Here is a 144,179-nt window from a genome sequence, read left to right as displayed (position 1 = left end):
TGTGGACATTTTTCTGCTCTTATTCCTGACACAGGTTCAAAGTGATTATTTCTTAAAAGTAGGAAAAACGTAACAGTGCTTTCAACTCCAGGGTTTTTGAAAACATACCATATCGTGGTTGACTCAACGAAAAGACATATTTGCACTTTGAAAAATAAACGAAAGACACAATTCTATGTCTCCGCCCCAAATTCCTTCCTCTGTCATTTTAGTCGAAATTAAGTATTCATTGGAATTGTTTGGGGGATTGCTGGACTCACTATACGACCAAAAATGAACCGTATTTAAAAGAGCTTCATGTAATTGTTCGCAAATGAGCAGGCGCATAAAATACGAATAGTCAGTTGTTCCTGTTAAGAAAAAACACTGAGTGAGCCGAATAAACAATTTCCGTCTTTCCTTGTAGGAACACTTTGGTTTGGCTTAACAAACGTAAGATTCTCAATAGGAAAGTATTGAAGATTGATGTTTGCCGAAAAAATCACATTTAAAACGAGCAACAATAAACCAGGAAGGCAGTTGTTGGAAACGCGATTGAATGATGTGTGGAAAGTTCTTCTTTCAAATCCCACATCTGGTCCACCTAAAGACAAACTTATTATGAGTGTCGAAAAAGTTACAAGTTTTCAGTTGGATTTTTCTAACTGACTAGTTTGAGAGAGTTATTAATTCTAAGACTGCGTGATAAAGTGATTTAATTGTCTCAAAAGCTTATTGAGTGCTGTTGTAGTACAATTACTTTTCTTGCCGTTAAAAAGGAAATAAACCAATTAACAGAAACTTTTTAGAAAAACTTGCACTAACACTATTAATTGCTGGTTGAGACGTTTCAGCAACAATTTCTCGAACAGTAGAAACATCATCTTTTCCTTGAGCCATTAGGATGTCTGTTGCCTTAAAATAAAGTTTATTAGAATTTTTAACTTTCATTTAAAATTTGATAAACAAGCTTTTCCATGTTCTTCTTTCCAATAAAAACCTTGAGCTATTAAGAATCATTGGCAGCAAACAACAAACAGTTCAAATTTTCAAGATTTCAAAATCAATTTAAAAAATTGTTTTATTTCATCGTGTGAGCACAATTTAAGATTTTGGTACCAACAGTAATATCAGCTCATTGAGACCTTTTAAAAAGAACTTCATAAATCATGGAATCATCATCTTTTGGACCGAATGTAATATTTGCAACCTTAAGTTTACGGAATTATCTCTTCAACTGTTTGGAAGCATTAAATTATTTTTTTGTTTTCAATTTTTAAAAATGTTAAATAAAGACATTGTATCAGTCTCAGTTGGAAAGCTCTGAATAGAAACAATTTCAAAAATTGAACAGATTTTTCACCACATTATTGCAAAGCAAATGCCTATTATGCATTGATATGTCAATATATAGTAAAACACAAAACTGCTATAATTGTTTTTGCAACTTGAAAATAAATACTACTCAGCATTTGTTGTTCATTTTCAGATTTTATTGAAAATTTTACCAGTTTTGGGGTTTAATGACTCCGGCACAGCTCATCATCGGAGGTGACAAACTGACCGCATTGAGAACAATTCCTCGGCTTTTTTTTGCCATCTTATAAAGTTTGCATGTTTTCTGAAATATTCATGCCTGTATGTTTAGTTTCGTATAACATATTGAATACTCAAATTTCAGGAAAAACTCACATGTAAGAGACAATTTACTTTTATTAAACAACAAATAATGACATTGAAAATGTAATTTCTGAAAACAAAGTTGACAAATTCATATTTTTAACATCGGTAAGGCCACTTTGCAATTATTTTAATTTTGCCTATTTTTTCGTGTGTGCGTTGATATATTTCTCCCAGAAGCCGACCCAATCGTTTCCGCAGTGTAGGACAACATCTAGGCATATGTGTTAAATGTAATTTGATTGTAATTTAACAATTTTTTGCTATTGACAATGATTAAAAACCGCAGTTTGTCAAAAAAAATTCACAGGTCTCAAATACATGGTTTGATTCTGAACACTTGCTTCTTTAAATCATAATTAAAAACATTGATCTTGATCTGTTTTATTGTTTTTGAATAACTTATTTAGTTGAAATTAACTATCTTTTGTTTTTAATTTAAAAAAACTATCTGTTTGTAGATATGGCAATACGTTACGCTTTCCAGATGAGTTTGGTCGTCAAAACCTTTTAGTAGACAAACATTAGCGCCCAACCTAATGTACTTTTTCTGAAGACACTTTCTTAACTCAGAATTCAGTTTCTCAATTCGCTCATTTGTTGTTTTGTTTGATCTCTTGACTACACCTACTACCATCGTTGGTATATTTCGTAGCAGAAGTTTTTTCCGCATGATCATGATGTTGTTAAATGGATATGCTGGGGCTTTTTGTATCATCCAATTTTTTCTTGGATGATTGGAAACGTCATTCTCGCCCATGGTTATAATTACCAACGACAGATTCACAGACATAATTTACTCGAAATTTATTACCACATCAGAACATAAGCCTGGTTTTCCAATAAAGTGAACATTCTCTGGTGACTTAAACGAGATATTAACTTGAGCTTCGCGGGACCTTCTCATATGGTTCACATGGCTGTCGCCAAAAATTACTATCCTTGAAAACTGATATAAATTAAAATATATATATTTTTACTAATTTATTTTATCAAACATATTACTCACTTTCTAAGATGCTCCACGACGTTATGATTTCAACAAGCTGAAATAAATTACATTTTGTCTATTTATATGCCTTTGTTTTGAAGTATTGTTTTAGTATCTTAACATCAACGAACTGATTAACAGAATTTTTTGTACATCACCTTGAGAGTTTATGCAGCTTTAAACACTGAATCTATAAAAAACTACAAACACTTTTTCAGTAGAATACGAATATTTGTTTTTAATAGAAAAAATAAAAAATACCTTTTTAATTTTAGCCGATGAAAATGATGAAATTCTTTTTTAAAAGAACTACGATGTAATTTTTTTTCGGAGAACAGAGTAATTTAACAACACAGTATATGGGCAATGATGTAACTAAAAGAATAGGAAAAAAACTGAAAAGAATCAACTAAGAAAAATAAGTAAATTCGATACATCTCATATATTTCACATATGATAAGTCACATATTTTTTCATATTCCATAACAATTTGGAATAATAGTAAAATGAAAAATTGACATAAAAACTTTTAAAAGTTAAATTGTTAGAAATTTAATTTTTTTTCCTAGAGAATTTTATGAGAAATTACAATGACATAATGTAAAATACTATCAAAACTCTAATTTGAAAGTCTTATTTATAGGGTTTTGATAGTACTTTACATTATGTCATTGTATTTTCTCAAAAATTTTCTAGGAATAAAAATAAAATGTCTACCATTTTAACTTTTAAAAGTTTTAATTTCGATGTTTCATTTTACATTTATTCCGATTTGTTATAGTATATTAAAAATTATGTGACTTATCTTGTAAGATATATTTTATTTACTCATTTTTCTGGATTGATACTTTTCATATTTTTCCTATTCTTTTGATTACATCATTGTTTATACACTTTTTAAGCTGCTCAGTTTTCCACAAGTAATTTACATCGTAGTTCAATGTAATTTTTCTTAAAAACTTTTTAGCTTTTTGAGAAATGAGAATAACATATTTAAGAAAACATAGTATTAGTAGTCTTTCACAAAGTAAAGTAATTGAATACAAATAAAAACTGATGATGAAAAAATTTGTAAACACACAACACAACGTATTACTTTGGACGTCATGTTATTATAAAAATACAGAAAGAAAATTCGAAAGCATAGAACAAAAAGTAACACAACAATTTTTAATGTTATCAAGTAATTAGTTTTCCACATTATTCAAATTACAATCTCTCATAAAGTCTTTCCATCAATCGTACGGCCATTTTTTTTATTCATTCAAGCAAACAATCAATCATTCTTACCTATAGTCACTCAGTCTTTTATACAATCATTCATTCATTTTTGAAGTCATTCATTCATCCGTACATCCAATCAATCATTCAAACAGTTATTCATACAGACCTACAGACATATATGCATACAAGCATACATACTAATAAACACACATACCGACACACAAACAAACTAACTTACATACAAACATACATACATACATGAGTGAAAAAAAACTTACTTAACTTTATACAAACATATATACAAAAAAGTTATGATATATTTTAAAAATCATAAAAACATACAAACAGTTTTACATAAGTGTGTTCATACAATTATATAAACATATATACATACAATTACATGTACATACCTATAATTATATTTAGATACAAATAATTATACATGCATACAAACAATTATATATGTAAATATACATTTATACATACATATTTATACTGGCATCTACACAACTATACTTTTATACATACAATTATACTTGCTTACATACCATTTTACATACATACAATTATACTTGCTTACATACCTTTTTACATACATACATAGATACATACATACATACATACAAACATACATACATACGTACATAGATACATACATACATAGATATATACATACATACACACATAGATACATGCATACATAGATACATACATACATAGATACATACATACATAGATACATACTTACATAGATACATACATACATAGATACATACATACATAGATACATACATACATACATACATACATACATACATACATACATACATAGATCAAATCATCTTAATCACGCAAGTCAAGAAAATCGCGTGTTTTAGAGTCTACCTGAAGTACCGGAACATGAAATTCCTATTTTATTCGCGGTCATATCAGCGGAAGGAACAGTTTTAATGTATACACATATCCGATTCTCACGAAGCCTTCAGCGAAGCGCACTTAATGATGCAGAAGACTATTTTCAAAGAACTCAAGAACGCACGCGCTGTTTCGCCTATTGCAAGTATCGAAATCGAATTCAAAAGAAGTACAAATGGCAGGTGGACAAATCCTCTCCATCGAAATCAAAATTCCCGATGCATTTAGGATGGCCCAAAAAATTTACAAGAAAAAGTTCCTATTGCTTACGCAGCGAACTCAATCATCCTTGGGTACCCTTTTTTCACGGAGCATGATACCCAAATTTGTCCAAAATATAGTCTTCTCAATTTCCCGCACCTGACTCTTCAGATCAATGAAATGAAGACTTCTAACGAGCCAAGACAAGTACTCGGACCTCTAAAATTTTTTAATAATCGACTGTCAATGAAATAATCAATTTGCCAATGAACATGGAAAAACAAAATTCTTCTTCCACCGAAGGTGAGGAACACTTATGATTTGCTCCGCATGGAGTCGAGCCTCGGCTGGTGAACAGACGATGATGATGGGAATAGTACGCATGAGAAACAGACATCAATGCTTGTTCGAATCGACCTCGTTCGACCGATAGTCAAAGAAAGCTATGATGTCCAGCTCAATGATTTGCGCCAGACCTAGTATCTACAAAACAGCGGCTTCGTGCTAAAAGAGACTGTTTGCTGTCCTATTTCTTAAAAAAATTGTTTTATTTCATCGTGTGAGCACAATTTAAGATTTTGGTACCAACAGTAATATCAGCTCATTGAGACCTTTTAAAAAGAACTTCATAAATCATGGAATCATCATTTTTTGGACCGAATGTAATATTTGCAACCTTAAGTTTACGGAATTATCTCTTCAACCGTTTGGAAGCATTAAATTATTTTTTTGTTTTCATTTTTTAAAAATGTTAAATAAAGACAGTGTATCAGTCTCAGTTGGAAAGCTCTGAGTAGAAACAATTTCAAAAATTGAACAGATTTTTCACCACATTATCGCAAACCAAATGCCTATTATGCATTGATATGTCAATATATAGTAAAACACAAAATTGCTATAATTGTTTTCGCAACTTGAGAATAAATACTACTCAGCATGTTGTTCATTTTCAGATTTTATTGAAAATTTTACCAGTTTTGGGGTTTTATGACTCCGGCACAGCTCATCATCGGAGGTGACAAACTGACCGCATTGAGAACAATTCCTCGGCTTTTTTTTGCCTTCTTAAAAAGTTTGCATGTTTTCTGAAGTAAATTATTCATGCCTGTATGTTTAGTTTCGTATAACATATTGAATACTCAAATTTCAGGAAAAACTCACATGTAAGAGACAATTTACTTTTATTAAACAACAAATAATGACATTGAAAATATAATTTCTGAAAACAAAGTTGACAAATTCATATTTTTAACAACGGTAAGGCCACTTTGCAATTATTTTAATTTTGCCCATTTTTTCGTGTGTGCGTTGATATATTTCTCCCAGAAGCCGACCCAATCGTTTCCGCAGTGTAGGACAACATCTAGGCATATGTGTTAAATGTAATTTGATTGTAATTTAACAATTTTTTGCTATTGACAATGATTAAAAACCGCAGTTTGTCAAAAAAAATCACAGGTCTCTAGTAAATGGTTTGATTCTAAACACTTGCTTCTTTAAATGATAATTAAAAACATTGATCTTGATCTGTTTTTTTTTGTTTTTGAATAACTTATTTAGTTGAAAATAAATATCTTTTGTTTTTAATTAAACAAAACTATCTGTTTGTAGATATGGCAATACGTTACGCTTTCCAGATGAGTTTGGTCGTCAAAACCTTTTAGTAGACAAACATTAGCGACCAACCTAATGTACTTTTTCTGAAGACACTTTCTTAACTCAGAATTCAGTTTCTCAATTCGCTCATTTGTTGTTTTGTTTGATCTCTTGACTACACCTACTACCAACGTTGGTATATTTCGTAGCAGAAGTTTTTTCCGCATGATCATGATGTTGTTAAATCGATATGCTGGGACTTTTTGTATCATCCAATTTTTTCTTGGTTGATTGGAAACGTCATTCTCGCCCATGGTTATAATTACCAACGACAGATTCACAGACAGAATTTCCTCGAAATTTATTACCACATATCAGAACATAAGCCTGGTTTTCCAATAAAGTGAACATTCTCTGGTGACTTAAACGAGATATTAACTTGAGCTTCGCGGGACCTTCTCATATGGTTCACATGGCTGTCGCCAAAAATTACTATCCTTGAAAACTGATATAAATTAATATATATATATATATATTTACTAATTTATTTTATCAAACATATTACTCACTTTCTAAGATGCTCCATGACGTTATGATTTTAACAAGCTGAAATAAATTACACTTTGTCTATTTATATGCCTTTGTTTTGAAGTATTGTTTTAGTATCTTAACATCAACGAACTGATTAACAGAATTTTTTGTACATCACCTTGAGAGTTTATGCAGCTTTAAACACTGAATCAATAAAAAACTACAAACATTTTTTATACGAATACGAATATTTGTTTTTAATAGAAAAAATAAAAAATACCTTTTTAATTTTAGCCGATGAAAATGATGAACTTCTTTTTAAAAAGAACTACGATGTAAATTTTTTTCGGAGAACAGAGTAATTTAACAACACAGTATATGGGCAATGATGTAACAAAGAATAGGAAAAAAACTGAAAAGAATCAACTAAGAAAAATAAGTAAATTAGATACATCTTACAAGATAAGTCACATAATTTTTCATATTCCATAACAAATTGGAATAATAGTAAAATGAAAAATTGACATAAAAATTTTTAAAAAATAAATTGTTAGAATTTTTTTTTCCTAGAGATTTTTATGAGAAATTACAATGACATAATGTAAAATACTATCAAAACTCTAATTTGAAAGTCTTATTTATAGGGTTTTGATAGTACTTTACATTATGTCATTGTACTTTCTCATAAATTTTCTAGGAATAAAAATAAAATGTCTACCACTTTAACTTTTAAAAGTTAAAATGACCTACAGACATATATGCATACAAGCATACATACTAACAAACACACATACCGACACACAAACAAACTAACTTACATACAAACATACATACATACATGAGTGAAAAAAAACTTACTGAAACTTTTTATATATAATTTAAAAATCATAAAAACATACAAACAGTTTTACATAGGTGTGTACCTACAATTATATAAACATATATACATACAATTACATGTACATACCTATAATTATTTTTACATACAAATAATTATACATGCATACAAACAATTATACATGTAAATATACAATTATACATACATATTTATACTGGCATACACACAACTATACTTTTATACATACAATTATACTTGCTTACATACCATTTTACATACATACAATTATACTTGCTTACATACCTTTTTACATACATACATAGATACATACATACATACAAACATACATACATACATAGATACATACATACATAGATACATACATACATAGATACATACATACATAGATACATACATACATAGATACATACATACATAGATACATACATACATAGATACATACATACATAGATACATACATACATAGATACATACATACATAGATACATACATACATAGATACATACATACATAGATACATACATACATAGATACATACATACATAGATACATACATACATACATACATACATACATACATACATACATACATACATACTTACATACATACATACATAGATACATACATAGATACATACATACATAGATACATACATACATACATACATACATACAGATACATACATACATAGATACATAGATACATACATCATCATAGATCAAATCATCTTAATCACGCAAGTCAAGAAAATCGCGTGTTTTAGAGTCTACCTGAAGTACCGGAACATGAAATTCCTATTTTATTTGCGGTGATATCAGCGGAAGGAACAGTTTTAATGTATACACATATTCGATTCTCACGAAGCCTTCAGCGAAGCGCACTTAATGATGCAGAAGACTATTTTCAAAGAACTCAAGAACGCACGCGCTCTTTCGCCTATTGCAAGTATCGAAATCGAATTCAAAAGAAGTACAAATGGCAGGTGGACAAATCCTCTCCATCGAAATCAAAATTCCCGATGCATTTAGGATGGCCCAAAAAATTTACAAGAAAAAGTTCCTATTGCTTACGCAGCGAACTCAATCATCCTTGGGTACCCTTTTTTCACGGAGCATGATACCCAAATTTGTCCAAAATATAGTCTTCTCAATTTCCCGCACCTGACTCTTCAGATCAATGAAATGAAGACTTCTAACGAGCCAAGACAAGTACTCGGACCTCTAAAATTTTTAATAATCGACTGTCAATGAAATAATCGATATGCCAATGAACATGGAAAAACAAAATTCTTCTTCCACCGAAGGTGAGGAACACTTATGATTTGCTCCGCATGGAGTCGAGCCTCGGCTGGTGAACAGACGATGATGATGGGAATAGTACACATGAGAAACAGACATCACTGCTTGTTCGAATCGACCTTGTTCGACCGATAGTCAAAGAAAGCTATGATGTCCAGCTCAATGATTTCCGCCAGACCTAGTATCTACAAAACAGCGACTTTGTCAGTATATACAATAAACTACATTAACTCATTGTATATCAAACATATAAATAACGATTGGTCGGCAATATGACAAAGTATCACTTAATATGACAAACTATCACTTAGCATCAGTTCACTGCATGCACGACGAAACATCTGACAACTAACGTTGCCTTGTTCATATTCTAAATATGCAATCGAAGCGTGGAAAAAGCCACATTTGATTAAAACCTCGGGTTCGTGCAGTTAAAGTACCTGATAAATCTCAGAAAACCTGTGAGATGCATTTTTTGGTTGGTCAATTTTGAAGGAACACTGAGGTCAAACGTCCCCAAAGGCTCGTTTACTCGCTTGACCAGCGCCTTCTCGCCCCTGCTTTTTCCCTTTCCTACGGTAAATTGGCAGCCAAGACGTGCTAAAAGAGCCTGTTTGCTGTCCTATTTCGCAGTTTAACATCTCTGTACTACCTTTTAGGTAATATCAATAAAACAGATTGGACAAGATGCTATAAACCTCGAAAGAATCATAGTCTGAGCGCAACGTGATTTGTTTTAGACTGCTACATTCCAATTAGATTATGTAACGAGACCAAGTTCAATTATGTGATGCTGCCGCTGATGTGAGAGATTATGGTCTCTTATCGAACCCCCTGGCCAACAATGCAACCGGGGCACCAAAAGTCTATTTTGGTGAAACAGAAGATACTAGCCCGAAAAGCGTTACTTGTTAGCCGCACACTCGAGACCACCTAAGTGCTTAAACTCTGCCTAACCCGCATCTGCGAGCTATCCGACAAGAGCTTTTGGACAGCTGATGTGTTGACCAGTAGCGTCATTATGATGCCGTCCTAACTCATCACGTATCTCATCCGCAGTGGCAAGACGAAGTTGTTCCTTCTGTGTGACAAGTCGACCAGTTTTTCCAACATATCGTAGCGACACCAGTTGGTGACCCTTTTAACAAAAGCGGCTCGGTTTTGGCCGAAGGTCTTGTCAAACTCCGATGTTACTTTACCATGTGTTAGAAATTGCACCAAATTTTCCTGGATGGGCGTCCTACTCTTTAGCCTAATCTGAAGTCCGCTCATAAATTAATTCAGCGCCGCTGAAAACACGAAAGGGGGTTGGAAAAATCACTTTTCTCTAAAAGACTGCAACTACAGTAAAGTAGTCCGTCGTGAACTCAAACGCTTAGAGGATGAGGAAAGAAGAGCAGAAGAGAGTTCTCCCTCACCAAGATTGTATTCTTTTTGCGGAATTTGATGGTTGATGTTAATATTTGTAAATCTGAATTTGCCTGAGTCGCAGACATAAGTTTCGAGTCGATAAAGTGTTGAAATGCTAAAGTGCTTCAACCATGATATGGCTTAAACTCTAAAGGCAATCCGTTAATTTCTTCGATTTAAAATGTTTTTGAAGTTTAATGATTATATGAAACTTATTCTTACCGTAAAATTAGTCGCCTGGGAAGAGTCAACAAGTGGGATTATGTAACGTAGTGCCACACGCCTACGATAGGTATTCCCCATTATTCACCTTAATGGGGTTATTTAAATATTAGTCAGATAAAATGTATCAATGTCCAAGTGTATAATGCCAATGTACTAAAAAATTTTGCTAAATTGAAACAATAGCTAGCTCGTTGTGAGAGCAGTTAGAAATTTAGTGAGCCAAAAACAAGCAGCTCTGATTAACTGATTAATACTCTCATTTTTTGAAGCTTAATTCTGACTATCGAGAAAGAGTAGACGCCACAAAGCGCATCCCTGAGTTAAAAGTACTGTGACAGGCAATCCAAGACATCCGTCCAATCGATCACAATACGTCTGGAATACATATTTACACATAAACGACAATAGCCGGCAATGGTTTATTATAGAGTCAATTATGGACCGATGTGAAATTGCTATGAGATCCGACTATTTGAGCATGGTGGGATCGTATAGTAGATATCTGTTACAAGGAGACATTTTAGAACCAAATCTTGGAGTTTTTGTTTTTTGAAGGAATGGTAACTCAATTCTTTGATGCACGTTTTTTAGTTTACGCTTCTGCAAAAAGTGCATTTTGAGTTTTCACAGCTCAGCAAAATTTGGTAAATTTTTCTATGGGCGGGATAATTTGCATGAACGGCAGTGGAATAAATTCGCAAAACTTTGCTTAATTCAATTGTGGACTATCCGAAAAACTTACGCAAATTTGTTGATTTCAGTAATTCTTGAAATTAAAAATCACTGACTGTATTTTAACTGTAACGGAATACTATCTGTGAATCTGCCTCATTCTAAAAACTATCCTCTTAGTAACATGCTTAACTATTCATGAGAAACAAAAGAGTTATTATCAAACTGTGATATCTTTGTATTATATCTTAGTTTAATTTTCGTGTAAATACATAATAATTGTCTGTTGTAATAATTGTTCGATAATTTTTAGATATAATATTCATGTAGTTTTGTCAATTTCTTGGTAAAAAAGGGTTGTTGTATGTGATTGTACTGAATTTGATATTTGATTTCGACGTTTTCGAAGCAGTGGGAATTAAAATTGTGGTCTATATCATTGATTATGTATATGTATATGATTTTATCAAGGTTCAACGAAGAACATCTTGATGTGTTTTTTGGCTACGTTGCAGTATTTAGACAACAGCGTGTGCATACTCGTCATTAAGCAGACAAATACGAACCAATCAGAATCGAGATGGGGTTTTGTCTAAATACAGACCGCACTCCGTTATTTTCATAACCGTCAGATACCTAAATCAGGTAATCAGATTCTACAAAGAGTATAAAATTTTATCGATTTTTTGTTGACAATTGGATTCATTACAAAAGTTCAGTGCTGCACTGAAAGCCATGAAGTTGCACGGAGAATTGGCGGAGTAGATTAAGCTTAATTTGGAATTTTTGCTCTCTCCTACTGAACCTTATCATTTTTTACCTATATATCATTCTGATCGTCTGTCATGAGTAAGATAATTATCTAAATGCATTTGCATATCGAACATGACGTTTTGAAGAAAAATCAAAACAAATTGTGATCTCATGTTGTTTTCACGAAGCCCCTTGTTAGCGGTCATAGCTGACCGTTGTTTCCCTTTAAAGCTCAATTTTGTTCACCATATTGTCAATTTTTTCGGTCCTTTTTGTCACCAAGCATCGCTCAGAGGCAAATACTACAAGTGTTTGTGAGTGAATTGCGGTTTTAAAGTGAAACTAGACTGAAGAAAAACAAATTCGCTAGCGCCTTGCTGGCTGATTTCCGGGTGATTCTTCGGCTGAAATTGGAAACCGGAGGTGTCTTTAGCCCAGAGTGTGTTTGGAACAAGTAAACAGTTTACCCTTGGCCTGTGAAATGTACTTGAGAAAGACAGAGGTCGGGCGATCAAGACGTAAACGGTCTTCATTGGCTTCTTCAGTTGAAATGCCACTCAATCTGATTGGAAAAATCTTCTGTTCTTCTGATGTTACATACCATTCAGCCGATTGTTTGTTTGACCTAAACTGGTCTGAGCAAATATGGACCCTAAGGAAAGAATATTGAAATTGAGTTTGACTTGATGATAATTTCAAAATGAAGATAATTGTTTACTGTTATCAAAGGAAAGCTTCATTTTTGTACATTCGCATCATGCCTTGTCTCAAATGTTCTATTATTTATTTACTGGTAAAAGCGTTAAAGCTTTCATCTCATATGTTGAAAAAGACAAACAAAATAGTGAGGTTTAAAAAAAAATGAAAAGAAAATTAGCCTAGAAAACAATTAGATGGACGAAAGGTCAAATTTTTCTACTGATACTTCGGTTCTAGGGAACGTTGTAATCCGATCTAGTATATTGCCTTTTAATCTACAAACATAGAAGACTGCTAGATCCGGTAGATCCTTGTCTTATCCGGTTTTTGTCTAATTAGTGTCTAAGTATGTTTCTGATTTAAAGCTCAGCATTTTTTTGATGTTGAAGATTGAAAAAACAACATCTAACTACACAGTTCGCCTCTGCTTAATTTTATACATCAGCTATACCCTATACCCTCTGGTTAATGTCCGTTATGTCTCGTCCTGTCTTGTCAGTTTGGATCTTTTTAAATCCTTTTAGTTACTTAATATCTTCTCGTTCTTATATTTATTTCCACTCTGTTTTCTGTACTTCTCTTTCTAACATACCAACAGTCGCTTACCATGCCTCCGCTTGCTAAAAATACTATTATTGCGTGAACTTGTATATTTATCGAGTGAGTTTAATTCGCTAAGTTGGTATTCTTATCTCAGTGCCATGTTGTTTGTTGGTTTACTCTCCCACCAGCCAGTGTGAATTGCGAACTTTGTTTTTCTCTTTTCTATCACAACCAGAATAATAGACTTTGCAATCAGTGTAACTTTGATCTGATTTGTTGAGTTCAAATAAAAGGAATTTGAAAAGAGGACAAAAATTATAGTATAGGTTAAGACAAATACCCTTGTCCAAACAATCGAATTTGCTTCAAATCGATATTACGGCTTACTGGATTGAGATTTTAAAATGAGGCTTTGAAAAGTATATACCTCCAATTTTTTCAGCTCCGGCTTTAAGTTTTGTAAAACATTGAAATCAACTTGTAAATTTTCGATGAATGTCTTAAAATCTATTTTCCTCTGCGTTTTCCGGTTTGTAGTATTTTTCCGGTTGTAACCGGAACTGAATTAGCGAAACCGATGATCGAATACGCCGCTTTTCTTCCTCCGTGTAATGTGAGGCTAGTATTTTTGAAGATGTGTCACTATGTTGTAGCACGGTGCAGAAGCCTTTTCTTCCCAAATTCAATAAATCTCTTTGAAATTGCTACTGGCTTTGAAATAATCTTCATTTGATCAGTAAAATACGCTTCAGTTGAATCATTTGATAATGATGATTACGATGATGATGATGATGATGATGATGATGATGATGAACTTTAAAGCATCAAAGTGGCTTTGACATTGCAACTGGAGCAATAGTTGATTTGTGTCCAAATCTGTGAAAGGGGGCATTGGGTTGCTTGCGCTTGTACTACTTATGCAATTCATCGAGCGTGATTTTTTGGAGGGGGTATTAAAATATGTAAGATGAGCTGGTTGGAAAGATAATTTCTTCACCGAACTTTTCTCCCTGCTTTCATTTTATCTTTGTGTTATCCTTCTGCACGTACTACCAACTACCACTGCCTCTGCGTAGCAAATTAGAATTTGGGCTTAGCTGGGCTGGTAATTGGTGATCAAACCAAGGAAAGGGTCTTAAATTAGATGATTATATCTTTTCTCAAGTCCGATTACTTTAAAAATGAACGCTCGACTTTTTATGAAAGTTTTTCAATGGAAATCAACAGGTTTGTTCGGCTCAGATTTCTAAAAAGTACGAGCAATTTAGTACTCTTCGCAAAATGATTTGATTTTGTACTTTTGTTTATTTTAACTTGCATAGGGCTATGATAGCTTGTTTCATAATTGGTAGGGCTGGCTTTTTTGATCTAAACCATACGACCGAAAATGTACTAACCAGTAATTTAGCCTGTTATCTCTAGAAGCAACGCAATGGGAGTTCTATATCTTACTTATTACCATTTCTTTCCATTTGCAATTCCGGACTGAAGATTAGATGCCAACGGAGTCGCTCGCTTGATTGGTCAGTCGTTAGTTTGTTCGCGGCTCATTTCCCAGCAGCTCTTGGCACCGAATAGTAAACAACCAAGTAAACAATCCGAAAGTACTGTTTATCGCCATACTTGTGACCGAATTTCAAAATTTACGGCACTTATTGGTTTTTCTTTACCACTGATTTATGAATATCTAACTCGTAATTTGATAACTTTTCAACAGCTTTGTTTTTATTGTTGTTGTTGTTGTTGTTGTAGGATACTTACTATTGACCTTTCTATCAAGCTTTCAGGAGACATATGATTAAGTTAGTTTAAGAAAACAGTCATTATCGGACAAGATTAATTCAAAATTTAGAAGTCTTTCTCAAATTGCAGCTTCTTGCAGTTTTCTTTTAATCAAGTTTAACAGTCTTTTTTGGAATTGGAGTGTTCCTGTTTAACGAGTTACTATACGTCACCAAAGCGTTGTCAATTGGGCGTGAACACTTTTTATACCCCGAATTGGCTGTTTTTATTTCACATTGATGACTCTTAGCTTGAGATTCAGGAAGGAGGCTTTTCGCATCATGACCCTTAGACCCCTCAAATACTCAGAGCTGAACAGTCACAACAGACCTCGTCTAAACCTGCATCACAGAAACATAAATTCGCCAGACCGCATCTGATTGTGATAGCTGAAAAAGAAGATATAAAGAAAGTTGGCGATTTCCTTTGAAAACTGAATTTCTGTCAACGATTAAAGTGTTATAAACTTCCGTCTCAGAAAAGTAAGTCAATTTAATCTGTTTCATTAATAATTTACTCCACATTCTTTGTGCTCCGAAAAACAATTTTGACGTTCCCATTTCCACTTTTAAACTTGGTTGTGTTTTTATCATTCGATATGTTCATTTTTATTTTCTGCTTTATAGGTTTCGGCTTGTCTTATATCGGCTTAGAAGCTTCTTTTTTAAAAAAATCAATCAATCATCTTGCGTAGAGGTAACACGCCTGCATGAGGCGGCACAGGCTTCTGGCTGGAATCCGGCCAAGACCTGTTTTTTGCAAAATAAGTTTTTTGTTTTTTCGGACTCGTTCGTTTGTTTAGTTTTGTCTGCTAGTTCTCGTAGCCCCTGTTTTTGAATTCCAAATTTCTTCTAGTTTTGCTGTATTGTCCATGCTTGAGACACCAAAACCGGGAGTGTGATTCCAGTGGGGATCTGTTTTTTGATTTTGAAAAATGACTTTTCGGTTTTTTTAGATTATTTGAGAATATCTGCTGTTTTTTGTCAACTTAGTTCTCACAGAAAGAACTCGTTTGATAGTTCGGCTCTTGGCTAGCATTCCGAAAGCTCCTTGTGATGTTTTTGATGGTGCAAGTAGTTTTTCTTAGATTTGTTGGGCTTTTTTGCAATTTTTAAAAACTTGTATGACAAACGTTTTTTTTTTGAATTTTGGTGTTTCTTTTTTATCATTATTATCATAGTCATTCATTTTTATTTCCATATAGTGAGAGACTCAGCTGCGCCTCTGTGTGGAGTTTTTGGGCCAACAGATATTTTTTGAGCATGTCTGCATACTAAATCACCTTTTTGTTCGTTTTTTTTTTTTGCTAGCTGTACACCAACTCTTATTTTTTTTATTATGACCTTTCGTTTTTTTGGATGAATGAAATTGGGGACCACCTCCTTGTCTCTACTTTAGTCAACTAGCATACATATTTTGAATATATCTTATTTTTAAAGGCCCGTTCTGTACGGAATTTTTTTTTTTTGCACTTGAAAATGTACGTCCTTCGTTTTCAGTGTATCTTTTGATGCTTCATTTTAATTTTCTCTTCTTAAAAGTTTCGGCTCATAAAATATCGGCTTAGCGACCTCCTTGTAAAGCTTTTGTTGAGCTAAGAAAAAGTTTTTACGCAAATGTTTTGAGAGAATTTTTGGAAGATTTTTTTTTTCGATTCAGGTGCCTGCTAAAAAGTTTTTGGCTTTCTTGTTACCGCCTTGTAAGTTTCTATGCTATTTTGAACATTGATTTTTCGTGATTGATAATTTTTTTATAAGATATTTACTTGAGACAAAACCAAGACAAAGATTCAAAAATGTGGCTATACAAGTGTTTTTTGGCATTTTTTTGCGGCCTTCGTCTCTTTTTCTGTCGGTTAAATTGCCATGCTATATGTTTGTTGCAGATGGGGTTCAGAGTCATATACTATTTTCAAGTCCTTTTAATTGTGATTTGATCAATATATATATATTAATTTTTTTAAACATTTTTTCTCAAGAAAAATGGTTTGAAAGTTTTGATCTCAAGTCTAATTAGAGTGAGTAAAGCCAGCGAGTAGCACAAAAATCTGTTGATTGGGCTGTGGATAACTAGTTTGTGAAGTTTTTTGCAGCGCTTCCTCGGGTAAAAAAATTCTAGCACATCGAAAGTTCTATAAAATCCATCTGAAATTTCGTTTATTTTTTGTTTTTCATTTTATAACGAAAGGTGTAATTAACTGGAGCCAGTACTAATGCTCTTGGAAAAATAGTCCCAGAATATTTTTTTTCCAAAAATCAACCGTGAAAGGAATGTTCTGTGTATTTTGCACAGCAACCATCTTTTCTTGTCTTTTAAAGAATCGTTATCTTGCTTGTCCAGCTTCGCGTTCGTGCTTTTCGTCTAATTTAAGACTTTCAGTATTTATACTCTAAGTTGATCATTTAATTTAAGCCTTTGTTGTTTTTGCTGAGATTCATTCCTTCAGTGTCATCTTTGTTTCTACGCCTATCGAAAAAGACAAGTTTCGGCTGAATGAAATTGAGGCATTTTATCCTGAGGTATTTTGTATCGTTTCTTTTCAACTGATAAATTTTTTTCAATCATCCCTTTTTCTGTCTGGTTTTGTGAAGTGTAAGATCGCCTCGGGGGCAAAACGTGAGCTTTCTTTTGAAAAATTGAGCCTTTGTTTCTGCCACAGTTATTTAGCCTGTCTTAGTTGTTTGTGCAATTGAGTTTATTGATCAACCAAAGCTGACAAAAAAGTTCTGAAAAAGGTTTGAGATCAACGTTTTCTGCTATATATACCGAACAGTTCTGATTTCAAAAGATTCTTTCTTTTCTAACAATTCTCTGACCCGTTTCGGGCACCATCATGTTTCCACCCGGGTTTTGTTACTTATCGTTCCAAATAACCAAATTCGTTTTTTAACTGAGGTAAAACGAAAGCCATAACTGTGTTTGTTAACCCGCGCCGTCTCAAATGAACCCAAATTTCCGGAATGGGGATGACCTAATATTCTAGCGGCAGCTCAACACCGTCATCTGTCTACAGAACTCAAATCTGTCGGCAGAAGTAATTAACTACATGCTAGCCGGGCTTCCCAAAAGACAATTCATTTTCCGCCGCCCAGGAAGCCAAATCCGTACAGGAATAAAAGGATCGGACATCGTCCCATTTCAGCAAAAAAGGAGAATTTTAAAAATGAACTCAACTTCACTTAAGTCCTTTTGACCACCTTTTGTATGCTTTCTATTTCATTTGAGATGCTCGCTTGGAGCTATTTTTCTCTTAATCATTTCACTGATTAGTACTGAGTTACTTTGTCTTTTATCGACTTAATGAGGCCTTGGGCTTTGATTGACTCCCTTCCTTGTCTATTACGACCCGCTTTCTTTCATCTGGCGCCAAAATCACTTCTTTCATTTTATCTTCTTACCTGGCGAAAAAGTATAATCAGTGACAAATCAAATGTCAAAGAAAACTGACCGTCGTCTTTTTTATCTCATTTTAGGGTCATTTTCACCTCTGTTTTTTGTACTTTTACCGCTTAGTGTCTCTGGAATGAAATGATTGAGATTAACTACAAAATAATAGCTCTTCTCCGAGTCATTAGTCACCCTTTACTTTTTTGATAACTCTCATTCACAAAATTAATTACGAGCCATTGATCATTTCAGATTAGTATTCAGATACTTTCTTTCATCAAAAATTTCTTTTTTACTCGCTTTTGCCAAGTAATTTTCATCTTTCATATGTTTTGGCAGCTATCGCGTACTTTTTACCCAATTGTTTTTCTTATCAAAGAACGGAAAGCTAAAGGTAATTATGATTAATCCAGTTAAGGTGTTTATGATTAATCCAGTTAAGGTTGATTCATTCATTGGGTTCATTTTAAATAATCATTTGAAGGATCCTTTTAAAGTTTTTTTGTCGACTATTCTTTGAGAGAAAATCATTTAAAGGATTCTTTTTTCCTTGGAAAATTTAAATATTTTGGGTCTTTAAAACAATTTAATCAGTTAAATGCCAAAATGAAAGAAACTAATCGGCTAACATACCTTGCAATGACTAAGTATTATTATATTGAATCATTTTTAATATATATTTTATTTTTTTATATCGTAAAAATTCAGGTTTTCGCAAAGTTCGGTGATACTTGTCAGGCAACCGACTATCTTTGTTTATTATTGATGTCAAAGATAGTACCAATTTTTGATTTCGTAGCGTTCGAATTTTTCCCATTTCCTAATTTAAAAATTTTTATATACTGTTTAAGAGCTCATCATTGTTCTTAAGTAAATCATTTTTAAGTGTTAAAGATTAAAGTATATTTCACTAAAATAGGTCCTGATGATTTTAATTTTGTTCAAGATTTTAATTTTGTTTTTTGTCTTAAAATTTGCTCACGCTCAAACTTGATTTTTTTAAGGGTTGACTTTTGATTCAATTTGAATTTCACGTGATTTCCTTGTTAAATGAAGGAAAACTCCACTATCGAACAGCAAAAGTGAAAAGGTCCCGGAAAACGTGAATTAATGTTTCACAAATGGACTTTAATTTTCCGATTTCCCGGCTGAATAAAAATTAACTTTTTGCTCGAGTTTTCTCCTAATGAGATAATTTTTAATCTTAAATAATTCTTGCAATTCGAAGAGCTCTATTTTGATTTTTTTTCAAAAGCAATTCGAAGAGATGTTTTGTTTTTTTTCTGCAAAAAATTTTTCTTCAAGTTTTTCAGACTTTTTGAGCTATCTATCGGCTTTGTTTGTTTAATTGATATTAAATATTTCTTTTGACCATTGAAATTGGGGAGGAAATTTGTAGTCGGATGTGTTTTAGTTTTTTTTTTTGGTTTTCGTCACAAAATCAGGTACCAAAAATAATTTTTGGACTGGGTTGAAGGTTGTATCATATTAAAGCCCTTTAGTTGTGATTCGAACCACTTTTTAAAAATTCTGTAACATTTTTCCAGTGTCAAGAAAAACCTGTTTAAAATGTTATTTTTTTGGTCTTTTTTTCGGGCTTATAAAGTGAGCGATCAGAATTTTACTTTGACTGTCGAACTTACCTAAGATCTAGTATTTTTGTTCTGATCCTTTTATTGCACTACCCAGAAATAACATCTCTAATTGAAAAAAATAAGATTTCTTTTTGTGTATTTTTTAAAGGCTATGGTAGGAACATTCTGTGCTACTTGCACAGTAACCAGCTATCTTTGTTTTATAATACAGATAGTTTCTCCAAATTTGGTCCAGATTTTAAGGTAAGTTTTCAGATTTTAACGTAAGTTACCGTTTTTCTGTATTTTGTTTTTCATAAACTTAGGAAGATTGTTTTTAATTGTTTTTTTGACGTCCGGTGTTCATTTTTCGGTATCGAAACCGTTGTGAAGCTCCTTTTTTGCAAGCGAGTTAATCACAATACTACTTTCTGTTTTTTGCCTCTTGTTGAAAGATTTTGACTGCCCCAGACTCGCGTGTGGGGGATAACGGAATCAAACATTTCCGTGCCGTATTCATGAACAACTGCCCGTCCGATTTTGATATTGGATAATTACATACGTTTAAGATGGGTCCTGCTCGCATCTGGGGTTAACTGTATAAATCGATAATTACACTTTTGATCTGAAAAAAAAAGCGTTTTAGATGATTCCGAAAAAAATATATATTTAATATTTTTATATCAGTTTTGCATGATAATTTGTGCACAATATTCCGATCTATTCTATATGTGAACACGTTAATTCGAACGCCTTTGAATAAAGTGTATCTTCACCTTCTCCACGTAGATAACCAGGTCTGACCTATTTTTGCCCCCGGGCAAACCAACACTTGATTACTCCTCTTGTTACCCCTACCTGCCCACATTCCAGACAACCCCTCCCCTCGCCCGTATTTTCGACAACCTACCTGCAACTAACAAGCACCTTAGCCAGTAGATAGTAAGAGTTATGGTGTGATAATTGTTCTGTCCTTGTATTCTCAAGGGAATTCGATTATTGTGGTTAAAGCGGAGATAGTTCACCTTTTAGTCGAACCCAGTTTCGCCGACATCAGCCTCAGAACATCAAGAGTGAGCGCTAGGATTTCTAATTAGAGGTAATAGGTTAATGGGTTAGTTCTGTTGAAAGAGGATGAATAATACTGACAAGTGAGTGTATTTTTTAAATCAATTATTTGATGTAAAGGTGAAATTGAAAATGGTCAGTGACTCAATATTGATTATTTGCCTGCGATGCCTTTCGGCTAATGACTACTTCGATCAAGTGCTCTGGAATAAGCGATGGGCGATAATTGTACATAAGCTGAGTGCGCCTTGTGCTCTTCTGTTCTTCTGTTGTCCAAAATAAAATTGTCTAATTACTCCGCCCCCTGAAGTGTGGCACCTCGAATCAATCCCAAGGGGTTATTGACACAACCCCTCCCCTCCCCTCTCAAATCATTTGTATATTTCATAGCATGTGTTTTCTCGAACACTTCTTGTAACCATATTTTAAATTCCCTTTTGTACCGGATGAAATAAAAAGTTCTCCCATACTTTATCTATTTTCTATTCTTGCAGTTGAGAAGTAAATTTTTCCGCCGAGATCTTCAAGAGGTAAGTTAAAATTGGTTGTTGGTGCACACATTTTTTTTTCACTTCTGATAGTATCTCTATTTAAGATGCTTTTTAGGCGCTCCATGATTAAAAGTGAAGAATCAATTGCAAATTTGGCAATTAAATTGGCAATTAAAATTTTCGTTTTATAGCTCTGCGACGTCTCTTGCTGTCCTAGATTAAAAACGGCTGTTTCTCCTTTCCAAATCCAATCCCGATTGCACCCAACTTTACGTGGCCCAGGACTGTTCTGTTACGTGAACTCCAATTGCCTGAAAATACCATCTAACTGCTTAAATGCTCTTTCGTCCGTACTTGAATATTACAACCCTAATATTTCCGGGAGACCGCATAGTAATAGTATACAGTTATCATCGGCCTTCAAATTGCCTTTAAATCTACTACCCGCCCCTGCAAGTATTGTGATTATTGCCGTGTGCTAGTCCTGGTTCGCGCCCTCAAAACTGGTTCTTTTTTTATCATCCTTCCCTCCTCCCCTCTCCTCTCACCTTAAATCAGTCCACAAGCCGTACCGATCCATCTTTTTTCTATCCATCCGACCGCTCTCCCCTCTCTGTCCTATCCCCTGTCCCTTCCAATTTGGCTCACACACCCACTCAACTGAATCATTTCAACATCTGTCATCTGAGCATGCACTTTATTCTCACTACATAATCATCTTCCAGCTGATCTTTTTTGTAACCTTTGTCCCTAATTTGCTTGTTAATGAGGCAACTTCACTTCATTACTATGATGTTTGTTATAAGTATTATTATTATAAGGACTAGCATTTTGAAACGAATGGTGACACAAAAGCAGATAAGATAGAAAGCCGATGGTTCAACAAAACTATATTTTTTGCTTTTTTGTTACTTGTTTTGTTCTAAAGTTATAATTTAAACAAACATTTTCCGTTAAACGCAATCTCACTTACCAATTAAAATTTAAAACTAATCAAATATTAAAATACTGGTGATTTTTTGAGTAATTGAGTATTCATTGCGTTCAATTGCGTATTCAAGAGTACGCAAAATGAAAGGGAAAATTGTAGACTAGTTTCTTAAGCGGGAACACTTGTCTGATTAATGCCAGCTTCAACTTCAACTACCGACTTAACGGATGCTCAGAAAGACATCTGATAGACCCTGGAGGGAAGTTGTTAAATTCATCTGGCGCTGTTTTTAAAGTTGTGTATAGTACTGTTTCCTGAACTTAGGTTTTCTTGTTTATTGTTTATTTAATACCTCGCAAAAGTTACCTTTGAATCGCAAGGGTGAACTACAGAGACTTCAACTTGTGGCAAGGTAGGTCGCCCGAGCTCAAGTTTTGAAATCATTAACAAAATGCTTTTTCTATCGGTAAAGTATTCAAAAATGTCGTAAAAAATGGTGTAAATATTTTGTTCTTAATATATTAAGCTGTTTTTAATTGATGTGTTATTTAATACAAGTCGAAAATAATTCAATATGTGAATTTTTTTTGTTAATTAAGCTGTTATGAATAAATTTGAAGCTGATTTTTAGCCACTACACATCTCCTACTCCCTCACAAATGGTTTCTCGTTTGTTTTTAAGAGTCGATGAACGCAGTTCGGACTCTTATATAGGTCGCGATGTTGTTTTTTTTTTGTTTTTTTTTCAGGGAAAGTTTTAAAATTTACTTAGGCTCATTTTTTTCCATGTTTGACTTTTGATTATTTTTTAAGTTCAGTTCATTTCCTTTGTTAAAGGGAAAGCAAACTCCGCTATCGAACAGCGAAAGTGGTCAACTTCGAGTTTGAAAAGTGGAATTTAGTTATCGAATTTCGCAGCGATATAAAAGCTTTGCCTATTGATCCATTTTTTCTCAAAATGGGCAAATTGGGTTAATTTATCAAAAAGTGTCAATCATAAATTGTTCCAGAAAATCAAAGAGTTTAAAGACCATCTTATTTTCTTGAAATTCGAAAGTGTTCAATAAATAAATCCGCGTTTTTCTGTTTACTTGCGTTCATTGACTCTTTTCCAACTGACTGGCGGCTATGTTTACGTTTAAACTCTGTTTACCCTTGCGATAAGCAAGGGTATTGCGACCGGGTATTAGACTTTTTTCCTTAGATATCTTTGTTCACAGAATGGCACATTTTTAAATGGTAAATTTGATATGATGAAATTACAAATATACAGCTGAAAAATGCAGCGTACTTGTTTTGCCTGTATAACGTTTGCATTGTAGCCGGTATGAAAGCACTTTAGTATGATTATTTTAAAATGGTTTGGCTATTTTTCAGCTTATTAAGTGTCGGCTGTACTTCTGTCGTCGGCATATTTACCGAATGTGTTTGTTCTACATTTGCATTCGTTTTTTTATTGATTCAACTTTGATGATGTTTTTTTTTTGAAAATTTCAAATCACTTCTCCGATCTTCTTCGAAAAAATCTTTTCGATTTTTTTTTCAATTTTTTTCGTTTTCTTTCTTGTTTCAAAAAAGCGTTCTTGTGATGTGTTTCTGGATTTTTCTTCAGTGGTCTTTTGTTCGAAATTGAAGTCATGAGATAATAAGCAATTTTTTTGATACGTTTTCAATCAGTTTTTTGACAATTGATTTTCAATATTGGTTGAAAAGCTTTCTAGCCTATAGATTTTGTAAATTGATGGTTGTTTTGATTAATAGACATGGCTATAGTAGGAGGTTTTAAGTGGTATCTGACAAAATATCTTGAAAAAAACTAAATGTTGCTCGTTTTTTGCAGAGTTTTTTTCTTTTAAAATGTCAAATTTAGGTCATTTCGTTCTGCATAGTGTTTTGTTAAGGTTGCATTGCACGTTCCAGTTGAATAATGTAAATTACGATTTTCGTTTCTATGCACTGCCAAATTTTTTGCTAGTGAAGACAATTGAAATAGACGACATTTTTTCCAGCAGTATTGTCCTTGGAAACCTTTTTTTTGTCTTTTTGTTTGGTTTTAGTTTTTAGCAACTTTTCATCCTAATCCTCATGATATCTGAGAACTTTCATTTGCAAATCGATTCAAGTTATGGCCTGTCGAATTTTTGAGCAATTTTTTTTATAAGTTTCTCTACGTTCTCTGCTTTTTTTAAAATCCCACGTTTTGATTTTTTATGAACATTTTTCCCGGATCAACGGGAGTTTACCCAAAACTTGTCTGCATAGTTACGACTCAGTAATTTTTAACGCTAATTTAACGCTGTTCGTTATGTTTCGCCACAGGTTTTCATCAAAATAAGTTTCCAATGGGAAAAACATCACAAAAATTTCAGGTGTTGTCTTTTTGTGTATTTTTCAGTTTTCACTATTCGGTACTGCGAGACTCAGTTTTCGCGTCCGTGTACAAATATTCTGTGCTGCTACTTTCACAGCGGCAGATTGTTCTTGTTTCACCCTTTTTTGTATTCAAAATTGTCGTTTTTCGTCGATTAGTCTTGATGGCCCAAAAATTATAAGTTTCCCATTTCTTACAATGATAGGTTGATTGAACTGAGGAAAACTGAACGAAAAAATATGTTCTCTAATTGACAAAAATCAAAATAGGCTCCGAGAGGACGGGAGTTGATATCAATTATCAACAAACATCTCCAGTTCTAAATCAAAATGAGCAAAAACCAAGTTCAACTGAAACAATGGTATCCGAATGCTGTGTAAGTAGCACAGAATGTTCTAAACGCGTCCATAAAAAAAACTTTTCTGATTGAATTTCTGCCTAATTGATAGCTTAGGTTTAAGAATATATTGGCTCGAATAATTATAAGTTATGAACAAAGTCAGATATTCTTACTATGGTTCAAACTTTTCTCATCTATTTCCCGTTAAAATTAATCCAAAAAATAGAAAAATTCAGAACAATTTTTCTGAAAATTGAAATATTTGAATCAGAGTCATGACTGAACGGGTTTTCATATGGGAGAACTCTAGACCGTTTTGGAAGCTGACATGTGGTAAATTGAGTGGTCGAAACACAAAGTGAACCTAGTTACATGTTTTATAGTTTGTTCCCATTTATTTTGTCTGGCGATATTTTTGTTTGGAATAAAGTGACTTCTCCATCACTTTTTGTTTAATCTAGCCTTCAAAAACTTTTAATGCATGCTTTCTCAGCTTGTTCTTAGAATAACCAGTATGTTGGAATTTCGTAGTTAATACGTAAGCTTGTTTTCTAAAAAAAAACAAGAAGAGGAAAGAAATGAAAACAAGGGTAGCTAGTTGAATAGTTAGTAATATGGCAGCAACTAGTATGAATCTAAAAAATAATATCGCTTAAACCACTTATACAAATTGTTTCATTGAGTACCAGGGGTGGATCTAAGATTTTCTCGAGGAGGGGTTTGAGTTCACAATATAACAAAATATTCAACTACGATCCTTACATGCTCGTTATACGTTTTCTATTAATGCGTAGCCGGCAAGAAAACCCTGCTCATAAATATTTTTCCGTAGATTTGGCGCCAGATAATTGTTTCGAATATTGCAATGCTGGATATAAACTTTTCCTTTGAGATATTTCGTTTTTTTTGGTACGTACATATAATCCGATCAAGAGTTTGATCCATCTAAAAATGAAACAACGAGTTTTATATCAAAAAATTGCTCAGAAAAGTTTCAATACGAGTGCATTGTTGATTCAGCTTTTTTTTGGCTCAATAGGCATTTTTTCTGGTATTCAAATCAAGTAATCAATTTCAACTAGTTGGTTGTTTTTTTTCTGGCTTTCCGATGCTGATACAAATTATTCAGACAAAACGAATAAAACTTGAAGTTCGTTTTTCTCATTTTTAAACGGATATATTTTAAAACTAAAAAAGATCAAAACAAAATTTGCCGAGAATTTCAACAGAACAGATATTTTGCACTTAAGTTTGCAAACTTTGGGTCCAACATTTACACTAAAATGGTTTTTTTGGCTTTATTACCGCTTGGTAAATATAAATTCAAATCCAATCAAACATCCGAGCATATGGAGTAAAAGTAAAACAACTGCCTGAGACGGCCAAGATCTGCGGTTGGAGTCGGGCTCTTTTTTTGCAAACCAGATTTTTTGTGCTTTTTCGGACTATTGTCCGACCGTTTATGCTTGTCGGCTTAGCTCACGTAGCTCAATAATTTAGCTTTTTTCCAAGTTGCTCTAATCCACATGCCTGAGACGACAAAGCCAGGATGTTCAATTTTAGTTGAGACCTGTTTTCCTTGCAAATAGAGAAGTTTGGCTGATTCAGATTATTGTCTATCTGCTTATTTTTGTCGGTTAATTTCCGATTCGCGCAGAATTTTTTTTTGAGGTAGAGCTTTTTCTCTAATGTTTTAATTGCTTCATGTAAAGCTTCTTATGGTTATGATGGTTTACTTGTTTCATTACATATTTTTAGCTTTCTTTGCAATTTAAAAAAAAATGTCTGTTAGAAGTTTTTTTTTCAATTTCATTAGTCTTTTTAAGAGTAATGAGCGTAGAAAGGACTTTTTTTGAAAACTTGCGTTCTTTATAGAATTCCCAAAGCTCCTCCTACAGTTCTTGCTAGTGCAGGCATTTTTATCCCGGATAATTTGGATTTTTGTTGCAATTTTTTTTGACAAAAACGATTTTCTGTTTTTTTTTTCGTTTGTTTTCTTAGTCATTCCTATTTGTATCGCTAGTAGTGGGAAGTTCAGCTTCGCCTCGGTATTGATTTTCGTTTCTTTTAGGCTCAACGGACGTCTACCTAGGTATTATCTGCTTACTTGCCGCTTAGAAATTTTTTCCTGAATGCTTGCTTAACACTGGCGATTTTGTTTCTCGACATGTGTTCCTTAACTTGAAATTATTTCGATACAAAGATTAGCATTTTCAAAGCAGTTTTTGTCAGTTAGATTGCAAATTTTTAATTGAGCTCTGTCTTAAGTGGTGCGAAGCGTTAAAAATCATTTTTGCCACCATCTGCAAAGAATCAAGGTTAGAGACAAAGTTAAAGCATTGAACTATTTAATTATTGACTCGCGTTCTTTTGTTGCGTTGCCTTATTCAGAAAACGAATTATCGCAGTCGAACCACAATGCGCAAATACAATTGAAAACAAAAAGAAACAGAATCGCTTGTGAGAACAAAGATCTGGATGTCTTGATCGCCTTTTAACGTATCTGATATTTTTTTTTGGTTAAGAGAAATTGATACAGCCCTCAAAAGTGAAAAAATTATTATTGTTCGAAACTGTTGCCATTAACTTTGCCGATTAATTTGGCCGAATTTTGCCGATTAATTTTGCCTAAATGGCTTTTTTCAAACCTTAATTCACAAAATAATTGGCTGCAGATGAAATGATGTTTTGATTTTGACCTCTGGTCATTGTTCCGACCCTTAAAAATGGGGAGGAACTTTGTACTCGAATGTGTTTTAGTTTTTCGTTTTCCACACAAATTCAGTTACCACAAATATGTATCGGATAGAGATGAGTGTTATATCTTATTAAAGCCTTTTCAGTCGAGATTCGACCGACTTTGAATTTTTTTTAAAATTCTCCCAGTGATCGAGTAACGTTCATTTTATGGAAATTAACTATTTTTTAAAATAATATCAAAAAACTTGATATTACTATCAAGGGAACTAGTTGTGGATGTTTTTTTCGTCGCGTATTTAACATTAAAGATTTTTTCTGGAAAAATTCAAAATTATTGTACAAAAAAGAGGAACAATTTGGAAAAATATATATAGTTTTTTCTTCATTTTTTTTTGTTTCAACGTCATTTTTTTATTAAAAACTAAATAAACTGAATTCCAGCAAAATCATCAACCGCATACTAATTTTGGCATCACATTATTTACAAACAAAAAAGTTCAACTGAAGCTAGCAACTCTGCCTAGGATCAGCCACAGGTATTCGCCCTACCACGCTGACCCTAATGTCTGAGTTCTACAAACAAATTCTTTTTCTCTTCGAAGAAAAACAAAAGCAGATGGCTAATGAAAAGCTAAAATGATTTGATTTTTAAACGTTAAACTCATTTTTTTTTGTACTGTTTCAAAGCGAAGTCCTTAGTACCATCACTGGTAGCAGAAGTAGATTTTTTGCTATGACATTGATGGTATAAATTGGCAAAACAAACGCGAGATCTTAATTTTTCCAGAAATGCTATAGCGAAATTGTTTTGGTTTTTGAAACTCGCTAGTCGTAGGCCCCTGTAACCGGTTTATTCAAATTTCTTTAACTTGTTCACCTTATGATTACTGCTTGTACTAACTGCGACATGGGCCTAGAGTCTCCATAACTCCTGTTGAACAGGATGGAAAGGATACATTTGGACAGAGGATACCCAGCTGAGCACACGCGGCAGTAACTAGTGAACAAGTTCACGAGGGCCTTCTGTTTACTAAACGCAAACTAAAACCCATAGTCAAGAATTTTTTAATGGATGTAAAGCAAGGTCCAAAATAATGCTTGGTTGATGAGTATCGAAGCTTTTATTGAACTGTTCTCCAAATAGTTGGTCTAAATAGTTCCTGTAAATTGCTTGGTTCCTAGTTTTTAAACACACTGTCCTTCTCGTTTCTGTTATCAATAATATAGCAGTCTAAAATCTGGTGAGCATAGCAATTGAACCGATATCGACTATCAATATGAGGTATTTTTTTTTCAAATTCATTCAAAGCATATTATTGAAAACAAATTTTGTCGATCATGACTAATTCTCTTATGCTATACGCGATCGTATAGTTCTCGAGTCATACCATTCACTAAAAACGACACTAATTTGACGAAAATAAAAAAGAGTTTTTTTTTCTTTGAAAATGGTCAGAACATTCTGTGCCACTTGCACAGCAACTGGCTATCCTTGTTAATGTTTTTCGATGGTATAAACATATTTCGTCAAAAGTTTTCATTATAAATGACTCAATATGCCTGGAGAAGAAAAGACTGCGTGCACAAATAATAATTCACAAATGCTCTGAAACTCAGATCAATAAATGAAAATTAAGATATTCGGTAAAAAGGAAAATTGAACAGTTTCTTTAGAAATAAATGTGAATCTAATAGTTAGACCGTGCGAGAAAACAGGTGATTGAAAAATGGGGAAAAGGAACTCACAATCACAAAAATAGAGGTTAAGTTGTTAGTTGGGTGAAGTCGTTCAGCTAGAAATTTAAAAGAGGCTGCATTTGTGAAATCATCATATGTTTCGGTTTCGGTTAATCAGAGAGCCTTATGTTTGATTGATCCAAAAATTGAATGCTTCTCTTTTTTCCCAGAGAACTTATTTCCCTCTGCGCTTTGGCTGCTTTTTATGTTCAGGGGAGGGTTAATTCAAAGGTTCAAATGCAGCTGCGATAATGGGGCCAGTATGCATAGATTAACTGTACCTCAGCCAAGTTTATCAAGTTATAACCAAGTTAATTACACAAGACTGTCTGACTAGATTAGCCCAAAGCCTACCATTTGTGTCCAAATTTTCTAATCCCCACAAAATAGAGCCAAACTTTCACTTTCTTTTCTTCTTCGTGACTTTAAAATTGGGCCACGTTGGTTGAATTGCGTCAAAACTAGTTGCAGGTTTAAAATGTAACCTATTTAATTGCCCTTCCGACCTTAAATTATTGTGTTTTCTTCGCGACTGCTGAATTAAACTTCGCTTTTGTTTCGTTTGATTGTGTTGTACTTTCAATAATAGAATTAACTTTCTGTTTTTTCATATCACAGAAGTGACTTTTTATTGAGTCAGCGATTCGGTGATCATAATCAGATTTTCAGGGAAGTTTAAGGGAACGTTGGTCGGAGCCTTGAATAAATTACCTCCAGTTTTAAAATTCAACACATCGAAAAATTCAAAACCCACTCGGAACCTTGAATCTTATTTTTGCATTAGTTATTAATGAGTAAAAATCTATCCTTAAGGGATAACGATTAGCGAAAATTTTTTAAAAAATGACGCAGACCTTCAATAGTTGTGTATCGGTCTTATTGATACCGATAATGGCTTTCCCGGTTGATTGTGATCCAAATAACTTGTTATTCTGATTTAACTTATCATTAGCTAATGTGTTTGACTACTTTTAATCAGCAAATTTACTCGCTCAAATATTTGTCAGTAGTCTGACTACTGTAAACATCCTAATAATCAGACCTCTTTAAAGTCCGAACTCAAGCAAACTTCGCTTATCGACACAACGCCACCTCCAATCGGGTCGATCTCTAACAAAACCCCCTCCCCATTTACAAGTACCCGTGCAATACTATATTAATCTTATGGGGCATATGAATGAATTTTATCAGAGTTTCATTTTTCTGTATTTAATACAAAACCTCACATGTCTTACCCAGCCTATCTTTACTAAATTAGCCCACAATTCTTAAACTATAAACCCATAAATAGTATAAATCGCTATCCTTTCTTCATGATTATGTCTTTGGTTTCTTATATCTCGAAGTTTTGCGCCTATGAAGTGACATGTTGAATCCAATATGAAGAGGCTTAGCATAGTTCTTTTTGTTTGTCGATTTTATCGATTTTGTTTTGGGCCAAATTCTCTCCAATTTCTTTTTCTCTTTAATCTCTACCTTGATCGCTAATTAATCACACATATTTCTTGTTTAATTTTGCCTGTTTGTGTATTTGGCCATACTGTTAAACGTGTCACGACTATTCAAAAACTTAAAGAAATGAAAATTGTATGGCTGTTTGGATGGCAATCACTTAAAGCATAAAACGAGATTTTATAGAATTTAAAAGTGTCAATTTTTATTTTTTGGGCCAAATTTATAGCCTCAAACCATGCCGACATCTGGTGGACAAAAGTTGATGCTCAGAACATTTTTCCATTCACTTAAAAAATTACTTTGAGAACTTATTTTACTTTTTCTCTTTGAGAACTTATTTCATTTTTTCTCTTTGAGAACTTATTTTACTTTTTCCCTGTTATGTTATGTGACTATTTTACTTTTTGTATATTTTATCGTCTCTCTAAAAGATATATCCAATTTACAGGACTTACATTTTATGTTAAATTAAATTTGTCAATATCGAAAAGAGGTTTTTTATTTATGATCTTAATTGAATTGACCCCTTTTGGAAAGGAAATTTTATTCACCAGTGAGAAGTCAATTTTACGATTGACCTTTTAAATCGTCTGTTGTAATCGTACGGACCATCCCTAAACCTAAATATCACACTACTGCTCGGTTTCAAACACTGCAAAGTCTAGTTTATTGCATAATTTTGATCTTATTTTGTTCAAATATCAATTGTCGGATGTCTGCTTTATGGTTCTGGATCTTTCCTGTACTCTCTTTAGTGCGACATTATTTTTATTAGCAGAAATTTTATTTACCATAAAGTCAAATATTTCAAAAACTGAAATGAGCCTATTTCACATTGAAACATCATTTGTTATTGAAGTTTCTTTCTTAAATTCTTTTCTGATTTGAATAGTAGTTTTGAGTCTATTGTTGGGATAACTTTCTGTTAAAAATGTCCAAGAAATCTCAAAATAAGAAATTTTTCTATTGTCTTCAGAGTTTCCTCGTTCAAGAGGATTCTTCAGAAGCACACCCGAATTCTCTCGCGGAACACCACGAGAACGTCCGACAACTGCAAATCAGAGCGAGACACAGCGTTGCTCGTAGCTACTCTGACCCTTTTACGACTTTCTGCGAGTCGGGTCAGGATATTCCGAATCATCACGACTTCGAGAGAAATTTACGAGAGTATCCGAGCAACGATACACTTGCAACCCAGCAGAATACTTACTACAATTACCTTCAAAGTTACAGAGCGAATTTTTCTTCGAGATTGCGCACTTTTGAAGAAGAGTGTACCTATAGTGACGAATCGCTCGATTCTTATGACGAATTCTTAAACTCGGGTTTCAATTCTTACGTGTGCAACTATCTCAGTTTGAAAAGACAAAAACAGTTGGCTTTGATGGACCCCAGACAGTTCACGCTTCCGCTGGAAAAGGAAAAACCCTCCGGAGGATCAGGACGGGGAGGGGGAGGGGGAGGGGGAGGAGTTTGTCCTGGCAACCAGGTCGAGGCCGGCTTCGTTTGCTCAGGGGAGGGGTGCACCGAACACGGTGACGAACCTGAGGTCAGTTGAATTTTAAAACCAACTATTTGCTGTTTCTGTATGACAACATTTGAAAAAAAAACGCATTTTATATGACGACAAAAGTTAGTTACATATTTGTTCGTGAGTTCAGACAAGTGGATTCCACTTACAAACTTTTATATGTTGAAAGAGTGTCTCCAGATTCTACAAACATACACACTCAAACCTGTGCGCATTATAAATACACAGTTTGGTATCGTAATGGAAATTCTTTTCTAATTTTTTGGGTGCGGATTTTCAAAAGTTTTCCATAATTTTGCAGACACTTTTCAGTCAAGCGCGCGTTGCCAACAATTTTTAAAAACCTTGGGAACGTTTTGGTAGGTTTTTGAAGTTTTTGCTCAAAATCGGATGTTCTTAAACAGTATACAAGGGTAGCCTGTTGCGCAAGTAGCACAATTACCGAAACAATAATTGGAAAAAAAAGCAAGAGAAAAGAGTTTCTTTGTTTTCCAAATTGTGTCGTTTTTTATTCGTGATGTGATGAGAGGATCTCGACTAATTATGGGCATCGCAAATAAGGCCAAAAATTTTTCTAGTTGCGATCGCCCGAGACTGAATCACCTGTGCACTTAAGTGCGTCAACATTCGCAATGTGTTCCTTTATTCAATTTTGTTTATTAGATGACAAGGAACAAACGGTTGGCTTAACTGATTAAAGGCCCCCTCAGAAAACGTCTGAGAGCACTTATACTCAATAAACATCGGATATTTAAGCAAATTATACTCTAGTTTGCTTTGTTTTCCGACAGAGATGAAAAAACGCTCTTGGTTCGGAAGCTTAAATACTATTTTAGGTTTTGTTTTTATTTCGACGAGCCGAATTTGCAAACGGCAGACAAGTTTCAGTAGCCGCAAAATGATGAAATTCTTAAACTTTTTTTCCATTCACTGATAAAAAAAGTGTAATAAAAGGCCAAATGAACAATAGGGAGGAGATAGCTCAGTTGATTAAAAGTTATATTTTTCAGCCAATCAGATTTGAGCATGGAGCATGCAGGCCTTACTGATTGAACTTTCATTTTAATTTTAGGGAAGAGATTGTTCACATGGCGGTAATGAATATTTTGTGTTGGAACAAAACAAATTTTTTGCAACGTTTTTTCGGAACAAAACAATTTTTTTTGCAACGTTTTTTCGGAACAAAACAATTTTTTTTGCAACGTTTTTCGGAACAAAACAATTTTTTTTGCAACTTTTCCAACACAAGATCTTTCAAGTTATTGACTTATCAAATTTGTCTTTAAAAACAATAAACTGAAAACAATCAAACGAAAATATATCAGAAAACAAAGGAATAGAATGCAAAGAAAAACTTACTGAAAAAAAGGAATAAAAAGTTATTACAAAAATTAATTCTGGGTGTATGGGTTCTTTTTGTTCATCTTAATTTACGTCATTTTAGCCGATTAGCGTGGCTATAAATAAGAAAAGAAGTAAATTAAAGAAGCAATTCACGGGAGATTAACTGGCACCTTTTTGTTGTGCTTATCATTAATCTCCACGTGCCATTAAAAAGCACTTTGGCGTAAATTTCATTACTCATTTCTTTATTTTTTTTCCCATTTTGTCTCTTGTTTTTCCCAATGGCGCTTTATACCCATGCATGGCTGTCGTTCACGAAATCGACAGTGTGATAACTCGAATTTTTCGTAACGGTCGCGTCGCATCTTGATTTAATGAAAATTTTTAAAATCGTCTAGGAAGTTACTGGTTTTTGGATAAAAATCCATTGCATAGAAAGAAGCAAGTAGAGGTTATGCCCCATTTATGGTATTAAAGTCAAAATTCGAATTTGGTCTAACATAATTAAATTACACAATCAAAACTAAGGACTTTGCATCTTTAGTTTTTCAACAAGTCGAATTATGTTGCAACCGCACAATTTGCTCACTTATGTATATTTAAGCAGGGGTGGACCTAGGATTTTATCAAGGGAGGGGAGCGGATGTTCTTTTTGAAATTTTTTTCAACCCTTTTCTAGGATGACCTAATTGTTTTTCGAGCTCTGTCAAATGAAGATAAAGAAGACCCCTTCTCGCATTTTACCAAATTTAAAGCCCCCTAAATTCGCTTCCGTATTTAAGTATTTGGCTTAAAATTAAATATTGAATTATTTATTTCCCAAGATAATGGTAGCGATGGCGTCATGGTGATGGTGTCTGGTCATTTTTGAGAGCCTTTTGTTGATAAGCCCTTCTTATTTATTATAACTTTTATACTATAACGGGAATTTCGTCTGAAAAAGGCTAACTACCAAAATGAAAAGCGCAACTTTGAGTCACGGTTTTTGTAACTTGCAAATCACTTTTCGGTCCACTGACTCGTCTGTTAATTGCAAGTGGACTAAACTCATTATCATCAAGCTAAATAACACCACAAAAAAGCACTTCTCTTTTTTCGGCAGGTAGAGGATTAAAAGAGCTTTTAATTGCTTATTTCTGTCTTTCCCGTACAACAAGTTCGTCTTATCAATTTAGCATAAGATGTAGCCTCAATAACTGAAAACTACCATATTTTATTTGCCCTTTCGGTGTTTTTTACTATCAGTTTCTTCTTCGCGCATTAAAACTGCGGGTCTTTGTTTTTATACGGGCCCGATATAAGTGAAATTTTACCCATTTTCCAGTGGGCTAATCTTAATTGCACCCTCTCGAATCCGGGCTAAAATGTCTCCCAGGGACCCAATATGAAGGGAAGATAAGAGCCAAAGCGCCATCACAGAAGCCTATCAAGTTTAATCCAACTTCACCTACAGCACCATTTTGAAAAATTATTACCTTTTTATTACACAACACTCCTGTCATAGATCTCAATTGTTTTTACTCAAATCGTTTTCTTTCGATTTCTTTTCTCTTTAGAAGTCAGATGTTAAGACATCTGTGCCCTTTATAAACCGGAAGGGTGGGATTTTAATTAAAAGCTGATTGAAAAAACAGCCCACACGATTGTAATTTTTCATTATTGTATCTATTTTTGTTAGCACGCGAGTTGGAGTTGTACCCTTGAGTGCTCGGTAAGCAAGCAGTTTTAAGTTCTCCTATATCTTTTTGTGAACTAAAGTAGCCAGAACTCTTTTATGATTTTCTTATTGGTTTCACAAGAAAACGAGGATCCAGTCGCACAGTTTGTTTCAAAATTTGCATAGATTGTTTCGACTGTTTGTTCTTTTGTTCACTAATCAAATTTATGTTTGCTGAATTTTTGATTTCAAATTGACAGTATTGATGCTTTAATTTAAAAAAAAAACGTTTTTTTTTAATACCATAAATCCTTTTCAGTCCAATTTTGATACAGGCTGTACGCTACGTTTTTACTAGCTATGTTGGTTCAGTAGCGGATTAGGTGAGGGGATTTAACCTCTTGATCACCCAAAGCCTCCCTTTGGTCCTATGTTACGACATCCATTTTTTGCTGACCGAGCCTTAATTTTTTTTGCTGATCGAGTCTCTGGATCCATTATATACTAACTTTGAGGAGGGGTGGGGTTCAGGGAGAGGACAGAAAATCAATTTGGTCCCTCTAACAAAAGTGGAAAAATTTTTCAAAACATCTAAAACCTAAAATTTATACCACCCGAGTAAATCCTGGATACCTCCATGTGTGGATTGCTAGCTAAAAAATTCTTGCCAGATTTCGAGCCAGGTATGCCAGGAGACGAGCGCGTGATTGTGGGCTACGCGATTGTTTTGAAAGAATTAATGCAAACGGGCTGAGAAATATGCGTGCCCGCCAGTCAGTCCAGAGATACGTTTTGATGATGAGAACATCCGGTCTTTGTGCTTTTTTTTACAATAGGGCGAATTCTGCCAGTTTCAATTTTAATACAAATTTTGCTGAAGTTGGTCTATAACTCTCAGGTCTGAGCTGTTGGCATGACTGCTCAGTCTAGCACTTAAGCTATGCGATTGTTGAGGGTCGGTTCAAGTTCGGCTAGGATTTTTAAATTTTCAAGGCCATACTCAAATGAACTACTTATGCTAGAAAAATGCAAACTCTTGTTCCTCCTTTTGAAGCAATTGATCAAATGTTTATGATCTGGGTGATTATTCAGGCTAATTTTGGTGATAAAAATCATATTTTCTAACTTCTATACACCGCATTGAAGTTATCAGTGTCCTGATTTCTTGATCTAAAACTTATTTCACCTGGAATCATGTTTTTAATAATTTCTACTATCTGAAATTAGTTAGTTTGCTGGAGCAGTTTTGGCCCATTTTTAACCTTCTTTTTTTATTATGCTCAGACGTTAGCGTCAAATCATATGAGCGCAATGGATTTTTCCGCGCTCAAATAGTCAATATAATTCGAAATGAGGTAATCTTTGGAGTTATTTTTTTTGCATATGGAAATTATAGCTTGATATTCTGATATTGCTTGTGGTAGAAACTTTTGTTCCAATCATTGAAACTGGGGAGGAACTTGGTATTCGGGTGTTTTTTTTTGTTTTTTTTACATTTAATCTTCCACGCAAAATCAGATACCACAAAAAATCATCGGTGTGGACCGTTTGATACATCATATTCAACCTCTTATAGTCCCGATTCGAAGTCGGTAAAACATTAGCAAAAAAATTTCCATTGAGAAGAACCGTTTTGAAATTTTTGTTTTTTCGTCCAATTTCGAGCGAGTAACGCGATCGAGTAACGTCCACTTTAGGGTAATTTATTTTTCGGTTTATTTTTTTACGCTCACAAAACTTGTTTTTACTTTGATGAAAACTAATTGTGGATGTTTCTTTCAGCGCTTATTTGACAATAAACGTCCAAAAAAAAATATTTAGTATAATTATTTTTTTTTGTATGGTATTCATTTTTTTTAGAAATAAATATGGCAATCTTGCCTAATTCACTAATTTTCTCTGATTTTGTACAATTCTCGAATCACACTACGCATTCAAAATGACACTAATTTGAAGAAAACAAAGACAAGAAGCCTTTATAATTTTTTTGTGAATATGTTTATTATAATTGCTTTTCTGCAATTTGAGGGTCAGAGGAGTTTTCGCCACTTCTGGTTTTCACTCGCATGAAGCTTCAATGATAAAATAAAATCTTTCTTATGTCATGAAGTTTTTCAAAGAGCTGATTCTCCAAGACTTTTTTCCAAAACATGGGCATTCGAAACCTCCTGCTGAATTGCTGATGTGGACCACCAAATGATCGGTTGGTTAATTCCGTACTGCCATGCAAAAGTCTTTAAAACAAATTAACCTTTCTGAAAGCTTAAAAATTATTTCAAAAGCTCATAATATAAACTAGCGTTTAACGCACCTCCGGTGCGTAGAATTTTTAACAACTTAAAAAACTTTTCAAATATTTTTTATTCAAATTTTGATAAATCATAAAATTTTGTGAAATTTTATTTATATTCGTTATTTGAAAAAACCAGAAATGAACTAAAAATGTCACACTTTGAATACTTTGATAGCCCCTATTACAGAGCTGGGAACTCCAAATATTAAAAAAATTTAAGTTTTCTGAAAACTTTTTGAAAAAATCCCAAAAAACGTCATGTCTCAAAAACTTTTAAAAAATTGAGCAACCTTATTTAAAGGAAAAATTCGGAACCCATGAGAGTACTCTGACAGCCCATAACTACAGGGTTAGAAATTTCAAATTTTGATGGAAATGTTGAAATTAAGTTTTCTGAGAATTTTTTTGAAAAAAAAAAAAAAAAAAAACGTCATATCTCAAAAACTACAAAGAGTTGAGCAGTTTTTTTTAGAAGCAAGCTTCTCAACCCCTGAGAGTACTCTGACAGCCACCAAATACATGGTTAGGAATTTCAAATTAAAAAAAAATTGTTTAAATTTTCCGAAAGTTTTTTGAAAAAATCACAAAAAAATGTCATAACTGGAAAACTAACAAGATTTGAGCAATCTTTTTTGAGGCCCGATTCGCAAACCCTGAGAACCTTCGCATACTTTGATAGCCTCTACTACAGACCTGGGAACTCCAAATATTGAAGAAAAAAACTAAATTTAAGTTTTCTGAAAACTTTTTGAAAAAATTCCAAGAAGCGTCATCTCTCAAAAACTACAAAAATTTGAGCAGCGTTTTTTGGAGGGAAAATTTGCAACCCAAGAGACTACTCTGACAGCCACACAACAACAGGGTTAGGAATTTCAAATTTTGATGGAAAAATTGAAATTAAGTTTTCTGAGAATTTTTTTGAAAAAAAAAAACAAAAAACTTCATATCTCAAAAACTACAAAGAGTTGAGCAGTTTTTAAGAGGCAAGCTTCTCAACCCCTAAGAGTACACTAACAGCCGCCAACTACATGGCTAGGAATTTCAAATTTAAAAAAATTGTTGAAATTTTCCGAAAATTTTTTGAAAAAATCAAAAAAAAAACGTCATAACTGGAAAACTAACAAGTTTTGAGCAATCATTTTGGAGGCACGATTCGCAACCCTTGAGAACCTTTGCATACTTTGATACCCCCTAATACAGACCTGGGAACTCCAAATATTGAAGAAAAAAACTAAATTTGAGTTTTCTGAAAACTTTTTGAAAAAATCGTCATATCTCAAAAACTACAAAATTTTGAGCAGCCGTTTTTGGAGGAAAAATTCGAACCCATGAAAGTAGAGAGTACTTTGACAGCCTACAACTACAATGTTAAGAATTTCAAGTTTTGAAAAAAGTTATTTTAAGTTTTCCGAAAAATTTTTGAAAAAAATATAAAAAATCTCATATCTGGAAAATTAACAAGATATGAGTAGTCTTTTTGGAGGCACGATTCGCAACCCCTGAGAACCTGATAGTACTTTGATAGCCCCCACTACAGAGTTGGGAACTCCAGATTTTTAACTCCAAAAATCGGAACTCCAAAAAATTAAATTTAAGTTTTCTGAAAACTTTTCGAAAAAAATCATAAAAAACTACAAGGATTTGAGAAGTGAGATTTGAGCCAAGATTCACAACCCCTGAGAAAATCCTGACAGCCCGAACTACAGGGTTGATAATTTCAAACTTTTTAAAGTTTTAAAACAAATTATGTTTTTTAGAAATTTTTGAAATGTCTAGAAAATTGCCGTATCTCGTAACCTAAAAGGATTTGCTTATTCATATATGGAGGCCAAAATCGCATTACCTGGGGAAACCCTGACAGCATCCCGATATTTGGTTGCTTATTTCAAATTTGGTGAAAAAAAACATTGATTTCAAACAGGAAAATCGAAAAAAAATCTTATTGCAAAATACGATGTAGCTAAAACGTGAAAAATTCTTTTGTTAAACTGAAAAAGCTTAAACATGGCTAGATAGTGAAGCCCGCATTTAACTATATCATAGATTATATCGTTAATTGCTTAGCGTTTTTAAGGGATATATTTATTGTATTACTTTTTACTTACTTACAAACACGAGCTTGCAAGCAATTTGTTATATTACGAAGTTCTTTTTTCTCAACATAACTTACTGATTTTGCTGGAAACTTTGCTGCATAAATTTGACAACTTAATAGCATGTGTTCTACGGTTTATGAGTGGTTATTATTTTTCTATACCATTAGACAGTTCAATTTTTTCCTGCGCAAGGGCTCATTTCAATTCAAAGAATTGTGCAAACGTTATGCGTTACTTAAAAACCGTGCTCTGGCCAAGAAGCGATGGTTTTTTTCTGGTTAAGTCCTGTGACTTTTAATCCAGAGATCCGCATTTGTGTAGCTTCCGAGATTTTCTTGTAGCTTCCCAGATTTTCATTGGTTCCAGGTTGTTTTTTTTTCTTCTGTTTTTTCTTTCGTTGTTTTGCCAAATTTTTCTCTTTTTTTTTCATGTTTTTGAACCGTTTTGTATTTTTTCGTTTTTCGCTTCTGGTTGCGAAGTGCAGCTTTGCTTCTGTGTTACCAGTGTTGTTCAACTTCTCATTAACTGAATATGACCGAGGTTGTCACCCGATTTCAGATACCTCAAAGATGGTTGAGTGACCCATCCATTGAAGCATAGCTCACTCGCGACTTAGATTTCGAAATATGATCTAAGAATTGTCTCGAGAGCGAAACGGGTCGTGCTTTACCAATGAGAGGTCCTGTTTTACTAATTAACGAAAAGCGAATGAAATTGGCTGTTCATTTGAAGAAAAACTCTTTATTTTTTTTAATAAAGGCCAATTTCCTTTAGAAGGTTCAAAACCGTTTTATATTTTTTGCATAATTTTACTTTGAAAAACTGACGCCGAAAAAGCTCGTAAGAATACTTTTTTTGCAATAATTAATGTAGTTGGAGCAGCGAGAGCCTACTCGTATATTTTATTAGTTTTTGACAAACAAAATAACAATTATTTGACAGTAGTTGTGCGATTTGATACAACTTTAAAGTGTTCGATTTATAAATCAGGCCGCATCATTTTGACCCAAGCCCTGGGGAAAATGTATTTCAAATTGCTATCAATGTTATTAAAACTACATATGGCCAAATAATTAGAGCTCTAAATCTTATTTTTGTTGAAAAAAGTTTTAAAAATAGTTAGGTGGTCTATGTTCCAATTAATGACTCCAATCATTTTTGAAAATTACCTGACATTCCCCCATCCTTATGCTTCATTTTAGTCAGAGATTGAAAGAACACATTTTTCAGGCAATATCTTATCTACTGTTTTATTTCAAAGTTATTGATGCACCGCTGGTTGGAAAACATGGCAAGTTCATTATAAGTATTTTTCTTGAATGGTGGTCTTAAATAAAACCAACCGCCCTGCTCCTTTCTAAGTTAAGGATTGCCCGTTAAAAACCACAAAATTGATTCAAAGTCCAAAAAAATTTCTGCCTTTCTGTCGAATTTACTTATATGCTAGACTTTGGATCAGGTCCGCTCATAGCCGAAGGAACAAACAACATCACAATGCGCAGAAAATATGTTTTTTTTTGTAGTCGGAACTTTTTGTGCTACTTGCACAGCAACCGGCTATCCTTGTTTTCTTATTTTTTTTGTTTCGTTTTTAAATCTTTAAAAGTTTAAAAATCTTGCAATGCTCGTATTTTTATCAATTGTCTGCATCGTTACTGCTTGATCGTTTTTGTTTGTATGTCGTGTATGTTTCCCTCAAACTGAAAATCACAAGAGTATACAAAAATTGGTTGATGTTGTTTTTTTACATCTTTCGCCTCTGTGTTATTACTTCAAAAAATTGATTTTAGTAATTTAAACTTACTGGCCAGAATAAAAGCAGTACATGAATGTCATTAGCGTATTTAATGTTCGGGCCGAAAAAAATCGGCCAGAACTTTTTTGCAATAAAATTTGCTGACATCTGAAAGAATGTTTCAGCTTATTTGATAGTAACTCTAAGCAAAAAAGCCGAATGCAGAGAATTATCTATTTATTCATGCGTGAAAAATTTGTAATTTTCATCTTTAATTATTCCCGTGATCTGATAAGTAAAGGCTTGATTTTAAAGCTTCAAAGCATAAAGACATTCAAACGTTTGCCACTAATGACCCCATCTGACGTTTTATTGTGGTACCTGTTTCTGACTTGGCTAAATAATCCGGATACCAGGTCTTGATGGTCGGTCAAGGACCTGAGCGTTTGCGTTGGCGGGATTTTGGAACGGCCGCTCTTTACTTTGTCTAGTTTTTTTTATTGGTTCGGCTCTAACACATGAAATATGATTTGAATTATCTTCTTCATAGTTTTCTCAAAGATAAACCTTTAATCTTCCGAAGACTAAATTATCTTTCAACTTTGCATAGCGTCCATTAATTGCGCTAATTGCTCACAGATTCAAAATATGCTCTGTAAAGTTCTGAATAGAACATTTTTTAAGCACTTGAAGTTCACCAAAGCATCAGTACGGAAGAAGCCAAGAAATTACATTATTCTTGCAATGATTGAAATAGAAAAACGACTTCTCTCGCATACCATAGTGAATCCCTGAATGTTCGGACTGAACTTTTTTTTACAATAAAAAATGTTTGGTTGGAAAATTGATAAAATAATCGATTTTTTTTTCCATTTTTAAATTTATTTTATCCCCCCTACCTGCTAACAATAACTACAAAAAGTTGTTTTTATCATCTCATATCCTAATAATAAGACCAAGTGACTTGCCTCATTGTTCCGACTTTCGATACGAAAGTAACGGAATATTTGTGCTCGAAGTGGGTTTTTTTCTTCAGACAAATTTTGACTTTTTAACTAGCCATTTTTGACGGATTTTTTTTTACATCATTCGAAAGGTATTGTTGTCCTGAGCTCAAATTTGAAAAAATATTTGACCTGCAATCGATTTTCGTAAAGTTACGGGGGTTTAAATATTGCCATTTTGGCCAATTTGGTACAATTAACGCGCGATATATTTCGCCTATTAACGCGTAAGCGGAGAGTTAATCTGTCTTAGAAATCGTTCCAAATTGGTTAAAGAAGCTTATTTGCCATAATTGGTTTGTTACAAGGAGCGTAATATATCCTTTTGTACTTTATTTGGCGTGTGGGGGATGATTTTCATAAAAAAATTTCAAATTTCAGAATTTTTTAAAAAAACTTTTATTTCATTGAATTTTTTAATGTTGTTACTGCTTCATAAACCTTAAAAGGCAGTCGGAACATTCAGGGCTTTGCCCTGATACGAGCAGTCCTGTTTCAATTTGGATAGCATTAATCCGACGCTTTTGCGTGTTATAAGAACGCATTATATTGCGTGTTATTTATTACAAACAAGACTGCTCGTATCAGGGCGACGCCTTGAATGTTCTGACTGCCCTTTAACGTCAACGAGAAAAAGTTTTTCTTTCAAATGATAACGCCAATTATAGTATAAACTGATACAATTAGCATCTAGAAATGTATTAATTAGAACAACTAGCATGCCTCAAATTTTGAAACGATTTTTAAGCCGGGTTAAATTGCCGCATACGCTTTAAAAGCACAAATTATATCGAGGGTTTTTATCCAAATTGGCCATTCTGGCAATTTTCAAACCGTGACAATTTTCAAAAAGGGACCACACGTTAAATAACCTTTTATTTTTGAAGTTCCAAAAAATCGCGTCAAACCAAACGTTAGCAAAAATCCCCTCAAAAACGAATAGTTAAAAAGTCGAATATTGTCTGGAGAAAAAATACCCCGAGCACAAATGTTACGTTATTTTTTGCGAGAACAGTCGGAACAATTAGCAATTTTCACGTCCCTATAACCTTATGAAAAACAATCACAGATGAATGTTATGTACATACGAAATCCGGACAACGGTATCTTGCAGATAATGTAAAATGCTCTTCAAAAACACTGGGTTGAAAAGATCAAATTTGACTAATAAATTAAGACTGGTCGTAGTTCAGGGCAAAGCCCTGATGTTACGACTGCCCTTTAACTGGTATCGAAATAGTTTCTGCTAAAGAAAGTGTTGAAAACTCATTGATTTTCGACAAAATCAAACATCAAATGTGAAAATATGAATTGTGCTCCCAATTAACGTGTCTCAACCCGATTAGGAACAATTTTGTAGTGCGGATATAATTCGAAAAGCATAAACACTTCGCGTTAACTTTTCAGCATCACAAATAAAACCTTCAAAGCGCGCATAAATTAGTTCAAAAAATGGCCATGCCAAAATGCCAAAAAATGGCAATTTTGAAACCCCATGACTATAAAAAAAGTAAAACATCTTTTCAAATTTGAATTCTGGTAGTCGATATCTTCAATTGAGTCTAATTTTTTTCGTTAAAAAATTTTTTTTTCACGTGGAAGTTCGACTGAAAAATAAAACACCCGAAACATAAATATTCCGTACTTTCTCCAAAAACAGGAGCAAAAAGACTGCTTTTATCAGGGGAAAGCCCAGAATATCTGACTGCCTATGGAGGTCTCTAAGGAATAAGTCATATTTTTAGGAAACTTAAAGCTTAAAAAACTTCAAAAAAAAACAGGAAAAAGTTTTTGAACATTGGCCCACCGCAAGTTTTTTTTAAAAAACAAAGCGATGTAATTAGCTTCTAGCAAGGTATTAATTTTTCCAAATCGCCGCTCATGCTGAAATAGAGCAAAATATCTTGCGCATTAATTGTCCCAAATTAGTTAGTGTTAATTTGTCAGTGTTAATTTTTCATGTTTTTGCTGATTATTCTACCTCTCCCGTGTAATGCACTAGCCGTGAAAGTTGATTAGACCATATCGACCTCTTTATTTTTTAAAAAGTATTTCCGGTCATTCCCATCCCACTTTCGAGTTCAATTTCAAGACCCTTCTGGCATCCCGTCATTGAAACCCGCTTCATTAATTATTTCATTGCTGCTTCCCTTTTTTCGCTTCTTGATCAGCGCGAAAGGTTACGTCAATAATTAATAAACCCATCCCACGCTAGTTTTAGACGTCAATTCTAGACGTCAATTCTTTTTGGTTGTTCACAAGTTAACAGGCCTAATATTAATACGGGTGAATTTAGAGGAGCCGGCCTCCTTCCCTCCCTCGTGGCAATGAGAGGACCCAATCATTACCCCAATAGTTTTTTTCAGTTACTTATGCTTATTACTAAAATTAGACTCATACATGTTTTTTTTGGAAAAGTAGGTAATCTTGGTTTCCAATGAAGGCTCGGAAAATCAAACTGGTCGACCTAAAAAAGTTTCAAACCATCCCATCCCCTTTTCCCGCGAAAATGATAGATACAACAAGTTCCGAGTTTTTGAGTTGCAAGTTTTTGTCGACTTTTGTTTTTGCATGGTTTGCTCACTGCTTTTTTGCATGGTTAATGTAATAGTTTTTCTGCCACTACCTAAATTCGGCTTCTTTGAGCGTGATTCTAATTGAACTGTACGTGTTTAATTTTTTAAAATATATTACGAGCATGGTGTCAGTGTTCATAAAAAGCAAAATTTAATACCCTCTTAAATGAATGTTTGTCAATAGTTTTTCCCGCCTTAATTGTATTGAAGTGTTAGTATAGTTGATTTATGCTGCTCATATAGCTGCCATCCAGCTCAATCAAAAAATATATGACGCCATCAAAAAACCCTTTTCAGCATCTCACCATAAATGCTCTAGATTTTTATTTAGTTTTTTGTTCCGGTTAAAATAATTTGCATATGAAAGCGAGATTAAGGTGAGTTTCAGTTTTTATTTTCAACATTGTTATTTGAAAATTTGTTCCACTTCAATACAATTTAAATCAAGGACAACCGGTTGCCATGCAAATCGCACAAAAGTTATTGAAAATCGAAAAAAAAAGAATTTGCTATTTTTTTCTCATTTTTTTCCCTTTTTTTTCAGGCGAAGGCGACCGAATTAAATGAGTGAGTAAATTTAATAGCTAAAACTACGTAAAATTGAAAAAAAAAATTGGAGGTAAACATCTGATCAGGCTGGTCAATTGAGTCTGAAAACCCAAAAACGATCAGACGAGTTTTTCTCGACGCGGACCATATTTTTTTTTTTTTCGAATGAGAATTGCCGTTGAAATGGCAATTACTATGGTACCAAACTTGACTCTCTGCTAGCTTCTTTGAGGTAGTCAAGATTGGCCGGAAAAAACCCTACGCCACAATTCTTTCCCTAGAAGTGGTCGTAATCACATTTTTTCCGTCTATTTTTCCAATAATTAAAAAACCTTACGTAAATGAAAAGCAATAACAAGCTCTGAACTAATTTCACTTTATCTTTCATATAGTCTAAAAAAATTCCTTGAAAAATTAATTTTCAAGTTGATACCAATTTCGATGTGAAAAAAACGCCATTGGCTCACCTTTCTCCTAAAAATGGAATCATCGTCATCGGAAGTTTGAAATCATGGAGTATTCGACGATTTAAATTCCTCCGACCATCGCTTTTCAATCAATTTTGTAAAGATCTCGTTGTTCTGAGGATTCCATTAAAATCAATAAAAATATTGTTTTTGTTATTCTCGGTTCTTATTTTAGTTTAGAAGCCTCAGTGAGAGGATACTTGTGGGCGACTATATCAAGTTTTTCCCAATTTGTGTCTGTGTTCAAAGCCGAAATTTCTTTGAAAACCAAAAAAAATGTGTAATTTCTGCGACATGATATTCATTTCGTGAACCTCAAAAATTCGTTGGCTGACTTTTTGTTACAATTTAGAATCCAGCTTATGACTTTACGTGAAACTGATCTAATAAATAAAAGCTCACTTCTGCTGTTTTCTATTGACTTGACCCGTAGGTCAATAGAAGTGTTTTTCTGAACATTGAAGTTTCTGTTAATGGATAAGAAATACTTGACAATTTTTGTGGAGGTCTGATTTCCTTAAACCGTCGGTTTTATTGTTTAGATTGAATTTCAGTTCATTCAATTGGTCGGATTAGGATTTTTCTCTTCATACTGATTTTTATGCCTTTTGATTTGAATTTTTTTCCGAGAAATGTTTGTTGTAGCTTTCCAGTAGTTTTTTGCATTTTTATGCCAGTGTATCCAGGTACTAATTTTCTAATTTGAATTTTAAAAGTCTGTTTACGAGTCGAGGAACGTAGTTCAGACTCTTATAAAGGTCGCGATGATTTTTAAAGTTTTTTTCAGGAAAAGTCTTGAAGTGATCAAATAACATCTGGAGTACATTCATTCAAACATTTGAATGCATTCACGAATGCACTAAAATATAAATGCACTTTTTGAGTTTGAAATTAATCTGCTTAAAGGCAGCCAAGTTGCGCTGTCCTAATACGAACGTGGAAATGGCGCGAAAAAACATGATCGCTTCCTAATTTCGAAGTGGAATTTGTTTTTTAGTTTTCACAGCGGAATAAGATTTTTTTCTGACACTCCAGTTTTTTCAAATTGAGTCAATTTTATCCAAAACAATACCAATCATAATTTTTTTGTAATGAAAAGAGCCTCTAGGCCATATTTTTTTCTTTCTTTTAAGTTCGAAATTTGAAGTTTTCTAAAAAAAAAAGTCAGTTTTTTTTCTATTTCTTCGCGTTCATTGACACTTTTCCAACTGTTTGTTAGCCAGGTTTTTTTATGGAGCAACTTCGGTAGACCCTCAGGTGTCTATTGGAATCTCTAAGGAATTAAAATAGACCCTATGAGCAGGATGCAGTCCGTCGTTCGATATTGCTACCTGAAGAAAACTTTCTGGGCCTATGAAAATAAAGGCTACAGCATCTGACTAATTTGCGGAACGCCATGTTAAGGTGACGTATCTCAACCTACTTTTTTCATGGCTAATACGGCCTATTATTGTGACCTTGGCTGTTCTTAAACTTCATCTTTTCGATGATTTCTGGCAAAGACATGGGGGGACGCTGCTATTTGTCATACAAATCAATTGAACCAGCCTTTTGATTAGGCGTTGCACATTATTATCTAAAGCAGTTTTAACCATCTGGTTGAAAGATTTGGACAAGAGATTATCAACATATCCTTCAGAAAACATCAAAAGCTAACGATGAACCCAGTATTTCTCCGCTAATTTTTTGCTTTGTTGTTCTTATCAAAATCTAGTAAATGGTAATACATTGTTTTAACTAACTGCTTAAGTTACAAATCGGAAAACTCCCTCAGATAAAATTAGATCGAGGATTGTTTGACAAATTGTGCAAAAAATTGAATAAGCAGCAACTTGCAAAAATCTCCGTTCTTTTTCTGATGCGTTTTTGTTTTTACTTTTTTGGGATCTTGTTAAGTATTCCCCCCTCCCCCTATGGTACCGTGTAACGAATCTCCCCGCCCCCTGCCCTATAAAGAAAGAATCGAACAGTTAAGCGTATACGAGTTTTGTACCTTGTTAACTATTTTCCCCCTATTGCAATAGGGGGGGGGGGGGGGGGGGATAGTTAACAAGATCCGTTTTTGTTTGCATTTTTTTAAGGAAAGCGTATTGACCCTCAGAGAATAATTTCAATTAAGCATTAAACTATGTAATTCCACTTAGGCTCAGTGTGAAACCTAGCAGCTAATCATCTATTTTTCTATTTTGCAAAATTAATGAGCTAATACACAATTTATCTTTGCTGGCACTTTTCGAAGATTTTTAACGGTAGCCTGATTGGCCCCCACAAACAAATTTTATTATAAAGATGCTCATTTCTTTCATTTTATCGGCTGCATTGAATAGTTAAATTTTATCTAATTTTATTGATTCTGTTCAGTTTTGTCGTTTGTGGTTCCTGGCTATCGGCTATTTGAAAAAAGAAGGCATTTTAAAACAAGGGTATTGGTTTTTACACAATCGGTTATTTAAATTGCCCTTGCCATTTGTTCGTGGGTTTTGTAGTTTGCTAAGCAGCAATGGTAAAATGTTCTTTTATTATCGTTGTTCGCCTAGCAGGAAGAGGATTGAAAAGCTTTTGAATTGCATTTCCTGGCTCAAATTAACAAAAAAAATAAAAAAAAGGAAAAAAGAAAATTGTCAATTTTCCCTTTATTGGAGTTAAACACGCAAAAACTCGTAGGCGTTGGTTGTTTATGGTCGCGTTTTAATTGTCTTTTTCAATGTTTCCTTATTTTGTTGGCATTCAGTCTTGAAAAGAAATAAAATACGTGGGATTCAGTGTTTGTGCCGCTAGAATTCCAATTGTGTTTTGTTTCGCGTATGCCGACATCAGGTGTTTGAAAACTCGTTTTCATCAAATCGCTCGCGAGCTAACAGAATTTGGTACTCCTCGAAGCAGTTCAATTTACTTTAAACTAAAGGCGACCTCCTACGATCTTTTTTAGATTCAAAGAAACATCAAACATCGACGACCGGAAAAAAAACTACTAGTTGGTCCGCTGTTACTTATTATACAGCGTGCCTCGGTTTGACTTATTCATCATTTCTTAACAGTATGATCCTGAAATTATACCAGCAAGGTAAGACTTTTTTCAAAATATATCTTGTAATAGGTGGAAAAAAGCTTCAACATGTTGGCTGGGTTATTTAGATTGAGTTTTTTATTTGTCCAAGAGTCTGTCCGGCGCACAGACAATTCGGCCAAAGACAATTCAGCCAATTTGAAATTCAGACAATTCAGCCAGAAATAAAAAGACAATTCAGCCGGAGACAATTCAGCGAATTTTACAAAACGCTAGATCTGACAGAAAAAAAATCGGAATTGGAGTTATTTCTCGGTTTAAGGTCGCCGGTGGGAGCGCTACGCGATAACCGGCTCTAAATTTTGTATAGAACCCTACCCTCTGTTGGCAAGCTCGCAACACGTTGGCGCGACTGCGGCGGTCACTATTATTGGCTGAATTGTCTTTGGCTGAATTGTCTGCATACTTTTGGCTGAATTGTCTGAATTTCAAATCGGCTGAATTGTCTTTGGCCGAATTGTCTGGACGCGGTCTGTCCTAATCAGTTTACGCGGCTCAAAATAAGTATTTTTTTTATTTTTAAATTTTTCAGTGTAAAAGTTATTTTTTACTAATTAAGCAACAGTAGAAAACAAAATGAATTGGCAGCAAATTCGAGAACCATACTGTTTCTTGTCAAAAAATTTATTGTATATAATGAGCACGGATTGTATTTAGCACACGAGCTTCTTTTCAATGCAGTTTTTTACTACGTTTTATTAATGCAACTCTAAGTTTTATCAGGATTTTTCTTGAATTGAACTAAAAAATCAATTTTTAGTAAAGTATCTGATAGAAATTTTTGATGTTTTGTCTCCAAGTCACTCATTAAAATTCCGCTTCGAGTTTGTCATTGAAGTACCCAAAAAATATTGAACAAGTTTGCACTTGTCTTTTTTAATATCAAATTAACATGGAGATTGAACGCAATTTTACATAATCTGCCATACACAAACTGATCAAACAAATAGAAAAAAAACTGAAATGAAAAATCCGAAAACGGCTTTGACTCCACTGTCGAAAAACAGAAATCTGTATACTTGGTTGGAATTACAAAATGCCTTTCAATTATTGGGCCAGATTCTGTTTCTGGCAGTCAAGAGTTCTGCTTACTGCTGCTCGACTGGGCCAGGATAACTCAAATATTTTTTCGTCTGATGCTTCCTGGAGACAAGTGGCAATTTTATTGCTATAACAGGTACCATTTGCTGCTTAGCCTCTTGTTTTATTTGATGCATGATCTGGTTCGCTTCAGTTTTTCCCGGTCCAACATCGTTTTTGGTAGATACCAGTTCATCTCTAGCTGTTACAGCGAGCATTCAGCACTGGTGGGAACTGTATCTCGCGCATCTCCAGTGTTCAGTTGTTTTGTTGTTTGCTTTTTCATGAAATCGTGTCCGTCAATAATCATCGTTCGTTTGTTTCTTTTAGATATTCCCCACGTAATTTGACTCATAATACTTAAGTTGTATGCTTGCTCAAAAAGATTTGAACAATGACGCAAATAAAAATTTTAGTGCTTTGTTCTGTTTCAGTAGCATTAATTGCGAATTATTGTCAAAATTTTGATTTGTTTGACAAATATTATGGCGGGGAATATATTTGAGGATCAATTTAAACAATTTTGAGTCATTTTCCCTTCTTATCTCAAAACGAGTTCAGTTTACCATTAGCACTTGCTCGTCCTAAACATAGCTCGATTTGAATATCAAATAATTAACTAGGAGGGTTAATCGTGGGACGAAACGTCATAGGAAAAGTTGTCATATGGGGCAAGTTAGTAAAGGGAAAGTTGGCAGGCATAGGGTCCTGGAGCAAATAGTCCTGACACCGACTCTCCAATCTATACGATTGATATAGGCTATGAACAGCAATAGGCTAGGAGATACTAGAATCGAGCAAGAGCACATGTGGTGACTAATAAGACTAAGTAATCGTCAATTACTATTTAACTTCTAAGCATGGGCAACGTTAGAAAAAGTCATCACAGGCAGTTTTTCAGCTCATTTTTATTTAAATAAAATTTTCGTTTTTTCCTACTCATTTTTTCTAGTAATTACCCTAATACCATTTATTCCGCTAATAACACTACTACTATCTCTTTATGTTTACCCCTCCCCAGAGAGCTTACTTTTATCTTTTCCGTTCTTAAGACTCTCTAGATAAGTGGAATTCATCCCGTCATCTTGCGTTTGTTTCCTCGAACAGCTTAAACTAGATAATTTAGGTTTTTTGTTCCTACATTTTACCGGTGACAGTTTCTATGGAAGATGAAAGGTTGGTATATTTAAACCGCACTTTTGTGTTTACATAGTGTTTTTTTTTAAACAGCTGCATTTGCGTTTTGCATTCGCATTTTTTAAAAGTTGGAATGAATTTGCGGTTATTTTCTCCACTATTGCGAATTATCGGTTTTCCATGTAATTTGCATGCCATTATGACTAAACACTTGATTTTCTTGAAATAAGGAATGCTATAATTTGTGTTAAATTAGGTTCATTTATTGTCTATGCGATATTTCTTTATAGTATGACAGAGTTAATTTATTCAAACTAAAAAAACCAGCGGAGGGGAAGATCCAATTTTAGTCTTTTTTTTGTTCAATAAAAAAAACTAATTTATATGCGACAAGTTTCATTTACACATAAGCTTGCCAATCTAGTGTTGTACGGGCAGTCCAGTCTTTTTCAATGTTTACATTTCTAAGCTTATAGAGAAAAGTTTTTTAGGGTTATTTCTTATAAATGTTCGAACACATTCACACGTTGGTCTTGCGTGAAAATATATTTAACCAGCTCTCACTTTTTGAAAGGTTTTGGAAAGTTGACCATTGTCAAATGGATCAACGAAATTTGGCGCAGTTTTTTTGCACTTTTCTGTGCGCAAACGGTAATCGTAATTAATTTAGGCCCATGGAGCTAGTCCATATTTTGAAGCGCCAAGTGAAAACTTCAAACTGAAAAAAAATATGTTAATACAATTTTTTTACACAAAGATGAGGCTGCACTTTGCAAGCGCAAGGAAAAATTGGTAAAACTACTAAAAATCAAAAAAACGCAAAAAATGTTGAAAGAAAATCATTTTCACGAAATAACGAGAATGTTTGTATTAGGGCGAAACTCTGAATGATGAAAAATCCGTTTAAGGTATCTGGAGTAGCTTTTGGCAAAAAGTTTTTTTTTCCAAGTCTTCCGAGCATGCAACACGCAGGGTAAAGAGCAGAGTAATAAATTTTGTGTCTATCAAAGCATATTTTGGTAAGTGATTTCGCTGCACATCATTTTGGATAAAAATCTGGGACGGAACACTTAAGAAAATTGAATTTTTGAGTGATACGACCAAATTCGCGATTTTGAAAAAATGTTTACTCGCAATTGTCGCAGTTTAACTTGAAGCACAGGGCATGAACATCTTTTAGATTGTGCAAAAATTTTGGTCAAAATGAATATCGACCGGAGTAAAAAAACCCGAGCACATTATTGTGGAAAAAATAAGACTGCTCGTATATCAGGGTGAGGCCCTGAGTGTTTAACTGCATTTTAGGGTTAATTTACCGTTTTTATTCGAAAGAAAAATAAAGATTCTTATCTCATTTTTTTCACTTCAATATGAAATGATTTTTTTCCGCCGCTTACGCTAGTTATAAGAACGCATTATATCTCAAAGTGGAAAAATTAGCAGCTTTCAAAACCCCAAAGTTTTGTAAAAAAAAAATGGTTACAGGTGGATTTCTTCTTAGATCTGAGTTTCAGAAAACAATATTTTTCCAATTCAATTAACAATTTTTTTTCCAATTAACTTAACAATTTTTCTTCAAAAACTTTTAAAAATTCGAAAACTGACTGAATTACAAAACCACCCAAACATAGATACTTCGAATGCCGGAACAACAAATACTGAAATCTATAATTTGGTTCCAGTAGATAATTATTTAAGACCATTTTTTGTGAAGTGCGAATTATTTATGCTTTGGTGGTTTTGTATTCGGTCAATTTTTGCATTTTAACAAAGATTTTTGACAGCAATTGTTTACTTCATTGGAAAGATATTGTTTCCTGAAGCTAAGGTGCAAGAAAAAATCCACTTGCAACTATTTTTTGCAAAGATATGGGGGTTTGAAAGTTGCTAATTTGGCCACTTTGAGATAATTAACGCGTGATATATTACGTTCTTATAATAAGCGTAAGCGGCGGAAAAAAATCATTACAAATTGAAGTGATTAATGAAATAAAAACTTTCTTCTTTCTTTCAAAACAAAACTGTAAATTGTCCCTAAAAATCATTTGAAACATTCAGGGCCTCGCCCTGATATAAAAGCAGTCTGGTTTTTTCCAATTTAAAAGAAAAAGAAGGATTAATTGTGTCCGGGTTGTTATTGCTCTAGTCGATATGTTTTTTGACTATCAGTTTTTTGCACAGTCTAAAAGATGTTCATGCCCTGTGCTGGAATTTAAACCTGCGACGATTGCTAGAAAAGTGTTTTTTGAAATAGCTAATTTGGCTAATTCAGTATTTTTAAATCGCGCAAACCTTCAATGTTGTTAAGGGTTTTTAACAGATATTTAACCAAACTGAACTGAGACGAAATCTGTTCTCGGATTATATTTTTATAGACTCAAGTTTATCACTCTGTTCTTTAGCTTGCGTGTTGCCTGCTCGCAAGGTTTCAGAAAAAAAAAGTTTTTTTTTGCCAAAAACTACTCCAGATATGTTCAACGGCTTTTCCATCAGTCAGAGTTTCACTCCAATACAAACAATTTTGTTTGTTTTATGAAAATGATTTCCTTTCAACACATACTTTTTGCGTTTTGATTTTTCAAGACTCGTTTTTGCCGTTTTTTCCTTTCGTTTTCAAAGTGCAGCCTCACTTTGTGTGACAGTTTGCCGTAATTTTTCAATAAAGATATTCTTTTCGTTTGAAGATTGAGAAAAGTTTAAATCATGTTAATACATTGCCATGTTCTTTCCTTCAGAGTCTGCACTTGCAGGAATTTTTCATTGTTTTCTTTTTTTAATCAGTTGTCTCACTCGAGCTTGCCATTTTTATTATCCATCGAGTTCGACATGCAGATGAATTGAATATTTTTTATTTGTTACTGAATGTTTGTGAGGTTAAAGTGTATTGCAGTTAAATTGCTGACCATAATGATCAGTGGCAGAACGAATTAATCGAAATAAAACACGACTGCTCGTAACTAGGGGCAACAACTCAGGGCAAAATATGGTCTGACTGCCACTTAACTGGTCTCAAATAATTTTTGCTTAAAAAGTTTTTGATAAACTATAAATTAATTTTGTACTGCCGATGTCAAATGAAAGTGCTATTGATTGATTGAGTGGAATTAATATTACCAGTTATAGTTGGCCTCAATTCCTTTTAGAATGATTATGAGTGCGGATAATTTGCCACGCATAAATAAATCGCGTATTCAAAATATAAAACTATTGTTCGAGCTGCGATGCTATCCGCTTTTCATTTTAGTCTAGTGCAAGCATACTCGCTTGGCAACCCAAAGATTTCCGGAATGATACCGCCGATACGCTGTCAACTTCTGTAAAATTGACAAAACTGTGTTAAAAAAAAACACCCCAGCCGTATATATTATTGACTTTTTTGAAAGTCGGAACAATAAAAATGTCTGCGGCTAATAAGTTTTGTTCAAAATTTTGTTTCTGTCTGTTTTCGTTGGGTTAATAATTCTTTACGTTGCCTCTCGGCGACTTTTTATGGATTGCAATACAAAAGCTTTCAACTTTCTTTCAACGTTTTCCAGCGTTTTACCAGATTTTAAGGTATTTCATCGGAGCAAAATATTCCGCTACTTTCGATTACAATTTATTCCGTTACTTTCTTTGGAAGTTGTAGCAAAAATGTTCCCTTATTTTTTTTCAGAAGTCGTAAAAATGAGTTACGTTTGCTCATTAGTGTCTACCATTTAGTTCTCATTCAGTTGAACCGAGTTAATTTAGCTTTGATTCTGCAAAGTGGTGTTCATTTCATGAAAACAGAGAAAAGTAACACTCAAGCATAAACACATCAGAAGGGGAGCTCGGGGGTTGCGTGTTTCCTGGTTACTTGGCAGCCAAATTACAAGAGCGCCCGGGGCTAATTTAACACTAAATACACCAGGTTTTATCTGCCTGTTATCTCTGGGACTATTTCGGGGATAATTCTCCAGTCTTGATACCCTGCTACAAAAACAAAGTTACAATTTGAAGGAAGAGAAGCATATCTTTGAGAAAATAAGAGGCTATTTTGCTTGCTTCAAACTGCAGTTAACTCTCACTATTTTCAGGCATTAAAAATCCCATGAGAATAAATTCAATTTCAGCCGATATACTATCAATCTTCTGCTTTTTCTCTTCTTCGGAACCACAAGAATCCCAAAACAACAGAGGGCCAAAAGTGTAAACAAATTTTGTTGTTTTAACTAGTCCTGCGGTCGTCGTTTTCCTACTTTTCCTCTTTTGTAGCTCCTCAAAGCGGGTTCTTCGCTCAAATCCTTGTCGCAAGTGTCAACTTAATGTTAAAACAACTTGTAAGTTTCGGACCCTTCCCAAAAATCTGTTCACGTTTCGCTGTTTCCAACTTCAACCCGAGAAATGGTTGTCGTCCCTGGGCAATTAGGAAACAGTTAAAACGCGAACTGAGAAATGTAAACAATGTCAACGCTTTTCCAAACACTTTCAACGGGTTCAGGTTGTTTACTTAAAAATGTGGCGGGATTGGTTTCCAACAAACTTTACACCTAACCAAATCTAACTTCACAAAACCAATTCTACCCTTGTTTCCGATTTTGTTTTTCTTGTTTTCGTGATTTATTCTTCTTCTAGCTTCGACAGACTGCTTAGCAATGGTTATAAATTAAGTGGGCTTCTGCTTTTCGAAATGGAGACTGTTGTTTATGTTGGGTTCTCGGGAACTTACTGTGGAAAATTGGTACCTCTTCTGGAAAACGTTTTGTTTTGTTTTGTTTTAACTCAAATTCAACTCTGATCTGAAGTTATTGTACTTGAAACAGCTGCAATTTTCACTCTACACAACTTGTATTTCAACATTTTATAAACCATTTTGGTAATATATTAGGACAGTTCTGAAAACTCAAGCCAATGGGCTTCATATAAGGCCATAGCCAATTAGAAGTTGAACTGAAATGAAGAACCATTATTCATCATTACTTTTACTTCACTTTCCATATATGGAATAACCGAGCTACCATAAGCGTCACTGATGACAATGTAATTTGTAAATTAATATCGTTTAACTATAAGAGAAAAACTTCCCAAAAAAACGTGCACGTTTTCGTTTGCCGTCAATGCGTAAGTTGTCTTTCTTTTGTTTATCCGGAAATTCAGCTTTTATTTCCTCTAGCTGCGGGTATTTTATTTCCTCTAACTTCCATTTGTAAAAAAAATGATTTTGCAGAGAAATATGACGTTGATTTGCTAATCAACGCATTTTGGTTTAACCAAACCTAAAATTGTATACCGCGAAGTTATATAATTTGTATGGTTAAATCACTTTTAGATTTTATTTAACCAAACAACCTCTTCAGTTGTTACAGTGCGAGAAATTTTTATCATACAAACCAAAAACTACTTCTTTTACTAGTAAAAGTGTCAGTAAGAGAATTCGGAATCTTTTTTGTTCAATAACAGTTCATCAAAAAAAGGGAAAAAAATTTTGAAAGTTTTTAGATGAGATATTTTATTGCCAAGCACAGAGTGAAATTCAATTTTTAATCAAAATAGGGGCGGATGTAGGATTTTCTCGGGGGCGAGGGCGGTTTTTCATAAAATTTCGAAAATTTTGTCGACCTTTTTTTGATTTTCTGAGCTCCCAAATGACTGTAAAAACAGGCAAAAATCGCGTTTTTTCGGCGCGCGCTCCCCCTCAAAATTAGTATGATTTGGCGCTTAAGGCGCCTTTAGAAAAATTTTAGGGTCAGTCAGCCAAAAATGGATATCTCAAAATAGTACAAAGGGGGGACCTTTTAGGTCGGAAGGGGGTCGACGCCCTGAGAAAAGGGGCGTCCACCAACGCCCCCCCCCCCCAAATCAGCTGGTGATTCAAAACAATTTTGGCGACTGAAAAACAACGCTGGTGACTATTTGTGTGAGTGCTTTAAGATATTATGGTTCATTTTACAAAAAAAAGTCCAACAAAAGCGCAGAAATAAAGAAGGATTTTTGTTTTTTTTTTTCTGATTATTGAATGAATTAGATTATTTTCTGACGACATACCGAGTGTAAATAGACCAGCCGAAGTAAATTCAGCCGAAAATGAGTAGAGTAATGAGCAGCCTTAAGTTACGCTATTTGAGTTTTATTTCATAGCTGTTCGTAAACCTTCTGTGTTTTCTATTTAAAGCTCCGTATCCGCACTCAGTTAAAAGTAAGTAATTACCCTAGCTACTAACAAGGTTGTTGCAACCGTGTACTCATTTTTTTTCACATAAACAATTTTGTTTAGAGGATGACTCAATTTAGTGGTTTTCTCCAATTCTATAAATTCATGAACTAACAGACAAATATTAAGCTTAGCAGCAGTTTAGATGTCTTTTCTATTTGAATTTAGTGTTTTATGTTGGTTATAAATTTACCAACTACGATTTCACTATATCCGTTTTTTTGCCGTTGTTTTCTCTTTTTCCTTCATTCGACTGAAAAGGTTCCGGTTTATGAAAAAAGGGTGCCAAGGAGATATAATGACTAGTTTGTTGAGCAAAAGAAGGTTGTTATATGTATGTTTTGAGTAAAGACTTGTTAAATATATATTTTTTGAGTTTTTAAGTTTTGTATGATATTTTTTTTCGGCTCAACTTGTGTCTGCTTAGGTTTTGTCGTCTTTGGTACTGTTTTCTAAGTTTTATTTTCGATCCTCACTTTGCATTTAATTGTCTTACTTTGTATGTTTTGATCAGAAAGAAGTTTAAATAAAACAAAATCAAGACATAAATAGGAAAAGGTAGATCAATTTTTTCGGCCGATTTTGTTTGCCATGCCATATTTGTGCTATGTTTGTGTTGGTAAAACTGTCAAGAAAAGGCATTATAGTCGAATAAAAACCCGTTTTAATCCCCAACCTTATCTTATTAAAGCTTATAACCGATACAAATGGAAATATTCGATCATATTTTTTTTTCCTCTTGAACTTTTTTCGTTAATTTTTAGCATACATCAAATCATTTTTTTAAAATTATAGCTCATTATAACAAATGAAAAAGTTTCCAATTTTTGATTATCTTTGCGATAAGCAAAGCTATTGCAATGGGGTACTAGACTTTTTTCCCGTAAACAACTTTGTTCACAGAATGGTAAATACCACTTCTGATATGCTCAAGGTTTTGAAATGCTAATAAAACTACCATGCTTTAAGTAGTAATTAGGTAAAAGACTATTTCAGGTTGTATTTTCTTTTCTCAAAATTTTTTCGGGATCGTGGTTTTCAGTTTCTGTCGATTCATTTTCCGTTTTTTAAGGCGCATTTTTTTTATCTGGCAGGGTTTTTATTGGCTCAATTTTTAAAGCCTGGGTTTTGTTCCAGTTTGAACAGTTTTTTTTACTATAATTGAAAGTTCAGTAATTTGTAAAATTATCAAGTCTGATTTGCGTTTTTTCTTGAAATAATTTTTAAACAGTTTGTTATTTCGGGCTTAGAAAAGTTATACCGCGTAATTTTGAGGGCAAAACATTTTTGTAAACAATTATATGCTACATCATGAATGAGTCGTAAAAACTTTAAAAACTTCATGAAATTTTTATGACAACAGTTTTGTTTTCGGCTCAACAGGTTTCTTCCCAAAGTTTTTCAGCTCAGTTGCTGCTCGGTTTAAGATTTCCAATTGTTTTAAGGCAGCTTATGAACTTCATCTGATACAACTATGAAATTCTTGTAGCTGTAATTTTTCCAATTTTTTGTAGTTTTTCTTTGTAATTTTTTCAACTCAATTTCTCAGAAATTTTTTTGACTTTCCACTGACTATATTTTAGCGCATTTTGATGTTTTTCTATCTAGCTCAAAGTTCGGCTGCTTTTTCTAACCACAGGTTTTCATCAATTTAGTTTCAGCTCGAATCAAACATTTAAAAATTTTAGATGTTTTTTTTGGCGTTTTTTTTTCAGTTTTTTAGCGTTTTGTCAATTTTTTTTACGAGTGTGAAGCTCAGCTTCGCCTCTGTCTTTTGTATGTTTTAGTGCGTCATCTAAGTGATATTTACGCGGATACAGTTGTATAAATATCATATTAAAGTAGCTCAAAAATATCTTTTTTTTGTATTTTCGCAAAAAAAAGTTTTTGCAATTTCTTGCAATTGTTTTCATTTTATAGCTTGACTGAATTGAAGCTTTAACTTTTACCAGATTGTTTTTATACCAGGTTGTTTGTTTAGCCGACGAACTTCAAATTTGAAAACATTGAAAGCCGGTTACTCTGCAAGTAGCACAGAATGTTCCGACTATAGTCTTAAAAAATTCGAAAAAAAAATACTTAACGAAAAAAACTAGAACTTAGGCATATTTTACAATCATAGGAAAGTAGGCCAATTGATAAACAGTTGTTGTACAAAAATGACTTGAAAAACGAAAAAAAATTGTATAAACATTCAAAACATTTTCAAAAAATTTTTTTCAAATTTTTTTTGCAAAAGTTTTTTGAAATTTTAAGCTTTTGATTCCCAACTTTCTCTTTTTAACTTGAATTTAACCAAAAATCAAAAATTTCTAACTAATTTTTTTTTCAGAATTTTTTGTTGTTCGAGTCATGATTGAAAGGGCAATAATAAGTTATGTCAATCGACCCATTACGATGATTATTTGTTTTTTGTAGCTATAGCTTCAAGTAAACTTATTGTTTTTAGTTTTGATGCAAAATAGAAAAGTTTTAAAAAGATAATAATTCTTTATGAAATGTTAGCATCATGGCGAATTAAGAGATAATAATTTTTTGTAAGTCACTCTAAGATATTTTAGCGGGAAATTTCTACTCAATCATAATGTACTATTATATCTTTTAATTTTATCGAAAAATGGGTTTTTTATTTTTTTTCGGGTTTTATAATACGATGGGTCTTATAATTTTTTCACTTATATTTATGTTTTATTTTGATAACTGTAGTTTTATTCGATTGTTTTTTATTACGGAATGCGGGTATTTTTGGCTGGCTGATATTTCAACGATTAGACAATAGATATCTACAAGGTTGCTCGTATATCAGGGCAAAGCCCTGAATGTTCCGACTGGCCCTTCATCTATATCGAATAGTTTTTCAGGCAAATCCCTTTTTGGATAATACTAAAGATCAAGTGTAGAAATTTGAATCGTACATAACTAATAAGACCGATTATCTAGCCTCATTTTAATATGAAGCGATTTTGTTGTGCCGGATAAATCGCCACGCATAAATATTTTGTGTGACGCTTTCAGCATTATGAATAAAATCTTCAAAATGAGCATGAATTAGTCCAGAGCATGGTCAAATTGACATGTTTAAAACTCCCAAAACTTTTTTTTAAATTTAATTTCAGGGATTCGATATCTTCAATAGAGTCTCAAAATTTTATGTTGAAAACTATTGTTTTGATCGCCGAAAATTGACTGAATAATAAAAAAAGCATACCTAGCCAGTCAGGTCTGCGTCCCATCTTCCCAACCTTGGCATAGTTTCTGCGTAATTTTAGTCTTAACATGCGCACACTTCGGCAATTTCGAATGGATGGCAGGGCAGCTGAAAACGCTTTCGCATGACAAATGCGCCCTTCGGGTGCAATTATAATGCTCAGTCAAAACTGGACATGATGGCTTAAAAAAACTACAACGATTTTTTATTTCCACTTTTTGGATACTTTCGAGTCGGATGCTTCTCTACTGGATCCTAAGGGGCCCACAGAGCATCCTACAAGATTTGCAAAAAAAAATTTAAAAAATTCTTTTGACTTTTTTTCAGGTTTTTTTTTCGTATACTTTCAGCCAATTCATTATATTTCAAAACAAGGCATGAAAATTTGCGGCAGCTTACAATGAATGTTAGTAGTTCAAGCTTTCCATCTGGGTATATATGACTCAAACTACTGAAACTAATGTAAGATAGATCTGAATTAAAATGTCTCTTTTTTTACTACAAATTTCGGTTAAACGACCAAATAAGAAAATTATAAAAGCAAAAAACTCCAAAAAAAAGGTTTCAGCGTTTTGCTACTTCAATTTCGGTTTACATATTTCCAACGGGAAACTCGTTTTTTAAATCAGAATCCATTATTTTTAATTAACAAAATTTTTCATTTTTCGAACCTTAGATGACCGTCTTAAAAAGTGAAATTTTTAAATTTCGCGAAAGCAAAAAAAAAATTATGCCAAACGGTTTAAAGCATCATACCACATCTCTTAGGCACTATTAGAAAGTTCTTGTTAACCAACGCCGAAAAAGTTACTGAATTAGAGAAAATTGAAAAAATCACTTTTTGGCATTTGGCCAGTTTAACGTTCCTACTTTTTTCAAAAAATTTTTTGAAAAAAGTAGGAAGGTTAAACTGGCCAATTGTCAAATGTTCCGAAGGGGCGCCTACCCCCTCTCAATGGGTTTATCTAGCGTCGTGGGCACGCGCCCATCAAGCATAAATGTTGCGGTTTCCTTGAAAGTCGGAACAAAAAGTGTAGTGAGTCATATGCAGATTGATTTACTGAATGTTCAGAGCTCGAAAAGAAAAATAACTTTTTTATGCACAATGCAGTGGGTCAATTCGACTCAAAATTTTTCCGAAGAGAATTCAGAAAATTGTTTCTCCGACCACTATTTTATTGAACGCAAATTGCTTCGCGATGACACTAGTTGCAAATGTAGCAATTTTTAGTTGTATTTTTGAAAATTGTTGATTTTGTTTTCAGCAAGGTTGTTAAGATTTTAAAGAATTTTAAAAAAATAGTTGACTAATTGAAACAGCAAAAAGGCTGTTGGGTAGTCCTTCCCTCTGTTACGAGCGGCTTTTTTATTGATCAAAAATTTCATTATTTCCATAATTAATATGGAAATTAGGATCATATTTTAAATTACGTTACTTGAAGTGCTATTAACAGTTTTTATTTTGATCTATTACTGCTTAACCTTGATTTAAAAATGCCGGGAAATAGATTTGATTCTGAATCCACAAGTTTTTTCTGTTTTGTGGATCTTCAAGCGGAATACAGCTTTTTGAAAAAAAAATCCTCTTAGCTACGACGAAAATTCTTGAATTATTGTCTGAGTGATATATATTATACGCGTTGTTGAGTTATATTTGGTGCCGTTGTTTGTTTGTGATGAAATGGTTACAGCATGCGTTTATTTAAACAATAAAAAATACATTTTTATCTCCTGATGGTCATAAGAAGCAGCTTTGATGTTTTTTTTTCAATGGGACTTCAAAAAGCCGCCTTTGTTCCTTGTCAATTTTTAATCCTACACCAACATAAAAACAGACGAATCATGAAATTGATCTACTTAAGAAAATTTTAACAAAAACAACAATCCTAGGTACAGTAAGTATATTTCCATTCCAATTGAATTAAGAAACACCGGATACTCAAAACATTTCACACGGATGAACGAAAAAAAATGATTGTTCCAAAAAAATGATTGAATTGTTTTCGAATTTGATTTAGTTTTGAGAAGATTAAAGCAATGCAAGCCTCGCAAATATTTCATGTTAAGCCAAAAATCTTTTTTTAAACTTCGGCTTAAAACTTTGGAGCTATAAATTTCGAAGCGTATAGAATTTTCTTCTGATTTACTTAGTCTATATGCGTTTAACTATAGCAGTTAGCAGTGAAAACAAAAAAAACTCTTCGTGAAAACAAAAAAAATCTTAGTTGGGTTGGTACTTGAAAGTATGATCTGTTTTTGAATTTCATGCGTAAGTTTATGCTCTAGAAAACAAAATGTTTGTCTCACTTATGGATTCAAAATTTTCATAAGACGACATACTTTAGATAAGACGACATACTTTGTAGTTATTATAATGTGCAAAATTTTCCTTTTCTAAAGCTTGATACTGAAAACGCATCTGAAAATTTAGAGAAATCTTTAAAATATCAATATTGATCAGCTTAGTTTTGGAATTGGAATAACATGCCTAATTTTTCCTTCAAAACAGAAAAATCTGTCAGGACCAGGCAACCAAATTATTTCAATTTTGGAGGCTTTGAATTTCCTTACATTTCTACTCTACGCTCAAAGGCATCGACTCAAAATAAGGTAAAAGATCTAGAATTCAGCTTTTATTTGAAGAAATTACCTACAGCCATCAAGACCCGAGCTTGTATGAGCCCGAGTGACCCAGGTTTCATGCCAAATTTATCTCGTGATTTTGTACATACCAATAAACAAAATGCTTATTTAAATGTGTTCTATGCTTAATAACATCTCTACTCCTGGTCTCTATTTGAATATAATTCGCAAAAAAGAAAGGTTCTAACTCATGGCTTATCATAGTTAGACCTAAATTGCAGTTTAAGTTGACCTTCAAAAATATCAAAATAATGTGTTTTATGAATTTTTGTCATGATTTTGAGCTATATACAATAGTCCGACTGCTCTGTAACTTGCTTCATTTTTTGGTTACAATAAATTGAAAAAGTTATTGGCAAGTTTATAAAAAATAGCTTTTTTTCAACCCGCAAACAGTATCATTAGCTTTATGATTAAACATTCACCTTTAACATGTTTTTAAGTACAAATTGATGTATGTTGCGTCTACTAACGATTAAATAAGAGCAAATTGCTAACTTTTTTTCATTTTAGAACGATGCAATTAGCCGCTTACGCTGTAATAGGACCCAGTGTTTCGCTAGTTAACTATTCGAATTTGAATAATAGTGATCAAAGTAGTCCCAAGTTCAATCCACCATAACTTCAGAAAATCTGAAGAAAAAAAGCCACCCTGATTTAAATATTAGGTCATTTTTCTGAAATTGGGAACAATAGTTCGACCAAATCGCTTGTTTTTCAGTTTGGAACAATTAAATGTAGAGGATAATAATTCTTGTTCTGCTACGCTTTCAGTGTCAAAACGGCAGCCTTAAAAATAGTAAATGAGTAGTTTACCCAGGCTCAAAGAGCATTTAGAATAGTACATTACACGCCTGATTGGGAACACCAAGTTTCTAGTTTCGGTATCCACTCTATAATATTCTTTCAGATAGTGATCTGAATAAAAAAACATCTACCAAAGCATATATCTTCTTAACTTCCTTCAAACGTCTGAACAAAAATATTGTTGTATGAATTAGCCTCGATTTAAGTACCATTAATTAGAGTTGCTTTAACGCTTTTGGAACAATGACAAAAAAAAGTGTTTTATAAACTTCCATAATTAGAGGTAACTGACGCTAAAAAAGTCCGCCTGAAACAAATGACCCGAATAGAGTCGAAATAAGAGATTTAATTTTCGCTTCAGCGATCTGCGGCATCTTTAGTCCGCCGAAGTGTTGCGTTAATAGTGACATCAGACTTGTCGTACTGCTTGTGAAGCAATGGTAAAAAAGTGTTTTTATACTCCCTAATTTGGAGTAAAATGATGCTTAAAGTATCCGCCTCAAACCAATGACGCAAATGGTGCGAAAATAAAAGTTGTAATTTTTGCTTCAATGAACCGCAAAATTGTTATTTTAGCCGAACGGAGAGTTGCGTTATACACCTGTGTTCTGTCATTGGTAAGGTTAAGCATATGTGATTTTGTACCTTGTAACGAATCCACCTTTTTGCAATGGAGGGATAGTTAACAAGGTCCGTTTCTTTGCACACGAATGCCGTTTTTTTTCGACCTGAAGAAGCAATTAACTAAAAATTAAATTCTCATTTAGTATACAATCAAAGGGGGCACTTTTTAATGATGCATAAGGAATAAATGATTATTTTAAAATTGGTCAAATTATCCACCCGTTATTCCGCGCAACTTGAGTGTACAGTCAGTTTTTAAGGTTCGGTGCTGCTATTTTTTTCGAAAATTAGAAGGTACAAATAATTATTTGTGAGGCAAATTTTTTCAATAAAACTCTTAAATTGCTGAAAACATTCTTTCTTGTAGATATCTGATTTATCTCTCTTTATGCATTTTGCTGGTCCAAATAGAAAAAATAATTATATATTCGCTTATCGCAGATTTTTTTAGTGTCAAAAATGTATTGTTATGCGCTAGTGAATTCGAGTGTAAAAGTGGCATTCACAATCGATAAACCCTACCTATTCCCTGTACTAGACTTATCTAATCTAGTTCAATCTGCATTGTGCCTTATGTCCTGTATTTTTTAAGGATTTGCACAAGATAATACAGATATTGATGTAGCATTTCGTGATTGAATTAATTCAGGCTGACATGACAGTGCAAGGATACATTTCTATTTTTGTCATTTATTCGTTTCTTTCCTAATACCTGACTGAACCTAAATTTGAACTATGGACAACTATGTCACTTTAGACAATCGGATATCGTTTATAATATGAATCAAAAATCTTAAGAACAGAAATCCTTCTTGCAAAAATGCTTAGGCTTCATCACGCAGGGTCAATAGTCGTATATGCTTTTAACTTAAATGAGTTTTGAGTTTTTTAAAATTCGGATGAAAAAAAACTGGATTAAACTTTCGCGGGTAGAAAATTGTGAGAAGCTGACCAACAAAAATTGGTGAAATTGTAATGGGTTGTTTGGTGAAACTTCTTCATGAAACTTGAGAAGGGTTAAAAGGTTATTGGTTAGAAGAAAAGAGTGAATTGAGGAGAAGTGAAAATGAGCTTCAATTCACTTTTTCAACTCCCTTTCAAAAATTGACCCCCTAATCAAATCAGAACTGTGAGTGCAAACAACCCACTTGCTCTGTCCTTAATCGTAATGCGACCAAAGCATGTGTTCAATAACTGTACTGTAGCGATCAGTATTATCTCGACTTTCGAAGAAAGTAACGGAATAATTATGCTCGGGTGGTTTTTTCTCCTGTTTCGTCTCCCGGGGTGGATTTTTTCACCTCGACTTTTAACTAGCCGATTTTGGCGGAATTTTTTATACGCTCATTTGAAAAATTATGGCATTTCCAAATCTCGAAATTAAAAATAAAGTTTACCTGCAAGCATTTATTCTAAAAGTTATGGGGGGAGGGTTGACTTTCGAATGACTTAGACCATAATAATTCAATTTGGATTAATTAACGCGCGATTTATTTTCTCCTAATAAATTCTAAGCGGTAAATTAAATTATTTTTGCCCTGATACAGTACTAGCAGTCTTGTTGCCGTTTTTGTTACCGCTCGATTGTTTTTATGGAAGCTTTAATCGATTTTAGATTTATTTTGTTATGAATATGCTTATAAATGATGAATTCAAGGCCGCTTCGCCTAATCATTTCGATTTATTTTTCATTTGACCAGCGGCAGTTGGTATATTTTTGTCTCTACCAATAAATCTAACTAGACTTTCTGTCTTTAATCGCTTCGATTTCTTTACTTTTTAAAATACTTTTTATCTAACTCGACATAAATTTTTTTCTACATGCTTTTTCAATTACGGTTAAAATTAGAAATAAGGATTTTGAGTCAGAAGTATTGATGGTTGAGGAGGTTTATCGTCTAAACTGTTTGAGAAGCGGATCGATTGTGGATTTTCAAAAATCTTTGTCAGTTCCTACAATGTAACTCCTTGCTATCCTATGTTGGACAAATGCTAATTCAAGATACGCGATTGTTTCTTTTCGCCAATTTTCTATCGTAAACCTCAAATATGGCACTGAGACAATGATTAAAAAACTTACCATAGCATGTGTTACATCAGTACCGAATGGTCACTGGAAAACAAGTAGTTATTGATTTTCTCTTTTAAGGACTTGTGAAGCTAAAGTTTTTCAATGTAAGATGGAGTGACGTCAAAGTTAAGCCACATTTTTTGCGATGCTCATTTTTTATTTATGAAAAATTAACAAGCATAAATTATTTGCATTTAAAAAAATCGTCTGACGCAGCAATATTTCTGAAATTTGACTTTCGGTTTGGTTTCCAACTTGACTTATACCTCCTCTGGGTACAGTAATAAATCTGGACCCGCTTATAAACAGGCGGATGGACTGGATCTTATTAGTAATAGCAGCTCGTACTAACTAGTAGTTAGTACTATTAGGTATTACTATTGCCATCCCTTCTTTTTATCACCATTTGATGGTATGTATCCGCCTGGAAAATAGAATTTGATTTTTCCTCTTTTTTATTATTTTTACTATCTCTTTTAGTCCTGCCTCTTTTCTCCTGCTGTGCCTGATTTTGTGTTGCTAATTAGACTGACTTTGAATCCTCCTCTGAACAACGGCTCTTCAAATCAGAGTTCCAATCAAGAGCTACTCATTGCTGAAAAATCCTGTTTTCTCTCTGATGAAAAAATCTCTAATAATCACACCATTCTTATCAACTAAACTGTATTCAGATTCAATCTTACCATCATACCAACCATACCATCATGTTACCAAAATACCAACCAACCGAATTTTGAACCTAATTTTTAGACTCGTTGTATTGTTGTTTTCGTATTTTTCCTACCAATGGTTGTGAGAAAGTCGGAACAACAACCAAATTACAGTGCTTACTGTTGCTGATCCTTGTGTTAGCTGGTAAGAAATTCCTGTTTCAGTTCAATCTTTTCATTTAAAATTCCAGATCAACCTTTTTGATGGGTAAAACTAGCCATGCAAGAAGAGCTGTGTTTCAATTAAGTTATCAAAATTTTGCTACAAATTTTTTTTAGGCACTCATTTTATCATTTCTGGATTGTTTGTTACTTTTGTTTCGCTTTTTGACCGGAGTGTATAAATTTTGAGGACTGTAAAATAGACGCACTTTAGTAAAGACGCGTAATAAAAAATGGAAATAAGACGCAAAGTGTTCGTTGCATTCCCAAAAATTACAGTTTTTGAGAAACTTTTCTCAAACGCTCACAGTTTTTAGAAAATTTTTCTCAGCTCCCTAAGTTTTTCCCTGCTCTTGTTAGTGACCTCAAACGCTTTAGCGCTCCTCGCTCAATTATTGGAACTGAATGTTCGAGTATACAGATAGAACAGTTATGTGGATGAAAACTGTTTATTATGTGGATGAAAACTGTTTATTATCAAAACTATTTTCCCGATTTGAAATAATTCAAGGCTTGAAAAAATTGAAATTGATATATTTAATTCTGTGATCTATTTTTATTCGTTTTTTTTCAGATTTGGTTTTTTTAGTGTTGGTCATTTTCAAACTGGCTGAAACTCAGTAAACTTGTTACAATTTGCTATTCGAGGCGTGTGGTTTTTATTTATTGAAGACTTCCAAGACTTTTTTAGTTAATAAAATGCAATCACGCGATGCTTCGATTGATATCAAATTCACTTTTGTTCAACGTACTTTTGCAGTAATCAGTTTATGACGTAACAATTGACAGTTGTTTCAAACGTTTTCGAGGAGTTTGTAACCTTTTGAATTTAATCGAGTCATTTTTGTTGCGAGTTGTCGATAAATCTGTTCGAGCCCTCAAAAAGGCATCTGAAAGTTATTGAGTGGCTAGTATCTTCTGCTCAGAGAACTTCAGAAGTGTGAAGAGATTTATTGAATGATGAATAATCGCTTTTCTTTGTTCAAAACACAAATTTATTCAAAAAGTCAGAAAAAGTTAAATTCACAAAATTATCAAGTTTATACTCGAACAGTTGAATTTTGACAGTAATGAATATTCAAATAAAATGCTCGATGCAGACGTAAATTTAAACGAGGGAGGGAGATTTCTTGTACTTCCTGTAAGTTTGCTTAATTATTCTATTTTAATTTTCAAAATGGTACAATATATAATATTTTAGAAGTGCTTGTGTCTGTGCTAGAGTGCATTGACTTTTGGTTTTTAAATTGAAGTTGCCGCTTTTTTCACCGGTAGTTTTGAAGTTACGGCGACCGCCGGACTGTCACATAGGCGTCACAGATATTCTTCATCCTCCAAAAGAGCGCCTAAGAACTTGTTTCTCTGTTACGGTCTTTGCAGTGACCTTTTTTTTCAAACATCTAAACAAACTTTCAACTCAATGAAAATTTTAACAAAAACTTGAAAAACAGTGCCGTGTATTTCCGTATTTCAGCTCTAAATTGAATATAAAGTTTTGTTATTTTAATTTTTTTCCAACTTACATGTTTTAAGCAAAGGATACTTGAGACTGTGTTCCGATTTTTATGTTGCCGTTAGTAAAACTAATTTCCTGTCCTGTGAAACAGGTATTTATAGCTCCATTTTAGTTTCAATAACCAATTTTAACGACGTTTTTTTCCCACTTATCATTTTGTGTTACTTGTTTTTTACTTTATTTACATTTCCCATAGTTTTTTTAAACAGCTGAACAAACTACTTCTAATGGAATGGAACCTGATCTAAACTACATTTTATGATTGGATAAATTAAATGTTTTACCAATGTAAAGTATTTAATATTAACCAATCATGATCCATCTAACTAACAACCCACTTATTTGTAAGTGCTGAAGTTACTTGTAATTTCAGCACCAGAGAGATTTGAATTTAACTTAGAAATTAGTTGGACTCTCCCGAGCACTTCAGCAGCCGCAATAAACCAGTATACCCTAGATCTATTGAGCCTAGCAGAGACTAGTTAAACAACCTGAGACTAGATAGTATAAGAGTAAGATTAGGATCGGTATTAGACTAAGAAGTTGCACGAATCTATCCGGCCGAAAATAAGATAGCGTGACGAGCAGACGGTGTACCCTATCCGAAATTACTCTATGAGTTAACCAACTCGGTCCTAACTCATCTGGCGCGACCATAAGTCTCGAACAAGACCTTAATAGCTTAGAATTAACCAAAATAGATTAGAAATTAGACAAAAACATTTACAAAATGTTATACGACAATAATTTAATCGAAATGTCTCTACGACTCAATAGATCAGAGCCAATATTCCGAACCATAACAGAACTACCCGGAATTGGAAGAAGACCTCGAACCAGAGACGACATACGACAAAGTAGAAACTTGCCATATAGCTATATGATAGTTAGGCAAAAACCAGAGCAAACTTTTATATTTAGAATATTACTGGCAATGAATTTAGATTTTCATTTGCAAACATAAAACCTTGAAGTTAATCTTCAAAATCATTTCAGGCGCTAAACAAAATTATTAATATACAATAACGATTGATAAAAAGATCTAAGATCGTTTTCCTAAAATTCTGCAGTAATATACAAAACATGTTTGAAAAATATTTATTGAAAAATCAAAATAAAAATTAGTAGCATGACAATAAATGGTTAGTAATCATAAATCATCCTGTTGTTCCAGCTCCATCACCTAAAACATAACAGCAATCATAAACCCACTAATATCATCAAAACACTAAAACTTTCCTTTACACATATTTAAAATTTTATTAAAACTTAAATTCACTTAATTTTAAAACCAGATCATCAAGGCTTATCCTTGGATCTTAAATCATTTTCTACTTAATTAAATTTCAAATTTGATCATCAAGGCTTATCCTTGGATCAAACAGAACAACTTTGTTCTCCCCCACCCACTTAATTAGTGTCTAACGACCTCAAACGTCGATTCACTACCCAACCCTTTCTAAAGACCTAAGACTAATAGAAATTTTTAAACAAAACTAATCATTCAAATTAGGATAAACAGTGAAGAACTTCGGTTATTCATCCTTCACTTGACCCCCCCTCTTAACAGACCCAGGATAAATCTTAGACTTAGTAAGTTTAAAATAGTATCTAACGAACTACTCGCGTTCTAATTATACCTGAACCTTGTGGATCGATTTACTATTCTCCAACCCTTGAACACAATCACTACCCCTAAGTAAGATTAAGTAAGTTAACACCTTAACTTATACTAGCCACGAGAAAGTAAAAAATCATTCTTCGGAATCGATATACTTTTCTCTCCAACCCTGAACAAATACACCCAGGTTAAGCTAACCAAAAAATCGTAAGAACTAACAGTTTAGGAAAATAGAAATCATTTAACAACCTTTTGCATCCGTCATCCTAAACCTTATGTCATTTAAAAACCTAGGAAATAAACAAACAATCGTTTTACACAATTGTGAAATAGATAACAAAAAATACGACCTTGTAATCACACCTCATACACAAACAGTTGGATACATTCGAACAAAACGACAAACACTAAAAAGAAAAATAATAACGAAACAAAGACAAATAACACGAAAAAGATTTTCAAAAAATCGAAACGCATTTTCAGAATCAGAAACCAACAGTTTAGACGAACTTTACAAACTAAAAGAATCAATAGATAAAAATTGCCCACTTCACGATCAATTATATTTTTCTGACTCAGAAACAACTTCAAATTCATCACAAAGAGGAAAAAGAAGAATAAAAAAGCAGTACAAACACAAACCAGTACATTTATACAATTGGAATCAACCAATTCGACACATTAATAATTACATATTAACAGTCATCGAACGAAAAAATGAGCTCAACGCACACTCCAGGTGAAGAAACTCCAGATGATGATGAAATCTTTCCTTTTATAGTAGATGCAGATACTGATAGAGGACAACACATATTTTGTCAAAATTTACTCGTAAATTTATTTGAACCCGGAATCAGTCCATGTAAAACAGAGTTCCCTGATGTAAAAATCAAAAGACAAATCATAGATCACTATCTAAAAGATATATGCAACATAACACAACAGTATGGAATCTACTCCATAGAATTTACCTCACCAAACCATAATAATAGAAAATATACAATTCAAACAGACGACCTTGATTTAGAATTTTCAAAAGTTTTTTCAGAATATATAAAAAGCATCCAATATCATAACTCACAAAGAGCAAACTCCATATTCACCAATGAAGTTTTCGCAATAATATATAGTTATATTTCGATATTAGAAAACGAAATCCCAATATCAAATGTCTCACCGACAGAAACATCTAAACATTTAAGAGTACGACATGAAATCACACTACTCTCTAGTTATTTAAACATCATTAAAGAAAATTTCACGAAAGACGACGTTTCACAACATACAAAACACGATCTACAAAAAATTTTGGCATGGTTCATAATAGATTATTTCACACACAATATTGATTTAATTGCACAAGCAAGAAAAAATTTTAGACCCCAAAACTCGAACGATGATACCGCTATCACAGAACAATCAGATTATGTTTGGGACCCCGAATGGTCTCATCCCGCATTTATAAGCTTCCCACAATCAATCTCAAGTCAAGCAATAAGTACGATATCTTACATAAGAGATTATGTAAAAGTAATACCATTAACCATTGATGCAACACCATTAAACTATAATACATTTTTGCCCGATACACAAAATAATAGTTTAAACTCTACAGTTATACACAATGAAAACCTCAATGGAACTAGGAATCTTACTCAACAAGATATCCAGACACCATCACACTTCATAAATGAAGAAATTGTACACACAACAACTACACAACAAAGTATTTCACCAATACGCCCAAATTTAACAACACCAAGAAATACAAATCCTTCACAAACACAGGTAACCTTACAATCAACCGTTAAACCTTCGGTTGCTCCTAAATATTCACATATGGATTACCAAACATACAGACCCATGACAATACCATCAAAAACACGCAAAACATTCACTAGAAACAACTTTGCAGACCATAATTATAATTATACACATCCATCAAAAACATATAACCAACCACAAAGAAATTTTAACCAATATACAAGATCTCGAAATTGGGATAACCCAATGACCCAACCTAATTCAATAAATTTCCAAACAAATCCTCCACAGGATCACAGTGAAAATTACCCATTTTTTCAACAAAATAAAAATAAAAAACAGACATCTTATCAAATGGATTATTTATCCTCAGATGATGATTTCTTACAACCAGATATATTTGCACAAAATACTCAAGAATATCGTAGACAAGGAATACAGAAAACACGTACAAATCATAGAAATTTTTCTCCACAACCAATAGATGCACAACATCAACAACCAATTCAACAACAAAATCTAATTAATACACAATCTTTTCAACCAATTCAACAACAAAATCCAATGACTGCACACTCGTATCAAGCATCACAAATGCAAAATGAAATACCACTCCCATATTATCTCCAACAACATGAAATAACAAGAAACCAACTTTCAAATTTTTCCCAAATGCCAAATGCAGCAGAATCATTACAAATGACAATGAATCCATACCTTATGGGTGGATCATCAATAACATCAAACAAACCTTTAATGGTTTTCACAGGAACAGACCCTGAATACTCTGTAGAAGATTATTTAAATGCAGTAACAGCAAACCTGATTTTAAATATTGGACCTGAACCAATAAATACGCCACTACATCAAAATTGGATACATCGACGCACAGCGTTAATACAAACAACCTTAGATGGCGCAGCCCAAAAATGGTTTTCAGTACTACCTCTAGAAATAAAATCAAACTGGAAAAGGTTTACACAAGAATTTTCAAAAATGTTTGACTCCGAAAGAAACAAACAACAACAAAGAGTTTTATGTAATGAAATTCGCAGATTACCAAACGAAACCATCAAGCAAATAGCAGTACGAATCGAAACACTAGTTCGAAAAGCATATTCATTAAATACACATGACTATAAAAACACAAAGATGACAGAAATCTTAATGATGACCTTAACACCACAATTAAGGAAAATAGCAATAAAAAAGAGAGCATCCCATCCTTCTTCAATTCGAGAACCCGATTTAGATTTTCGAAAACTAGTAGACAAATTAGAACAAGCAGAAATCACGATGAAACTAGAAGAAACGGAAAATCTGAAATTACAATACGTTAACAGAATTGAAACGACTCCCACTAATATTAATAATATACAGGAATCAGAGACAGACCTCGTTGAAAAAATCACTGAAATACTCAATATTTATGAAAAGAACCCAAACTTTAAAGGCAAACCATCTTTCAAAAAATGGTGTAATTATTGCCGACGATACGGACATAGTATTTCCGAATGTAGACAAAAACAGCAAGACAATCAAAATAAACCTCAAAAATATAAAGAACCAAATAAATCATTCTATCAATACATGAAAAAAGATCAAAATCTACCGAACAAAACAGTCCACAGCAACAACAGTTCAGGAAAACCACTCCCGAACAATACAAATTATACAAGAAATCAATCACCATATAACTCAAGTTATAGAGGAAGATCACCAGAACGAAGAAACACGAATAATTCATCACAAAATCACTACAATAGACCAAATAGTCGAAATAACTACTCCAGATCAAATTCAAATACACAACGATTTGTTTCTAGATCTAATTCCCAATCAAGAAATAACTACTATCCAAACAACCAATCACGAAATTCATCATACAATAGGAATAGAAACTACTCCTATAATCGAAATAGAAGTTATTCAAACAACCGAAACCAGAATTACCCGAACAATCAATCAAGGAATAACTCATATAATAGATCGAACTATAACAGACCAAACAATAATTACCAAAACAGATCGCGAAGTAATTCACAAAATCGACACTCAAGTTATAATAATCGTTATAGAAATTATTCCCAATCACCACACCGGAATAATAATAACTATAATAATTCTAATAATCGTCACAGAAGTAGTACACCTAAACATCAAAGACAAATCAATCAAGTACAGTCTAACCCAGAAACAACATCAGACCCTCCAGGTATTGATGACACAGTAACTGATACGTTACAACTCAATCAAATAAACTGTACATCATCAGATTCAGAAAGTGATACTGAAAACACTCTTTCTATCAATATGATAAAAGTCGAAAATGACTATGAATCTGTCATATATGAACAACCCTTTTCATCACACATATATGAAAATCAATCAGAATTTCTTCAAAATTATTACACTACACCCATAAATTCCACACCAACGACGCAAGAAACAAATGAGATTAACACTACAAATCAAACCAATAAAAATACCAAAACAAAATGCTTGAATACAAACCATATTTATCAAAATATACAAAAAGAACAACCCAAAGAAAAAATTTGGACAATACCATTTCTCTTAGAAAGCCCAAGAAATAAAGAATTTCAACCACCAGACCTTGAAATAGATTTTTTAATTGATTCAGGAGCAGAATCAAACATAATAAACATCCCCACATGGAATGAAATAAAAACTTTACACCCAAAGCTAACACCTCTTGAAACCTCCAGTAAGTTAGCAACAGCACAAGGATCAACATTGATAAACTACGGAAAAATCCAATTATTTCTCCTCCCCACCAGAACAATGGAACAAAGCAAAATTTTAAATAAGCCATTTAAACAAATATTCCATATCACTGATATTAAATATAATATCATTGGAATACCATTTATTTCGAAGTATATACCAACAATTAACATACTAAATAGTAAAATATTAATCAAAGATAAATATACAAAAACAAAAGAAACATCCTTAACATTTTTTCAAAGATTAAATAAACAACCACCATTCTTTTCAAAATTCTACCCGATATTTAACCAACAAAGAAAACACCTAAAACCACTATCAGGAAATATCTATAATTTTTCAATCAAACAAGTTCACCAATATGATAAAGAACAAAACAAACAAAAATTTTATATGTCAGAATTTGAATTCAAACCTATTCACAAATTTTTCAAAATCACAATCTCATCCATAAAATATTTGAAAAATTCGAATTCCGATATCATTTCCTTACATGTCTATAACAACACACCTTACCAAGTAACATTACCTTTAGGACTTTTAGGATATTGTGAAACCAACGCTACAATATCACCAATACACGAAAAAGCCTATCGCGTAAATAATATACTCCAATTACTAGATATTTGCCAATCTACAATTCTTAATGAAGAATTATCTATAAATAATATAATAAGTAACGAAAACAGAAATACGGATTATTTCACAAAAACTCCATATTTCAAACCTACATTCAACATAAGTAACTACACAGAGGACCAACAGAAATTTTTAACAATGTTTAATTTCCAACATTCACAAATAACACAAGACGAATTCGAAAAATTAGCCAAACAGCTAATTAAATATTCATCAGTCTATGCAACATCAAAATTCGATGTTGGAAAAATCAGTTCATCACTACATCTCCCGTTAAAACCAGACGCAGTTTTCAAAAAACAGAGAGCAAGTAAAGTACCAATTCACTTACATGATAAAGTGAACAGATTACTCGATATTTTAGAACAATACAACATTATATCACCAGTTAATAAAGAAGAACAACCAAAAGGCAACACATTTATCAACCCCGTTATCATTCTAGCTAAAGGAGAATCATTAAAAATCGTTCTCGACGCTAGATACCTCAATTCACTCATAGATGAATCAAAATGTAATTGGCCCATTGAACCAATACAAGTTATTTTAACAAAAATAAACGGCAAATACTTTACAACCGCCGATATGAATAGTGCATACAATCAAATGCCACTAGATGAACAATCACGACGTTTAACACAATTTGTTATCGGAAACCAACAATATGAATTCAACCGCTTATTCTATGGAATATCCATAGGACCAGCAGCATTTTCAGCTTTTATGAGCAAAATTTTTAGACCACTGATACTCAAGAAAAACGCAATCACCTATTTAGACGATGTTTTTATGCAATCACAAACAAAAGACGAGATGTTCAATGTTTTAGAAAAATATCACCAAATACTTCAGAACGAAAATCTGAAGGCCGCCCCCGATAAATCACACTTCTTTTTGACAAGAGTTAAATTCTTAGGACATAATATAGAAAGAAAAACAATCACTCCATTGAAATCACGCATTGACGCTATTCAAAAACTTCAACCACCAACAAATAAAAAGAAAATCCAAGAATTTCTTGGAATGTTAAACTTTTTAAGTAAATATGTTTATAAAATGCAATTATATCTACGACCATTTTATAACATCCTTAGACAACAAAATAATTTTGAATGGAACACAGAACATCAAACACGATTTGAAGAAATAAAGAAACTTTTAACTGAACAAATTTCAAACACAATTCCAGATTCAAATCAACCATTTTATGCAATGTGCGATGCTTCGAACTTTGGCATCGGTGCAGCACTATTACAATCACATAATGGTACAAATAAAATGAACCTCATATCAGCAAATTCTCGATTATTCACTCAAGCAGAGCTACGACTCTCAACTCTAATGAGAGAATGTACAGCCATAATATATACACTGACAGAATATGAATTTCTGATACTTGGATCAAAACATCCAACAGTTCTATTCACAGACCATAAACCAATCATCTTTCTCTTTACACAAAAATCTAACCCAAACCACCGAGTTTACAGATTTCAACTAATTCTAATGAAATTTCCAAACTTACATATAGTTTGGACTGCAGGAAAAAATCTTGCATTACCAGACACCTTAAGTCGAAATACACCACCTGAATTACTTACACGAAAAACAACAGTTGAAATACCCAAAAACATAAAATTCTACCTTGCAGAAAACGAAACATCACCCCGATTGGAATGCAAATATGCAGTAAAAACTGATATTGAACAATCACAAATAAATAATTTACAACATTTCCCACTTTATTTAGATTGTCAAAATAATCATTATGAAGTTGATTTACTCGGAACATCAACTTTCAAACCAATCCCATATTCTCAATGGATAAAAAATAACACCCAACAAAAACGAACAAAACAACACCCGCCTAAGAAAGACCATTTTCCACTAATTGAAAAAGAAGATTTAACTGATAAAATAAATTTATCAGGACCACAAACAAATGATTCAAAATACACAATAAATCAAGTTTTTGACCTTCACGACCCACTTGATACAATACCCTTATCTAAATTAGAAATCGAAAACATTTTTCTCCCCCCAACAGAAATAATTACAATTTCAACACTGAAACAATATCAAAACCTTGACCCAGTAATTCGACAACTGAAATCATGGCACAAATATAAAACTAAACCTATCAAAGCAGATTCAACCATTCTAGGAAACAAAACACTCCTCCGATACTTTCGCAAATTTAACAACACAACAATTAACGAAAACACAGACCTTCTAGAATACAAATTAAATGAATCTACAGTTCCATGTCTCCCTTTAAGTATGATTCTTATAGCTTTTAATATTTCACATACACAAAATATTAAAGGACACTCTGGATCAGAGAAAACATATTCAAATTTTATACAAAACTTTTATTTCCCAAATGCACCAATTTGGATAAAAGTACTATGCAATGACTGTATAGTATGTCAACTAAATAAACCTTACCCAAATCAAAAACAAATAGCACAAAAACAAGATTTTAAAGGACAAAGCTTGTACTTTAACCATCGTATCTCATTTGATACCAAAGGACCAATTTCACCATCATCTGAAGGAAACTCCTACATTATGGTAATTGTTGACGCATTTGCACATTATGTAGCACTTAACCCAGTACCACATTGTAACGCTTATTACGCTTACACAACACTCTATGAACACTGGATAGCAAAATTCGGACTACCAGAAATTTTAGTTACAGACAACGGTACAGAATTCATAAATAATGAAATTATCACACTATGTCATTTATATAACATTAAACACAAACCACGTACATCTCATGCACCTTGGACAAACGGCTTAGTCGAAGGTATGAACCGTTCATTACAAGAATATCTTAGATGTATCATCAACGGAAATGATACAAAATATACCGAATGGTCAGCAGATGTAAAATTATTTCCCTTAGCGTATAATTCACAAATTACGACAACTTTAGGAATGTCACCATACGAAATGGTTTTTAACCAAAAGCCACGCAAACCAATAATGTTTACAGCAAATTCTCATAAAAACGCACAAGGTTATTGTCAACCAAATAAAGACTCAATTTGTTATAACCTACCTTTACATACACACGATGAAGATCATTTTCATCACCCACAAATTCTTAAACTAGCCTCCGGTACACACACCGAATGGATTCTAAATAGAGATAAAAAACACAATGAAATTTATCAAAAAATAACAAAAAAGTTATTACAAAGACAAAACATTAATGAACAAATCAATTCACGTTTTACACCAGCCTCCGAATTAAAAATTGGAACATTTGTTTTAATACCTAATTTTAATACTCAAAAAGGAATTTCTAAAAAATTACAACCCCTTCGAAAAGGACCATACCAAATAATTGCAAAACCCACTGATGTCACATATAAAATTACCGACTCAAACAAAAAAGAAATCGTTCAACATCGAAACAACCTATTACCTTATTACCCAAAAGAATACGCACTCCGCGAATTAACTCAATTATATTCTTTCACAGGATTAAAAATCATTCAAAATGAACCACATCTGAAAAACACAGAACAAAATGATAACCCCACCGAAAATCAAAACACAAAACCAATCGCCACCAAAATCAATACACAAAACCATAAAGAATCCCCAAAACAAAGAAAAAATAGAAAAATGACCGAACAAATAATACCCCAAGAACAAATCGACAAATCAGAAAATAGAAAAACAACAAGACTCCGAAATCAACCACGTAAAAACTATAAAATATTCATCCCCCAATCTAAAATTTTAAAGAAAGTGGAATTTCAAAAGTAATTCTAACATTTGCTTCACAATCTTGAAACCTCCGAAACATTTTTCATTTACATTTTTCAAAATAACATGCTGACAAGTACGTAATAAATCTAGTTCAAAATAGACCAATAGGATTCATCCAATCCGTCACTTTCTCTAACTCAAACTAAGACCAATTAGACGAATCATATAGAACTCCAGGCACATCTATAACTATAACTTTACGACCTCCAGGTCAAAAATAAGCAAACCACTCCAACTTGACAACTAAAATAAATATCACCATAATACCGTACCCCTCCCTTATCTAATAACCCAAAGATCAACAATATTTCCCCAACTCAGACCACGAATACCCCCAAAGCAAATTTGTTAACTTAGCCTAAAGTAACAAAATGAACATTTTAATTAGCCTAAAGTATAAAAATCTCACCATACCCCGGATCATTTGACAAACAAAAATAAAGAAAAAGACGACCTCCCAGTCACCATAAAAATTGCCCCCAACAATTTTTTACAAAACTCAACCCACTTGTCAAAAAACTAATAAATAATCCGACCACACTAGAAAATCGCCTCAAACAGCAAAAAATATTCGACCAAGAGATCATTTCTTAAATGCTCTTCTCTCAATCAGTTACTCAAATACTCATAAATCTTAAACATTTTTTTACAATACTTGAAACCTTTATAATATTTCTTTTTGATATACTTGAATCTTTTCTAATAATCCTAATCATTTTTTGTAACATTTTTTTAATTTTCTACACTCTACTCGAACTATTCCTCCAACTTTCCAAAACCCTTGATTACATCCACAGGTACGAGTCATATAACTTGTCTAAATGATACGAACAATTTTCAGTAGAACCGATATTTTTTTATTGTTTGTAATTTTCATAACAATTTTATCATCCCTCATTTTGACAATATGTAAATGTATAAAGAAAGCAATCTTCACATTTGCCCTAGCAACAATCCTTCTAATTCTTTTTTTGGAAGAATACTATAATAAACATAAACCTTCCCACTAAAGTAACAATTCAAAAATCCATCAAAAATTGCTACCCAACAGTCACAGAATCAGTCTTCACCGACATCATCCCAAGATAACCAAACACCACCTTCAACTACTCAAAATCCTCAAACATCTACACGAATTTCTTTTCAAGACAATCCATACACTTTTGAAGAACGACATGCTCGTTTATCAGAACCACTAGAACCAGTTCAACGACAAGCACCTTTAAGCGAACCAACATATAACCTATATCCAACACTACCACAAGAACTAAGTAGAATAAAAAATTCTAGTCAAAACCAAAATACAGTCGAAATAAATAGACAAATTATACATCCTCGACGAAACAGAAATTTTCAAACTCCCCGAGTTCATTTTGATATACCTCAATCCCCATCACAAAAGACTCCAGAAAACCCCATTGGTATATTACCAGAAACCCCTACGCTTCTTTCACAACGTAGCACCTCAAGCCTACCATCAGATTACTTAGGTTCAACACCAACATCTGAGCAAATACGTGAAAATCCTTTCAACCCTACAAACCAAACATCACGATTTCCATATTGGACTACACATTCATTTACACAAGGTGAACCAAATTTAGTCAATGACCCCATAGATATTTCTACGGATACAACAACATCCTCATCACTACCAGAAACATTATCACTACCATCAACACCATCAATAAGCCAGTTTTCACCACCACCCTTTAACTTAAATTTTCCAAATAATCTCGACGCCAGATATCGAGAACAATCATCAATAAATATTCCTTTAAGACTAGATTGGAATACATTTACAGCACCTCCACCATTATTTGGACAACATCAAGAAAGTAACCGCCTTCATAACTGGGCACTTAATAGATTACAATATCGCCAAGATATTCACAACGATATCCGTGATCACAATATTCAAATACTCCAACAAAACAGTTTACAATTAAAGTTTGAAATCACAGTTAAGTTAAATAATATTACCCAACATCCCTACCCATTAAATCCACCTAACATAACAGCTCAATCACTACCACCACCGTTTATAACTACTGAAGTAATATACAAATACGACAGATATACCAAAAACACAATTGGCTACATTACATTTTATAATCCATACTCAGGATTATCATACACATGTATATTCTAAAATTATTAATTTTTCTCCAACTCCTTTTTCTAGTAATCTCAAATCAAAACATAAACCCTTCCCCTCGTACAGGACCACAAGATTTATTAGTAACACATTACGATTGTGAAGAAAATGAACAAAAAACACTACATAAATATGCAATAAATCAAGTATCACAATGTGAAACAGAACCACAAGCTATAGAAACCACAGATGTAATAGCAACACTCTATTCAAAAGCCCGAGCAACAACAGTTACAGGTTATAAATTCACAGCAACATTTTCCGAAAAGAAAGTACATTGTTCACAAGTCTCAAACGGAAACAAAAACCGACTTGACCATGAATCATTCTATCAAAGTAATATAGAACGTCTTTTACATCTCAATCCCGACGATTGTAAAAATGAATTACTTAGACTAAACATCACACAAAATAAAAACTCCCAAAGAAAGTTAGTTAATTTTCAAGTTTTTCCAGACTCTGTACATCAATCACAACTTGAAAGACACCAAGGACATATAAAACTAGACGAAAAATACCCGTATAACGGCGCACACGGACGATTAACCTATGACCTACACGATAAACATTGGATACCACACATTGGTATAAATGACCCATCAAACTGCAAAGCAGACACAAAAAATAAAGGATACCAAGAAATAATGTTTTTTGATTGGAAAATACAACTCGAAAAAATACAACTAACACGAGATTTATCAGATAATACAATGATCTATCAAGGAATCCGATTACCTTGTAAAAATGATCAAGGTTATTGCGACCCTACAACGAGAACACAAGCAACAATTGTTTGGTTCCCCGAAGATACATGTACAACATTTCAAGTAGCAAAAATACACGCTCGTATGATAAAATTTCACGAAAAATATTTTATACAATCAATTCCATATGAACAAGTCCATCCATCACGAAAACTAAGTTCTAATTTTAGAAACATAGACAATATAGAAAACAAATTGACACGTTTCCAAATATATCAAGAAACAGAACTTGCATGTAAATACAGAAACCCACTTCACAAAACACAATACTCCGAGATATTAGTTGAATACGAAAAAGGATTCGACATGACCACTGGAAAAGTAAAAATCGACCCATATGCCACAGGTCATCCTCTAAACGAAGGAACATCCTATATACCAGTTAATTTTGAAAAAAGCAACGGACAACCTGGTGGACATCTAAAACCCCATGACACCAGAAGCACACGCTTACAAGAATTATCACTAATGAATACTACATATTTCGGTAATATCCACTATGATATTCATTTAGATATGAAACTAGATTATACAATTAGCCGAATTTTTCAAGAAATGTCACTCTCCGAATTAGAAACACTACACCACCTATGCGAATTAGAACGAACACAAATATTACAATCACTTGCACTAGCAGTATTAAAAATACCCTATGCAGGATACTTATTATCTGGAAATAGATCAAATTTTTTAGACTATGAAGGAAACATCTTATGGTTTTATACTTGTACTAAAAAAGTATCACCACTATACGTTTTTGAAGATAAACGATGTTATAAAAGAATCCCTATCTTTTATAAAAATAAAGTACATTTCGTGGATACACTTTCACGAAGAACCTATTTCTGGGATACCGCAGTCCCATGTGGATCAGAAAACAGCCACAATGTAGTACAACTAAACCCTGATGAAAATAAATATTATCTTCTCACTCCATATCCCACATTAATGCAATCACTCAAAAAATTTTCACCAGAAAGCATTCGCGCTATTGCTCGAAACCCAAATATAGACTTACAATCAATAGGAATCTATTCAAAATCAGATATTCAACATCACATTAGAACACAACAATTCCAAGAATTATTAACACAAATGGACACTATACAAAGACAATCAATAGACCAAAATTTACGCAAACTTGCAGAAACCGCAGGATTTGCCGATATCTACACGCAAGACTATAGCGGATATTTTAAAGACATTAAAGATTATATATATCTAAACGGTGAAAAATACCGTCCCCAAGATATATCACCAATTAACATTTTTAGCTTTGTTACACTCAAAAATGAGATCCTCGATTTTCTAGGATGGCCCTACTACATCTTAGAAAAATTGACTATTTTATACGCAATGTTTAACTTTATTGGATTTCTTTTCTCACTTTTAAAAGGAATCTACAACACATGTGCTATACACACACAAGTCAATCGACAAGCAAGTGTAGCACGCATACTCTTTGCAGGATTTTTTGGAATCTTTTCTACATCTATAAACAAAATTCTTTTAGACGCACAAATAAAAGAATATAACACAAAAATAGCAACACGACAAAATACATACGACGAAGAACATAACAATGTAGACATAACGCCAACGGCACCACAATTACCAGCCCTACCAAATAACCATCCACTATCCCTAGTCCCACGAAATTTTCGAAATTTAGCCATCACACATAATCCAAATTTTCGACTCACCACATCACAAAGTCCCATCCAACATATAATGACACACCAGTCACAAGATGATAATACTTATGAACAAATTATTGAACAACCCCATACCACCGCTTTTCAGTCTCAAAATAATCATTTTTTTAGCCCACGATGAGCCGCCAACTTGGATCACTACACCGATCAAATTCCCACCCAACCAATCTTACCTCTCCAATCCCAATAATACCACTTTTTGCTTTTCCGCCACCCGACTTTTCACCTAGTAATGTAACATCAGGCATGAATTCCGACACTAATTCACACATCTCAGTTTTATATTCCATCTCACAACTCAATAACCCGAATATTGAAACCCCCGATGAATTTGCCGACTCAGAACCATCCCCATCCAATAATTTTCATAACTCTTCTAACTTTTCTCAACCCCCTTTTCAACCCATATTATCCAATAACCCTGACCCCATCACTCCCACACCCTCTTATGCTTCCCAAGTTACCCCAACCTACTCCTCATACCATTCTGACCAATCATCTCATTCTCCAGACACCCCCCGAATCTCCCCAGAGCTAGATAATTTTATTACCCTTCAACAACAACCCTACCACCTTAATACCCCAACCATAAACCAAATCTCCTCCACAATAAATTCATCCAACCCCCCTACCCCTACACCCTCTTCAAATTATACTGAATCATTAGCACCATCATCCACATCAACTGAATCTTCACTCAACACTAATAGAGCTTACCGCACTTTTAAAAGAAAGTTCCCCAACCATCCTTTCCCAGCAAAACCAGGAACAGCCCGTGAATACATCAACCACCCCAAGCATACTAACACAAAAGAATTTTTAGCCATCACCTTACCCTCATTCCCACAATACACCTTAAACACCCCCCACGACACTAACGAAACACGCAACTTTGTAGATGAATACGTTTTAATGCCCACTCTCTCTTGGACCTCATATTATCATTTTACTAATCCTCTTTGCTTACCTTTATCTAACACTCACATCGATATAGAGCGAAATACGGACATGCTATATCGACTCACTACACCACTAACCGCTAGACAATTTACTTACGTTGGATATAAAAAATCACTAAAAACACACACTGCACCTAGAGCTAACGAATATACACTCGAATACTATGATCACAACATCATCAGAGCTAACCAAGATCAATTCTTAGACGACGATCGCTTCGCTAATCCACAAATTACCGAGAAATTTTTCATCAAGACACCATATATATTCACACTAAACATCTTCGACCGAAAGTTTGATCACATTATTTCAGAAGCACTAACAGACACACAAGCATACGAAAGTTTTAAAGAACGCTTCCAAATATTTTCACTAACCTTTCATTTCCTTGCACCACACGAAAGAGATTTACACTGCTCACACGATATTATGTTGCGCACTAAACAAACCCACACATATAGTTATTATCGCTTCATCCAAAATCACTTTGACCTACACACACCCTCTAGACAACCACACCATCGTTTTCAATTCATTAATTCCAAATACACTTCACCATTTTTCCTAAATTTCACATATTGTATTAAAGACACTAACCTCCATGGTATTCTTCGTAATTATGACCCCATAACCCAAATGTACATCTTCTGTCCCATCACCAAGACCTTCAACGCCGAAGAATCCCGACCCTTCCTTATCCCGCACGAGTTTGTACAACCTATAGAAATCCCAATTTTAGAATTCATCCACAACACTAAATTCAATCACAAATTATATAATCTAATCCAAAACACACCTTATGAGTTTGCAGTTGGCACTGAAGAACTAACCACTATTAAGGCACTTCAATTGCTTTGGCCACTGCTTCAGACTAAAAATATCATCCGCATCTTAGCTAAACTACTAACAACTTCAGAACTAATTCACGACATCTTCCCCCACGGTTTTTTCCCCGACGACTAACAGGTAAGTATGAATTAAATGAATATTACTAACTAATTAAAATATTAAAAACTCACCATTCTTTATCCATGTTTTCTTTAGATTTTTAGTCTTCATCCGACGATCACCTACAAAAACCACAAAAAACAAATAAAGATCGCAAATTTCATCAAACAGACTTCAACAATTCTATTAATCTCTTACACTTATAAATTTATAAATTTAATACCTGCAGTAAATTCATCTATAATATTTTCCCCCAAAGCAGTAAATCTAATTATGATGAAAATTTGTATCTTAAAATTCCCCCATAACTAGCAGTAAATTTCCAAATTCTATGCAGTAAATTAAAAAAATGCAAATGCAGTACTAACCTTTTGATATTTTCATTCATTCGCACAGAAATTCTATCCACACTCGCACAGCTCGCCCACGAAGAATTGTTTAAAATAATGAATTTCAGTTTCAAGTTTTCACACTCAACAACTCTAACATATAATAACATGTTTCAAACTTTCCTTTAACCCGGTTGGAAAGGAATCATATACTAAACAAAACTAACCAACGCAGCTTACTAAATACCACAAATCATAGAATAACAGCATGACTTAGAAAAGGAAACCAACGGTACCCAAACCGGATTAACCCAGTTTAAAACTGGATAAATTATTCTTTTGAAGACTATTACAAAGTCTTAGAAAGAAATAATAAAACACAAAAAAGTCGAAAGACAAACCCATACCACAAACAATTTGCTTTTTGGAAAAAGTACATAACCAACAAGACATAAGTAAGACCACAACAAACCCAACATAAAACGTTGTCACATAACAGGACCCCTCACAAAAACCGCATGAAATCATACTCCCACTCCTGGCCTAACCCACCAGGAAGGACGTCCTGAGCATGCTCTATAGCCGGCCTAACCCACCGTGCTACATCCACGCTTTGTGACCACACCTCTATTTTTAATAAGAGCTACTCAAGTGTGAGTAACTCTTCAAAATAACCGAACTAAAACAAAAAGCTTTTGTGAAAACAACTAACTAAAATCATTATTAAAAAATATTAAACTAATAAAAGTTTTATAAAATGTAAAATCACATGATGCAATATATAGATCAGAATACAACACCAAGGACGAACATCAAAAGACAAGACGACCCCACTACACTCGAGAGAGAATGACCAACCACAATCGATATGCCACTCACAATCACAACTCAAAGGATTTAGAGTACGACTTGACCTCGCAGAAAAGGACTTCATTGAACTAGACCAATGACCACCTCTATGTTCAAGTATACGTACAGATCCGAGTAACCAGGCATCCCCTCCATGCACAATCTCCACGCCATTCCCAAACTAAATCAGACACAGAAAAGTTCTCCACGCAGAACAGAAAAACCTGACATAGCAAACCATTCTGAAATCAGATTTGAGTTTGTTGCAAAGACTTAGTCGTTGTCACTAGAAGACTCAACGTCTTATGTCTCTAACTCCAGCTTCCTGGAACTTCTTTAACAAAAAGAAAACAGAAGAAATAAGATGTTCGCCAAACACCAACGTCCATCATCCATCCTTCGAATTGCAGAAGAACTATTCTAAAAAACTCTGTAAAACCCGGATGGGTGGAACCTGATCTAAACTACATTTTATGATTGGATAAATTAAATGTTTTACCAATGTAAAGTATTTAATATTAACCAATCATGATCCATCTAACTAACAACCCACTTATTTGTAAGTGCTGAAGTTACTTGTAATTTCAGCACCAGAGAGATTTGAATTTAACTTAGAAATTAGTTGGACTCTCCCGAGCACTTCAGCAGCCGCAATAAACCAGTATACCCTAGATCTATTGAGCCTAGCAGAGACTAGTTAAACAACCTGAGACTAGATAGTATAAGAGTAAGATTAGGATCGGTATTAGACTAAGAAGTTGCACGAATCTATCCGGCCGAAAATAAGATAGCGTGACGAGCAGACGGTGTACCCTATCCGAAATTACTCTATGAGTTAACCAACTCGGTCCTAACTCAGGAACGAAAAAAAACTTCCTCTCAAACTTGTCAATTTGACATTGATTGCAAAACTGCGTCACAAAAATAGCAATTTTTACTCTGTTATCATTTCCTAACGTAGCCAAATTTACCTTTTTCTGATAAATTTGTCATAAAAGCATTCTCAACAGTTTTTAATCAGGCGCTTTACGCCAATTTTAAATCGCACTTTTGTGCTACCCACATAAATTTGTCAAATTATAATTTTGACAGTTTCAATTCGTTTTTTTCCTGCCAAATAGAGGTTTGTTTTCCCTTGTGGAGGATCCTATTTGTGATTAATAAAGTGTATTTCAAATTCCTTTTTGACGTCTAATTAAGGTTAGAATGAAGTACGCGTTGCATTTTTATCATATTTAAAATTTCCACCTGACCTGAATGGATTTGCTTCATAATATTTATTGAAATTTTTTGTAATATTTTTCGGTAAATCATTTTTTGAAATTGTTTACTAATTTTTTTTATCTGAGTCATATACCCTCCCCGCGTGGACTAGCTTTAAGTATATGACTTGTTTTGTTATACTTTGTTTTTTTTTATTTATTATTGTTTATTATGATTAATTTTTCGACTTTTTTAGGGTTTTTTTTTCAGGCTGGCCAAATTGATTTCCCGAGCTCTCAGAAATCACTAAAAAGACCCTGTTTGGACAAATTTTTGCGCTGCAGGCGAATTTAAAAAAAAACAGCCCAAAAATAGCGTTTTTAAGCACTTTTTGGACAGTTTTGACCAAAAAATTGTGTTTTTTGGCGCGCGCTTCCCCTCAAAATTAATATATACTGGCCCCAAAGGTGCCTTTAGAAAAATTTTAAAGTCAACACCCCTCCCACCCCCAGCCTCTTAATCCGCTACTAGATATTATAACTAAAAAATATCCCCCCGTTACAATAATTGCCCTTCCTTGTAAATTATTCGAACATATGCGGATAAATGAACCAATTGAAGATGGGCATCGGACATAATCAAAAACACCTGTGCAATTGAATTACTGCTTGAGTTCCGTGATATCTTAGCTCAGACATCGAAAAGAACCTTCTTGACATAATCTTCCAGCTTATTCGGTCGTTATCCCCTAACCAGTAGTTAGCACGCACTAGGTCATTTAACAGAACAATTATGTTTTTCTATTATCTTTGGTTTCAGACCCGTATCAAAAACTGAAAAGTTCATTGTACGAAAAAAAGAACTATGCTCTAAAATCCGAAACAAAAGCTTTTCCTTCTAGATTCCTCTTGCGAAATTGCACTCGTTTACATTGACCCCACTCTTTTCTACAAATGATGCCACTGATCTTGAGCTATTGGACTAAAATTTCAATTAAATTAATTGAATATAAGAAACTCCAGCAGACATTATCAATGACATTTACAGCAAATTTACGTTTATAATAAAAAAATAGGCCTAATGTCCATCTAAGACCAATGCTTTGTACAAGGCCCTTAAATTTTTGGCCATAGGTTAATGAGTAATTAATCAAGGTAAATCGAATTATTCATTTGAGAACAGAAAACATGGCAACAATATAAACTCTTTTTTTGTTAGTTTTATTCAATTAACTTCCCTTCCATCAAATATTTTATCTTATAAGTCCTTATATTCTCAAATTATCACAAGATGTTCGAATGGTGTGTTGAGAAACAGTGCACAATAAACATCTACATGTAATATTTCATATATATTTTTTAACATTGTACTAAAAGTGAAAAATGTTTTTCAGTATTAATGAAAACTTTTTGATGCTGCCGATAATCTAAAGACAAAATCACCAGCAAATTTAGGGAGAGGGCGAAGGCGGACGCCCCCCCCCCCCCAGGTATTCGACCCCTGCCGACCCAAAGGGTCCCCCTTTTGAACTATTTCGAGATATCCCTTTTTGGCTGACTGACCCTAAATTTTTTCTAAAGGCGCCTTGGCAAAATCATTCATGGCACTTGGTCATCAGATTCTTAAACATGTTCATGTTACTAAAATTTTTTCTAAAAGTTTCTAAATTTTCTGAAAAACCTCCAGTGTTTATTCTGGAAGAAAATTGGGATGCTCGCGTGCTCATGGTGGTGATTTTTTCTGCTTTCTTCGGACCAATTTCCATTCCATGTTCGCTCCGACTTTCCAAAAATTGAGGACTGTTTGTGCTCATAATGTTTTTTAGGCCGTTTTCCTTATCGAAAGGTTAATTTGTGAGCTCTTTATTGCTCCGACTTTCGAAAAAAAATAACGCAATTTTAGTACTCGGATTTGAATTTTTTCCTGACAAACTTTGAATTTTCAACTAGCCATTTTAACTCAAAAAATGGCCAGTTATACAAAAAGAAATGTTGAAATTGAATTATAGGTTTTTTAATTTACCTTCTTGAACTTACCTCTTAGATCTCTAAGCAGTCAAGGTGAACTGAATCTCATTTCTTTTTATTACCCTCGAGAAATGGAATCGAACTGTGCTCATTTCAAATAGCAAAAAATTATTCTTCGTTAATTTATTAACATTATTCTGTTTGTTTTTCCCCCTTTTTTGGGCTACCTTTTGTACCAGTTGTCCATTGACTTTATTTGTTGCCCTTTCTCTCACCCTCAGCGACTCTCGTTGTTGGTTTGTTGTTGTTTGTTTGCTTCCTTCCTATCTTGCAGGGTGTAACTATCTAGGTGTAGTTAACACTAACTAAAATCAGGATAACAATTATAATAAATCAAAAAGTCTCTCCATTTTACTTCAGTTTTCTTCTCATTGGTTCGATGTATTATGTTGCGTGTATCACAATGGTGCTCTGTGAATTATTCTGACAGCGGGGTTCCTTTCAACTCTCATTTTCACATCTCGTTCCTTGAAATTTAGCCCAATAAGAAGATCGACCTATTAGCATAAACTTGTGTATTATCTTAATGTTTTTTTTTATTGAACTGCGTTTTCTAGTCGAGTTCAGTAAATGAAAAAGAAAAAACGAAAAAAGAGCTAAAATCAAAATGACTTGAAAAATTGCAGGTTTTGATTCGAAAAAGCGAAGGAGTAATTGATTTCAAGTGAGTTCAAATTAAATTAATATTTCAATTATAGCAACCCAGAGAAACTCGGAGACTGCCGGGAAATATTTTAGCGATAATTATGCGGCGAGTGTCCACGACCTCAATGTTATTTTTATAAAGCTCAAGGTCGGCTCAAACAAAACAGACCTATTTTATAATCTCCCCGTTTTGTTAAGTTGGATAAAATGTAAAGCAGATTCATTGTTTATATATAATTTAATCTATAAATATATATGGGTTACTTATTACAAAGATTTTTATAAAAATAAAAAAAGATCCTATGTATATTCCGTCTGCGACTACTTCAAAACGCATGTTTTTGTACCAGAACTGCCCTTTGACCGTTTTGCCAATTGCACTGCAACTCTGCCACACTGCCTGCACTTCCGCCCTCCTCTTTTTCACTTTGTAATTTTTTGCACAGGGTAAGATGAAAAGAAGAAGAGGATTAGTATAGCAATGGCACTTCTATACTCCTGTTGCAGCCCGCACTTGTATTTGCATTGCGCAAAGTGAAATGGATACCTAACCGACAGAAAGCCCGGCAACTTAATCCCCCATGCCCCACCGCTCCAACCTCCCCCCGTATAGCCCCCAATGTATTCTAATACACTCTGCTCAGACTGTAGACATATGAGGTATCCATTTACAATGGGCTCTTCACTTGGCATATTTTTGCATTTTTGTATTTGTGAAAATATTTGTTATTCCAATAATACTCAAAACCGCCAACAAACAAATGCTCCATTTTTCATTTTTTTAAAAAAAATGTCATGTTGCTGATTCATCCTTTTAAGTTGAAAAGGAATAAATCTTTTTCGTTTCTTTCCCCGTGACACAGTTGTCTTTTTGACGGTTAGATAACAAATACTACCTCGTCCTAATTGACTTTGAGCCCCGCGGCTAATTTAAATTTATTACCAATATAATTCTTAAAATAAACATTTTTTTACATGATAAAAATTCGACTTCGCTTTTTTCTTTTTTCCAATAAATGAGTGAGTATTTTTAGAAGCATTGATTTTGAAAACAATTGTCATTTTCCCTGAAGCGTTTTAATTTTTGGCTTCATACGTCTTTGGTAATAATCTATATGGTCTGACTATTCTTTTATATATCGTAAACTCAGACTCCATAACAGATGAGTTTTAAAAAATCGAAGCTAGTTTCAACTTATTTAACCTCTTTATTATCAAACTAAAACTCCAACTGCAGATAGATTACGTGATTTCAATTTGCGGTAAGTACGCTTCTTAGAAAACTTGCCATTTCAAAACTTTTTGGGGGTAAACGTTGTTCTTTGGTAATCGTTCCTTCTTTCCGTCTTCCAGGAGAATTAACTTCTCTAATGAAGAGAAAAATGATTCTTCAAGTTATGACTGAATAGTTTGTCTGAAAACGGTTTTTCTTCATTCAGACTGCGGCCTCAAAACGTGTTTTTTACCTTGAAAGTTTTTTTTGATTGATGTGGTAACCATCGATTGAAAATTCTAGCACCTGTTACATATATTTTCTAATAATGAATTAAACGCTTTCTGCCACGTTTGATCATTCTTTTAGTTTTGCTTTAAATAATTTTTGGGATTAACAAGGATTTTTAACCGGAAGATTTTAAACTAACCAGAGTGCTCCAAAAACATTACAATCCAAAAAAAAACTTTATAAAACGCCTCAGCAAAAGTTAAATGAATAACACTGCCCGTTTTTTTGGGTATCGAGAGAAAAACTATTCAGCTGTAAAAATCAACTTAAATAGACTGAAATAAGATTTAAATTTTTAGTTTATTAATTAAAAGTTTTATCAGACATCCACGATTTTCTCTAGCTCAGCGTATCGGTGCAATCGTCTGGTCACCAGAATTTTCAAAACCAGTCTTTGAAATCCGAATCACGACTGAAAGAATTTTATTTTGATACTTCACTCGATGCCGTTTCAGCGTTTTTTCAAATGGCCTGATTTTGTGTTAAAATAAACCCAACTTATGCGATAGTTTGTCAGAACAAAAGAAACAAGACTGCTCGTATCAGGGCAAAGCCCTGAATGTTCCGACTCCCTTTTAAGGTTTATGGAGTAGTAGTAACCTAAAAAATTTAATGTAAAAAAATAAAAGGAATTTTTTTTAATTTGAAATTTTTGATGAAAATCATCCCCCACACGCCATATAAAGTACAAAAGAATAGATTTCGCTCCTTGTAACAAATCAATTATGGCAAATAAGCTTCTTTCAACCAATTTGGAAAGATTTCTAAGACGGATTAAATCTCCGCTCGCACGTTAATAGCGCGAAATAAATCGCGCGTTAATTGTCCCAAAATGGCAATCTTTAAACCCCCGTAACTTTATACAAAAAATGATCACAGGTAAAATATCTTTTCAAATTTGAGCTCAGGACAAGAATACATTTCAAATGATATAAAAAAAATTCCGTCAAAAATGGCTAGTTAAAAAGTCGAAATTTTTCTGAAAAAAAATAACCCACCCGAGCACAAATATTCCGTTACTTTCGTATCGAAAGTCGGAACATTAAATACTTTTTTTAATTTTTCTGGCGATTTGTTATTGCATTTAAATTTACTAAAATTGACAAGCAGACGCTTAGAATTGTGATAGGAAACTTTATGCGCTATAAACTAACACGACAAAGCTGTAATTTTGATCAAAGCCGAAGTGTTATAGCTTAAGTCATAGATATCGCATATGAGAGGAAAAATTCTTCAACGATTTGGAGACATTTTTCAGCATTGCCAATAAAAATTTTGCAATTTTTTGGAATATAGTTAATATCATGAGAACCAGAGTTCTAAGTAAAAAAAAATCTTTTCTGAAAATTAATAACATGGGAGTTTGCATTTTGTAAAAATTGTAATTTATAAATAATGCGTGCTTCAGTTATATTTGTGCGCACGCTGTGCATAAGCTGCAAAGAAATTGGATCACAAAAGCTTTCTAAGCTGGTCAGACCTTTGCTCTAGTTAATTCTGATTTAGACACAAGTTTTTCGAAATTTCGTTTACTGGAGTGTTTTTACTTTAGACCAATTTCGGCTGTCGAAACAATATTTTTTTGCGCCTAATTTAAATATCGATTTCTTCAGTTCATTTCGAAAAAAAAGAACATGAGATCATTTTTGTTAATGTTCTGACAGTTCGAAATTTTATGTTAAGGATTTAAAAAGATGCTGAAAGCGTAAAGCGAACTATTTATGCGCGGGTGTTATCCCGCACTCATAATCTATTCGAATTGAGTTGCGTCAAACTTATTTGTTTCATTAATTCTCTGATTGACTCAAATTGAGGGACGAAAAACAATCTGATCAAAATTTGAAGTGTTTTTATTTTTTAACCTAAACTGTTGAGACCATTTGCAAGGCAGTCAGAAGGCTCAGGGTTTTGCCTTAGTATACTAGCAGTCTCGTTGATCACAAAATGATTATAATTGGGTTGATTTTTTTCAGAAGATCGAAATAATCATTTTCAACAAAATTTTTTTATACAACTCTTGAGTTCACATGCAGCAATATATTTTAGCCTAGCTTTTGGTCGTCTTTGTTCAATCTATGACTCAAGTTATAACACCTACTTCTTGATATTGACCATTTGAGCTTAAATATTTTACAGAATTAATTCAAAAAATTTACTGGCAAAAGTGTTCGAGACTAGTTGAGACTAATTCTATAGTTAAATAATATAGAATTAATTCAAAAAATTTACTGGCAAAAGTGTTCGAGACTAGTTGAAGGCAGTCGGAACATTCAAGGGTTTGCCTTTGTATACAAGCAGTCCTGCTCAGTTTAAAACTACTTTGTTTTGTTGAAGGATGCAGTTGAATGAATTAAAAGTCAGATATTTTTAGCGACTCGCATATTAGTAAAAAAAAAATTAAACTGTTCAAGAAACTTCGGATAAATCAAGTTCAAGTTTCAAGACTGGTTTTAAATGAAATGTCAACGAAACCAAATTTAAAAATTTCAATCTCAGCCTTTGGAATTGGTTGGCGCCATATCTTTTCTTTATTCTTTTGCTGTATTGAGTTTTCTTTCATGTTTCTGAACTTATTTTTCTCAAATTGGCTGCGGTGAACAATTCTCAGTTAGATGATTAAACGACCTTCCTCACTAAACTCAAATTTAACAGAAAGAAAGCCTCGCCCTTTCTTCGATGTGGTTTGTTTTCAACGTGATGGGCGGGGATGAATAATTAGCGACTAATGAACTTATTAGTTTGATCTGCTGCTTTGCATTTTTTTTGGGGCAAATTGGTTGCCTTTGTCAGTTCATTTCATTTCCCTCCCCCATTAACACATATGCAGTGTGAACAAAGCACTGCGGGGTCAAAGGAAGGAACGGTTAATAGTTGTACCTTGTACACATGTGCATTTAATTGTTTTTTTTTTCTTTTTTTTCTTTCACTAATGTTATTTTGCTACTTTTATTCATCCTAATTCCCTCTCAAAAACACAAAAGGACAAAGAATTACTCACACTTTCCCAGGACAACGGGCTTGAATAATTCCATACCTTAGTTTAGATTAAATATATTGGCAATGGCAACTATGTGATTTTCTACCGTTGCAATAGTATTGGTGCACATTTGTTTGGTCTAATTTAATCCAACAGCCTGCCCCTTTATTTATTTGCAAAGGTGGAAAACTAATAAATTTTTCACAACTTAAATTATCATTTTAGTTTCTGGTGTTTGTTTTCCTCTGCCAAAATTTGCCAATAAGTCACTTGACGTGTGTGTTTTCCTGTTGCGTCCATCAATTAAATGCAACATGTAACGTGCAAAGGGTCCGCATTACAAGGCAACGAAATAAAACTAACCAAAAAGTTACTATCTTTTTTCTTTCTCTTTGTAATATCTTCAAGTTCTTTACTTTTTTTTGACAATTTTCTTGTATTTAATTTCTCGAGTTAGTTTTACTTACTTACATTTTTTTGTCACTTTTTGTTCGAGCTTCAATAAAAAGTTATTTTTTATTATTCATTCGAATCGAAGTTTTCCAGGAACAGACAATAAACTCACCATCCGAAAAAAAAGTTATTTTTATCAGAAATGAATTTTTGCCTGTTTCGAAATTAACGGTTTGAGATTTAGGCTTTTTTCATGCACAATCAGATAAAAACACTGACCTATGGGGTCGGGTGATCTATCAGCGATCGGAACCCATCCATTAACAGACAACCACTGCATTGAAAAAATAAAAGAAAAACTTTTCAAAGTTTGTTTGTTAAAAGAAAAAGTAGTCGGAATTTCCTGAGCTATTTTCTCAGCACCTGGTTACTGTTTTTGGACGACTCCCGAAAGAAAATGGTGGAACTATGACGACGGATGGTTTTTTAAAAAGTAAGTATTAAGCCCTTCTAATATAACTAAGCTAGCCGGGTTCAAGTTGGGTATAATATTAAAGCCTTTTCAGCCGTGATATGGATTCTTGAAAATATTCAAAAAAATTTTCAGAATGTCGAAAAAATGGCGTGTTTTTTTTGCTGTGCAGACCCAAGTTTAACTTAAAGCAGACAATTTCTATTTTCCAAGGAGATAGTTTCTTCATTTCTACAATGAACAGTTTGAAACTCTTAACAAATATAGCCGGATTCTGTGCAAGTAGCACAGAATGTTTTAATTATTCATGAAAAATTGATATCTTTTTCAAATAAGGTAGTTTTCTGTGGTTTTTGTTATGAGAAGATTTATTGAACGCGTAGACTGTTAGCTTGTGAATTACGCATAATCCTTAATCTACAAAAGTTGTCTTCGAAAATTAATTAACAAACATACAATACAATAAAAAAATCGATCTAAAAATAAAAAAACTAGTGCCAAGGAAGCGCTAAATGAAGCTTCGAAAATTTGTTTTCTTGGAGCAAAACTTAATTTTTCACTACTTAAAAGATTTTTTTTCATTAGACTTGTTTTATTCGCTCGAATTTAGACAAGATCTCAAAAATTTCAAATGTGTTTTTCTTGGCATAAAATGTTTTTTTTTCAAAATGTACTCAAGTCATTCAAATCACGTTTGAACGGGCTTTAGTATGATATATCACTCGATCCAGTTCGATGATTATTCGTGGCTGCTGATTTTGGTTGAAAAACAAAAAAGCCTGCTCGCTCAAATTTTCCGCTCGAAATTAGACCCAAAAAGCAAAATTTCAAACCGGTTTTTCAATGAGTTTCAATGAGTTTTTTTTAAATGAGTTGAGTTTTCGGAAAGTTTTTGAAGTCATTTGAGTCACGACTGAAAAAGCTTTTTGATGATATTTTACTCGACCCATTTCGATGATTTTCGAAAACTTAATTTCGCGTGGAAAACTTAATTTCGCGCGGTTGAGTAATATGCCTCAAAAATTATGATGATCTGCGGTTTCATTGCTTGTAGCTTTTTTCACTTTGAAAAAAAGAACTGAAAAACTTGAAGCAACTAAATAAGCAAAATATTGTTATGATCATTTTAATTAATATGTATATTGTTTTTGCTCCTGCTACAATCCGCGCTCTGCCTTACCCCAACATTCGTGGTGCCCAAACTACTACTACTGGAATTATTGTTGAAAATTTTTGTGCTATTTTCACTGAGCCCAGGTATTCTTGTTGCCAAAATGAGGTGGGGAGGAAATATGGCCTATGGCTACAATGTTTTTTTTCTGACTAATTTTGACTACTTCAAGCAAGCTCATAGAGTTCAAATGTGGTATCATATTAAAGCCCTATTGGTCAGAATTCAGGTTCCAATTGAAAACTCGAAATGAAACTCTTTCAGTGTCGGAGTTTTTTTGTTTTTCAGACGAATTTCCGAAATATTGGGTTTTTTCAATATGCAAGCATAGCTATGTTTATCTAGTTTTTATGGTCCATTAATCAATCTAGTCTCCTCTCATTAAGTGTAAAATAAACTAAATTACTCCGATTTCTTTTATAATAATACATTTTCCTTTCCTTAAAATAATAATAAAAAATATTCGCTGTTGGAACATTCTGTGCTACTTGCACAGCAACCGGCCCTTTTTATTTTACTAAGTTTTTTTTGTTTTTAATGATTGCGTAACACTGGTGGATCCTTTTAAGTATTACATAATTGTGGATGGATGTGTTGTAATTCGATTTGTAAAGCTGACTTGAAACGCGGCTATGAATGAGGCACCTTCGCAATCACAGATCCACTCATAAATAATTTATATTTACAGCCCGTCTATTGTTTTCCGCTGGAAAAACGCCACGGCCAAAAAACATGGCATCATATGTACACTTCAAATCATTCACCTCTCTGTAAATGAAGCACTTTGTGCCGGGAGAGACTTTTCCACATCGTTGCTTTTTCTCTTACTATTGTAGATTTTCCATTACCATCTGGATCCTAGTTTGGACTACTGCTGTGCTTAAAGTCTGCTTATGCCATTTGATTCATCACGATTTATCATCAATATTTGCCATTATTAATTAACACTTACTCCTAAACTGATGGGTTTTAAGTGGAATCTGGAATCACAGTTTTTTTAGCAGGCTACTTTAATTCATTGAAACTTTCGGATCCACAGGTAATTAATCAATGAGAATAATTTGCTTAGATCAGATTTTTACATATTTTTTCGCTTTTTCTAATAATTGGGTTTTATTTTGCAAGACATTCAAGTTCAAAGCTTTCTGGTTTGGATTATGGATTTCAAATTCTTTTCTTCTTCAGTCTTTTTATGACGCGAATGGGAGTCTTTGTATTAAGGAGCATACTGAAAACAACCAGAAGTGCTTAACTTTTCACAGTTGAAGAAAATGGCTGCTCCGAGATATTTTTTTACTCTCATCATTAGCCTTTATTGCATGTAAAAAACAGGCTTTCATTTTTACTACAATTAAACTGTGAGCGGAAATTATCTCCTTGCTACCATTTTTGCTACAACGGACAGAAATAGACTTAATTGTTGTTGATGTACTCATTTCTGCAATTTTTGATCAAACAAATTATCAAAGATGTATTTTCCATTTTTTTCAAAATATTCTAACAGAATGATTTGGAATTGCATCAGATTCATGATTTTTAAAAATTGCAGTAGGCTCTTCAGCATTTTGTGCGCTTTTTTCAATTTCGATTCCAATTTATGAAGAACTGTTTAGCTGTAGTTTTTAATGACAAATTTCTCAAATCATAATGACATCAATGCCTTGCGTTTAAATGAAAAACCAAAAATGATTGTGATACTTGACCTGCAATGTTTGTTGTGAAATTATGAGGGTATGAAGCAGTCAGTTTGGCTGATTTTTCACTAATTCATGTGCGCTGTTTTCTAGTTTTGAATAATGCGTAGGCGGCGAATCAATCCTCGATCAAATTTCTTCGAAATTGCAATTAAAGCAAGCTCTAATTGGTCGAAGTAATGCGTTGCCGCTCATTTCATTAGAAACTTAGCATTGCGTGCGCGTGTGGGTGTGAGGGGATGATGACAAAAACTTAGAAGGACAGTCATGTATTTCAACGCGTCGACTTGATACCAGCTGCTTGAAGTTTTTGTTCCGACTAACTTCTAAGACAAAAACGGAATATCTGTGCTAGGGGTTGTATTTTGTCTAGAAAAATTTAACCCGCAATTTTTGACGGAATTTTAAAATCTCATTCGAAAAAAAGTTGTCCTGAGCTCAATATTTCACCGGTGATTATTTTTTGCATGGGGGTTTGAAGATTGCCAATTTGGCCAATTTGTTATAAATAGCGCGCGATATATTTTAAGCTTTTATTTTTGAATTTTTTAAAATAAATTTTATCAATTACTGTAAATTAAAGTACTCCATAGAAATTAAAATGCAGTCGCTAAATTCAAGGGGTCATCCTGATACGAGCAGTTTGTTTCTATATGAGTACTATTGGGCAAACAACACGAAGTGTCCTGGCCGTGAATTTTTTCAACACGTAAAATTTCGGTATTTGTGCTGTTTTTGGCCTCCAGAACTTTCGTGTTTTTGTTCTGACTTTTGAAATTAGTTATTTTGATTAATAAATTTCCAGATGCAAATTGTATCAATTTGTACTTAAAATGGCGTGTGGGGATTTTAAATGTTTTTTTTTCTGAATTTTATCATTTTTAAAGTTGAACTCTTTTCCATAGACGTTAAAGGGCAGTATGAACTTTCAGGGCGTCGCCTTGATACGAGCTACCTTGTTTTAACTAGCTGTCTTTTTTGAATTTTTATATAGTTTTGACAAACCGTTTTTATGAAGCTCTTGATGCCGTCAGCTGAAAATTGGCAAAATATTTGACCTGCGATTATTTTTCGTGAACTTATGGGGATTTCAATTTGTGATAATTGAATTTTACAAATTTTCCAATTATTTTTTGACGGATAGCGCCGGCGGCGACTTCATCCGGCAGAGAAATTATTCCAAATGAATTCAGACGAGGTAATTGACTCAAATACTGCATCAATGGAAGCAAATACTCATTTTGTCTTTCAAATCGCGCGTAGGGGCATTTTTTTAAGATTAATGAAGGTTATTTTGTTTCAGTGAAAATTATCTTTTTCTAACCATAAACTACTTAAAACTCGTTAACTGCAATCGGAACAGTCAAGATTTTGAAACGAAGCAACTAGTTTTTTATATATTGTCGTTGACTCTTTTAATAGCCATTTTCAACGAAAATCTGAACAGTGTATTTTGGAATTTTTTTTTGAAATTTTGAAATGTCATTTTTTGACATTAACAACTTTAATATTTTCTTAAAATATTATTGAAGTCTTCCAAGTGAATAAAAACAACTAAATTTAATTAAAAATTCATTTTTTGGTTTTCGACTTTGGAATTCAACAGATCTTCATTTAATGATTTGTGTGTGGAATGTTAGAGCGTTCTTATCAAATAAAAATTGTTTTCGAAGCTTTTTTTTTTCAAGCTATAAGGAACGATTCGATCCATAAGACGACACTGTGCTACTTGCAGACGAAAAATCAGACGGTGAAGCTGCGCTATTGAGCGAAATTTTTTCGGCGCATTTTTAAAACCATCAAAGTGGTTTTTTTTTATAAGATTTCCTTTTCAATTATTAATAGATCAATGGTGCATAAAAACTCAATCTATTGCTTATGCTCTAATATCATAAGAATGGGAATTGAAATTAAAGCCAATTCAGTTGCGTTTTGGGGGATCTTTTTGGCACCGACCGAAATGAATACAATAAAATAAACTAAATTAATCCTACCATCAGACTTAGTTGAAATATCCCCGTTTCGTTATTGTTTGTTTTATTGTTGTTTAATCTCCAGTTGTTTTGTTACCTGAAATGTGAAATCTGTCCTCTTTGCTGTTAGGAATTAAGCTTTTGTTAATTGAATCATTTTTTTAACTACTGTACTAGAAATCCAGCCCTGACGCCAAGGTAATTGAATATACCTGGTAAAGCAGCGAAGGCATCAAACTAAACCATCATTAAAAATCCTGACATTTGTTGAATCGGAGAAACTCAACTTTATTGTTCCGACTTTCGATACGAAAGTAACGGAATATTTGTGCTCGGGGTGGGTTTTTTTTTTCTTCAGACAAATTTCGACTTTTTAACTAGCCATTTTTGACGGAATTTTTTATATCATTCAAAAGGTATTGTTGTCCTGAGCTTAAATTTGAAAAGATATTTCACCTGTGATCATTTTTTGTAAAGTTATGAGGGTTTAAAGTTTGCCATTTTGACCAATTTGGGACAATTAACGCGCAATATAATTCGCGCTATTAACGCGTAAGCGGAGATTTAATCCGTCTTATAAATCCTTCCAAATTGGTTCAACGAAGCTTATTTGCCATAATTGATTTGTTACAAGGAACGAAATTTATCTTTTTGTACTTTATTTGGCGTGTGGGGGATAATTTTCATTAAAAAATTTCTAACTTTAGAAAAAAAAAATTTCATTTTATTTTATTTCATTTCATTTTTTTATGTATTACTGCTGCTCAATAAACCTTAAAAGGCAATCGGAACATTCAGGGCTTCGCCCTGATACGAGCAGTCTTGTTTAATATGGTTTCAGCTTTATTTGATGGCAATGTTTTTTTAACCCCGATAATTATAAGATTACTCGTGAGTACTAAAACAGAAGAATTACATGCATTGGGTTTGCGGGTCAATTTTGCGCTGGGCACAAATCTATCAAAAATTCTAAATGGGTATATTAAACCTAAATATTATTTTTTGACCCGTCTAGTTTCTCTGTTTATGTTTCATGTCTTTAAACTTGAGGGTTTTTCCGTTGGGTTGTTTTCATTGCTTGTTCCTTCTGTGTCGCTTTCGCCTTGGCCGTTGCGGCGTGCAAAGAAGCCTCGGGCTATCTCGGCTTTTCTAGATATCTCGCTGGCACCGGAAAAAGATAAACAATGTCAGATAAACTTAGATACAAAGAAAATTTTGCCCGTTTTGCTTGTATATGGCTTCATGTCATTATTTGGTTCGAATATACTTTATAATAACCTTGCGAGCTTCGACCGGCATATCGTCTTATGATTTTTGGAACACTTTCCTTCCCAGATGAGCCAAAATCAAGAAATTTTAATAACTCAAAATGGTCCCAATAAAACTTTTACCACATTAGTGATAATGTAGTTCTAACCTTAATTTAAACGGAATGTTTAATTCAAATGTGGTTTTCCTGTTACAGTTTTGAAAATTGTTAATCATACAAGTCCACGGCCATGGCTCTTCGCTTGGTATGATTTTCTCTGGGTGCGGAAATTTTGTCGTGGTCGTATCGTCGAGAAAATATACCCCGAAGCAATTCGGGCTCAGATTTGCTCTTTTCTGCGCTTTGTGTTCTGTTTACATTCTAGCCGAAGTATTGTTTATTCATTCGCCATTGTTTTTCTTTCATGCCAATAATTTTTACACGTCTACACGTAAGCTTAAAACAAATTTCCGAATTAGTAGTTTACCAAATGATTTTCCCAAGTTTTATCTTAAATACACTTTAGGTATACTATTTAATTCCAGCTCGGGCCAGGTCTAATCCGGACTTCCTGTCGCTAACTTCAAAGACCTTTCAACATCAGATTGCAAAGTAGTCGGGCAAAACGAGCCACATGTCAAACTCCAATGTTTCATGCTTCATGGCTTATTTTCCCTCGTTCAATTTTTCAAATTAACATTAAAATTTATTCCAAAATTAGCAAACTAAATTATTCTATTAATGATAACGTCATTCAAGTAAAACGTTTTCATTAGCTTTTCTTCTTCCAAAAGTTGTCCTAGATTATTATGTCATCTGCTAATCATTTAATCACATTCGATTAAAATCCAATAAAGAATTTCCATAAATAAATACGTCAATTGAGTCTCAACTTTTGTCTTAGTTTTGACGTCAAGCCCAGTTTTGAAGCTCTGCCTATTTGAAATGAAATCTAAAAAGTTAAAGATGCTCCCCCTGAATCATTTTCAACTTACAGCAGTGAATGTTTTCTGTGTGAAATTCGAACCAACAATTGTTTTAGAATTACCCCAGTCGACCAATTTCGGACGCTTCTTCTGCTTGCTCAAAAAGCGACCATTCTTTTCAAAGGACTTCAAACAATGCCAGTTTCAGTCCCAGTCCTACGCCTTCACACGCTAGCCCCTCGCACAATCACCCTCACCCACAGCATCATCAGCCAACCGCCTCTTATCGTGGCCAGTCACCGCTTCAACAACACCATCAGTTTAACTTCAACTCTCCGCAAGAGTATCTGCTAAATCACCGCCGTGTTTACCAATCGAACCCAGCGTCTTCTCTTAGTCTTTCTGGAATCAGTCCGTGCTCCTCTCCCACACCTGGAACCAACAACGGACAACATCCACAGTTTCAGAACCCTCTTCCAGGGTACGATTCCTCGTCGTCGGCAGTTAGTCCCGTTGTTTCCGGCAACGTTAATAATTTCGGATATCCGACTTCTCAGTTCGCCAACGTCGGCAGTGGATCCGGTCGTTACTCTAATCACAGCAAGCAGCCTTCTTTACCGAACGCCACAGCACCGTTGTCTGTGTCGAGTTCAGCTGCTCCGGGATCAGTGAGTCAGTACCAACTGTCAGAATTGGTATCTTTAGCCTACTCGCAGGGGAGCGGGGCTTTGGGTATCAACAGTCATAACATCACAGGAACTGCAACTGTTCCTTCTAGGGTCAGGGTCACTCCTAGGAGGTCGGTGTCCGCTTACAGAATGGCAGTGGCTAATGCGTCTTCTCAAAACAGCAACAGTAGTCACGGATCCATGTCATCACAGACGAACAAGGAATTACTCAAGTAAGTAAAATCATTAATTTGATGTTATTATTCCGACTTTCGTAAAGAAAGTAACGGAATATTTGTGCTCGGGGTGGTTTTTTTTCTTCAGACAAATTTCGACTTTTGAATTAGCCATTTTTGACGAAAATCTCAAATAAAAAAAAATGTTTTGATTATATTACATTAAATGTTTTCATGTTATTACTGCTCCATAGACCTTAAAAGGCAGTCGGAACATTCAGAGCTTCCCTTTGATACGATCAGTCTTGTTATGATTAATGATACAAAAGTTAAGTAATTTTTTTGTGCAAATTTGTCCAAACCAATGTCCTACACTAGCTTCTGCGACAAAAATGTTTTTAAAAAAACATGGGAAACAATTTCAAAATGTCCTACACTAGCTTCTGCGACAAAAATGTTTTTGAAAACATGGGAAACAATTTCAAAATGTCCTACACTAGCTTCTGCGACAAAAAAAAGCATTAGAAAGATAAAAGACAACAATTACTTTTTGTATCTGCTCTCAGAACTTTGCGTTGAAACATTCTGGGTTACTTGCCCAGCAACTGGCGGTCCTTGCTAATGTTTGCAACAGTTGAAAGTCAGGTAAAATTGTGTGATGTTCTTCAAGTTCTACTCTTAGTAGATTTGGTTTTCCTGCCCTTTTATTGGTTAAACGAAAGTTTTTACCAATTGGAGAACAATAAGCAAAATTTTATCAGATTAGCTTCCAAGTAAAAAATTAGTGAATTACCAAATGTTTAGAATCCTGGCCGAGGTGTTTCGCATCGGACCCGAGAAGCAACTTCAGTCCGACACGTCTCCTTTTGCGCCTTTGGGGTCATCAGGGTCAAATGGTGACTCATCGTCTGGACCCGAGTGGGACAAAGTGTCAGAAAGTCTGACCCCAATCAGTGTGGTTTTGATGGAAGAAACACCTGTTTGTGTACTACATGTGACTGGCATCACTTTCCCAGACAAGAAGATACTGGACAGCAAAGTGTTCTCACCAGGTAAAAACCAGTTGACAGCAAGTATTATAGGCCTTAAAATTTAGTGTGGAAAAATATTTCATAACTTCATTCTTCAGTCTTCTTATTACACTTGCGAGCAGCGTAGTGTATAAGTAGGAACCTCATTTTCACGGAAATTCATTGCAAAGCTTGAACTAAATTCTTTTTCACGGAAATTCATTTCAAAGCTTGAACTAAATTCTTTTTCACGGAAATTCATTTCAAAGCTTGAACTAAATTCATTTTCACGGAATTTCATTTCAAACTATGACAGAAGTTAGTCTAACTTTACCTGGCACTAATTTACGGCATATGATTTGATAAAAGAACGAGGAAGTAGCACAGAATGTTCCGACTGTATGCTGGAAAAATTAATTATTTTTTTTTCTTTTTTTTTCAAATGAGGTTCGTTTATGTGGACAAAATTTCAAAAACTAAAAACCAAAAAAAAACATGAAATATTTTTGCACAAAAATTTAGTTTTTTATCCAAGGAAGCGCTAAATGAACCTCTTAAAACTAGTTTTCTCGAAACTGGGACATTTTTTGAAATTTTCTTAATGTCAAAGCGGAAAAATGGCAAAAAATGACAAAAATTAGTCAAACCATATCTGACATTAACTTGGATGGGGTGTTTGATTTTATAAAAGAATAAACAATAAATCGTCTTTTCGAACCTACCCTATTTTAGTGTCGTGCATTTCTTACAATATCAATCAAAATAAAAGTTTTCTAATTTCTATTTTTCATCATGTCGGGGGTTAAGTTGAAAAATCCATTCTTGATAAATGAATTTTTGATAAATCAAATTAAAATAAAAGAAATGAAATGAAAACAAATTTTGTTTTATTTGTTTTTTTACTATTTCATTGTTTTCCACGTTGTTCTATTTTTCAAAATTTTAGCCGCACTCGCAAAGTCTAATGCAGAGTCATTTATTTCGTTTTTAGTAATTGATTGCTGAACTAACTAGATTGCCTAAACTCAATTTGGATTGAGGTCTGAGCGAATTGGATTACCGCCCGCGTTTTATAGATAGCTGTAAACATTCGCAAATTAATTGGCAATTTTTAAAATCTGCTTGACTTTAGAAAAATTGATCGCATCTAACATTTTGTTTTGAATTGAACTCAGGACATGATATAATTGATATATAAAAAACTTCGTAAAGGCTGTTTTATAAAAAGTCGCAATTGATTCGATGAAAGCACCGATTGTTAGCTTCTTGATGATTGGATCAGAAATTTTTTTCTACTTATTTTAATTGACGACTTGTTATTTCGTAGTCTTGATTTAATATAAAGATCACCAAAATTTTTGTTCCGACAAATGACATTAAAAAAGTGAACAATATTTAGGGATATGGTTTTTCCTCTAGACAAATTTGCGAGAAGTTTCCGGAGGCTCAAAGCGAGCTTAAAATAGTATGTAGTACACCCGCTCCGGAGCACGCAGATTCTGGGCACTGTCCCCACTCAATAGCCCTCCTCAGAAGTTGGTCTGAATAAAAATAACCACCTCAAGCATATATAATTTTCCTCATTCTCTTCAAAAATCGGATGAACAAACTGAAATCAATTTCACTCAAATAAAATCTAAAATTTGTTATGAAAACTCTTGCGTTCTCCCAAATTACCAGAATTTGCACTTCAAATAATCTGTTAAAGTAATTAAGTTCACATGCACAAATTTTTTAAGGTAAAATTTGTAACGATTGATTTGAAATTCATTCCATTACAACTTAAAAATTTGTTTCCTCACAAAAAGAAAATGCTCAGATTACAAGGTTCTTAATATCGCCGTTATAATAATTAATATGTCACAAATTGCAATTCGACATTTATTTGAACATCAATTTTTAATTTGTACCTTGATAAATTGAAAAAATCAGCGAGTTTGTTCTAAACTCTTTGACGAAAGTTGAACAGACATTTAAACGAAATTAAATAAAGAAAGTTTACAAGACTGTAAAATAATAATCGAGTTCCTAGAATTGTTTCGGTTCTTAGTGCATTAACTTGCGTGTCCGTATTTTGTAGAAAAATTTGTATTTGAGAAAGCACTTTCTCCAAAAGAGCTCTAATTTAACCACAGTGATTTAGAAAACATAATGCAAATCACTCTAGAATTTGTGGACTGTCAGTGGGTTTATCAAATTGTCTTTGTTTCTGGACCCTGTCATATTTATGTGAGCTCAGGGTGAATTTTGATAACAGAACATGCATCTAAATTATGCGAAAGTTCTGAAAATCTTCTGCTTTAGATGACAGTTTTAGTAATACTATCTGACCACAACTTCCGTTCAAGTGAGTTTATGATAAATTTGATTTTGTTCAGCTTGTTTTGAAGTTACAAGTAAGATTTTACTTATTAAGATTCTTAATATCGCTTCTCAGTCATTCAAAACGCCTTGAATTGCGACCTGAAAATCTGGTTTACCAAATTGTATTGGTGTTTGAGGTCTCAAACATTGGGCTAAAACCAACCAATTTATCCAAGCGTGCGCTTAGGTGAAATTTGAAATTGTCACAACAATTAAAAATTACATCGCTCTTTGGCCATAACTTCCCTTTCCCTTCTTATTTTTTAGAAACTGTATTCTAAATTCTCTCAAACAAAATCGAAAAACTTTTTTTTATTTGAACTATCGCGACTGTCTTGCGAAAGTTGTCGCAAATTGAATTATTGGACATTTTCAAGAGTAATCGAATAGCCGGCCTTATAAACTATAAAGTATTAATTTTTTGAAAAATAGCCGTAAAAACACTTGTTTTTTATGAGATTTCAAACTTTTTTAGAAATACAGTTCACGGCTGTTACAATTTTTCTTCAATACTTTTTCTCGAACTCGTCCAATATTAACCCAAAACTTGCTTGGCCATCAAAATCATAATGGAAGACAGAATTGAATTCTCCGCATCATAAACATTATTTTAAATCGAACTATCAAACATTGATTGCCGGATTTTTTCCCTTCAAATTAGTGCCGTTTTTTGTGTACATTGTGATGAGAACTATGCGAACGCTTGAAACTATAGTGAACTAAACATAATTTAGAACATTTGTCTTCAAAAATGAAAAACAAACAAAAAATGTTTCAGGAGAGTTGTTCTTAAAATTCTTCTGATGTTTCGCATAAAAATATTTAAACTCTTTTAAGTTTAGTTTACTTCTAAGAAAACGATAAAAGAATTTTCAATAATTACTACCTAAAAAAAATTTCTGTCTTATTTTTAGCGAGTAAATTAGTTCAAGCAGGGTTTTATTTCTCGAAGTTAGACTGAAACTCAAAAACGTCAAACCGTTTTTTCAACACTGGGACATTTTTTTGAAACCATTCAAATGTTTTTTGAATTACGACTGTAATAAATGTATATGATATAACACTCGTCTTATTCCGATGATTGATTCTGGTACCTGATTTTGCGTTTTTAAAAAAAATACACCCAAAGACAACGTTTCTCCCCATTTTCAATGACCGGAACGAACAAACCACTGAAAGTCTTTGCATCCGGGGTGTTTTATAGTTTTTGCATCCGGGGGTGTTTTATAGGTACCGCAAATAAATGTCAGATTGAGTCAAATGTTATTTCATACTGAAAATTTTAAAAATAATGCAAAAAAGCATACAAGAAGTTGATTGTCATTTTGCCGAATAAAACCATCACTTCGATGTAATTATCTCCAGAAAAGCTGAGTTGTTGTTTCATAATTTCTAATAGTCGATGAACGTAGTTCAGACTCTCATAACTCGTGATGATGTTTTTAATATTTTTTCCAGGAAAGGTCTTAAAAATTGTTAAGGCTCAAATTTACTTTTCGCGGTTTAGTTTTTGATTTCTTTTTAAAATCAGTCTTTTTTTTGTCAAAAGGAAGGCAAACTCCACTATCGAACGGCAAAATTAAAAAGCTCATAAAAAATTTGATCAACTTCTAGTTTCCAAAGTGGAAATTGGTTTTCAGATTCGCCAGCGAAATAAAAAATTTACCTATCAAACCAGTTTTTTTTTCAATTTTTTTTCAAACCAGTTTTTTTTTTCAAATTTTTTTCAAACCAGTTTTTTTTTCAGAGTTTAACATAATTTTTCTTGAAATGAAAATGGCAATCTATTTTTTTTCCTTAATATTCGTAATTTGAGATTTTCCAACAAAAACAAGCCAGTATTTTTTCTGTTTACTTGCGTTTATAGACTCTTTTCCAACTTTCTGATGATCGCTATGTTTTTATGAAACAAATCGACACAACACACCCATTTTGAGTTGAAAATAGGATTAGAAATATTCAAAAATAATTGGATTGCAGTTATTATGATAAAATTGTTGGCAACTCCTCATCATTTTTGTCAAATTTGAATGATGCAATGTGTTCGCAGGCAGTAATCATTGTGGGCATCCTCGTGGAGATCAGAAATGTGGCGAGGCAAAAGTTAAGATGTGTCCTTGAAAAAAATTTGTGTAATTTAAATCTTCGGAAACCGGGTGATAATTTGCTCTGTTTCAGGGACGCAACTTATCAAGGCTTGAAATCAGTAGTGGATTTAAAGTGTTAGGGGAAGGGGTTGGTGGATGCTTATTTTTAGGGATTCGACCTCCTGACTACCCAAATGGTCCCCACATTGGTTTTTTTGTAAGACATTTATTTTTGGCTGACCGACCCCAAAGTTTTTCTCTAGGCAAGCTTATATACTAGTTTTGCGGGGAGCGGAGCGCCGAAAACTGTAATTTTTGAAATCTGCTCCCCCCCCCCCCCATTGAGAAAATCCAAAATCCGCCCCAGCTTGTACCTATCTTTTTGCATCCTCCAAATTGGCTAAAAGAGTTTTATGTTTGGTCAATGTTTCAGTTTTTTTAAATAATTACTGCAAATAAAATTAGAATGTGAAATATAACGAGTTGCAGCTAGTGATTAACCTTGCGTCATTTGAGTGACAGCTGACACTTGTCAACTCTTTCGTTTTCCGTTTACCTTTTATCTCTATTTCACCTGAGGCCGCAACAAAATCTAGTTCTGTTTTGATAAAAACTAGTCTGTTACTCTTAGTCATAAGTGACGTAACACACTGACAGTCATTATGTAACAAAGCAAAGAGGAACCTTTAATGCACAAGAACATGTAAAAAAGAAAAACTAATTATAATTTTTCGAAACCTTGAACGATAAAGAACTCTACACTTAAGTTTTCATCTTTTAGTTCGGTAAGCGTCAATTTTTGTTGAGTTTGGCAAAAAAAAATTGTTTGCTCTGTCTTAAATTGAAATTGGCTTTTGGTGCCACGATTTTTGTTTTAAAACTCAACAAAAATGAAACTCAACAAAAATCATTTTTGTTTAAAATGATTAAAATGATTCCAAGGGCTTGCACTTTTTATATTTTTGGTACCATTTTTATCTTCACCGTGATCGTAGCCTTCAAAAAGCACAGAATGTTCCTACCACAGAAAATTTTTTAAAAAATAACACATTTTTTGATTTTTAAAATTTTTCCTTCCTGTTTTTTTCTCTAAGTGCTGTGAGTGGATTCATTTAGATAATATTCTGCATATTTGGGTAATTAAGGCTAAATTTATGTTGAAAATACAATAAAATTAGATAGAAAGGCATCATTTGTCTCGCTCATTACAAAGTGCATTAGATGCAAATCAGTCTGAAAAACGGAAAAATTATGACCAATTTTTTTCACTCTTGAGACAGTTTTTTTTTAATTTGTTTTGGAATTCGAATCACGACCAGTAGAACTTTAATGTGTTAATGTGATTCCACACTCTACGACCGTTCTTTAAGATAGTGACAATTAGGCGAAAATAAACTCTAGCTAATCCATATTTTATGTCGGACACTTTCAGGGAAACGGTCGGAGCAATAAACTGAAAAGAATTTTTGACCAGCCAGGGTTTTTAATTTGTTATAATTTTTCAACAGCACAACCGTGTCTAGCTCTGCTCATCTCATTATAAATGCTTCTTTGACTTGCCAATCTCATCTATATTCTTATTCCCAACCGGCCATTAGCAACATAAGACATTACAAAAATGCACAATTTAATTTTATCGCGACTGAGTAAAATAGTGATCTGAATCCACTCTGAAAAAAATGGCAGTTTTTCATTCAATTCTTATTGCATTACTTTATGTCATAGAAGCGGAAATGCAGAAGAAATGATGGCTAATAATATATTAGAATTGAATGTGGCCATAAGTAATACCCACCCATGCTATTAACCTATGGTTACATACCCTACTTGGAGGGCAGATTGATAAAAATAAAACAAATCCATTTAGAGACAGAGGCTTCATTTTTCATTTTCACTCTTTTCTCTTTTTCTACCCTTTTTAAGTCAGTTCGAAATTTATAAGCAGAATGCCTACCTTCGGTGCTAATGCCATCAATCACACGATTACTTTTTCAGCCAAATGGTCTGATTTTTTATTTCTCTTGGATTGCTGAGCTGTTTAACCTCAGCATTTTTACTTTGAAATATCATAACTTGATTAATGAAGTTGAACTTGACCTAAAATACATTTTTGCCCATTTGAACAGGGCTGAGTATTTAGATTATTTTATCAACTCTTTTGGATCTTCACTTTGATGACTGTGAACAATTTATAAGGTGAATTACAATTAATAGTAATTAATAATTAATAAAAGGCGACTGGGCAAGTAGAATAGAATTTTCCGACCTCAGTGATTTACCAAATGAAATTAAGAAGTCAGGGAAAAAAACTGCAGAACCAGAGAAACACAGTCCTAAACGCTAAACAAAATTTGGTCTAAAAATTGCATAAAGTTCGATTTTTTATTTGGAATCCAAATAATTGCTGATGAAAAGGCTTTAATATATCATCACATTTGACCCCCACAATTTTTCATCGAGTTGGTCATAATCAGACGCAAAAAAAAAACATGCGATAGATGCCATAGTTCGTCCGCTTTACTTGGTGAAGTCGTCGGAACAACAATGTTAATTTACAATATTTTTAATTTTTCAATTTGTTTTGACAGAAAAATTAATGCAAGAACTTCAAATTTTTGCTTTTCAAAAGCTTTAATTTTATACTTTATATCTTGAAGGTAATGCTTTTAATGGTAATTATTATTATGAATTTTTTAAAAAGTAAAGGAAACAAATTTACTTTTCATGCTAAAAAATTGAGTAGTTATGGTTATCTGTTCTGTTTAGGCACCAAAATCACCCGCACTACAAATTGTTTTGTCCAGTGGTCAGATCGGACAAAAGGTCAGTTGAACTTATTTTCCGCCCTCTGCTATAATGGTTTTTCTACCGTTTCGCCAATCATCGATTTTTACTATGAATCGTTCGATCATCTCGTTCATCAGATAAGAAGTTTTGAATATACACTTATTTGGCCGTAATAAAAAACCTTGTAAAACCCTTGGATGCCCGGTCGTAAAGTTGATGTTTATAACTAGTGGGGATAGCAGACTAACTTGAAGGCAACGTCAACTGAACATACTCCTGAAAAGGCACTTGGGTATTTTACCCTAACTTTAGCCCACTCAAAACAAATCAATAGCAGTCGCTTGCAAATCTGACAACCATGAATGAAAAAATCGTAACCTAGACCTCAAATAGTTTAAGAGTTTCGTCGGTCTATTAATTTGAAACATTTGGGTTTCAGGTGGGCTCTGGGGTCTCAATTTCATCTCGGAAAAAGACGCTCTCCGTTTCGTCACCTGCTGCTCGGTCAGTTATACTGCTCAACTTTCTTTAATACCACTCTATTTCAGTACGCTTGTACCCCATAAACAGGATAAACATTAATTTTGCTTCTTTCACTATGAGCGCTCAAAGATTATTATCAAAGAGTATTTTTATTACATTGCTAATCAAATAGTTTGACATTTTTTATGAAATAAAAAAAGCCAGAAAAATGAGTTTTATGCTTAAAGATTTGAATGTTTTCAGCCTCAAGCTGAGTCACCAACGAGAGTTCCCAACAACCCCAATGCACACTCATCCCTCTACCCCTCAAACACGACAGGACAGGCAGGCAGTGGATACAACCCCAATCAGACAAACACACCCCCTAGTCCTTCAAGAAGACTGCACAATGCATCGCCAAAGCACCACGCACACGCACTTTCAGCCGATTTGAACCAGTTTCGACCTTCGAGTTGTGTTCAAATGGAGGAATCCGTTCACATGGTGGGAGACATGCTGTTTATCAAAACAAACAATGGTAATAACCAGATGAACCCGAATGACCCCTCGAACCAGATGATTAGTCGGCACAACAGTCGACAATCTCCGCTAATGGCGAACCAAGTGGCTCACTGGAACAACACTGGAATGCCGTTTCCTCATACATCCTCCGGAGGGTCTTCAAGAACCCGGTCATTGACCCCTGTAGGGGGTGCTTTGCACGGTCATAGTCTCTCACTAAGCAGCCAAGTAGGTCAACCTTTAGGTCCACCAGGGTCCAGATATACAAGTCCAGTACCACCTCAGTTCTACCCTCAACCCAGTCCTAGAAGTGATTCGCCGCTCAGCGTGTCCTCAAACGGATCCTGTAGTCGCCACACGTGTGGAAAGCCACTCCCACCAGGGCCTCATAGAATGTCGAGTCCCCTGCCTCCTCCGAGTTACCTACAGCAACCATTTCATCAGTATCCCTCCAATCTTTCAAGTGATGGTTCATCAACACATCTCAGTACTCAAATGTACCCAGAAGGTCAGAGGTCATCATTCAACTACCAACAAGAGAACATATATGGTAGCATAAATGTCGTACCAGGTAGTGGCGGAAACTCGCAACAAGGAATCGCTCACACCTTTCAGGGTTACCAACCGTCCCATGCCCATTCTCATAGCAACACTAGTACAGACAATCACAGAGCGTTCTCCCCTGATCAATTACCGCCTCCAAATATGATGTATGATCCTCACAATTTTCAGGACAGATCCCAGGGTCACTCTCAAAATCATCGTCGCAAAGGGTCTGAAGGCAATTCAGTCGGCATGACAATTCCACCTCACCTTGGTCCACTTCAAACTTCAGCTCCAGCCGAAGGCGCAGGGTCTCCGTTTCTGCCTAGAGGTCTAAAGGGCGAGCAAAAAATGGCGCCCAGTAACCCGAAGCAAAATATGTCAAGTGAAGACGCCGTTGTCTATTCAGAGCTGTTTGCTATAATGAAATCAAGCAAAGACAGCAGACATAGTCCTTGCTCTACAGGTCCGTCGAATACATTAGAAAGAGCTAGCCGGAATAACCACCCAATATTACCCCCGAGAATCCCAACATCCTACCCTTATGCCGCCTTGCCATCTGGTTACCCTAGTAACGCCATTGACCCGGATCTCTTAAGTCTCAACGACGGAGAGTCTGGCTTAGAACCCGAAGCATCAAGACTTAAAAATGCCAACTCCAAGAATCCTAAAAGTGCGGTTGAAAGTTTCGGAGGTATTCCAATGTTGGAAGATTCAAAGCAAGAACAAGAACCGAGTCCAGATACCGACTCGCCAGACTTCAATGATGATCTGCCCCCGCCGACTCATGAGCAGATAGCTGCTCATGAGCAAATTTTCTACCCCCGTAATCACAACATGCTGCAAATGAACCCTGATGCAAAATACATGAACTTGAACATCCAGCCAATAACTTCACAATCTTCGGCTTCAGGTCAGTGTTATGATCTTAAAGATCAAGTTATTACACCTGCGACAGCAAGTTTCTTGTAAACAAGAACTAATTTTTCTTTTTGCCGTGAGTAACTTTTCTTACAAATTTTGTAACAAAGTGTTAACAAAAAGAAAAGGTGACTGCAACAGGTCACATGCTCATTTGCATAAGATTTACAAATAGATAACGGTGACAATGAATCGTTACATGTATAATTTAAAAGTTGACACAAAATGAAAACTTTTAATTTTTTTTTCGATTTTGCTGTTTGTGTTTCAATTGTCTAATTTTATTTAAGTGGGAAATAACGAAGTAATTTCCACTTATATAGGTCTTGATGACTTTTTTGTTTGTTTTTTTTTTCAGGAAAAAAGTATTAAAAACTGTTCACGGTCAAATTTGATTTTTCGCGTTTTGAGGTAGGATTATTTAAAATTCAGTTCGTTTTCTTTGTTAACTGAAGGCAAACTTAATTATCGAACAGCAAAAGTGAAAAGGTCACAAAAACATGGATGTTTTCTAGTTTCAAAAGCGGAATAAAAAATGCCTGTTGGCCTAGTTTTTTTTTAAATGGAATAATTTTACAAAAAAAGTGTTAACAAACAAATCCAACTCGGTATATTTTTTCAATGTGATAAAAATAGCTTCAATGGTTTTTTTTTCATCGAAACTCAAAAGTTAAATGTTCAAAAATTTTCAATCAACTCTTTTTCGGTTTCCATGTTCTTTTACGCCTTTTCAACTGTCTGTTTGATTTGTCAGTTATACTATCTAGTAGGCATTGCAAATTAGATTTTACGGTCTCTATTATGTACAGAGTAAGTTTTTGACTGAAAACAAAAATGTCGAGTTTTTCAAAAACAACGTTTTTGTTTCAGTTTTGGCGGCTTAGTTTTCAATTTAGTTTGTTTTTGAAATCCGAACTATTTTTATAGCGTGTTATTTTCAACTAATGATAACAGGCTCACTAAGTTTTGTTCCGATTTTTCATAAAAGGTTTTTGATTTTTTGGTCAAAAATTTTTATATGAGTTCCATGTTATTTTTTTTCATTTTTCTCGCATAAACGAGTAATGAATGGAAACTTACAGTATAAATAAACCAGAAAATTGTTCCCTTTTTTTGGAAAGTTCTTTGAAATTTATGGAATTATGTACGTTACTATAGGATTTTATAGGATTTTAGTAATTTTTGTTTCGACCGCTTCACGTACTTGTGGTGTAGGATTTTTTCCAGCCAATTTTGACTACCTCAGAAAAACTCGAACATGGTCATGTGTGTGTGTGTGTGTTTCAAATTGAAGCCATTTAAACCGTGATTCTTATTCTAAAAAAAAACTTTCAAAAAGTTATCTTTTTGTTGACAATAATAATAATCGTCTGAATTTTTCTGTTTTTAGACTAAATGACGCAAATAGTCAAATATACTCTTTTTTTTATTATGCTCATTAAAGTACAACATACTCTTTTTTCACTTCATTAAAGTACCATTTAATTCTTGTTTTTTGTAACTGTTATTTTCTAATTCAAATTTTTCATTGAAAATGGGAAATTAAAAAACAATAATAATTTTTTCCTTTTTTGAAGATTTTATATATTATCATATCAACTACAGGCAGAGGCGGATTTATGGGGGGCCTCCGGGATTCGATCCCATGCCGACCCAAAGGGTTTCCCCTTTGGCACATTTTAAGAAATCCATTTTTGGCCAACCGACCTCAAACTTTTTCTAAAGGCCAATATATACTAATTTTGAGGGGGAAGTGCATGCCAAAAAACCAAATTTTTTGGTAAAAATTTTCCAAAAAGTGTCCAAAAACGGCTAAATAGGGTCTTTTAAAGTGTTCTTGGAGCGCTCGGAAAATCAATTTTGTCTACCTAAAAAAAGGTCGACAAAATTTTCAAACAATTTTAGAAAATCCGCTCCCGCTCACCCTCGAGATAACCCTAAATCCGCCCGTGCCTACAGGCATACTTGTTGCATTTTGCATCGTAAACACCTGTTCTATTCGCAATTTGTGTTTTATCTTGGTTAGTTGTTGATTTTATTTGCTTAATAGCTTCATATTGCGTCATTTCATTGACAAAAAAGTAAACGTTTTGATGCATTTTTAAGTGAAGAGGCACTTTTTTCAATTTTGTGACTTCCGATTCATTTTAGTTGGCTTCCTCGTTATTCTAATTTTATAGTTTTGCTCTTTTCAACTTTGGCATGTAAATTTGTAGTGCAAGTAATGCGAATCTCTTTTGTCTCTGACCAAAATCCTGTTCTCTATAACAATTTTTTTCTGTTCTGTTCATATGTATTTATACCTAAGGTTTCGGGTATTTCGTATCTTATACTGGTAAAAAAAAACTAATACTAAAACATTTCATCAAAGCTCCAAATATCTGTTGTCTAACTAGGTTTTTTTGTACTGTTTTTTTGTCATTTTTCAAATGCTCGGAAAAATCGTCTGAAAATTTTTGTTTTCATTTAATTGATTTTTTTTGTAACTAGAGTCGTGACATTCTCTGTTTCTTGAAGCCGTCTGAGCTCTCTCTTATTCGCTGTTGTTTTTTTCTAAAAATTTTTTCAAATGTTTCAGGTCTCAACAGGTCGGTCATTTCTTCGGAGGGCTTCGTATCTCCCGGCTCTGAGGTCACCCATGTCTCCGAGGGGGGCTTCTCCACGGAGGAACTGCAGAGCAGCAAGCGGGACTCCACTGTGAGTCAGACCGACAGTGGATTCGAAGGCTAGTAGCCCCTAATGTGACGTCATTAAGTAGTTCCCTGATGCTGTTTAAGTTCAATTCCTATTCCGATAAGTTTCATTGTGATTTGATTTTCATGTCTCTAAGATAAAATATAGCGTCAATTATGAAGTTATGTTTTCATCGATCGGTATCTCATGAATGTTTGCAGCGACAGCTAAATTCAATTGATTAATTGTTGGCATTGTCGCATAGCAAACCTAAAGGCCAGTCATATCGGTCAAGGATCATTTGGATCATTTGATATGATATGATCAAAGTCGGGTGGTACTATTTGTAAATAATAATTCTGCCCTCAAGTAGCTTTGCAAACTTATTTTGATTTGGCCTAATTTTTGGACTGTTAATGATAAACAAGAACTTCCTTGGACGATAAATTGTTCTTAGATAAAAACCAGTTCGGTCTTAACGAGTGCGAACTTTCTTTTCCATTTTTCTTCTATTTGAGTCATTTATTTTAATTTTTGACATGGGAGCGGTAGCTTCAAATTTGTCGCATTATTCCGACAACAGTTTTCGGCCTAGCTATACATCGACTAAGAGACAGAGAAAACGCTCTTCAATTGACTACGCAGCTACTTATGTAATCGTGGACCGCTCTCTTATTTTCCAAGAGTCTCAATCCGATTTGATATTCGCCAAGTCGTTTCCGCCCGTCCTTGACAGTGGAAACAGTCGCACTTTAAATTCACTGACTAGTTATGCAATTGAACATAGTTTTGCTCGCAGCATCTTCTCAGATGAATCTTACGCGTATGCAACTTGTAGCGACGATGGATACCATTCGTGTGAGGCTTTAAAAGAATACATTATGATGGATCTATTATTTTTTGTTGGATCGTCTATCAGTCTTGACCTTAAGTCAGAGGCTTTTCTTGTATGATTATTGAGCTGTGAAGGGATGCTCAGGAATATTTTCTTCTAGTAAATGATATTGTTTTTCTTATCTGTATATAATTAGACCATTAAGAGCCTATTTGAAATAGGATATTGACCTCCAAATTATTATTTGATTCAAACAATTAAATTTTTTGCAGGTCACCATGGAGCTGTTTTGTCGGCTGCTGGATCTGACAACCAGTTCGCTAGCTCCAGCAACAGTCAAGCAGGTGTCCCCAATGGAGGAGGAGGAGGTAGTGCTACAGACAGGAAGGCCAGCAATAGTTCGGGGGGATCCCACCCGGCCATAAACAAAAGACAGAGCAATCCTCTAGTGACTGGCCAAGGGGGTCCATTACATAATGCGCAAATGCAGGGAACAAACAAAAACATCAACAATACGAATAGCATCAGCTCGCCTGCTAAATCAAATGCCAGGTAAAACTTGGAAAACTTTGGCATGGACAAAACTTTTTCTAAATCACCAGTTAAAAATGCTTCGTCTTACGTCATCCAATAATAAATCCGCGTCTCCTTAAAAAACATTGAAAAACATTCCTTCAGTATGATAGGTGCAAGTTTTTTGTAAACGGTTTTCCATAATTCGTTTGTATCTGAAGTGAAACTACATGCTTTAAGAAATGCCTCAGACGTGACTGTTCAAAACAGCGAAAAGAGTAGATTGCAAACTTACATTTGCTTGCTGAACCAACACACCCCCCCCCCCCCCGTTTTGTCTCGTTTTTGCAAAACCAGGTCAAATAATCACGTGGTAGCTAAATTCATGATCGAATAGGAAATCTTGTAGAGCTTGCAGAACTCGGAAAAGGGGGAATGTTTAAGATAGTGTTTGAGTTTACTAAACAACCAAGACGTCCAATCCTAACATTACTACTGAGCTCATTCCACTACTATGCGAACATAATCTACCAGAAAATATTCAAAATAGTTTTGAAAAGTACTCTCTTAAATCCTTGACCGTTTAAAGTACAGCAATATTTATTCTGAGTATTTTACATCCATTTTAAGAGGACGGGATCGTTTTATCTGCAATGAACACAAAACTGTTGCATCGGAGTGGCTATACTTTTTTTACCATCTAGTGGTAAGTCTCACCAGTGTCTGTTTGTTTTTGGCACTTGATTGCTGCACGGCAAACAGACATCACATCACAAACGCCTCAAAGCTTGCTGCGGTTTTTTCTATTAAATTATTTCGCCATCTTATGCAAAATTTTTACGCAGAAGTGCATAATAATAGTTGAATTTGACAGAACTAGAATAGCTTGGGATATCGATAATTTTTTTAGATTAAACAAAATTGATTAATTACCGAAAACCAAATTTGTAAAATTTCTTCTGGAAATCTTTTTGCTTACTTTTTCGGATGCTTTTCTAATTTCAGTATGTAATTTGATGTAATTAACCAGTTCGCGAAAAAAAATTCTCATTCAGTTTTTTGGCTACTAAATTGCGTTACAGTGACTCCTCCCCGAGCATTACGTCACACAAGAAGACATCTCAATCGTCGCACCCCCAACTACACAGCAGCCAAGGATTCAAGGGGGATCCCCACTTGACACAAGATTTAGGGGACGTTGACATTTTGGCCTGTGCAACTAGGAGACCCGATTCGTCTTGCGGGGGTTCGGAAAAGGGAAGTGATATGCGAAGCGCTACTGGAAGCACTGGACATAAAGGGTCGGCACCGAACATTTCTCACGGTCAGTTTTGGTCCAAAATTGTTGAATCGTAAGTTGCATATTTTCTGTGCGAAGATTGAAAATTTATATTACTTCATTACATAAAAAATCTTAAATTTTTCTATGTATTGACTGAAATAGCAGCTTTTCTGTTTCAGTTTTTCATCTGTGATTTAGAAAGTCTGAATTTAATACCGCTTCGTTAGTCTGCTTCTTTCATGCCTAAAATTGTATTTATTTTGTTTCTTTCAGGACTAGTTCACGGCAGTCATCAGGGAGGAGGGGATAACTCTAATTGCCTGAGCAAAGTGGGGCCAGTGGGTGGTTCCAGCGGTGGCTCTGGATCTGTAGTGGTGGCAGATGGCACATTCTTCCACTCCTCCTCTGGTGCTGCTTCACTGGACAACCTCACTGACTGTTCCTCCTCTAATCGCAGCCAGGGTTCCTCTACCCAATCCAAGGGAGACAGAGAGGGGGCAAATCATCAGGAGGTGGAGGATGACACTGTGCGAAGCTTCGTTGATTGCAATGAGGTAACTGCACAGAAATCCAATCACACCGTTGTCCTTTTAATGTTTCAGGCTAGACAGGATTAGAAACTTAATGGCCGGATAAAAACAGGATTAGTTTTACTACCGACAAACCTGGACTAGCTCTAGATCGTTTGATAAAAATTATGGAGCTATTTTAGGATTCAAACAGAAGCTATTGTTTCCTGGAAACAGAAGTTTTTGAAGTATAATCAGTCTATTCTACTGATTTAGCTGTGAGCAAGTGAGGAGTTGCAGATCTTTTTATCGATTAAAGAACAATTTCTGTACTTAGAAACTTTGACGATAAGTTGAGTGCTTTCACAGTTGGGTTTCTGTCGTTTTCGAAGTTGTAACTGGTTGCTTTTTTGCTTCAATTGTTCAACATGCGCTACAAAATTTAGCTGGAAACAGGTGGAGCTGGATTTTCCTCGGGCGAACAGACAAAGGGTAATTGAGGTCGCACATTAGTTGCGTATTTTGAAAGTGATCAAACATAGAACAGAATTACCTGCCAGTTGTAAAATATTTGATCTTAACGGCAGCATACCCACTTGAAGGGCAAATAGACTTCGTTGTCTCTCATTATACTTTTTATTCTCACTCTAAGACCTGGCAAACCAGCGAGCACCCTTTAGTATATTGTATAGGCAAGCTTCGTTGATAAGCTGCCTCAAAAGATAGCAGAAAGCACAATGGGCCATTAACTTCATATTTTTATATTCAACCGAAGCCAATTATAAACCGAAACTCATTCATAAACACCTAAAAACCGAAATGAATAGTCCGATTATGGGTGTCTAGAAGAGTAATTTTTACCGAAAAAAATTTTAATGTTTTTTTTGTAAGTGATATAATTTCACCATGTCTAAAAGTCTCCAAAATTTGAAAGAAAAAGAACGTTTTCTTCGAAATTGACATTTTTATCGAGCTCTGCTATTAATATGCTCTGCTATGTTTCGGCATTCTGAACACTTATGTGTTTCTGCGAAATGACTCTTGGTAAATACATACCGCCACCATACCGGTAGTTAACCATTGGAGAGAGAAAAGTAAATTGAGAAGAAACTTAATCTTGAAGTTAAAAGGGAAGCGTGGTTATAATTATACTGGGTACACTGTTTACCAAGGTACTGGCATAGGTATTGACCATTGGGTCGACTGATTGTTACCTCGAAACTGATTTAAAAAGTCTTACCAAACGAAAGAAAACTTAAACTGAGTTTATCTGCTAGTCCTTTTCTTGACAGTTTTTTTAAAAAGTTTTTCAGTTTTACGGAACACTTTACTTTTTCAAATGATAAAAATTAGACTCACAAAAAAAATAAAATAAATTAGACTCACATAATGAAAATTAAAAGAATTTTTACTGAGTCCTTTGCAGTTCCGAAACTTATTCACTTCGTTTTTTAAACATTTTGAGTATTCGGTTAGATGCCCACATCGAAAAAAGTACGGCCAAACATTTAAAGTCTTTTGAATGTCGAATTGTGTAAATCATTGGCTTTTCTTCTGATTGTCATTTGATCTTCTACCGACCATATAGTTCCTTTTTCTTCAATTATTGACTTCGATTCGATTAATTCTTCTCAGTCCACCCAGCTAAAGTGTGGCGTCGTTGCTTTGCTGTAATCGAAGGCTGCGAGAATTAGTTGCCCTTGTGTTCAATCGTTTTTATACCTTCAATTCTTTCCCCAATTCCTTTCCCAGCCATGGAACTCTTTGGGGATAAATTTGGTGCCATTATAACCGTTCCGTTAGATTAGAAGATCTATCGACACGAAGTAGCTGGCCGAAAAGGCGAAAGCATAATTTTCCTAAAATGTTAAAATTCTTCGAATGCCAAATCCAAGCATTGAGAATCTGAAAGTTTCATGAGCTTACAAAATATAAACCAAAAATTCGGTTTGCTGATCGTTCGATTTGTCGCTTAGCCTGTCTGTTGCTCAAATTTTTTTCGTGCGTCTCTACAAAAGGTTGGGCAAAATGAATCAACGTTGTAAATAGAGCACTCCTAATCAATCAGAGACACGACGCAGATTGTACGTTATAAACGGGTTATACCTTAGGTCCCTTCAGGGCGCAACAACAACTACCTGCATTGTTTCCAAATATTTCGGGAAACAAACAAATTCAGACCAACTACCTTCCTCCAAGTCTTGAACATTCCCTCGTGTTACGCTTTCAAGTTGGCCTGTACCAGAACTCTCTAGTCCTATTTGCGCTCAAATTTTCTCTGTTTCTGGACCTATTTACCCATATAAAGAGCACAGTTTCAGAACTGTGTAGTTTCGAAATTGGTTTGAGGGTTGAATTTGAATCCAAATTAAACTTGACGACCGTGGGTTAAAGACTAATCGCTTCGCTGCCTCCAAAATTAATTTAACAGTTTGAAGGCATATTTTGGTTACCAAATCGTTTGTTTTCTCTGAAAATACTTCTTCTCACAGTCGCCAAATGAGTTGCTTCTATAAACGGGTTTTTTCAACCTGAAGCAGTTGCCTTGACCTTTCAAACTTTGAACTTTCACATCCAAATCTAGATAATTCTTTATTTTTTGTGCATGGTCTAACTGGATATTCGTATCGTTATATTGCGCCTTATTTACAATGACAGTTCCCAACAATCCGTGGACGAAGCAAAACTTTTCGTGCACCGGGTCTAACAGTTACTCTTGTAGTCCTGTAACGTCGGTAGGTATCCCAAACAGAAGCATCGTGACATCGATAGGGTTCTCAGACATCAGCAGGAGCAGTGTGACGATGGAAGGATTCCCGAACGTCGGCAGAAGTCTAAAATCTCAATCAAATGCACAGACCCTTTACACATTTTTTCCTCAGAAAAGGACTCTCCCAAATCAATTTGAGGGTGCTATGGAAAGCCTTGAGTCTAATTTAAAACCACATTACGAGAATCATAACATTCATATGCACAATTTAGCCAGTTTTACCTCTCAATTTGCGACCAGTCAAAAGCAAAGTTTCAGAGAATCAAATTCTTACAGAGGAAGTCGCTTGGAGAATCGCGAAGAGCTGAGCAGTTCACTGAGTACACAGAACTACAGGACTTCTGAGTATTTTAACTGTAGTTTAGCCACATCTCCAGGACAGTTTAGACCGAGAACTCATACCACTGGCCAGTTGTACCAGTTACATAGACAAAGGAATCAGTTAGAGTCTTGGAACGGAGTCGGAGATGGGGATCTATGGCAATTGAGGAGACCTCAAGTACTCGAGGGTCTGAGGCTGAACTGGGATGACAAAAATAGTCGATTAGAAATGAATGAATTCCAAAGACGAGGACCTGTGTCGGTTGACAGCGGAGTCGTGTCTTTTGACGACCGAGACTCCTCTTCAATAACCATGAAAACATCATTAGAATCTAGAGGTGTGAACGATGATCCGCTTGCTTGGAATGAAAGTATTGCCGAAAGATTGCGACTTGTAGACCGGAGACGACTGTCGCAGCATCAATTGTCAATTCCAGGACAGTCACGAATGGATGAAAGAGAGAGCTATCGTGTTACCAGGGACAGAAACGAAATGTATCGCAATCGGAGAAGCATGTCGGCGTTTCCTACCTCTATTCCGACAGTAGAGTCTCCCCCTTCGGAGCTTCCGAGCGCGAATCATAAATCGGTAAATTCAAACCAATCAGCGGTAATCACTAAAACCTTTTGATCAAAGCTCACTGGTGCTTGTTTTTTTTCTCCGAGTTCAATCAGTTTTCAATTTCGTAAAGGAGACTCAAACTGAAATTGGTGTATAGTGTGTCCTATGTCGTTAACGCCCGGATGTCCACCATGTTGAGTAACCTCATTGTTTTCTTGGCTCAAAAAGTAATGTCTAATTTAAAATTGCTCGTACTGATATACGTTGATACTTAATCATTCAACTTTCTTATATAGCAGTCAACACTTAAACGTTCTGATAAATTGTTCAAGTGCGGTTCAGGAAAGCTGAGTAAGTTATACGGATTGAATCAGTTCTATCTTGTTTCAGAGTTTGTCGGAAGACAACCAGTCAGAGTCGAGTGAGATCAGCAGACACCTGGGACTGGGAGGAGTCGGTTCCACTCATGCTCACACTGGGATCCCCTTGCCTGCTTTGCTGGACCAACTCAGCTCAGATGCGGAACTACTCGGCATCCGATCGCCTCCCCGAACCACCGCCCGTGGAGGTCATCAAGGAGACAAGGGTGCTTCGGGCAATCAAAATGAAGGCGAGGGGGAGGAGGATAACTGCGTGGATCCGACAGATGCGACCTTCAGACGATTTGGTGTGACTCGAAAGGCTGGTTGGCTCGAGATAAAACATGTCCTCTTCTTAAATTCAAAGTGAGGAAAATTTATTAAATCTTCTGACCGAAAAATTCAGACAGGCAAATTTTATTGAAAGGAGAAAATCACCTGAAAAGAGAAAACCGCCTTTATACAGAATATTTGTTGCAACGTTGAATGTATATTGAATCTTTGTAACAAGCAAAGCACGTTATTTTTCAGAAGTTTTTCTAATACTGGTTCACCAAAAATTTTTCCGGAAACATTTAAGTTAATTGGTCAGAACTTGATGGTGTAGAAAGTGCGAAAAGATACTCCTCTCTAGAAGGGATTCCAAAAATAGTATTACTGTTCAATAAAAACAAGAGAGAAGACATATATGGATTACTATGAGATCTGTTATTTGGATATAATTATAAAATAGCGATATAATTAGTTAAACACTTGATATGATGGTTCTAAGTTAATTTATTCTTGTGTGTTCCAGGAAGAAGAAGTTGGAGACGGCGCCCAAGAGGAAATGGAGGAGGTACTGGGCGTGTCTGAAGGGACACTCGCTCCTCTTCTACTCTGTGCAGACAGAGCTTCCCAACATAGATGAGAACTCCGTCCCAGAACTAGTACTAGGCAAGTCACTCACCCATTCCATCTTTATTTCATTTCACCATTTTTAGTTGAGTCAATACATCCTTGTTTTGTGATTTTTTTTTTGTTTCATTCACGCAGTGCATTAAGGCAAAAGTATGAATTTTTATCCAGGAATCACTTCATTATCAGTGTTTGCCACAGTGTTCGAATTCTAACACTTGATAATTTATTTTGAATTGATCATTGAGAAAAATTCTTAATAAATCGTCTGCTTTTTTACCAAAAAAATGCTGTTATACTAACAAGTAGGAACAACATGCGTTTCTGCTCTTTTTTTTCTGGAATAGAAAACTTTTTCGCACTCTTAAGAAATCAGGAAATTGGCGGCGGCCAACTTACTTTTATTGAATTTTATCTGTTTTAGGAATTGAGAACTCGATTGCGCAGCCGATTCCGGAGCACCCGAAGAGGGAGAACGTCTTCTCTCTCAGCACTTTTCACGGCAACGTCTACCTCTGTGAAGCTCAGTCTCCCGCCGAACTCGACAACTGGATCTCGGCCGTGCACTCCTGTAAGCAATAACAGCAGTTAGAATAGCTACGATTAATGTTCCTTTTCACACAGACTGCAATAATCCATTGTAAAATTTTCCGATTGCACTAATCTATGCATTTTCTAAGTTTCTTAGATTTTGGATTGTTTTTGTTTTAAAAAGGAAGGGCGTTGAAAGTATCAAATTAAGTTTCAAAAAATCTAACGAAATTTTCATGTGATCTAAATTATTTTTTTTTGACACTCCTTCTAGCTTAAAATGAAACATCAAGTTTATCCTTTAAATATGATGCCTCTCATTAGCTTTCTTAGACGTTTCTCTGATGAAACTTATCTATTTGAGAAAAAGAAGCACTTTTGCCATTGTAACAATAATTTGAGGAGGAGCATTTTCAATACCAACGGATGCATGATAAAAAGCAAGTCATCTTTTTTGAGCACATATTTTAGTGCCAAATAAAAAAAACATTAATAGTCAATACGTGATTATAATATTTTTTAAATTTCAGCCTGTGCAAATGCGATTGTGATGCGTCGTCAGCAGCAGTCACCATCTACCCCCCTGGATAGCAGTAATGGGGGAGGGGGAGGCAGTAGCGTGGGCGTCGTGGGGGAGGAGGTTCTCAAGGTTGAACAGCAAGTGAGTTTCGGGATTGAATCTTAGAAACTTTATCCGATATTATACCTGGTTGATTACAACATCTCGATGGCAACTTCTTTCAGTAGGAAAAAAGCATCGATTTTTCAATAAACCGAATTGATTGCATTTTGACAAGTTTTCGAAAAAGATTGTTTTATTGAAAAAATTATTTTAAACTTACTGTTTTTTTGCAGATAAATTATTTCATTGAAAAAATATTATGACTTCCCCCCCAAACTCTAAATTTCGTGTCTTGAAATTCGAGTAGCAGGGGCGGATTTAGGGCCCCCTATCGACCCTTTGTACTATTTTGATATATCCATATTTGGTGACGGACCCTAAATTGGTGACGCCAATATATACTTGTCTTGAAGGGGGAGCGCACGCCAAAAAAACGCAATTTTTTTGGTCAAAATTTTCCAAAAAGTGCGTAAAAACGCCTTTTTTGGCCTGTTTTTCAAAATTTTGCCTGCGGCGCAGAAGTTTTGACCAAAACGAGGTCTTTTTAGTGATTTGGAAGAGCTCGGAAACTCAATTTGGTCGACCTAAAAAAAAGGTCGAAAAAAATTTCAAATTTTTTTTTGAAAATCCACCCTCCCCCCGAGCCTCAAGAAAAACCTAGATCCGCCCCTGCCGAGTAGTAAATATATTCAATAGTCGTTTTTGATGATTTGACAAACTCGGAAAAGCAGTTTGGCTCAATAAAGTAATATTTGGGAAAAATGTATAAAACGGCTATATACTTTCAGTACGTTTCAGTAAATTACAGAAAATTTTTGGTTGAGCTTGACTTGATTTCAGGCAATTTGTCTCTTTTTGCTTTCTAGGTGGACATGGACCTGAAGATGAAGAAGATGGCGGAACTGCAGCTGAGTATCATGAGTGACCCCAGAAGCAGACACACTGTGGCCTCTCAGATAGCCCAGTGGGAACAGAACCTGGAACAGCTGCACTGTCATCTTTACAGGTACAAACATCACTCATTGCAGTTAAACGATCCCTACAAACAGCTATTGCACTTGAGACTTGGTCAAGGTGTTAACCTCTCAGTCAAAAAGTCTGTGGTGCGCGGCCACCATGGTCTGTCGCTCAAGGGTGATGAATAATTTTCCGGTCTAGCCAAGTCACCAGAAACATTGCATGTAATTCATAATCAGGGGTTCCCAGTTAAGACCTAAACATATCGTGCTTTCTTTTTCCTTGATCTTAGATAAAACTGAATTTTTGCGAACTTAATTGAAAAATTCAGCTAGCTTTTTCTCTCCAATTCTGAATGAATGAAAAACCATCCCTTAAAATAGCTGAAGTGTATCTGAAAAAAAAAATTGAGTCTTCCATTAGCATAAAGTTTAACACAATTTTGGATAAGTCCTGCAATAAATATAATAAAATCCTGTCAGAAGTCCTGCAATAAAATCCTGTCTTAAGTCCTGCAATAAAATCCTGTCTATATAGATATATACTGTCTGATTTAATTAAGATCATTTATCCACGAGGGATAGGACCAACATACGAGCTGTACAGCTCATCATCTTAAAATACTTGTGTCGAGTCCTGATTTTTGAATGCTTTCCTGAATTTTCTATGCTCAAGCAGCGATTATTAAAATAGTTCCTACTTGATTGACTTCTCATGTTTTAGATTGAAGTGCTACGCGGCCTCGTTGAGTGGGAGTGAGTTGCCCAACCCCCGCACCCTCCTCTCAGCCGTATCCAAGGACACCAAGGCCCAACTGTCTCGCCTCAGCGTCTTCTCAGCTTCATCTGTTCATGCCATGCTGTCTGGTACATAAAACCAAACTGATTTAGAAAAAATATGCATTTTTGCTTAATTTTTTTAGTTTTAGTCAAAATTTTCACAATTATTTGCAGAAGTTGAGTTATGTTGAAGTTGTGTTAGTCTAGAAATCAAGACACAAAAATAAAACTAGAATGATTCTAAAGAAGTTAAGTTCAAATGTGCAGATCGAGCGCATATCTTCTTTCATATTCAATTTCCTGATCAATGGCGTCCATTTGAGGGAGGGTAGTTTTCGAAAAAAAAATACGATCCGACAATCGACCTCCTAGCTGGTAGAAATCAATATAAGTAAATAAAAATGAATTCGAAACATGTTCAGGAAAAACTTCGCTGGAGATGAATCACAGCAAGGACTCCATGGTGAACTCAGGAGGAGGCAGTGGTTCCTTAGAAAGAGGGAGGAGGAAGATGTACCACCAGCCCCTCAGTCGCAGCAGCCAGCAGAATCAGAACCAGCACCACTCAGCCAACAGCCAGAACTCGGTTTGTTGTTGCAATGTCATGCAAAAAATCTCTTTCAGCATTGAGAGCAGCTGGTCCGATTTTTTTAACCTTTCAGACCAAGTTAATAGGGTATTCTGAACAATTACCATCAGAGTGCATCAAAATTCAAAGATGAAAAGAAGGCTCTAGTGCTAATTTACTGCTTTGATTTGTAGGGTGTGGTAATTCTTTAGTAGATACCATAGGGGGGCAATTATTAAAGTATATTTGTTGATAGACTGATTTGAGAATTTATAATTGCAGCCCGACTCAAAGTGCTTGAATATAAAATCACTCGACCACGTAAGGCGTTCTTTAGTGCTGTTTTGCAATGAAAACAATACCGAATCCAGAGTTTCAACCAACTGTATGTCTGAAAATCGATTAGCTTCATTTTTAAAAGTATTTTTCAATTTTAGGGTAACAGTCGAGAAGTTTCATCGTCTGGTGACAGTCCGCACCAGTCGTCGGAAAATCAGAACTCAGCTCAATTGTCGTCCAATAGGAACAGTGGGCAAAGGGGGGACTACTCGAAGGGACCAGGGGCATCATCTGCAGATCCCAGTCCGGATCCGACTAACGTCCGAACTCAACCGACGACATCCCTACACAACAATTGCAATAGCTCGGTGAGTTTAAAAGCAATTAGGTTTTGCAAATCTTTTTTCTAAGTTTCCTCAGAAATCTTAATCAAAACCGTTTTGTGAGAATTTCCTAGTAACATTTCTAGTGTTCAAAAAATTCAACAAGAGTTTTTAAAATCTAAATTGTTTCACATCTACAATTTTTATTAACATTAATTACATGCTTGTTTTTCTAGAACTTACATAAAAAATCTCACTGTTTCATATTTAGGCTAACTGGAGCACCGGAGCAGGAAGCTCTGGAAAGGGTAAACTAGCCCGTGTGTTTCTCCCCCACAACCAGAAAACTGTGGAAGCAGTGCACCCTCAAATGAGTGTGAACGAACTGCTCCTCCGCTGTTGTCGCAAGAGAAGACTGGACCCCAGAGATCACTTCATCCGCATCCGGGCTCCGGACAGGACTTGGGTGATCCCGTCGCCCAAAGTAAGCCTGGACAGTCTGAACTGTCAGGACATTGAAGTGTGCATCAAAGAGTACCATGCAGTGACCCTGAGTCGAAACAGGGGCGAGAGGTTAGTTAGTTAGTCTGCATGCTGTTTTTATTATTAGAATCAACACCTTCTTGTGTTCATCTACTTAAAGGAAAAATGTTTGTCTCTTTTAAGAATGTTTTATTCAACTTGGGAGATTATAAAAGTTTGTTGCATTTATCCGGCAATAAGTTAACACATGGACGTTATGACTATTTTTGTTGGCAGAAAAAGGCATTGAACAGTTTTGTTTCGCATTTTCCTAAAATCGTAAAAAATTGTAGAAGTGACAGAGAAAGTCATTTTTTTGTTAAAAAAATAATTGAGATGATGAAAACTTCGCTTAGATTCGGAATTGAATACGAGACTGTTGAGGAACACTTGCCAATCACAACCAACAATGTAAACAGTTCCTCTGTGACGACCCCTTCCCCCTCAGCCACCATTGGGGTTCCAAGACTCTTCGTACGAGACATCCTCCCTGGATCTATTGCACAGAATGGAGGTGAGATCACGGACGGTTTTTTTCTATGAAATCATAAAGATTCTGGCAATGTCTTTTTTGATGCGTTTTTTAACTTAGAAATGAGGTTTTAGCTATTTAAAAAATCTCTGCCTATGTTTTTGAATAAACCATGCAAAAAAACTATTGAAACTAGCTTGAATCAATTATTTTTTTACTAATATGCCTGTTTTTTTTCTTCAAAAAAGGTGGTCGGTCAGGCGCCTGAAACAAGTCCACGTCAGTTTAAAATGTTATGAGCTCAAAGATAGTCCGTGAGCTTTTTGCAGCATAATAATTTTTTGCACTGCACTCCCACTTTCTAAGTTTTTTTATTTAAGTTGAAATAATCAATGAATGTTATTGTACAGTGCACTGTTTGATGCACAGTTTCAGCAAGATCAAGGCATATATATGTTACACGCATGTATATGCGACGACAAAAAACGACAAGAAAGAAAGAAACATTCAAAAAAGACAGAAATGAATTGACTTAAACTCATGAATACGAAAAATACTATTCTTGACAATTGCTATAAGCTCTTGAAACAGAACAAGGAAACTAATTAAATAGAAAAACTTGAGATAAGAACAGATTCCACGTATTTCGAGTTTACAGCTATTGTATATCAAGTATCTCGTTTTTTAACTATTCCGAGCTTGTTTTAATGAAAGAACATTGTTGAAAATTTAGCTCTCTAATTAGCGCTTGTGATTGTAAAAATGCATCCTTTTTTCTTTTAGTTAGATTAAATTATTTACTGTATTAAGTCAGAACGTTCTTGTTAAATGAGCTAAACAGAAAAATTATTTTAAAATATCTTCTCCATAAGCTGGAGTCGAACCTTCAACCAATTGTTTTTTTCAAAGGAATGGAGGCTGGCGATGAAGTGTTGCAAATCAATGGCCAACTAGTGAGCAGACAGAGTGGTCCCACTGTTGACAGTCTCCTCAAAGTGGATACTCTCCATCTGGTGATCAGATCCCTCCGACCATCCACCGCCCCCTGTCCCCAGTGCAAGACGGAACACCTGGAGCCAGATGGACCCAACGTGTTCCACTTCAAGAGATCTTCCTTCTGTTAGTCATAGTCCGAACCTGGCTGCTAGTTGTGAAATCGATAATATGTGGAGTTAAAAATCAAATATGCAATTTCCTGTATTACAAAGATAGCCGGTTGCTTGGCAAAAAAATAGAATATTTTAAGTCATTGCAAAAAAAAATGAAAAACAAATTTAAACAAGGAAAGCGGGTTACTGTGCAAGTAGCAAAGAATGTTCCGACCATTGATAGTCTTTAGAAAACTACGGTTTAGAAAGTTTTTTTTCCAAATTAGTGTAGATTTAGCTGCTTGGTGTGCTAAAAGGATCTGACGTCAAAATATACCTTAGGCATACTAGACAATCATAGTAAAATAAGCAAATTGGGCAAGAAAATTTTGTGGAAAAATTGACTAAAAAAACGTGTAAAAACACCGTACACGCCATACTAGTTCGAAATTATACCAAAAATCAAAAATTTTAAGCCGGTTGTTCTCGTCTTGACACTGGGAAATTTTTTTGGAAATTTTATAATGTCGTTCGAATCACGACTTAACGGGCTTTAATATGATATATCACTCAACCCAGTCCGATGATTATTTGTGGTACCTGGTTTTGCGTGGAAAAAATTAAAAAACACCCGAATACAAAGTTCAAACTTCAATGGTCGGAACAAAAACAGTCTCCTCTGTGGTTTTTGTTCTGTTTTTTGTTCTATTGGTATCTTTTTAATTATATCAAACAACCGTTCAAATATTCAGTAAAAAATCATACAGCTTTGAAATGAGAAGTCATCTATTTTCACTAAAAATAATTCTTTTTGGAATACCAATCACGACCAATAATCTTTATAATGATACAATATTTGACCCCTGCACGAGTTTTCTTTGAGGTACCTAAAATTGGGCAAAAATGTCAAACTACGTCATAGTTCCTTCTAGTCTCTTTTAGTGACGTGGTCGCATGAAAATCATAGAAGCGATGATACCAACTCTATAAAAGGCATAATTTTTCAGAGTTTTTTATTAAATGTAATTTTTCCGTAATTCGATTTAGCATAAGTTGTTTTTCAGACGGCGAGGACTCTCTCGGCCAGGATCCACAAACTGGTTCATCAGGCGGGCCCACCTCCAATGCCAACAACAACGACATCAAGCGCAAATCAGGCATGAGCGACCAGTCCAACCACAGCAGCAGTGGAATCGCATCCGCTTGTGCCTCCGGACCTAGCTCAGGTGCCGGATCCACTGCCAGTGCCTCCGGAATCACGACTTCAGGCGGTGCTGACTCCTCAACCCTAACTGGGACAGGGAGCGGGACAAACAACGGGAGTGCTTCTGGTGGCGGGGGAGGGGCTGGAAGCACGATGAAAGACGCCACCCGACTTGGATGCCTCATTCAGGAGCTCATAGTCACGGAACAGAACTACATAAAGGTTACTTTTTTGAGTCTAAGACAAAATTTTCCAGAGTGAAACTTACTTGTTACACAACTACCAAGAAGTTGACAGCTTTTTCCATACTGATTCAATTAAATGGCCTTTTCTATCTTGAAGAATTGTTGTTTAACATGTAAAAGCTGTTTTCCTGGAGGATAAATTCTTAATTGGAAGACTGTTAAACTCCATTGTATTTTTGCTTTAACTTTCAAATTCCAACAGTTCCTTCAGTCAAATGACATCAAATTAACCCTCTAGAGAATAAACTAAAGACGTTCACCTTGTTTGCTGGACATTATTATTTTTTTGTTTTATTGTAGGATCTGCAGTTCTTGATTGAGACGTACCTGGAACCCCTGCTTCAATGTAGTTTCCTCATCGACATCGAGGTAAACAAAAAACCCTTTCCAAAGTCATCAGAAAATGAGATTTATGCTAAAAAATTCCTCCGCCCCTTTTACAGCCAATCAAATTCTATGAGAACATATACAGTGCTGATTTAAATTAACCGGACAAAACACGTTACACTTGAAATTTAAAACGCATTTTTCTCAAATTGGGTTGAGTTTAGGTAAAAACTTATGAAGACAAAACTTGCTTAAAATTTTAGCAGAATTAATATGGTGTAATTTGTTTAGCGAAATTCGGGCCCGAAATTTTACCCCAAAAATGGGTCATTTTGGCTTTTCTTAGTTAATCAAAAATTACGCCGAAAATACTCAGTCGATCACAGACATAATTATATCAAAGTTAGCCCCTTACGTAGGCCAACAAACTTTGAGAAGGGTGTTTTCTCCAAAATATTGTATAAGTTAATTTATTTTTGTTTGATAGACAAAAAAGGTCATTTTTAATATATAAAATACCAACTTTTTGTTTAAAAACAATTTTTAAACAATATACAATTTTTTTGGAGAAAATACCCTTCTTAAAATTTGTTGGGCTACGTAAGGGGCTTACTTTGATATAATTATGTCTGTGATCGACTGAGTATTTTCGGCGTAATTTTTGATTAACTAAAAAAAAGCCAAAATGACCCATTTTTGGTGTAAAATTTCGGGCCCGAATTTCGCTAAACAAATTACACCATATTAATTCTGCTAAAATTTTAAGCAAGTTTTGCCTTCATAAGTTTTCACCTAAACTCAACCCAATTTGAATTTCAAGTGTAACGCGTTTTGTCCGGTTAATTTAAATCAGCACTGTATGCTTGAGGGGTGCCAGACATCAAGCCGACGGGACTTCAAGCCGAATTGTAAAATTAGGGACTTCAAGCCGAATAATTCCTTTGAAAGTCGTAAAATATGAACAATTTGAAAACTTTTTTGAAGAACTTCTGAATTTCATGATCTTTCTTCACTAGTTATTGGCGTTTGCATATAATTTAAGCTTCCAAATGATGTTCCGGAAAGTTGAAAAGTAAAACATGGTTGAAGGCATTTTTCATGTTTATAATTTATGCATTTCAAAAACCGGCTGATGTTATTAACGGATGCGAATCACAAGTGGTGCATTGTCATGAATAACTCTTATTATGGACTAAACTTGCCAAAATTTTAGAAAAGCAACATTTTGCAGATGATAAAATAGCGTTTTGGGGTGCTTGTAAAGATTTAATTTCGGCTTGAAGTCCCTTCGGCTTGAAGTCCCGTCGGCTTGTTGTCCTAGACCCATGCTTGAGACTACTAAAATGGATACATTTTTATGGTAGAGCGAAAAACCGAATTGCGCCTAGATAAATTTTGCAAAATTGCACCGTCCTTTTTTTCTGACATTTGAATTCAAAAATTCTTTTGGGGGATATATTTTTATTGCACAATGGAAGTTTCTGTCATTTACATAAAATTTAGTTAAAAATCAAATATACGTGATTTGCAGGCGTTTTGGTTCAAGGTATGTTTGACCGAAGAAAAATGCAATGTGATAAATGCACACTCTACCCTTTTATCATTGAAATTTCATTGAGTAATGATACAGTTGTTTTACTGGTCGACCGGTTTGTGGTTGATTGAAACTGATTATGAATTGTCTTTTGCACAAATACTGAAACTCTATGATGTGTCTGTCTGTATATAAAAACTGATTAAATTTGAAAATGCTTATTGCAATTCAATCGAGCGATTTGAAAAATCGATGTATATTAATCAGAAGTTTCAAGATCAGAGTGAATCCCCAGATGAAACTTGTACTTAAAAATTTGAAACTTTGAAAAACTACGATTTGAAATTAGAGTTTTTTGGCAGGATGTTGGGTGAGTTCATGTTTTTGAAGGTTTGGATTTTACGACTCGTTTTTCATCGATTTTTTTGTTTTTGTTTCCAATCTACAAAAGTGTATAAACAAAAACAAAGTGCTTGAATCACTCCGCAAGATTTGTCCGGGAACCAGCTTGTGTTTTGCAATGTTTCAGTTTTCAATCTCATTGTTCCGACAACCTCTCTTAAGTCCGTTGTCGGAACCTTCTGTGCTACTTGCACATTAACTGGGTATTTTTTACTGACTATATCATTATTAAATTTTATATCGTATGTTACATTGAATCGAAAACTGTCCCTACTGTATTTGGTAAAGCGACGGGAATCGTTTATTTTTTTAGGAGAAAAAATAACTGAATAACTATTTGAGCTGAGTTGCAAAACTGATGAAAGATCAATGGCGACAAATGTGCCCAACCAAACGCATACATTTATCGAATCATACAAGTTCAGATTCGAACAACTTGTCACTGATTATTTCCTGAATATTTGTTCCTCATTTAGGTGGAAGCTGTGACTAGCAACGTGGAAGAGATCCTCTCGTACCAGCAGAAGTTCTGCTCCGAACTCGCTGGAGCTGTGGAGTTGGAGCCCCAATTCACCTCCTATCAGCAAATCCCCCAGTTCAAATCCATCCTCATCAAACTCAGCAACGCTTTCAAGAGTCACACTGACCACTTCAAACTTTACAGTGCTTTCTGTGCCAATCACAGCAAGGCCCAGCGAGTGTTTGCTGAAGGTACGATTAACTCCATGTATTACTGTAACTTACTGTCTGTTTCTATATGTTAAGATGAGAAGTCGACTAAAGAATAAACGAAAAAATTGTGAAAAAGTCTTGGTCCAAAGAACTGTGTCCAGTTGCATAAATACGGTTAACAGTTGTTTTTATTTTTGCAGTAAAAGATGTGCCGGAATTCCGAGACATGTTGGACGAAAAGAACCCAGCACAGGAACACAGTCGAAGTCTAGAGTCCTTCCTGATCAAACCAATCCAGAGGGTGCTCAAATACCCACTCATCTTACGGGAGATCAAAGCCATTGTCGGTGCTCATTCGGGTTCTGTCGGCGGGTCATCGGATCACCCGTCGGAAGGCGGAGGAGCGGGTAGTGTTGGAGTTGCAGGAACCCCGGAAGGTGGGGAAATGGCAGGGGAGTTCGAGGGTCTCAGTAGCGCATTACGTGCGATGGAAAGTGTCGCAGAGCACATAAACGATATGAAGAGGATCCATGAGCAGCATGGACCTGTGTTTGAACAACTCATTGCAGAACAGGAAACCAAATATGTAAGAATGTTAAGAATATTTGATTCTGTTCAACATAAAATACCAATGAAACAAGATTGCTCGTATCAGGGCGAAGCCCTGAATGTTGCGACTGCCATTTAAGGTTTATGGAGCAGTAATAACATTTTTAAAAAATACAAGACTGCTCGTATCAGGGCTAAGCCCTGAATGTTCCGACTGCCTTTTAAGGTTTTATGGAGCAGTAATAACATTTTTAAAAAATACAAGACTGCTCGTATCAGGGCTAAGCCCTGAATGTTCCGACTGCCTTTTAAGGTTTTATGGAGCAGTAATAACATTTTTAAAAAATACAAGACTGCTCGTATCAGGGCTAAGCCCTGAATGTTCCGACTGCCTTTTAAGGTTTTATGGAGCAGTAATAACATTAAAAAATTAAATGTAATAAAATTAAAAAAAAATTTTTTTTTTAAATTTGAAATTTTTTAAAGAAAATCATCCCCCCACACGCCATTTAAAGTACAAAAAGATAGATTTAGCTCCTTTTAACCAATCAATTATGGCTAATAAGCTTCTTTTAACCAATTTGGAACGATTTTAAGACGGATTAACTCTCCGCTTACGCGTTAATAGCGCGAAATGTATCGCGCGTTAATTGTCCCAAATTGGCCAAAATGGCAATCTTTAAACCCCCATAACTTTACGAAAAATGATCACAGGTAAAATGTCTTTTCAAATTTTAGCTCAGGACAACAATACCTTTCGAATGATATAAAAGAATTCCGTCAAAAATGGCGGCTCTTTTCCAGTTCCCCCCTTTCAAAATACCGAGTTTTATGTTTGTTTTACGTGCTATTACGGCTAAATCCGTGATGTTACGCTGTTAAGTATGAAGAACAAATCTGTTCAAAATTGTCGATTCGTTCACCACGCCAAATTTCATTGCATTATGACAACGCTAAATAAGCTTTTCAAAATTGAATTTGAAAGAAAGGTGGGGGGGGGGAACTGGAAAAGAGCCAAAATGGCTAGTTAAAAAGTCGAAATTTGTCTGAAAAAAAAAACCCACCCCGAGCACAAATATTCCGTTACTTTCGTATCGAAAGTCGGAACAATAGTAATTTCTTTCACACATTTCTTGATCCGTATGAACAAAAGTTTGTCTTATAAATGGCAATCACTTGGTATCTTGTGAATTTGTGCCATTCGAAACTATGGCGATAGCGAGAGGAAATAAACCAGCCGAAGTATAAACCAACCGAAAATGCGCGCAGTATTTAAGCCAGCCAAAAATTTACATCATATAAATGAAATTTGCAGAACTTTCATAACTGTCACAAAATTGTTTTATAACACTTGCGTATTTTCGGCAGCTTTATATACTCTGCGCATTTTAGGTTGGTTCATACTTCGGCTGGTTTATATATCAACGGCGATAGCTTGTCCCAAAACCCTTCTGAGCTCAAAACAATTCCTGTGTGTAAATTCCCTCTAATTTATTTCTCTCTAATTTACATCTGGTATATGTTGGCAAAAGTGTTGTAGAAACAAAATAATTGCTGTGAAAAATGATATTTAGATCCATGAGTTACCAATGGACGAACTGCTCATGTACGGGAGTGCTTGCTGGGCTAACTGTCCGGAAGAGCTAGTGCCTCGGAAGATGCGCAACAGCGGAACTGGTTCAGCCTCGGGTTCGGGAGGGGGCACGGAAGTGGAGGTGATGATGTTTGTTTTTAAAAGGGCAGTCGTCATGCTCCCTGGACCCCAACTGAACGGAAACCAACATGGGGGTAAGGAGAAACAAAAGAAACGTCGGCTGACCCTCCCAGGCCCTGAGAAGAACAAATCTGGTTCCGGAAATGGTGCCGGAGGGGCGGACGGAGAGTGTAGCAAAGTGCGTGCTCTAATACCAGTGGGTACCATCAGTCTCTGTAAGGAAAAGAAGGACACTCCAAGTGAGGGATCCAAAAAGTTCCTCTGGGAACTTATCTCGAGTCGAACTGAGTTCCACATGTGCAAGAACCAGCACTTCCAGATGTTAAGTCGAAGTAACGAGACGAGAAGACAGTTCGTACGTGCAATCGTGAGATGTGTGCATGACTTGATGAAGGCACAACAGCAGTCTTCTAGGAATCCGTCGACTGTTGGTGGAAACACGGGAGCAGGTCTCTCCAGAGCCTCGAACGAACGCCGAATCAGAAGATCTAAGTAAGATTCATGTTTTCAGCTCTCAATGAAACTCAATAACTTCTTTGGGTAAGCTTTTTGTTTCGGTCAGAACTACTCTAGAGGAGTTATTCTAGAATATAAGGCATAGAAAAGAGCGAAACTTATCAAAAATTATTTTAAGTGCGAGCTTTTTTTAATCCATCAATTGTTTGAAATAAAGTTTTTTTTCCAGCAGCCAACATTCAACCAGAAATGCCTACCATCAAAACAGAGCTAGCAACGAACTGAATAACAAAGACCAAATTCAAAACCAGAGTCAACCTCACAGTCAGTCCGGAAGCAACCGGAACTCGGCTGATCATCAGGATCATCGGGACCCCTCTCAGAATAAGCTAACATTCTCGACACCTCTCGATGCTTCCTTCAACCACATGCACCCTTACCCACACCCAAACAAAAATCATCTGCATCATCATCATCATCAATCCCAGCCCCACCCTCAGCTAGACTTGGACTCCATGCCTCGTGCAATCATCCCTACCTATTACCCGCCTCTAATAGAGGGTACAAACCCTCACATCGCTATCCCATCACAACTAGGCAACCACCTATTACTCTCACCTCCCGGCAGTGATTCGTCTTACCCGACAAACTCCCCGTCCGAGCTATGTCGCAAGACCCAAGCCGACTCTGGGGTTTTTCTCGAGGAAAGTGAACAGCACTACATGAACACTAGTAGTCCGAATTCCTCGTCAACCGGCGACTCAGCTCCTTTCATCCCCCCTAGACCTATGAGTACAGTGCCCCATGGGGGATTCACATCATCATCAGGTGCTCATGTGGGATCAACGTCAACTGCAGCCGCTCTTCTGTCGCCCTCGGAGTTCCGAGCGCCGAGATCTTACAGCCCGAGAAACATGGTGGATCCTCGGACCCACCAGTCGCTGCAAAATCATCACCCAAATGCCTCGCAGCACTTCTCTTCGCGAACTTCGGCCGCTTAGAAAGAAATGGGAACAGAGCCGAACTAAAGCTATCGAACATATATGTATTTTGGGTCTGGACAAACTACAAAAAACTGAAAATTACGCTCTTCTTACATAATTTTATTTATTTTTGTTCAAGCTAGAAAGAGGAAAAACAAGACGTTTGCATAACATGCTTTAACTTTCATCATACATATGACTTTCAAAGTGAATTTCAGACCTGAGCTGAGCTCAACTGAATTCAATCTCAAATTGTCTCTAAATGGTGTCTCAATTTTCATTCAGTGTTCGTTTTGTGTTTTGATGACATTGCTTAATTACCTTCATTTCGACATTTGGTTCTTATTTTGGAATCTTATTTAACAATAGAAGAAAGCTTCTCAATTTTAAATTACAAATTTTCACGCAGACTCTATTGAATGCATGTCGTAGTTTTATATAAATCCCGTTTGTATTAGATGAACAGATTCAATTTCGAATTTAAAAATTGATGTAATTACCTTTTTCCGAATACTGTTGTTTTAGGACGGAAACAGTGGCTACATAAATTACACATGAATTCATTCAAGTTTTCCATCTCAAAGAAATCTTCAGAAGCTCTTAATTGGGCTCAAAGTGATTCCAACTTATGTTGAGCGACAAAATTTAATCTCTCTGTATATTAAAAAAAGATAAGATATTGAGTTGAGAACTAAAAATGACTGTTGCTTCTTCAGTTCTATATGAGAATGTTGTCTGCCTATTCTCACCTCATACTAAACCGGTATCGTCTTTTTTCGCCAAGTTAATTTTACCCCTACACAATTTACTTGCTACTTAACTGACACACTACTGATCATTTACCGCACAAAGAACTTTTACTCCATTTTAATCAGAAAATTAGAAAATTCGTTAATTAAGACGTGCGCACGAACCAGTCGCTTGATTAAGAGAACAAATATTGGCGCTGCAAACCGTTGCAATTGAAGTTTGACTGAGATTCATATCAATTAGGCGGATTAAGAAACATTGTATTTTGTTAAAAAAACATCTTTTTGAAAAAAAAACTATCAATGTATCAAAGAACGAACCTAAACCAGACTATTTGTTATTTTGCCCAAATTCAGAGCGTGGTTCGGTATGATTGTAAACAAAAGAGGGCCATTACGAATAAAAATATATTTAGGCAATTTTGACTGGCACCCAAAACAAATAAAGTTTTCTCGGTTGCAAGCAAGCTAACTTTTTTTGGCTTTCTTGTGCACAATTTCCAATATTTTTCTGAAATTAGTATTTGAAAAAGCCAACAGTTTGTTTTGAGTTACGTAAAGTTATCTAATTTGAGCAGCTCGAAAAATTGAAAAGGTTATTTTTTCATTGTTTGCGAAAAATTTCCATGCTTTTATTTCCGAAAATCGTAATGTAAAAAACTTCTTTGCTGAATTCAGAAGGTTTGTTCGTACCAAGCATGTTGTTTACAGAAATTCCTGAAAAATTAGTATTACCTTCAGTAGGGTTGCAATCAAAAACTGGTACGTGAAAGAAATCTTCTTTCAGCTGATTTTATCCTAGAATCTCGAAACTTTCAGAAAGTCTGCAATACCAGGCAATGTTGAAAAAATCTAATTACCTCCACACATTAAGTAGTAGTAAGTAGTAATAGTAAGAAGAATTCAATTGCTCAAATCGGAGATACAAAATTCTTGAACTTTCTCGTTGATTACGTTGATGTCGAATAAATGAACAAAATCGTTCACACAATCAATAATTCTGAAGAAAAAGACTAATTTGTTAACTGCTTGTGCACAAGCCGATGCTTCAATAGAAAAATCTGGGTGGACCAAAGATTCCTCTCCGATGTCGCAAGGCAGAAAAAATTATCAAAAAGAATGCAGTTGAGCCTTAATAAGATGTTAGTAAAAAAAGCGGATATCTAATTCGATGAGCTGGTAAGAAATTGGCAAGGAATTCGAATATTCAAAGAGAACAATAGAGTAACCGTCCAAATGACCACCTAAGTCCCTGCTAAACTGTTCTACCTTACGAAGTGAGCAGACACTAGACTAGAAAACCAAAAAAGATAAACAACGGCAACGATCATTTTGATTGGTTTTTAGTAGCAATAAAATGAAGAAAACCCTTTTCACTGTTAAAACTCAGTTGATTATCGGTATAACGGTTATATAAATTTAAGACATCTAAACTAACTTGCGACTGTTGATTTAGGTCAGATCCTGTTGCTAATATTTTAGTGTCATCGGCTTAACAAGTGCAACTTGAAAAATCCGGTAAATCAAGCATATTGTCAATGAAAATGAAGAAAACAGCGGTCCCATAACAATTCCTTGAGGCACTCCACTTGTAGCAGCTGAATTATTGCACAACTTCACAAGTGCTGTCACCCTCTCAGAACGATGTTTAAGATAAGACAACAGATCAACAACATTTTCATCAAATTCAAATCTAATTAATTTAAAAAAGAGAAGAGAGTGGTCAACTGTGTCGAAAGCTTTGCTAAAATTTAGATAAACAACGGCAAATTCAAAACTACAATTTTTTTGATAACTTTTATTTAAAAACATCGATACGTGGGTGACCGTTGAGTAGCCTATACGGAAACCATGTAGACGATAGTTGATTTTATCTTCAACAGCAAAATATATAAGATCAAAAAGAAATTTCTCAAGAATAAGAGATATTTTAGTAAGCAAAGAAAATGGGCGATAGTTTTCAATAAAAGCTTTCGATTCCTGTTTTTGGACTGGCGTTATGTGTGCGCATTTCCATATTTCAGGCTTTTTCTGTTTAAGTTTATAATTAAACGAAGAGTAAACATAAGAATCACAGACAGTTGCAGAGCTACACCTTAATCGACATAACCGTTTTTGAACACCTTCGATTTTAATACTCATTGATTTAAAATAACTACAGGCTGCTTACAATTTTTAGGAGAGTAATTAGATGCCTGGCCTAAGAGGTAAACAGAGTTGAAATATGAGTTAAAATGTTGCGCTTTCTCGTAATCTGTGAATGCTTTTTTAGCGTTTAAAAACATATTTGACGGAAACAATTTTTCCAGAGTTTTTTGTTTTCAGCAGATAAAAACTTTTGTGGTTGTGTATGTACTCGGCCGAGAGAACAAATTAATGTGATCCATTTTATGAGACTTTAAGTTTCGTTTTCAAGTAGTCTGATTCGATCAATTTCGTCGCGCGACGCCTAGAGCTTTTCAACATGTTAAGGTTATGAATAGTTATGGAGGCGTGATAAAATGGGAATTTGTTCCGTTTTTCACGTTTCAGGCGGATTGAAAAATCCAGCGCAGTTTT

At 34.5% G+C, this 144,179-nt stretch overlaps 1 protein-coding gene across 1 annotated transcript; it reads left to right on the top strand.

The window, feature by feature from the left end:
* Nucleotides 1–32,872: 32,872 nt before the first annotated feature.
* On the top strand, nt 32,873–141,367 carry LOC134846531 (uncharacterized). The gene is made up of 27 exons (XM_063863911.1): nt 32,873–32,962; nt 104,500–105,284; nt 106,032–106,279; nt 113,455–113,511; nt 113,915–113,979; nt 114,202–115,915; nt 118,502–118,648; nt 119,704–119,983; nt 121,027–121,268; nt 121,500–121,780; nt 125,779–126,113; nt 126,544–126,683; nt 127,069–127,215; nt 127,706–127,836; nt 128,664–128,803; nt 129,478–129,620; nt 129,956–130,119; nt 130,539–130,748; nt 130,975–131,276; nt 131,582–131,739; nt 132,607–132,816; nt 133,850–134,211; nt 134,535–134,603; nt 136,974–137,208; nt 137,370–137,755; nt 139,293–139,924; nt 140,118–141,367. The coding sequence occupies exons 2-27, from the start codon at nt 105,202–105,204 to the stop codon at nt 140,887–140,889; spliced, it is 7,653 nt and encodes a 2,550-aa protein (XP_063719981.1). The 5' UTR covers nt 32,873–32,962; nt 104,500–105,201; the 3' UTR covers nt 140,890–141,367.
* The last annotated feature ends 2,812 nt before the right edge of the window (nt 141,368–144,179 follow it).

Source organism: Symsagittifera roscoffensis, chromosome 5, assembly GCF_963678635.1.
Source record: "Symsagittifera roscoffensis chromosome 5, txSymRosc1.1, whole genome shotgun sequence".
In the NCBI taxonomy this organism is placed as follows: domain Eukaryota; kingdom Metazoa; phylum Xenacoelomorpha; order Acoela; family Convolutidae; genus Symsagittifera; species Symsagittifera roscoffensis.
This window is presented reverse-complemented; position numbering and strand designations above follow the sequence as displayed.

What these genes read in the sequence shown, in the direction of transcription:
- LOC134846531 (XM_063863911.1), top strand. Translation starts at nt 105,202, where the DNA reads ATGGCAGTGGCTAATGCGTCTTCTCAAAACAGCAACAGTAGTCACGGA. An exon ending in CAGCAAAGTGTTCTCACCAG is followed by an intron (nt 106,280 to 113,454) that starts GTAAAAACCAGT and finishes TGTTCTGTTTAG; the next exon opens with GCACCAAAATCACCCGCACT. An exon ending in GTTTCGTCACCTGCTGCTCG is followed by an intron (nt 113,980 to 114,201) that starts GTCAGTTATACT and finishes GAATGTTTTCAG; the next exon opens with CCTCAAGCTGAGTCACCAAC.